The 144,179-nt window shown below is 40.8% G+C and overlaps 2 protein-coding genes across 8 annotated transcripts in view; one reads left to right on the top strand and one right to left on the bottom strand.

Annotated features, from left to right (window-relative positions):
* The first annotated feature begins 43,360 nt into the window (after nt 1-43,360).
* adgrd2 (adhesion G protein-coupled receptor D2) lies at nt 43,361-137,710 on the top strand. Of its 3 annotated transcripts, none has more exons than XM_036144691.1 (26): nt 43,361-43,466; nt 43,781-43,825; nt 44,027-44,084; nt 44,225-44,464; nt 44,546-45,175; nt 47,440-47,562; nt 54,005-54,099; nt 61,802-62,092; nt 77,706-77,817; nt 88,016-88,150; nt 88,404-88,512; nt 89,962-90,067; nt 90,157-90,212; nt 90,352-90,478; nt 90,595-90,698; nt 90,916-91,018; nt 91,293-91,446; nt 99,499-99,632; nt 100,133-100,248; nt 112,604-112,724; nt 120,166-120,207; nt 120,330-120,383; nt 121,612-121,762; nt 126,814-126,872; nt 130,271-130,301; nt 134,798-137,710. In XM_036144691.1, exons 1-26 carry the CDS (start codon nt 43,446-43,448, stop codon nt 134,803-134,805), a joined length of 3,225 nt encoding a protein of 1,074 aa, XP_036000584.1. In that variant the 5' UTR covers nt 43,361-43,445; the 3' UTR covers nt 134,806-137,710. The 3 variants fall into 3 exon arrangements, with proteins under 3 accessions (XP_036000584.1, XP_036000585.1, XP_036000586.1); XM_036144692.1 differs by having other exon boundaries at nt 43,752-43,825; XM_036144693.1 differs by lacking the exons at nt 126,814-126,872; nt 130,271-130,301.
* Nucleotides 137,711-142,937: 5,227 nt separating this feature from the next.
* LOC105927825 (nuclear receptor subfamily 5 group A member 2) overlaps nt 142,938-144,179 on the bottom strand; it is a 20,384-nt gene continuing 19,142 nt past the window's right edge. For all 5 annotated transcript variants that reach the window (XM_036144688.1, XM_036144686.1, XM_036144689.1 and 2 more), the window contains exon 7: nt 142,938-144,179. This exon is cut by the window's right edge and continues 670 nt beyond it. The gene's annotated coding sequence lies outside the window, so the exon portion shown is untranslated.

Here is a 144,179-nt window from a genome sequence, read left to right as displayed (position 1 = left end):
TCCAGAATATCACATTATGGCAACAACAGAACACCCGCTGCATTGGTGTCTGCTGGAGTCAGTCATGATCTGATGATCCTGATTATATGAAGGGAGTATTTTTTACGATTGATTTTCCAAAACTCCAAAGGATGGCAGAGAAATTTCATTCTTGAATATGAGCTTGTAACAGAGGAGTTTACTGTGGACACCTAAATGTGGTCTCTATCCGGGCGCCTGCAGCTGTACAGCCGAATGCACCTTTGGATTTGCGTTGATTAAATTTTTTTCTTTCATTTGAATTTTTTTACTTTTATTGGGTGTTTCCCCCTTTACTGATGTCAAAATTGGGAATAGAATATTTTTTTGTCAAAACACTCAGTAGGTACTTATGCGTGCAGTCAGGCGCATGTACGTACTTTGCAAATCGAAATTTAATTGGTTAGATTACTTTTGTTTATTTAGTGGCTGGCACCTTTTTCCACAGGCTAAATGTGACTCTCCTGTGATGCTAGCTAAAATAAATAAGCTGACTTTTGAACAGTTATATCTTTGCTAAAAAGAGTCCAAAAGAAGCTAATGTAAGGTATCTCCCTCCAACGATTTTGTTAGTTAATGAATTGATTTCTGATAATCAGATTGATTTGTTTTGTCTCACAGAAACCTGGCTACAAGAGGACTACGTTAGTATAAATGAGTCAACTCCCTCCAGTTATTCAAATTCCACATTCCCAGATCTGTGGGAGGAGGAGGAGGAGGAGGAGTGCAACTATCTTTCAGTCTGATTTATTAATTAGTCCCAGGCCAATTAATACAGTTCTTACAGTTCTTTTGAACATTTAACCCTCAGTTTCCCTCATCCAAACTGCAAAGCAATAAAACCTCTTCTGTTTGCTGTTTTGTATCGTCCACCAGGCCCTTACACTCAGTTTTTGGATCAGTTGTCAGATTTCTTATCTGATTTGGTGTTAAATACTGATAAGGTTATTATAGTGGGTGATTTTAACATCCATGTTGACACTGAATGTGATAACCTTAGTGTAGCCTTTAAAGCTATCCTAGATTCAATTGGTTTTGCTCAAAATGTGCATAAGCCAACGCACTCTCGGCTCCATACTTTGGACCTTGTGCTGACATATGGCATTGATTGTGAAGAATTAACAGTATTCTCTTACAACCCTGTCCTATCTGATCATTTTTTAATAACATTTGAGTTTAATCTAACTGAGTTCTCCACCCCCAAAAGAGGGTTCCATTATAGTAGATCTTTATCGGATAATGCTGTATTAAAACTTAAAGAGTCTGTCCCCCTTTTAATATCTTCAGTATTGAAGAAAAATGCCCTGTAGATGGCAGCAATGCTGTTTCTTCCCATTCACAAATCGATACCTTTGCTAACAGTGTGACTTCCTCATTGCGTTCTGCATTAGACAATGTAGCTCCCTTGAAAAAGAAGGTGATAATTCACTGGAAGCTGGCTCCCTGGTTTAATTCAGAGCTGCGTTCCTTGAATCACAATGTTAGGAAATTGGAGAGAAAATGGCGCTCTACACACCGAGAGGAATCCTACTTATTCTGGAGGGACAGTCTATTGTTGTACAACAAGACCCTTCACAGAGTTAGAGCAGCATATTTTTCATCTTTAATTGAAGAGAATAAAAATAATCCTAGATTTCTCTTTAGTACAGTTGCCAAACTTACTCAGAGCTGCAGCTCTGTTGATCCATCCATTCCCTTAGCTCTTAGTAGTAATGATTTTATGGGATTCTTTATAAATAAAATCGATGCCATTAAAAGTAAAATAATTGGCATCCTCCCAAACATGATTACCTCATCCTCAGTAAGTAAGGCAGCATTGGAGGAATCTTTAGAACCTGCACAGTGTTTGAACTGTTTAGAAGCAGTAGAGCTTTCTGAGCTATCTAAAAACTTAGCTTCATCTAAACCTTCTACCTGTATGTTAGACCCAATCCCAACCAAGTTGTTTAAGGAGGTATTCCCTTTGATCAGTGGTCCTATTTTAGACATGATTAATCTATCCTTAGTAAATGGATATGCACCACAGGTTTTTAAAGTAGCTGTTATTAAACCTTTACTTAAGAAACCTTCTCTTGATCAAGATGAGCTAGTAAATTACAGACCTATATCTAATCTTCTTTTCTTATCTAAAATTCTTGAGAAAGTAGTTGCTAATCAACTTTGTGAACATTTACAAAGCAATGACCTACTTGAGGAGTTTCAGTCAGGCTTCAGAGCTCATCATAGCACTGAAACAGCTCTGGTGAAGGTCACTAATGATATTCTCATGGCCTCAGATAATGGACTTGTGTCTGTACTTGTCCTGTTAGATCTCATGCTACAGTTGATTACAATATTCTCCTACAAAGACTTGAACATACTGTAGGGATTAAGGGGAAAGCATTAGGCTGGTCTAAATCTTATCTGTCGGACAGATTCCAGTTTGTTCATGTTAATAATAAATCTTCCTCAAACTCTAGGGCAGGGGTGTCAAACATACGGCCCGCGGGCTGGATCAATTTAGTCCGGCCCTGTGGCTAAATGCATTATCATTATAATTTTTTTTTTTTTTTTTTTTTCCCAGTGTCCTGTCTGGCAATGTGGCAATAAGATGCCACAGCGAGCTCATCAGATTTAACTTTCACAAGTGGACAAGATAAAAGGAAGAGAATGATAAAACAATTATTGAAAAAAAACATGTACTTTGTTTAATTGAAAATATGCAGTTCCTATATTGTCCACGAGGGGCGCTGTGTTTTAATTAGCATATTAAGCTTCAGGTGCGGAAAAAATTCAAATCATTTCTTAATTTTTATCTGTTTGATGTATTTTGTCATGCAGGACAGTGTTTTTAAGTTCCAAAAAATTTGAATAAATGTTTTTTAACATTTATAATCACTGTGATCAGTTCTTATGCATAATGCACAAGTAAATGTTTAACTGAGTAAAAGTATTGTTGAAATTGCACATACTTTTCTTTAAAACGCTGAGGTTATTCATAATATATTGTTTAAAAGTGAAATTAACTTAATATAAAAATCAACAACAAGTCCACATTTATTAGTTCTATTTAATCTTGCAATGAGTTAACTCGTGTGGCCCTCTTGAGATCAGATTAAGCTGAATGCGGCCCCTCAACCAAAATGAGTTTGACACCCCTGCTCTAGGGTCACCTGTGGAGTACCACAGGGTTCAGTCCTTGGATCAATTCTCTTTACTATACATATGTTTCCGATTGGCAAAATTATCAGACAGCATGGGATTAATTTCCACTGTTATGCTGATGACACTCAGCTATATTTATCCATAAATCCTGATGAATCCAATCAATTACTTTGACTGCAGTCATGTCTTCATGACATCAAAAGCTGGATGACTTTAAATTTCCTGCATCTAAATTCTGGCAAGACCGAAGTTCTAATCTTTGGGCCAGAGTCCTCAAAAAATAAACTTCTTAACCAATCACTTAATCTGGGTGGCATTAACTTGGCCTCTGGTAATAAAGTAAAAAACCTTGGTGTTATTTTTGACCAAGACATGTCATTTAAATCCCATATTAAACAGGTTTCCAGAGTTTCCTTTTTTCACCTCCAGAATATCGCCAAAATTAGGAACATTCTGTCCAGGGGTGATGCTGAAAAACTAGTCCATGCATTTGTTACTTCAAGGCTGGACTATTGTAATTCTTTAATATCAGGAAGTCCACAAAATGCAGTTCAAAGCCTTCAACAAGCGGGATCATATTTCTCCAATTTTAGCTTCCCTTCATTGGCTTCCTGTTAAATCAAGAATAGAATTTAAAATTATTCTTCTAACGTATAAAGCCCTTAATAATCAAGCTCCATCATATATCAGAACTCTGATTACCCTGTATGTTCCTAACAGAGCACTTCGCTCTCAGACTGCAGGTCTGCTGGTGGTTCCTAGAGTTTCTAAAAGTAGAATGGGAGGCAGATTCTTTAGCTCTCAGGCTCCTCTCCTGTGGAACCAACTCCCAGTTTTGGTCCGTGAAGCAGACACCCTGTCTACTTTTAAGACTAATCTTAAAACCTTCCTTTTTGACAAAGCTTATAACTAGAGTGGCTCATGTTACTCTGAGCTACCTTCATAGTTTTACTGCTATAGGCTTAGGCTACTGGAGGGTCTAATTTTCTCACTCTATAGAGTTATATTGTTCTTCAATTATGCATTACGTGTTGTCATTTCTGCTTTAACTTTCTGTTCTCTCTCTTTTATCTTCATAGTAGGTACACCTGGTCTGGCTTTTTGTTAACTGTGACATCATCCAAAGAAGACGGCTCACCCGCTACTACCATCTAATGTAGAACAGATTACTGGATCAATATGTGCTTTTTTGTCTCTCTTGTTGTGGCTCTGTCTTCTGTAACCCCCAGTCGGTCGAGGCAGATGACCGTTCATACTGAGCCCGGTTCTGCCGGAGGTTTTCTTCTCACTGTCGCTTCATGCTTGCTCAGTATGAGGGATTGCAGCAAAGCCATGTACAATGCAGACCACTCTCCCTGTGGCTCTATGCTTCTCCAGGAGTGAATGCTGCTTGTCGGGACTGTGCCTGAACTGTTCCCTTTTATCAGTGGCCCTATTTTAGACATTATTAAACTATCCTTAGTAAATGGATATGTACCACAGGCTTTTAAAATAGCTGTTATTAAACCTTTACTTAAGAAAGTAAAGAGTTAGTCAATTACAGACCTATATCTAATCTTTTCTTATCTACAATTCTTGAGAAAGTAGCTGCTAATCAACTTTGTGAACATTTACAAAGTAATGACCTACTTTGTTTCAGTCAGGCTTCAGAGCTTATCATAGCACTGAAACAGCTCTGGTGAAGGTCACTAATGATATTCTCATGGCCTCAGATAATGGACTTGTGTCTATACTTGTCCTGTTAGATCTCAATGCTGCATTTGAAACAGTTGATCACACTATTCTCCTACAAAGACTTGAGCACATTGTAGGGATTAAGGGGAAAGCATTAGGCTAGTTTAAATCTCATCTATTGGACAGATTGCAGTTTGTTCATATTAATAATAAATCTTCTTTAAACTCTAGGGTCACCTGTGGAGTACCACAGGTTTCAGTCCTTGGACCAATTCTCTTTACTATATTTACGCTTCGGATTGGCAAAATTATCAGACAGCATAGGAATAATTTATACTGTTATCCTGATGACACTCAGCTATATTTATCCATAAATCTTGATGAATCCAATTAATTACTTCGACTGCAGTCATGTCTTGATGACATCAAAAGCTGAATGACTTTAAATTTCCTGCATTTAAATTCTGACAAAACAGAAGTTCTAATCTTTGGACCAGAGTCCTCAAAAAATAAATTAATCAGTTAATCTGGATGGCATAAACTTGGCCTCTGGTAATAAAGTAAAAATCTTGGTGTTATTTTTGACCAAGACATGTCATTTAAATCCCATATTAAACACGTTTCCAGAATTTCCTTTTTTCACCTCCGGAATATCGCCAAAATTAGAAACATTCTGTGGAGGGGTGATGCTGAAAAACTAGTCCATGTATTTGTTACTTCAAGACTGGACTATTGTAATTATTTACTATCAGGAAATCCACAAAATGCAGTTCAAAGTCTCCAGCTGATCCAAAATGCTGCAGCAAGAGTTCTGATGAAAATTAACAAGATGTCATGATCTCGGCAATGAAGCCTGGTCTAATTTCCTATGTCACACACCTGCTTAGCTCCGCCCATTCGTCATCACCTCAAATCTGTTCCACCTGCTCCCACTAGGCAAGGCAAGGCAAGGCAAGGCAAATTTATTTATATAGCACAATTCAGTACAAAGACAATGCAAAGTGCTTTACATGATTAAAAAATAGCAAAATAAAACAGAATAAAAGCAAGTAGGAATAAAATATAGATAGAAAATATAACAAAAAGTGGTGATTCTGTTAACTAGGACAGTTGAAGGCAATTTTAAACAAATGTGTTTTTAATCTTGATTTAAAAGAACTCAGGCTTTCCGCACTTTTACAGTTTTCTGGAAGTTTGTTCCAGATAATTGGAGCATAGGAACTAAATGCTGCTTCTCCATGTTTGGTTCTGGTTCTAGGTATGCAGAGTAGGCTGGAGCCAGAAGACCTTAGTGGTCTGGATGGTTTATACGCTGATAACAAGTCTGTGATGTATTTAGGAGCTAAGCCATTTAAGGATTTATAGACTAACAGAAGTATTTTAAAGTCTATTCTCTGAGATACAGGGAGCCAGTGTAAGGACTTTAGAACTGGTGTGATGTGCTCTACTTTCTTAGTATTAGTGAGGACGCGGGCAGCAGCGTTCTGGATCAGCTGCAGCTGTCTGATCCACTTTTTAGGCAGACCTGTGAAAACACCGTTGCAGTAATCAATTCTACTAAATATAAACGCATGGATTAGTTTTTCCAGATCCTGCTGAGACATTAGTCCTTTAATCCTAGAAATGTTCTTCAGGTGATAGAAAGCCGACCTTGTAACTGTCTTTAGATGCTTTTGGAGGTTCAGGTCTGAGTCCATCACTACTCCCAGATTTCGGGCCTGATTAGTGGTTTTTAGCTGAAGCGACTGAAGCTGTGTGCTAACTTTTGATCTTTCCTCTATTGGTCCAAATATTATTACTTCAGTTTTGTTTTTATTCAATTGGAGAAAATTTTGGCACATCCACGTATTGATTTCTTCTAGGCATTTACTCAGTGCCTGAACTGGTTCATAGTCACCTGGTGACATAGTGATGTACAACTGTGTGTCGTCTGCATAGTTATGGTAGCTCATGTTGTTATTTTTTATGATCTGAGCTAGAGGGAGCATGTAGATATTGAAGAGGAGGGGACCCAGAATGGACCCTTGGGGAACCCCAAATGGGATTTTTGTCATCTCTGATGTAAAGTTACCTACTGATACAAAAAATTCCCTGTCCTTTAAGTAGGATTCAAACCAGTGGAGAGCTGTACCAGAGAGGCCGACCCAGTTCTCCAGGCGTTCTAACAGAATGGAGTGATCAACAGTATCAAATGCTGCACTAAGGTCCAATAGAACCAGCACGGTGGTTTTTCCACAGTCTGTATTTATATGGATGTCATTAAACACCTTGATAAGGGCGGTCTCTGTACTGTGGTGAGCACGGAAACCTGACTGGAAAACGTCAAATCGGCAGGTCGTTGTTAAGTATAGTATATAACCAGTTTTTTGACCAGACTTCAGTGCCAGTTTTTTTCAAGCCAGTAGTGGGATCTATTCCAGCGTTCTTTGTTCCGATTACCTGATCCTGACCTGTTTTGCCTCTCAACCTCTGAGCCTGCCTGATCCCGCCTGACCTGATTGCTTGACCTGTCTTTCTGACCTCTGCCTGACCTGATCGCCTGCCTGATCCCTGCTTGCTTGTGTACTGAACCAGACCTGCTACCTGACCACCGAGCCTGCCTGACCTCGTCTAGCCTGTTAGCCTCACCGTGTACTGATCCTGGAACTGTGTCCCGACCTCTTCCTGGATCTCCCTCTGGCGTCTCATCTGACATCCGAACACCTGGCTCTGACCTCGGATCTCGTACCCGACATCGGCTTTTGGTTCGTCCTCCTGATCTTCCTGCCCACGATCGTCCTTACGGTTCTGACCCTCCGCCTGTTCTCCAACCACCCATCATCTGGAGAAGTTCTGCCCCGGGACTCACTGAGCGGCGACCGCCGCACCGCGTTGGCAGCCAGCTGGCTGGAACCGACTTTCATCATCGGTCCTGAACACTGAGAAGAGGTTAGTGACCACCATGTTTGTGAAGACTCACTCCCAGTTAAACATGGTTACTAACCTGCTGTCTCTGTCCCCAGAGGGTCCTGCCGTAGACGCCGACACCGCTTGCTACATTTCAGTTTTAAATAATCTGTTTCGTAATTCTTACTGTTTGTCTGATTTGAACACTGGGTCCATCTATTCCGATCATAACACAAGAGGGATCATATTTCTTCAATTTTAGCGTCCCTTCATTGGCTTCCTGTTAAATCAATAATAGAATTTAAAATTCTTCTTCTAACATATAAAGCCCTTAATAATCAAGCTCCATCATATATCAGAGCTCTGATTACCCTGTATGTTCCTAACAGAGCACTTTGCTCTCAGACTGCAGGTCTGCTGGTGGTTCCTAGAGTCTCTAAAAGTAGAATGGGAGGCAGATCCTTTAGCTATCAGGCTCCTCTCCTGTGGAACCAACTCCCAGTTTTGGTCCGTGAGGCAGACACCGTGTCTACTTTTAAGAATAATCTTAAAACTTTTTTTTTTTTGACAAAGCGTATAGTTAGAGTGGCTCATGTTCCCCTGAGCTACCTCTATAGTTATGCTGCTACAGACATAGGCTACTGAAGGACATCAAGGCTTATTTTTCTCACTCTACTGAGTTCTACTGTTCTCCAGTTTTGCATTGCTTGTCGTCATTTCAGCTTTTAACTTTTTGTTCTCTCTCTTTTTTTTTTCATAGTAGGTACACCTGGTCTGGCGTTCTGTTAGCTGTGACATCATCAAGGGAAGACAGATCACCGGCTACTACCATCTAATGCAGAACAGATTACTAGATCAATGTGTGCTTCTGTGCTTTTTTTGTCTCTCTTATTGTGTCTCTGCTCTGTCTTCTCTAACCCTCAGTCGGTCATGGCAGATGACCGTTCATACTGAGCCTGGTTCTGCTGGAGGTTTTCCTTCCTGTTAATGGGGAGTTTTTCTTTCCGCTGTCGCTTCATGCTTGCTCAGTATGAGGGATTGCTGCAAAGCCATGGACAATGTAGACGACTCTCCCTGTGGCTCTACACTTCTCCAGGAGTGAATGCTGCTTGTCGGGACTTTGATGCAATCAACTGGGTTTCCTTATATAGGAGATTTTTGACCAATCTGTATAATCTGATTGAATTTGACTTTGTTAAGTGCCTTGAGATAACATGCTACATGAATTGGCATTATATAAATACAATTTAATTGAATTGAATTGAAACAGCCTGGGCATCTCTAAATTGTCCTTAGGTGTGAGTGTGTGCGTGCATGGTTGTCTGTCCTGTTTGTCTCTGTGTTGCCCTGTGACAGACTGGCGACCTGTCCAGGGTGTACCCCGCCTCTCGCCTAGTGAACACTGGAGATAGGCACCAGCAACCCCCGCGACCCCATGAGGGATTAAGCAGTTCGGAAAATGGATGGATGGATGTGACGTCATCCACACCCTGTCATGAGCAAAATGTAAGCAAAACAACCCGAGTTTCTTTTTCTGATATCAGGGGTCTTTAATCATGTATCCCTGTTCCCCATCCTCCCCAACTTTAAAGGGTGCATAGCCACGTTTTTTGACTTTTTTTTTAATTTATACATCAGTAGCTCACTCTGGTTGCATACATAGTTTTTATGAAAGATTATTATTTCCTGCTGGAATATTTGTCGTTATGTTTTTTATGCCTTCTTTTGCTCAATTTGTTGGTAAATAATAATGGAAGTACGTTACGTGCATGCTTAGGAGGGGTTAAAACAAGGAAGCGGCTATTAGCATCTCCAAGCAAAACACTGAAGAAAGGTCCAAGGTCCAGTGAAAAAAAGGAGCAAAAAATATGACTCCAACAGAGAAAAGACTGGAATGTCACTGGGAATACAGTATGAACGGCGGTGTTCACTGAAGCGATGGCTAAACCTGCCAAGGCTCAGATGTGACAGCAGGTTGATTGACTTGAGTTCTGAAATGCGGTTGTTAAAGTTTTTGTAGATTGGTTTAACGATTGGTCTTTGATCATATCGAGCTGCTGCTTTATTGCAAGGCATTGCAGAAGGTCAGGCTTGGTCTGGCATCACTTACAGTACCATTGATTTATAAATTGAGCAAACCAGCATCATGATAGTTCTGCGATGCTGCCGCTAGATGTCACCCTGTCTGTGTTTGTTAATCGTGCTCGAGAGTGTTATGAAAATATATAATAAAACAGATCTGCAGGAGACTGAATGTCTCCAAAAGGGGGGTTAGCCCAACCCCCTCAGGAGCCATGTGTTGATAAAAAGACATGTTTTGGGTTTTACGATGAGTCTACAACTTGCAATTCATGGAAGGCGCTTCGGGATAAAATAGGCTATCCGCGTCGTTGATAAAACTTGTGAGTCTCCCAACTTGGAATTCCAAATTGTAAAAAACATATGTATGTTTTAAGTGTTTTGGCCTCTGATTATTTGTCTCTTCTCTTGCTGCCAAATCATCGAACCGGATGAGTGATACGGGCCGTGATAAAATGGAGTAGGAACGGGCCCCGAGTTTTAGCAAGAGTGAATAATTTTTCTGCTCAAAAAGGAGTATCAAAACATCACACTGTACATACCATATACTTTATGCACCTTTCCTCCTTTTGGCACCTTTCTGTTTGTCTATTAAGCCGATGTGTGACAAGTAAATTTCTCCTCTGTGAGATCAATAAAGCCCTATCTTATCTTATCTTATCAAACCCCAGTGTGGATCTCATGTTCCCAGGTTGTTAGGCAAATTTTCCCATGAGCTAAGATGCTGTTTCAAAAGGACAGTTCATCCAACTAATGTTTCAATTCCAACCTTGTATGATCTTGCAGAATGGCTGGATTTTGAGATGTAGGTTTATGAAGAAAATACCAGATTTTTAACTCCTGCCAGAAATAACCAGAAGAGGCATGGAAAACAAGAAGATGGCCTCAAGAACTATTGCATTACTTCTGAGTGCTGGGAAATCAACAGACACCAAAGTTTCTGAGCTGACACAAACTGTTAGTATTGCTGGGAGGGACAAGACAAAAGTATACTTTAAATCCCCCTTATTCATTTTCTTAATGGTTGTCAGAACTTTCAGCAACTTACAAAAGAACAAGAAGTACTTTAGATAAAGACAAACAACCGATGCTGGCGTTATGGTAGAGGACATCCATCTGCCAAATGTACCCTCAAGGCAACTTGTAAACCATGTAGCCGAAGACACCTGCTGATATTACATGACATTTAATGAGAAATGGCAGGGAAAGGTGTCATGATTTGTCTTTGTGAAGCCGGTCAGAGCACACACACACACAGAGCTTGTTCTTTTGCAGTTTATTGAAAGTAATGAGTTGGATGATGATGACCAGAGTCAGTTACTGGACTGGAGATGATGGGTGCAGGAGCAGGCTGACTGCAAGAGACTGGAGAGAGTTCCAGAAGATGCAGATCCACACTTAAGCGCACCCAGTCTAGCTCTACCGGCGCGTCATCTTCTACTTTGCCTCCAGACAGGAGCTACAGCGACGTCCTGAAATATATCGATAAGAAGCTTACCAGCCTGGACGCCCGCCTCACTTTGGTAGAAGTCCTCTTCCATGCACTTTCAAAACACGGGGATTGTTCTTTAATTATTGGGGGTGACTTCAACTTTGGTCTAAATGAGGAAATAGACAGGCTGAATACAACAGGGACTCAGCGCAGTTGGCAGTCATTAAATGTAGTCAAACAATACATGAGTGATTTTGGTCTTTGCGATGCATGGCGATCTCTTCATCCTAATAGTAAGGAATATACTTTTTTTTTTTAATGTCCACCACTCTTATTCTCGTTTGGACTATTTCTTAATCAGCAGCTCGCTGCTGTTGGATGTTTCAGAGGCTGTAATTCATCCTATTGCTGTTAGTGATCATGCTCCTGTTACTTTAACCCTAACAAATAAAAAAATAACCCCACAAAACAAGAGCTGGGGATTTAATACATCGCTGCTGAAAGATGAAGAGTTTGTTACATTTTTCAAAGAAGAGTGGGCTTCATACTTAGAATACAATGATCTACCAGGCACATCACCATCTATCCTATGGGAAGCAGGGAAAGCAGTGATGAGAGGTAAAATAATTTCATTCTCATCTCATAAAAAGAAGATAGAAAACAAAAAGATTCAGGAATTAGAAGAAAAACTTAAGTTACTAAAAACTTTTCAAGAAGAGGAAAAGTTGGGTAAAATCCGTAAAGTATAATTAGAATTAAACCAGTATATTGAAAAGCAAAATAAATTTCTAATACAAAGACTTCAAATAGAAAATTTTGAACATGGCAATAAGTCAGGATGCTTCCTAGCTAATCCGCTAAAAATAAATAAAGAGAAAACAACTATATTTGCAGTTACAGAGTTAGCTGGTATCAGCCGGAATGTATAAACAACACCTTCTGAGATTTCTAAAAATCTTTACACACATCACAGAGAAATCCATCAGATAATAAAATCAAGCAATTTCTGGATAAAATTACACTTCCTAAATTATCAGATAGCTAAAGAACGACACTGGACTCATCGCTGACAACAGTTGAAGTTCAGGAAGCTCTAACAAGCATGCCCAATGAAAAGGCTCCAGGTCCAGATGGATTCCTTACTGAGTTTTATAAAGAATCCTGGAATATTCTGGCTCCAACGTTCCACAGAATGTTGCAGGCAATTCGGGAAAATGGCAGATTTCCAGCTAATATGAACTCTGCCATCATAAAATATGATACGAGCAACTTGAATAAAATACTGATTAAGACCTCCAAGAGGCTAATCCTCTTGGTGAGATCTTCATTGGATCAACCGCAGTTTGCTTACCAGCCTGTCATTGGGTGGGACAATGCCATCATCTACCTGCTACATCAAGCTCTGGCCCACCTGGAGAAACCTTGCAGTACCATCACGATCATATTCTTAGATTTCTCCAGCTTCTTCAACTAGGGATGCACCAAACCAATACCAGAATTTGGGTATCTGCCGATACCAATACTTTTCTGACACCTGAGCTCTTTTTGCTTTAATGTTTTTTTTAGAAGACTTTAATAAACTTCTTTCTACCGGCAAGTAGATATGTATGAATGTCAGCATGTATATCCAAAATTACAACTTGGAATAAGTTTAAGCTCACAAAAGATGTCACAAGAACAATAAATTGTGTTCAGAAGAAAAAAAAAAACACCCTGAAGACAACACTTACCCTAACTTTACTTTAATCATTACTGATTTTATCCTTTTAGTCTAGTTTAGGTTTTTCTTTTTCTTTTTTACCCTCTCAATTGTAGCAAACTGTAAAGTGGATAAAAACATGTATTATTATTATTATTATTATTATTATTATTATTATTATTATTATTATTATTATCCAACACTCTCCAAATAAAATCAAAGGGTTGCTTCACGTGATCAGCACAAATAGAGTATACTGACAACAAATCAGAATCTTTCAAATATTTTGAAGTGCAATAAGTTGGGTTACTGTGAATGTTAAGTGTAAACATCCACAGTAATTCCAACATGTTGATACCTGTGATGTTTACCTCGTGATTGGAATGACTCCAGAGGGGATTCCTGCCACCAGCTTTTTAAAGGCTCCCACATGATACTCAAGTCTCTGGACATCCATCCAACACATTTGCACAAACTAGCTACATTTTCTCGGCTCATTTAAATTTTTATGTGACAGCGTTCCTATACACCGAGCAGCTACAAGCTTGGGAGCAGCAATGATGCACTGCGTCACAGTCACGCTCTGCAGCGCAGGTGTGCAGTGGCTGGTAAAGATTAGATGCTGCTAGGTGCTGCACGAACTCATTAAATTTACATCCCCTGTATTGTCAAATTAGCTGAAAGTGTGGGAAATGAATATATCACAAGAAATGTAGGAAATTGCCTGAATGTGAAGTCCACGCACAGACCACACAGCTGCCAGTCTGCATAGAGTCTGTTGCTTGCTAAAATATCCACGCACTCTTCAATAAGGGCTTTTACAGAGCGTGGAGCTTTCACCTCTCGGCACAACGGCTTTGTAAACGTACATTGCAATCTTACTTTGCTTAGAGTAACATATTTCCACACAGCGGAGAGGTTATGATTTAAAGTTGGTTAGGCACAGGCAGAGCTATCAACTCTTATGCAAAGACCGTGTGACAACAATAATAATGATAATTGAACTTCATTGATTTCACAATGGATAAATTCACTTCTGCATCTTAACCCATCCCCTTGGGGAGCAGTGGGCTGCCACCGTGCGGCGCAAAAGGGTCTTGCTCAGGGACTTAGAGAGCAGGTAGTTGGGATCGTGCCGGGTACTTTCATCCTTCTTAGAGCGCAAGCGCACTGCTCTAACCAGTAGGCCACCACTCCTTAGGGCACACGCATTTCCCTGACTTCACACATACACACACCACACATGGCATTTCTGATGCATAAAAATAACAATATGCCATATGGGAGGAGAGTTAGTAGTTGTGTTTCATGCTATTTTGTTCAATCATACAGAACCAGTGGTGCTGCGGTGGGCATGCTGCATATATTTGGGCTTGAATTCAGATGCGCATAATTAAGTTAGGCTACATGTAATTTATGTGTGCACTTTTAAGGGGCATTTGAAGGTACTTGTAACATCAGGTGCTTCAGGTCAGGCCCGTCATTCCTCCTCTTCCCTCCAAAGGAGCTTTTTACAGTCTTTATTTGGGCATTTATTTGGGCATTTGGGCTGTTTATTCCTCGTGTTCAGCGCACCAATGGGGGAAAAAATCCACCCAGCTCACCGCCTCAATCAGGTATCATTAAGTTTAAATTATGCTAGCACCAGACGTTACCAAAAAATTGTGTTTTTCTTTTGTGACTTAGGAACCTTTGCACTCTGTTTTTTGGATGACCAATGGAAACTTATCTGCAGACCTCAGCAAACAGAGGGAGTGTGCAGATGAAGCAGGTCTGACATACTGGAATTAATTGCTGCTAAAACTGGAGAAATGTGCTCTCATTTTCTGGTACCAGTTAAAAGAAGAGCAGTAGCATTTTGGACCAGCTGTAGTCCAGCCACTAGAGTTTTATTAAAGGTATACTATGCAACCGGGGTTGATTTTCCAGCGAGGCTCCCCCCAGAGGGCGAAAGTAAAAGTGCACTGTCATAAAGATGCTCAGCTGTTCTGGTTTCTCCGTCAAGCCAGGCGCGGTTGTTTTGAGCTTAGCAGGCGAACGCAACAAAAAGTCGAAAAAACTGCAAATTCTATGTTCGTCTATGTTCGTCAGAAATCTGGAAACAGCCACAGAGCTGTTTACTTGGTGAAAAGGTGCAATATTGAGCGTAAATGTTGTGAATAGAGTTTAAACAGATGTGATTCTCCTCATATTAGGCAGTCTTGGTATGGTGAAAAAATCATGGGAGTTGTGTGTACAGTTGTGTGTACTTTTTTCTGTTTTAACCCACTAGCTGAACAATAAAGTGTCGACGTCCCTCTCCTCTAGTTGTTTAAAAAAGAGGAGTTGACTGGTTCCGCTCTTCCAGCGGCCAGTTGCCATGACAGCGCCCCCCCCCCCCCTTAAAATTAACATAACCTCACTCTTAACCAGAGCTCTCAACTCTCACGCATTGACCGTGTGACAAAAGCATTTCACTGCCTTCACACACTCTCCCGCAACACACATTTCTCACGCATAAAAATAACAAAGGCCATCTGGGCTGCAGATGATCTAATTACAGCTCTATCCATCCAGAGTTCAGTCTAAACTTTGCCTTCCACAGAGCTGTTTCAGCTTCTTTCACAGCTTGTGGGCATCAGTAATTATTCCTGCTGCAGTTCATGTTTACAGAGGAGCAGGAAGAGCGATCAGAGTTTTTGGTCTTAACCAAAAACTCTGATCTGCAGGAGGGAAGTGGGGAGAGTGGCTGCCAGGTAAAGCCTTCATTCAGAACCAGTCATGACTGCACGCTGGATCAGAGAACAGTTCTGCTAACCAGATACAGTCTAAAAAGCCACTTGGTCTGTTTATAAGTTTGGTTCTTATTAATTCTGCATTTTTTAACTACATGCACTGTGTTTCTGTGCCTCAATGCTCTCACGCACCTCTCCCCTCCCTTCCCCCGGAGCTAGCGTGCTGCACGGTGGGCGTGCTGCCTTGCGCTTGAATTTAGGTGTGCAAAATTACGTTACATGTAATTTAGGTGCGCACTTTTAAGGGTCATTTTAACGAACTTGTAACAGCAGGGGCTTCAGCTCCGACCCGTCATTCCTCCTGTTCCGACTAAATGAGCCCTTTACAGTCTTTATTTATGCACTTGCCCAGCGCACCTCGCCTCAAACAGGTATCATTAAGTATAAATTATGCTGATACCAGACAGTTTTTTTTTCTACCGTCACTTAGGAACCAGTGAGACGCAGAGCTTGAAAACCAGAATCATCAATTCTGGGGTTGCAATGCATAAAATGTCCTATATTTCTGATAGGATTCCCCATTAAAGGCTATTAGTGGGCTAAAAGCCCACTAATGGCTAATTCAATATAATTTGAACAGTTGTGTTTTTTTTCTGTTGTAACCCACTAAGTGAACAATAACATGTTTACACTTCTCTTTCACTTTTTAACAAAAGTAATACAAAATACCGGCTTTCCCAGGGTCCAGTCAGCTCCGCCCCCAGTCCTGCCCGAAAACCGTGAAAAATAACATAAACTCACTTTTAACTTTTGACAAAAGGTGAGAGGACTGCTCTTAACTTTGCATAAAAGTTGAGAGGTCTGGCCACAGTACTAGGCTAAATACGTCTCTCTGCTAGCTGGCTGCTGTGGAATGGATTTCCTGACCGAAATGGATCTCATCATGGCAGACAAAGCTAACAATCTTGCCACAGCTCGCATTGACATACCATCCTGGAAACAACCGCCGACAGGGGGGGACAAACGGGTCAGTTGTCCCGGGCCCAGGACAGAGGGGGTGAGGGGGAAATTTATAGGATTAAAGCAACAGGCAGGTGCACACAACACAGACAAAATTACATAAGGATTGAAAGATATAAGAGGTGGATTAGGAAAAAAACACTATGAACATTATTAGTATTATTATTATTATTTAATTGTAATAATAAAATAAAAAATCACAAAACCCGAAAGGTCAACAGTTTCATGATACATCAAGCTTAGGGACTGGCTAATGTACAGCAGGTCAAAAAAGGCCATATTTTGGCTGCAGTGCTTGCTTTTCTCTTATGAAGAAAAGATCAACTAGTGCACTAAATGAAATAGATGGGTTGAAAATATCCAGTATAAATAAAGATTTCCAGGGCATGAAGTATACAGTTAAGTTGACTTTTTTGGTGTGTGTGTGTGTGTGTGTGTGTGTGTGTGTGTGTGTGTGTGTGTGTGTGTGTGTGTGTGTGTGTGTGTGTGTGTGTGTGGTGGCGGCAGGTGTAGAGGGGGGGCCAAAAAGACTGCGTTGTCCCGGGCCCTAGCAAAGCTGTCAGCTGGCCTGATCCTGGATGAGCTGAATTATCTGGGCCACTTGTGTGGGTTGTAAACTCCGTCTCATGTTACCAAGCACTGCCAGCATTCAGAAGTGACCAAAACATCAGCCAGAAAGCAGAGGAACTGAGAAGTCGTCTGTGGTCACCACCTGCGGAACCACTCCTCTATTGGGGGGGGGGGGGTATCTGCTTTCACCTGCAAGTTTGTACAACAGCAGGTGAAATTTATGGTCAGTCAGTGTTGCTTCTTAAGTGAACAGTTTGATTTCACAGAAGTGTGATTGACTTGGCGTTACATTGTGTTGTTTAAGTGTTCCCTTCATTTTTTTGAGCACGAGATTAAGAAAGTGGAGTGTGTCTGTGAACAGTTTAATGCCAACTGAGCTGGAAACAGCATTAAAAGTTATTATAAATTTCTACCTGACATAGCAGTTTAACAGTTAAAGTCTCCCACTATAATTACTTTATTAGTATTTAATGCTGTCAGACAAGAAATCTGAGAAATAATCTACAAGGGGAAGAGGCACATTGAGTGACAGGATGTTATGACTTGTAATTTGCGTGAGGAAAAACTGAGATTAAATATTCAAAAAGTATAACTACATATTGGCCTATAGGACTAATCAACCCATCCATTTGAATAATGGTTTCTTGTCTTCCTCTTCTGCCATCTTTCAAAGAAATCACGAGATAAGAAAATAAGAAATTCCTTTATTATCCCACAGTGGGGAAATTTGGGCGTGACAGTCACAAAGACACAGACAGAATTACAAAGAGTATATAGTAGTGGGAAAAAACAAGATAATCTAATCTGAAGTTTGTTCTAAAGGGACGCCGATCACAAACGTAAAAAATATCTACTGCAGTGAATATTGCACAATTATTGATAATATGGCATACTGAGGTAAAAAAAAATAAACATTCAAGTTAAACAGTGGGAAAAAACACCAGTGTATTTACAGAATTTGAGATAGTATGCAATATGCATAATAGTACAGCTGCATATCGAGGTAGCTATGGAATGTGCAAGTATACTTTAGTTTCTGGGAGACAGTGGAAATGATTCATGATCACATCAGAACCTGTGCAACCATTTGTATGTTGTAAACACTTATTAAGTCTGTTCCTCAGTCTAAACAACCTGCAGAAATGCTTCTTAGAGCACATAGAATCCAGCAGTTTGTAAGTGGAAAAGCTCTCCAGCTCTGCAACTGCTCCATGCATGGAGTGGAAGACATTGTCCATCAATTGTTATTTTTCTTCCAGTCCTTTTGTCTCCCACCACCTGCACTGGAGCCACGGGTCATCCCAGGACAGAGCTGGCCCTCCTAACAAGTTTATCTAGCTACTTCCTGTCAGGTATAGATAAGATGCTGCTCCAACAAACCACAACTCTTCCATATTATATAAAATAGTAATCAGCAATGCAACACTAATGCTGTGCTAACTTAATTTTGGCAAACCCATGTTGTGTGATACACAACTGGCTTTGACTGTATGAAACCTCGCTCTGAAAAGATGGCAGTTCACTCAGCTCAATATTGTCCCCCTGAGTTCAAACCTGTCCAAAGAGAAGACAACTAACCCTGGACTTTTGTCCCCTCTCGCTATTTTTCTTTGTGTCATGCCAACACCATATATTGTTTATATGGCTTTTTTTAAAGCAGGTCTCCATGGCAATGGCGTGACCCTTGCTGTTGTTCCACAGCTGCAGGCCTGATTGATGGCCACCAGACAGCCATAAAGCCTATCTGCTGTTTCCAGATATGGCCAGACAAACATGGCCACTGATCGCTGACCCATCCGAGGTCTTTGTTTACAAAGAATGATTCTGCAACTTTTTGCCTAAGAATATGGACACTATCAATGGATTTGTGCAGTTTTAGTATGTGGTTCATATCTGACTGTTAGGTACTATATCTGCTCTATATAAAAACTATTACTGGGTCATGAAGAAAGTATAGAGCAGATTCCCTCGAGTATATTCCCGTATAAAATATGTCTACTCTCTTCTAGTACCTCCTTTCATGTTACTAGATACCAGGTTATGTTGTAGGATTTTATTTCATTTCAGTCCTCTTCTACAACAGAGCAGCTGGCTGAGATTAAAAATGAGAAGCCAGGGGAGTTGTCACTGCTTTCTCTACTGTCCTCTCTTGCTGGGCCAGCTCTTCTGGGAAAAGCCTTCATCCTTGCTCCACATATATGTCACTGGCCTTTTGTGAGCAATGAAACCCGCCCACTGAGTGTTTGACGTGGCCATACCTCTCTTACAATCCACAGGTTGTCATGGAAATGTGCTGGGTGGCAGCGGGTGCAGAGTTACAGTGAAGAAACAACCAGGTCATTTAGTCTGCTTCTCTTTTGTGGGCCTCTGCCTATTGCTATCCAACTAGGGGTGTCTGGTCAGAAGATTGCACATTATTCAAAACACTGGGAGAAACCCAGACAATGTTCTATTTCAAAGAAGTTTTGTTGGGAATTGCATCCTTTGAAATGTGGTCCAAACTCTTTTCTTAAAGATGTAGGATTTATTTTTGTCTGCTTAGTGTGTTCATCCATTCCAAAAAAAAAGCTGAATAGCCCTCTTTTGAACATTAATCTTCTGAAGTTGCAACGTTTTTTTTATCTAGTAAAAAGACTGCTGAAAAGCTCTTTATACACTGAACTCAGGGCCCAGTACAGGATGACATGGTTGCTTCAAATGCTTTTACACAGTTTATAATGCATGCTCCCAGATATGTTAGTATTATACCTGTAAATAGAAGTTTAAAACACTAAATAAAGTGTATCTCTGTCAAAAAAATGTTGTGTAGCTCTGGGATCTGAAAGGAATGCCTTAGCACCATTCAGTTCTGCTTGGATTGTGCACTGTCAGTCTTTTTAAAGACAGTCTCTCAGATTGTTACTGACTCACTTGAGAAACGTCTTGTTGCTTGTCAGGTTTACAAGGAATTTGTCTAAGTCCTGGAATCTACACAGAACCTGTTTCGAAAGCCACTTTTATCTTTGGGATCAGCTTTTCACTGACAAATTTAAATCTTCTTAAAATGAAAAAATTTTAGATACAGTGTAAATTCTGCATCTTTTATTGACCTTTTATTTCTTTCAGTCTAATTCTGTGGTAAGTAGGAAAGAGAATATACAAAGACTTTTACTCAGTTGTCTTTGGCAAACCCATTTATTGTCAGGATTTGGATTATGTTACGGTTGTGTGTTCTGTTTAGTCTTAGGTTTAGGTTCTGTAATAGTTTTGGTTTATGGAATAGTTTGGGTTTTATTGTGGTTTGATTTTGTACTTTGTTTTATGTTATCAGTTCTTCTGGCCTGCTCCAATCTCTAAATAAAGGCTCCTATCACCAGCCGTTATTCAGTTCACCTGCCAGCATTCTTTCACCTCTTAGTCACTACCCTGTCACTCCACTTCTCCAGTCACCATCCAATCAGCTTCAGTTTACTTCCAGTCATTTACCTTCCCCTGATTAGCTCCACCCATTCCGGTAATTAGTTTCCCTCCATTCACCTGCTCACTCCCTTACTTATACCTGCCTCTGCCCCCTGCAATCTGGCCGATCATTTCGTGCCATTTTGGTGAGTCTTGTCTAGCGTACTCATTTCTGTTAGTCCTGTGAATATTGACCCAATTTGTAGTGATGGTGAGAGGAAGCCTCATGAGGCATTGAACCACTTGAGCCAACTGGTTCGAGAAAGGGTTCATTTCTTGGAGCTTCATGTGCACACGGAACCACCTACTGGCCAGGTGTGTAATCACAGCCAGCTGTATCTTAACACGTGTGATGCATTGATTTTTTGTCTATTATGGCTCTTGGGAATGACTTCACAAAAGGTGTAGGACAAAATCATTTGTCTACATAAATTGTGTATACACATATGTGTATAATAAAATATTGTTTGAATGTATTCTCTGTGTGTAATTATTCCCAAAATAGTAGTGTCATGTGATATGGCATGGTGTGTAATAACCAGACCTCTCAACTTTGATCAAAAGTTAAGAGTGAGATTATGCTAATTTTTGTTTGGGTATTATAGTCAACAATTTCCCCTCAGCAGCAACACTGAAGCACACAGAGGTTCCTGCTGCGTCTTTACACACGATCCAGCTGCTGATGTCTCCCTCTTTTCAGCTCAATGCACTTCTAGACTGTTACAGTTTATAACATTCTCATCACCTTTCACAGCGACAGGTTTCTCATGCAGTCGGCGCGCTGATCAGACGAATTTCTATTGCTGTCGTCAGTGCGGCGGTGCGGTGGGCGGATTTTACCCCCCTTGGTGCGCTGCGGGGAAAATGCATAAATAAATACAGTGGGGAAAATGCACAACTAAATACTGTAAAGGGCTCCTATAAAGGGAACAGGGGTACTGACAGGTCTGAGATGAAGCCCCTGATGTTTCAAGTTCTTTAAAATGACCCTTAAAAGTGCGCACCTGAATTGAAGCGCGAGGCAGCAGCCCACCGAAGCGCCACTGATTCTATGTTGTTAAAAACAAAAGAGCATAAGCACAGCTAGTAACTCTCCTATTGACTTTAATTGGCACACGTTGCTACCGATGTGAGGACATTAAACGTAGTGATTCACGTTTTGAATGCTGAACGGTGATAAAAGCACCTGCTCCGAGGGAAAGGAGGGGGAGAGGGGCAAGCGCTGAGGCACAGAAATACGGTGCATGTAGTTAAAAAATTCAGAATTAATAAAAACGAAACTTATAAACAGACCAAGTGGCGTTTTAAACTGCATCTGGTTAGCAGAACTGTTTTATGATCCAGGGTGCAGCCATGACTGGTTCTGAATGAACCGGTCATCTGGCAAAATCTGAGCCACTTCCCGAAGCAGTCACGAAGCCGGGCAGCGAGGCTTCAGACGTCATCGTTTTCGGCTCCTCCCCTAAATGAAGCAAGCCTCGATACGCGCTTTACGGAAATGCCCCCTCCATTACTCGACACACGCCTCGAAGCCTCGGCACATCACGTAACATCACTACCAATTTGCCTTTTTGGATTCTGAGCCAGCCTAACCCCTGAACCAGTTTTTCTTACCTTATCTGACTACCTGCCTGTTTTGCCTGATCTGATTCTGTCCTAGGACTATCTGAGCTTGCCTGATCCCCGTCTGTCTATTTAGCCTGCCTGTTACCGACCTTAGATCTGTTCTGACTCTGTTTTTGGATTCTGCCCTGGACATTCTCGCTCATCTGATTACCTGGTTTGACCTTGGACTGTTATTCGACCATGAGCTCTGTTTTTGTCCTGCCCTTCATTTTTGCCTGCCTGTTTTTCTTTTTCTGTTCCTGCTCACACCTGTTTTTTTACTGGAAATAAACCTTCTTGAATCATACCTCCTGTTTGTCTGGCTGAATCCTGGGTCCATCTGTCCCCGTTCATGACATTTATTGTATTTGGGTTAATACACCAACTGCTGTATTTTGTTATTGCATTTTCCATTTTTTAAGTTTTTAATGTATAATCATTTACAGTGCTTGCATATAAAAGGTTTATTTCAATAAAAAATAAAGCCCTGGTGCAGGCAAACGCAGACTTTTGCCTGCACCAGTGGAACACAGGCCACTCTGGACATATGTTCTGGTGCTGATCTGGGCAGGTGGATTGTGGCAGCTCTGGGTAAGATCCATAGCCTGGTAGCAGAAATAGTCCAAGGGCTTGGCAAGGGTTGCGGTTGTGAGACAGTCCAGGTTGAAATCCAGAATAACATGAAGCCAAATGAGGTATCTCCAGCACACTTCCAGGTGATCATCAGTCATGGTAGAGTGGTATTTCGATATATCTATATTTGGGAAAAGGTTGTTTTGCATACATAGGTGGAACCAAATAATGCAGTCAGGGAGGTGGCACATTTCCTCACGGGGTATTTTCCGTCTGTTAGTAAGTTTGAGCACCCTGGACCTCAGCTCAATGTCAGCTTGCAGAGTAAAGATTTCATTCTCGACACAGGACGAGTTCAGGTGAAACAGCATTGCAATTTTTAATGCAAGAGAATCCACCTCAGGATCCTCCTGAAAAGGGTAGCACATAAAAGTAGCTACTGGCTCCAGCAAATCTTGAAAGCATTTGTCAAACTCATGCAGACAGTTCTCAATCTGCTCTGAGTACCGTGCACTCTCAAGTTGCTCAGGCATCTTTTCTTGCATCCACAGCTCAAATCCAACATTCTGGAAGTTTGCAAAATGCGCTGCAACTTTGAGGACAGGTGTTGCGTCTTTATTTTGAAAGCATTAACTGAGCTGATCATATTGATCACAGTTATGTGTTTTCCTTGCAGCTCTACATTAAGTTCGTTCAACATGTTGGTCAGATTAAAAAAGCCAAGTCCTGCCGCCACTGGTCATTATTTAATTGGCTGTATTCTGCATGTTTGGTTACAAGTAAAAACTCCTTAATCTCCAGACAGAGCTCTCGAAATCTTCGCAGGAATTTTCCTCGGTCGAGCCATCCGACGTCAGTGTGTAGTAACAACTCGGAGTGATCGCAGTCAGCCTTCTCCAGATGTGTGCGGAACAGACGTCTAAGAAGAGATCCAGTACGAATAGAACAGGCGATCTTCATTGCCACGTCCATTATGTCTTTCATGTTGAGCATTTCAGTGCATAATGCTTGTTGATGTACTATGCAGTGATAATTGAGGAAGTCTAGAAAAGCCTCGTCCTCCGTATAAATGACCCAGATTATTTATTATAACTGATATTTTTCAGATATGCTTTGACTCATATATTGTCTTTTGTTTTTATGCCTAATGTTTCTCATTCTTCCGTTTTAAGTAATACATTTTAGATTAATAGTGAATTACGGCAAAAAGGTTTATGGGGCTATTATTTTGAAGACATACATTCTATTTCTGGTTCCGGTGAAAAGAAAAAAAACGCTACGTTCCTACATCCGTACCAGATGGTTTTCTGCTTGTTCAGGGCTCTCAACTCTCACGCATTGACCGTGTGACACATGCATTTCACTGACTTCACACGCTCACACGCAACACATGACATTTCACACGCAAACATGGAATTTCTCACGCATAAAAATCACAAAGCCCCTCTGGGCTGCGGACGACAAAACTCCGCCTTCTGCTGAGCTGTTTCGGCTTCTTTCACAGCTTGTGGCCATCAGTAATTCCTGCTGCAGTTCGTGTTAACAGAGCAGCAGGAAGAGTGATCAGAGTTATGAATAATTTTAGTCTTAACAGTGGTGAAAGTAAGCCGGTAAGGTCCTGTACCGCGTACACAGGAGGGGAGGGGGGGGGGGGAAGAGAGCTGCTGCCAGATGACCGGTTCATTCAGAACCAGTCATGGCTGCACGCTGGATAATAAAACAGTTCTGCTAACCAGATGCAGTTTAAAAAGCCACTTGGTCTGTTTATAAGTTTCTTTTTTATTAATTCTGCATTTTTTAACTACATGCACCGTATTTCTGTGCCTCCACGCTTGCTCCTCTCCCCCCTCCTTTCCTTAGGAGCAGGTGCTTTTATCACCGTTCAGCATTCAAAACGTGAATCACTGCGTTTAATGTCCTCACATCGGTAGCAACGTGTGCCAGTTAAAGTCAATAGGAGAGTTATAGCTGTATTTCATGCTATTTTTTTAACAACATAGATTCACTGGCGCTTCTGTGGGCGTGCTGCCTCGCGCTTTAATTCAGGTGCGCACTTTTAAGGGTAATTTTAAAGAACTTGTAACATCAGGGGCTTCATCTCAGACTTGTCAGTACCCCTGATCCCTTTATAGGAGCCCTTTACAGTATTTAGTTATGCATTTTCCCCACTGTTTATCCGTCGCACGCAGCGCACGGGGGTAAAATCCGCCCACCGCACCGCCCAGAGCGCACTGACGAGAGCAATAGAGATTTGTCTGATCAGCGCGGCGACTGACTGAGAAACCTGTCGCTGTGAAAGGTGATGAGAATGTTATAAACTGTAACAGTCTAGAAGTGCATTGAGCTGAAAAGAGGGAGACATCAGCAGCTGGATCGTGCGTAAAGACGCAGCAGGAACCTCTGTGTGCTTCAGTGTTGCTGCTGAGGGGAAATTGTTGACCATAAAGGCTTGATGGAACTCAGCCTGATCCACCAATCAGGTTATAGAACTACAATGATAAACAACCCATAGATGAATGTGTAACAGTGTAATATTTCGGTCAATAACTTAAAACTACTTAATTTTATTCAGTATTATTTGAACAATTGTGTATTTTTTTATGTCTTAATCCATTAACTGAACAATAAAGTATTAATACGTCTCTTTCTCTTTTTAACAAAAGTAGTACATGTCTACTTCATTGTCTGGGGGATAAAATTGAGATGGAGTTGACTCCACCGGCTCTTCCAGGGTCCGGTTAGCCCCGCCCCCAAACAAGCCCCGCCCCCAAATTAGCATAATCTCACTCTTAACTTTTGATAAAAGTTGAGAGGTCTGTGCTTGTTAAAGGAATTACGGGTTTCCATGCACATTTTATCTGGCATCTAGCTGGAAGGCGAACAGGTATAATTTGCATTGTTGTGCAGTTTTATTTTTATAGCCTGTTTTCTCCGTGAGTCCCAGCCACTTGCACTGCCCAATCTGGTGGTTCCCCGGTCTATATCGCCTGCTCTGGTCTTTCGCTACCTGCATCCTCTGTTCTCCTGTTCATCCCTGCCTGCCTGCACCTTCAGCCAAAATTCATCTGCCTAGTCTGGGTCTGTTTGCCTGCCTCACCTGCCATTATTCATCATCTTCTCAGTAAATGTTTTAAATGTAACTGTGTCCGGCTGAATATCGGGTTCACCAGCAGTAATCATTACAGTTTATTGATGATGTGACAAAAGACAGAAACAGCCGGATGAATTCTGCAGTGTATAGGGATATACTTTCTGGTCAGAAAGAGTCATTAACCTTCTATACTTGCAGATATAATTTAGACTGAATCAAATAAGGATTTGCCAGGAGATGTGATGCTGCTCAGTAACATAAAAGTTGCATTTAGTTTAAAGAAACTAATTTAATGTTTTTGTCTTTTATACATAAATCTTTGTTGTCAGGGTTCTCTGTGTTGCCTTGCTCTAACTCTGTTCCTCAGGTGGTTCTAATTGGCTGAGGAGGCGTGGCCCACACCTGCAGCTCATTGAAGGCGGCTTCATCTGGCTTCTTAAGCAGAGCTCGGACAGATGGAAGACGCCAGAACCTTAAACCAGTCGTGGTACGACGTGGCCTCTGACCAAGTTCTCGGAAACCTGCTTGTGAGCCTTTTTTCTCTTTGACCTTGGACTAATTCTGGCTCTCCTGTTTTTGTCACAGTTTGGTGCTGTAGCACTTACCTGCCTTCACGCTCCATCCGAAGAGTTCACCTCCCGGATTCTGATGATTCTCGTACCGCTCTTGTCAATCCATCTGTCGCTCGCCTTCGCAGAGGTCTGCTCCGGATCCTCCGGATCCTTCGGCAGTATAACATCTGCCGTCCTCCAGCCACTAGCCACCAACTAGAGTAGGCTCACAGAGTTACCTAGGCACGTCCCTCCCCCGGTTAGATCTGCCCAGCTAAAGGTAAGCGGAGCACGTTCTGGCTATTTCCTAATTCTTGCCTTCGATTAACATTTCCCCCTGCAGTCTCCCCGCTTCGACGTTCAGGCCTCGTCATTGACCTTGCTGTTTGCACACCTAATAAACATCTTAAACTGACTGTCGTGTCCCGTTCGTATCTGCAAGTGGCGAACGGGACACGGATTTTAATATTTTGACTAAATCATGCTCGCATGAATTAGTGTTCTTGACTAAAGTCAAATGGAGGATTGAGCCTGAGAGTGCCATAAAAACAAGACCTGGTGTCTTATCAGATTTTTATAGCTTTCAGTTCAAATAACGGTGTCCCATAGGGGTAATTTGATTCTGATAACACTGATTATTATTCTGCACATGTAAATGTAGTCAGTGAGTGAAAAATAAACTTCTTTGCATCTGCTGTTTCCATCAGTCATAATTTTCATGTTGCTGCTTTGATAAGTTAAACACTAGCTAAATCCATCTAAAACAGCATGTCTCTATTTCCAGTTTACACTGGACAACAAAGAGGACCCCGTGGCTCTGGGGTGCCTGTGGTGTTCTTGTGCTGCAGGTAAAGCTCTATGTAATCACATAGTAGCCCTGCTATTTCATAGCAGCTCTGTCCATTTTACCTTTAGAGAAAAGAGGAGAATACACTTTTGCATCACTTATCCATTTTAGGTTCATCCATATAATTTGAAGGTATCAGTAGGCTTAACAATAATTCTTAATTTTCATGAGGTGAAGAAAGAAAATTAGGTCTTTATTGCTCTATTGTGCCAAATGATGGTGGATATAATTTTGTTTAGAAACATTAATGTGTTTAGTTTTGATTCGGCTTCTGTTTACCATTAGTTTTAATTTTTTCTTCCTCATTTGGGTTTTAGTTGTGATTTGACCTTATTTAGTGTTTTCAGTTTCCTCCTCCCCTTCTCACTCAGCGTTAACTTCACTTCCCTTGCAGTCAGTCACACCTGTTATTAGTTATTTAGTTAGTCATTTCACCTGCCAGTCTCCCTATTTAAGTCTCCCTCTGTTCTCATTTCCCTGCTGGTCCGTCATCAATCAACACCTTCTCCATGCTTGTCTGCCTGTTTACGTTTGAAACCCTGCCACCTCTGCTTTTCTCCTCAAGGTTTGCTCCCTGTTTATCCTGCTGCCTTGCTCCGGTTCCCCTCTGTCTTACAGAAGAGCCTGCTGCCGAGCTCTGGTGGGTTCTCCCCTGAACTGTCAATTCTCCTCCGAGCTGTGGACCCTGCTGCCTGTTCCTGGTTCCAAGAAGTCTCTCTCCGGGCCATCAGCTCCTGCCAACACCATCACCCTGTTCCCGTGCAGTTCTATCTCGCTGGTTACTTCACCCTCCATCCCATCAAACCTTCAATAAAGACTTTCATTTTAAGTCCCGTGTATGTGGTTCTGGGTTCATCCATAGACAAATCGTGACAATTATACTTAGACAACTTTATTTGTCATTTTGTATGCACAGAGTGCGTACAGAACGAAATTTTGTTTGCATACAGCTTGAGAATTACAGTAAATTACAGGATAAAGTGCGGCAGACGTAAGTGTGCAGTCATGTGAAGGGCCAAATTTTAAAATTAGGCCCTTCGTCTCTTCTTATTGCCGTCACCCAACGGGCACAAATCTCAGCATCAGCTGGAAAGTCATGAAAACTGCGATGTGTTGTATCTGTATATGTTGTTGTGGGACACTGCAGTAGCAGTTTCTCTGTGATTGTGCCATGCTTGGTGAATATGATGCTGCTGAGAGATGGACACAAGGAGGACAAGGGGAGAAAAAATAGATTAATTATAATACTTTTTAAAACTTTTTATTTAACCAGATAAACTCCCATTGAGATGAAGATCTCTTTTTCAAAGGTTGATCTGACCAAGAGGTCAGCAGCACATGTCATTACTAATACAGTATAATGAACAAAACAATTTCAGGTCTCTACTTAAAATACACAGTATTTTGCACAAAAACTAAGAAAAAAGTGCATTAATATAAGTGCAAATATTATGAAGAAAACTCATAATACACAGAAAATTCACAATTCAGACACAGAGGCATTGTCCAATAGACCCATGGTTGTTATTCTTTTTAGGAATGAACAAAAAGATTCAAATGGAATAATATCTTTTGAATTCAGTGACTGCAATTATATATAACATGTCACCATAATAAAGTAAGGGGAACAATGTAGGAGATAAATGTCTCTTTTTTCACTCAGTGAAAAACAAGATTCATTTCTATAATACCAAAGCTACAGTAATAATTTTATAACATCTACATCAGATTAATGATAGGTAAGGTAAGCTAACAAGCTGCTGCATGTTAGCTTTGATCTTCATGTTACTGTCCCGATCAAAGCATCTATATAACAACAATGATCGCTACCAATACTAAGGAAAAAAAAGACAGTCAATGCGACACGTTTAATATTGTAGTCTCAGTCTTACGTAATGAAATCGCGCTGATTTCTGATAGGTAAAAGTTCGATAAGGTAAACTAACAAGCTGCTGCATGTTAGCTTTGATCTTCATGTTACTGTCCCGATCAAAGCATCTATATAACAGCAATGATTGCTACCAATACTAAGGAAAATAAAGACAGTCAATACGACACGCTAAATATTGTGGTCTCAGCCTTACCTTATGAAATTGCGCTGATTATCAGTGAAACACGTCTTGACCTCCCGAATTTTGTATGTAAAAGCATGTAGCCGGATGTAGAGATACCCTACTCCACTTCAAAACGGAAGTTGAGAGACGTCATGTGAAAAGGGTCTTTACCAATGGCCCCCAGTTACAGACCAAACAACAGGGGGTGCTGTTGTCACATTTAGAAAGATTTAGAAGGCATGTACTTTAAATCTGGCCCCCAGGGGGCGCACCACACTATTTAAGAAGCACTGCACTTAGAGCAGTAATGAGTACTATGATACTCTGAGCGCATCAAGTGTCATTCTTTATCCCTTTTCTCTGTCTGTATCCTTTTACTTCTTAAAGGTTTTCATGTTTGGCGAAATATTCTTAGTTGCTGTGCTAAACGTTGCTGCTGTGGAGGTTCAGATACACTTTTTATTGATGTGATGAGTACATGGTCTGTAAATATATCAATCGCTCTCAATCTGTCATTTATACATTTTAATATTCATTAACATGCATATTCAATAGGGCAGAGAGGATGGTGTAGGTTTAAGTTTATTAGACAAGTAAATAAATATACACCAATAAGTACTTTCACAAGAAAGTTTTTCATTTATAGAGTTCATCGTCTTTTCATCAATACCTGTGGGCCGATCTTTGCTCAAAATGCCCGGGCCCATCTTTTGTCCCAGTCCAGCTCTGATTAGGAGGTGTTGTAGGAGAGTGAGGGAGCAGACAGCGAGCAACAATCATAACACAAGCACGTCCAGCAGGCAAATATCTGGCAAAAGTAAGAATATTTGCTCATGTAATCCCTATTTTTAGACAATTCTATGAAACTTTGCTCATGAAATCTTTAGCTCTGCTCATGTAGGTATAATCTGATCTGTCATGTAAATTATACCTACATGATATTCTACGAATTAAAGGTAAGTTTTTAACTATATTTGGGGAGGACTTAAAATTTACTTACCTTGTTTCCACAATTACAACTTTCATGATTAGACTAAGTTTTAGAGATTATTTTATCAGGGTTGAAAAACGACTCCCTAATATTAAACTGTTATTTATCTGTGGGTTGTCTAAGGTTGTCCAATCCCAAAAAACACACATTTTTCACTAATATAACAAAGACTTCATAAATCTCAAACTTTGTTTTAATAAATTCCTGTTCAATGGAATGCTTCAGGTTTGACCATTCTAATACCCATTTTACTTGTTACACATGTGCAAAACTTAACATGAATTTTTTAATGATTTTTTACCTTTTGCAACTATAAAACCTTCAACCCTTCTAGGAAGGCTTTTCACAAGATTTAGGATGTATTTATGGGAATTTTAACCATTCTTCCTGAAGAGCCTAAACTGGCTAGCCAGATTAATAATGTGTAACTCATTTCTCAGTTCTGCACATTATCAATCTTGGACTGCTCCATTTGAATCAGTTTGGGGAAAGGAGGAAATTTTAGCAGAACTCTCTGAGCTGATTGTGCAAAGCGACACCTAGTTCCTGACTATTAGAAACCACAAGAAGCAAAGCTAGTCAAGGCATTTTTTGCTGTACTACCGTCAAAGAAGAAATTGTGGATTCTTACGAAACAGATGTGATATCAGCAGCTACGCATGTATCCTACTGCGCTGCTATGTTTATTTTCGTTCAGCTGTGGGCTCAGCCACTCTTGAATTCGTCACATCGGTATGTCTCGCCTTAAACCTCAATACTGCAACATGATTGGCCTGAACCATTTTTGGTTCGGACACAAACGGTTGAAGCTGGAGCGGGATAAGATGGATTCTTGCGTGTTTGTGAATGCACAAATACCACAAGAATCTTCTTGCACGCAAGATTAAGGAGAGCAATCCGAAGGTTGTTGATTATTGTCATATGCCGATGTGCCTCAGGGCAAGGTGCTTAACCCGAAGTTGCCTATCAATCTGCGTGTTGATGTTTGAATGTGTGAACATTAGTGAGTGCGACTGGGAGAATGAGGCTATAGTTTAAAGTGCATTAAGTGGTCAGTATGACTTGGAAAGCACTAGATACATTCAGTCCATTTACCATTTACTATGAAACAATAAGGGACCATCTCCAAACTGTTCCACAAAGTAAAGAGCATAAAATTGTCCAAAATACATTGTTATTGTGAAAAATGTTAAGAATTTCTAAGTGGGACTAAGGGGTCAAGCCCAGCTCCTGAAAAACTGCCCTACACCATAATCCCCTCTGCACCGTATTTTGAGGGTGATACAATGCAGTCGGGCAAATTATTTTCTCCTAGCAACTGTCAATGCCAGGTTCATCTATTGGATTGCCAAACAGAGAGGCATGATTTGTAACTCTAAAAAATATGTCTTCACTGCTCCAGAGTTTAATGGCAGCAAAAGTTCTTCCAACGCTTTGCACTTCACTTGTTTATATAAGGCTTCAATACAGCTTGTCAGTCATGGAAGCTGATTCAATGAAGCTCTCAGAGCATTGTTACTGAACTAATTTTAAGGGCCACATGAAATTTGAGATCTGGAGGAATTGACTCAGCAGAAAGTTGGAAAAATTTGTGCACTATGTGCCTCACCATCTTCTGCCTCCCTTCTAAGATTTTATGTGGCCCACCACTTTGTGGCTGAATTGGTATTGTTCGCAAATGCCTTTCATTTTATTATACCACTAACAATTAACTGTGATATATTTAGTAGCGATGAAATGTCCTAATTGAACTTATCGCACTGACAACATCATTTAATTCAATTGCTTTATTTGTCCCCTAGAAGGAAATTACATTTCAGTACAGCCCATCAAGAAAGACAATCGCGGGTTTACACCGAGTCCTAATGATGTGTTCACATCCAACATGAACGAAACATTTGGAGCGAGTAATTTACATATCATCCCTATGTAAAAAACACTTTCAAAAAGCAAAATTTCACTCATGTCATCAGAAATCTGAACTTTTCAGTCAATTGCCATTGTCTTAAGGGTGCTCCTTGCCCACTTATTTAAGCACAAAAAGTTTTTTATCTGTTACATATTTAGACAGTACAATAAGGCTATATTTCTATTGAGAAATAATGTATTTACTCATTGAAAAGCCTGTAATATGTGTCCCAGACTGAAGTATGTCCTGGGGGACATGTGTCCCTCGAGCAGCTACTCATGCTCGGGCCTGGAAAGACAGAAGTCCCATTGGAACGATAGTAATCCACAAACAGCTGTAGATGCTGGTTGTTGCCGAACCGGGTGCATCTTTGGAGGATGGGGGCGATCCACAGGAGCTGATACCATTATTCAGCCTTCCACATTACATACAGCACTGTGATTTGCTTAGTAAAATCCATCTCCTTGGTAACAAAATCCATCCACCCCACGCCATGAGTAGAACAGACAGGAGAAGCCGGGAAGCAGTTACACATTCCTCCAGTTTAATGATATGGTGAAGAGGGCTGTGGGAAGATGGCTGCGTTATCAGCGTGGATTGTATGCAAACAGTCAAGCGACCATCGGCAGGCAATCCAAATGAAAAATTTGCCTGGATCGCATTCGGTGTGAACGCACCATAAGAGCTATTCATTCTTTCACCGATGCTTGTAGAAGCTGTCTATATGCCTAGTTGTTGTATTTCTTTTATCTGTGGTCATGGAAGTGTTTGGAGAACTTAAACTTAATAATGAGGAAAGACGAGAGAATACTTTCGGCAATATATTCGATTTTGTAAATGCAAACCCAGGGATTAGATTTTTTAAAATCTGTTACAGGCCACATCCCAGTTAAATTACTAATAGATTATTAGTCTTTAAACATATCTAAACAGCTGGGGGTTGTTTTTCAGGAAAATTTTGTTTAACCCAATCCTTTCTTTTTATGTAATATATTGTCAAAAATGTGGGATCCAAAGACAAAAATGAATGGGAAAAATATTGCCTTTTCCTGGCAGGGATTTGGCATTATCTTGCAATGATTGCCTTTTTTTGCAGTGGGTAAAAATGAAAGTAATGTTCATGGCAAAAATCAATTCAACAACAGACCTTCAAAATAATAACCGTTTGAACACTGTAACAATAGAAAGACGATCTGAAGGTTTTTCACAAATGGTTGAATTCATACCAGCGGTTCTTAGTCTTGAGATAACCTTCAAATATATTTTTGCAAAGCCTTTTTAAGTTGGTTTGGACACATTTGAACTTTTCAGGGTAGAGGAAAGTTTAGTTGAAGTTACAGTCACACAATGGAACAAAATGGATGTTTAGTATCAAGTTTTTAAAGGTCAACAGAGTTGATTTTGTATTTCATTTAAATTTAAAAAAAAATTTATTCCAAAATTTTTTTTATGCAAAACATTTTGTTTTTCAAAACTAAAACCAATGCTATATTGATTATTCATGGAATTTTGGATTGTCATCTCTTTAATCTAAACATCTTCAGCAATATTTACACAAGCTGAAATGTATAAATACATACAAAAATGTAATTGCAGCATTCATTGGATTAAACAGAATGTAGATTCATGCGGAAGTTTGAGGAATTCAGTTATTTCCAAATAACTTCAAATTCCACGGTTGGCAGTCTAAACAACTAAACATACAAATCATTGACTTAAGTAGTATCAGTCTTCACTTTGCCAAGGTTTTGTAAGAACATTCATTCTGTGTCAGGAACATCAGGGGTTTTATTACCTATTGTAATTCTGCAGTTTATGTTTCGCATCTTAATTAGTGTTTATCCTTAGATCCTTGTTTCTGTGAAAGGTTTAGTTTTCTGTTCAATATTTATTAGTATTTAGTTGGCTTCTGTTTTTTTATGATTTCAGTACTTCTGTTAGATATTTATTTTCTGTCTGCTTTTTCTTAAGTTCTATTCACACGGAATTAGTTTTACGTAGGGACCACATGTGATTTGTAAAAATTATGGAGATTGTCTGTGTTTCTAATCCCGTGCAAAGGCACCATGTCAGTAATTTGTAAAGTACAAATTCCTCCGCAAATTACCTACTATATTTTGCTAAACTTGAAGGTTCTGTGATAATACTACTTCAGTGCGAATAGGTATCTCCGTGATTTGGCCAGAACTGGGCAGAATCAATAAGTGATTAGGCAGTTTTTTTTTCCTGGGCACATTTTTATTTGCTTTTGTGAAGATTGGAGGCTGCATTAGAATGTTTAGAAAAGTCCAGGAAACAAAAACTTCAACATATGGGATTACAAAAAAAAAAAGGCTGAAGAAACAATTTTAGATGCAAATGGTGGATCACATCATGCATTACACTGTACAGAAAGAATCAGTTTCTTCTGTTTGCAGCCTTCTGTTATACAGCAATGTAACACGATACGCAGAGTATTAACATCATATCCAGGAGATGTCTGTAAATTTTAGCAAAATCTTTGGCTTCGGTTATCCCGTGCAAATACGCCACTTAAAAAGCTGATGTAGGGGGGTAACTTATTTATTACATGAGGTCCCTAGGTAAGACTTATCTCAGCCAATAGGGCTTTAGTTTAGATAGGGTTTCTCTTGTGTCTGGCCATTCTAACGTTCCCTGTTAGAAACTGCTCTCCCTCTGCCCATGCCACTTCACTGCCCTCCTTTTCCTTCTGCTTAATTGCCATTTACTCATCTCACCTGTGCAATCTACTCCACCTGCTGCTTCTTCTGTGTCCCCCCTTTATATTCAGTCAACAACAAAAAGTCCCACGGGTGTTGTTTATTAAATTTGCCTACAGACAACCTTGAACGGCCTCCTGAATATTTCTAGAACTATGCACCATGTCTGTTTTACAAGCATCAAAGAACTCAATAAAAAGTGACACAATAAATTGAAAGTCCACAAAGTCTAATAGAATTTTTATATGCTTCTTAAAAAATGTACACTTTAGCGGGAATTAGTAACAGCATAATTAAGCAAATACAGAAATCACAAATTAAAATTTAACTAACTTCCTAACTCTATCTAGGGCTGATTACTAATGTGTTCAGGAAAGGCTTTTTTAATTTAGGGCAGCAGACGGATCTATACCACATATGGAATCCCAAAGTGACTGTTTCCTGGGCGAAGGAGTTGATCAAATGAAAAACTTATCCTCCTCTTATTTGCAATGTTCTGATGTCCATATGATGTCCTGCTCACAAAGGTTCACAGCTTGAGTCTCCGTCCTGACAGCCTGGGCTAAGGTTCATCTCTTTGGCTCCACAAGTTGTTTCAGCTTCAGCTCTGACATCCGGTGAGTGAGGCTGCCATTTCTGGAACATTCAGGTTGTTTTCATCGATCGGTTAAAAGCCACAGCAGCACTTCCAGCAAAATCTGTGGATCACTGGCCCCGAATTGTAGAAGAGACACAGAGTAGGGGCATTAGGCTCAGCCTCGCTGGTTCTCAAAGACAAGGCATTCCGTAGTCCTTCTTTGGCCAGTCAGTCTTCTTTCTTGGGTCTTCTTTCTTCTGCTCCGTTTGACTTGTCTTCTGTAATGAGAACTGAGCACTGAGCGCCCAAACCATCTCCTTTTTATGTGCTTAAAAACATTGGTGTGAGTTGATGTTGATGTTGCAATAGGTTCTTCCTCATTCAGGGCCAATTCCAGTAACAGCAGCCTTCTTTTTAATTCAGTTCCCGCTCGTGTTATTTATCACCCCTTTTTCAACAGGATTGCCTCGCAGTCTATGCATAAAGAGCAGGATTGCCTTTCAGTCTGTCTATGCATAAAAATTGTAACACATTTATTTAGTTAAAAAACAACCATACATAAGTGCTTGAGCTTTTTAAAAAAGAAAAAGAAAATAATTAATCAATCATACAATGTCAGAGCTTTTGTGTTATTTGTTCCTCTCTAATATATCTAATGTTCAAATTAATTACTAATTTTTGAACAACATGGAATATGGATGAGTTCACCACACCATGGCCATATATATAAAATTGGGTATTTTAGTGACATTTCTCCAAAAAGTAATAGTGGTGTTAATTGGCATTAAGTGAGGCACTATCCAAAATAAAAGCATTGAGTTGGTTTTCTTCCTATGGACTCTTGTTCGTTCTTCACACTCTGAGTTGACTCCGTTGTCTATAAGGAATTCTAATTGACTGGCTGTTTCTTTGTGGGTCTTTTCCTGGATTAAAGGATTCTTGGTATTCGTATAGTAAACCTTTATTCTAAAATTCTACTCAGATAGGATGCAGGTTTTGTGTCCCAGGGATAGATATATATTGTTGAAAAAATTGTGCATCACCCAGAGAGTAAAAGCAACAGACCTTGTGAAGATGCTGGCAGAAGATGGTAAGACAGTGTCATTATCCACAATGAGTCCATACAAACATTGGCTGGAAAGCCATTAAGAGGAAAAGAAGCTAGGTATCTAAAACCAACGTAAAAATTCTGAGCAGGCAAAGTACGGCGAGTTTATTCATACAGCACCATTCATATTCAAGGAAATGTAAAGTGCTTTACAGGACGGACACAAAAATAACAAAGTAAGGTATTGCATTACAAAAGCATGCTAAAATGTAGCTTAGGCGGAAATTCAGTCTGAAGAAACTCTGTTGCCTACCTCCATCAATCAGAGACTCATCCGCCTCCGATGCAAGCCAATCAGCTTTGAACTGCTCCTCCTCGAAGCCAATCAGCTTTGAACTGCTCCTCCTCGAAGCCAATCAGCATCCTGGGTTCATCTTAAAAGAACTCCACATCCTTGTCTCGGCCTTCTGCTCAGCGAGCAAGCGGTGGCTGCGCGTCTCGTTTGGACTCTGATGACTGGATTCAACCCACCTCCATCCCCTTCTCCACCATCGCAGCACGCTCCGCCTGGCTTTCCTACGGTCCTCCTTCAACCTCGTCCCTATCAGAGTGTAATTCCTCCTGGACTCATGGATTTCCCAGTCACTCCTTAAAACGGTCCGGCAGAAGACCGCCATGTCGAGCATGGTTCTGCCAGAGGTTTCTTCCCAAAGGGGAGTTTTTCCTCTCCACAGTCGCTTCATGCTTGCTCATCATGGACAGTTCAAGCAAACCTGTGTTTATCAAGTTGGACATCTAGCTCAAACAGATCATCATATGGACTGAACAAAGTTTGTCTATCTCTACTTCACCACCAGTTTCAGGCCTGGGGAAAAACATCCCTATTCTCATACACCTGCTTATGCATATTGAAGTATAATTCAGCGTGAATGTTTCCTGCCGAGGTATGAGCGCCAAAGTCTTAAAATATTGTATCAATAAAATTCTTCTAATTGTCTTTTCTATCCGTGTGAGTTTTTCCAGATTGAAATAACATATATTAAAGCCATACAACAAACACATTTTTTAACATCTTATTAGTGACATTATTTGATCAAAAGCTGCTGTAAACAAAAATGTTTTCAGTCCTTATTAAAAGGAATAAACAGTTTCTGTACATCTCAGGTTTTCAGGGATTTTGTTCCAGAGATGAGGTTCATAGAGACTAAATGCTTCCTTCCTTTACCTCTGGACCTGAGAACACTGAGTAAGCAGGTCTCTGATGACCATGTTCAACCCAGAAATATATTTTGGACAAAGACCATTCAGTGTTTTACAGATTATAGCAGAACGTTAAAATCCATTATGTGACAAATAGGGATCCACTACAGAGCTTTAAGAACTGCTGTGGTATTATCCATTTTTTTTGGTGTTGGTCAGGACTCTGATGAACTGCAGCTGTCTGATTTTATTTTATAAATTTTTTTTTACAGACATCCAGAAAGACACTGGCCGTTTCTCAATTCACGAGAACGCGAGTCCGTACTCGCGTTCTCGTCAAGTCTGTTCTCGGTAAGAACACAGGAAGATCGGACTTGACGAGAACGCGAGCACGCAGCACGCACTGTGTATTGGAACCACTGAGCTATATTATACACTGGAGTGCTGATTTTGCCGAAAAACTGAAGTCACTGGCCGCCATCTTCCTACTCCCTACTCTCACAGAATCCCATAGGATTTGGTTGCAACAACAAGCAGTTTTCTGGCTGTGTGAAAACGTTTCACAGGCAATTCTACAGTCAGTGGATGTATTAACACTATCAACTACTAGGAAATTAGGTGCTGAAATATTTTACATGTTATTCATATTAAATATATATATATATGTATATATAAGTATGTGTATATGTATATATGTATATATATATATACACATATGTAAATATATGTTTTTGTACATTGTTATTTATATATTTATAAATGTTAAACATATATATTTAAATGAATAAAATGCAAAATATTTCAGCACATGACTTTCTCAGTACTTCATATTTTTAGAACATAACATAAAAGTATATGGCATTTGACATTTTAAAAGTCTTAAGCCCCCCCTGAACATGAGAAAATCCTCGTTATTCGATGCTGTAGCGCACATATTCCCTAGTTACTGGGGGGAAATAGGGAGTACCAATATGGCGGCTGGTGGCTTCACAGCGACTCGTTCAAACAGACGGTGATTAGCACTCCAGTGTATTATATAGCTCAGTGATTGGAACAGAAGTATACTCGTGACGTCATCACATCAACAGCGCTTGAGCATTCCTTTAACGTTCAAAACTATTTATACACTACACCATCATATCTTATTGAAAACGTTTTTTATTTAAATTAATTTCTAAAATGTATGAAAAATATCTAAAATAATTACAGAACTGTGGGTATAAAACCAGCAATAGCGTGAATTTCTTTGTGGGGAGTTGTAATTGTTGTAGTTGCAGAGGCGATTGAATCTTCTTTAAAAATCAGCACTTTGTAGAAGCAAAATGAGCAATACGAGCAATATTGCTGTTGCTTCGGTCGTTGGTCAGCTTTACCAGCAGGCTGAAGAGGAGGTGATGCAGCTGAGGAGGAAAATCCGAGCAAGGAGAAGATTGATGCAGCAGAGGAGGCTCAGAAGGCAGGCTTTGCTCACCCATCTATTGCCAACTGGTAGGCATTTTAAGATTGACAGCCTATTTCCTACTTTTATCTTTAAAAAAAACCCATTGATGATGATATTAAAAACGTGATCAGGTTGAAATTGTGACTATTTTTCCTATATTAATAAAAATGAAGACCCAGTTTTAACATTAATAACAGTAGGGTTAAGCTACTTTATTGCACCTCCTGACCTTCACAGCATTGATCATTAAGAAAGGAAAAAAAAAACATTTTTATGTCTGTCCACCTTTACAGTGATTAATCTATAAATTATGTGCAGTTAGTTCAGCCCATTTTTTTCAGTGAAATGGTAAAAATACCAGAGAAGGGAAGCCATTTGTTACATTTACTATACAACACTATACATTTTACCTTTTCTTTCTTGAGAACTATAATAATCTGCATGTTAAACAGGTATAGTTTATGCATAGAAAAGGTGACAAAAAACAATTCTGGTAACATTTGGCATTTTTTATTTACATGAAGAAACAGAAACAAAATATGTGAGGATAGCACTTCTGTGCCAATCCTCCAAATATTTTTTAATGAAGGGGACCTGAAACCAGCCTTCTAGCTAAACAGGGCCACCATCGTCCTCCTCCTTCAGCTGCTGTCCATCCAGAAGGTCCATGGATGGCCACAGGAGATAGAGGTGCTGCTGACCCTCTACTGGCTGGCCAACGTTTGCCCCAAAAGTAATCGCCGCCTGCTGCATCCTTCACAATATTAGTATAGAGGCAGGGGACCAGCTGGACGTGGAGGATGAGGAGGTTGATCCAGAGGAGGATGATCATCCGGCGGCTGAAGATAGGGAGCTGCTCCAGCTGGCTGCATGTTTAAGTGAACATGACTACACCTGACCTAATGTAGATCAGTTGAAGTCATGTTCACATGCTGCTTCATTTCTTTTTTTTTACCACCTGGAAAAATACATAAAATAATGCGTAAATTAATTTCTATTCCAACTATTTTTAATTGTAAGTTTATAGGCATTGTCTATTTGTATGAGATCTTAATAGGAGTAATTTCTTTGTTTTAAACCATGTTAATAACTGTTAATAATTTGTTGAATATATTACACCTTCATTCTTTTCCAAAGATTAAACATTTGTATAAAATAAATGTCTGGTTTTTCATATACTATTATTACTATTATTTTCTTTCCCTCTTTCTCCTCTCAATTATTCGTGTCCTGACTCAGAAGAAACTCACTTAGATAGGAAAAACATTTATAGAATGTATTTATTTATTTATTTTATATGCTGCTGCCGTCCTAGGGAGACAATTACAATTTATTCCAGCAAGTATTGAGTTAATAAAGCAACACACGTCAGTCAGATAAACACAAAACAAATAAATCATAACCAGCGGTATTATGCACACTACTTTTTTTAATTACGCACTAACTCTGTAAACAGGCCACATAGAGAAGCTTAAAAGTATAATGTTCTCGCCTCAAACGATCTTAAAACGTACTTTTGAACAACAACAGCAGCAGAAAAGGGAATTTTTAACTTACCGCTGTGAGCTCTGTTTGCGCCGTCTCGAGTCAAGCTGCGGCCGCGGTGCATTCTGGGCAAGCGGTCAGTCTGAAGAAAGCACAAGTCTGCTCTGATGCATGCTCGATAAAGAGGGCGGGCGAGAACAACATCCGGGGAATTCGGCGCGTTCTCGATTTGGCGTTCTCAGCATTGGAACAGTGCTCGGGCTGAGGCTGATGACGTGTCACGAGTAGACGAGCACACGAGAACGCTCAAGAACGCATATTGAGAAACGGCCACTGTTGAAGTAATCTAGTCTGCTGAGTACAAAGCAATGCACCAGTTATTCTCTGTCCTGTTTTGACGGGAATGTTTTTTAAAATTATCATAAACTGATTTAGTAACAGATTTTCTGTGGTTTATTAGAACTTTGATCTGAGTCAAAAACAACACCAAGTTTTCTCACATAATTTGTGGTCTTTACCCTTAATGTGTCTATGTGTGCAATTATCTTGATCCACGCCTTTTTGGAACTAAGGTCAAGCAGTGACAGATACAAAGTTGTGTCATCAACATACATATCACAGGCGTTGCTGAAGTATTCTACAATCTGTGTTAGTATGATCATATAGATGTTAAACAGAAGTAGTCAGAGAATGGTCTTTTAGTAGATTAGTTTGCATGTATGTTGTGGGCATTGTGTTCCAGGAGGAAGATCACAAAATTTCATCTTTAGTTGAGAATATTATAAATAAACAGTTTGTTCATCTGAATCCAAAACAGGAAAGGTTTACTGTGATCTAATGTCCGAAAATAAGAAAGAAAGGCTATGTGTCTTTTTTATCCTCACAAAGACTAAGAAAGTAGAGCTCATCACCCAGGTTCTGAAGACCTTACACTGGTTCCCTATTTCTCAGAGAATAGACATCAAAATACTTCTGTTAGTCTATAGATGGCTTAGCACCTAAATACATCACTGACTTGTTATCAGTGTATCAACCCTCCAGACCACTCAGGTCTTCTTGCTCAACTCTACTCTGCATACCCAGAACCAGAACCAAACATGGAGAAGTAGCATTTAGTTAAGTTTGTTCCAGATAAATAGCACAGAAGCTAGGGAATTCATACAGCCTCGTTTTTGTCAGTCTCTCCCAGGGCAGCTGTGATTGCAATGTAGCGAATCATCACCATCAGGGTGTGAATGTGCACATGAATGGGCGAATGACTGAATGTAGGGGGATGTGCTTTGGGGTCGTCGGACTTGATAAAGTGCTATACAAGTAGAGGCCATTTACAGCAAACTCCCAGAAGACTGTAAAAATGCTGAAACCCCCAAATCCTTTAAATCAAGGTTAAAAACCTCGTTCTTTAGAGTTGCCTTTGAACTGTTCATGTACAGCACTTTGAATTGTCTTGTTACTGAAATGTGCGATACAAATAAACTTGCATTGCCTTATACAATGTGTGTAAATATCTAAGTTTCAACTGTACAAAGGCCCTAAAAAATATTAAGAATAATAAGGTAATCAATTTGATGCTGGTGGTGTAAAATGACTGCAAATAATGCTTTTGATTTGACGGTGTAATGAATAGTGAGGAGATGAACCCGGTATTCAGCCAGACACAAAAGTAATACTTGATGGGATTTATTAAGGAGATGATGGATCAGGAAGGCAGACAAAAACAATCCAAAAAGGTGTACAGAGCAAACATCCAGGTGACAACAAAAACTGGGACAGACTCAAAAAACAGAGAAACTGGTCCGGTACTCAGAATACATACAAAAGCTGAAGGGCTCTTACCAATGATGTGTGTGAGAAGTTCCAGCAACAAACAGAAAACTGAGGAGGGTTTAAATAGACAGATGGACAGGTGAAACCAAGTGACTTCTAATTAACTAGGAACAGGTGAGAGTGATCAAGGAAGGGGAAGTGTCAGAGAGGCTGATGGGACAGAAACTAAGATGACCAACTACAGAGTAAAAATAGCCATAATGAGAAAACCCAAAATAGAAAACAAGGCTAAGACTTGAACAGAAACAAGCTTTAATCAAATCTAATAAAGAAGACCAAATAACTAAGACAGTAAAGGCTAAACCTGAATCCAATCCAATACTAGAAAACAGAAATAAACCCTAAGGCAGGAAAGTAACTTAACCAAAACAACAACAACATCATGAACCAGAACAGAACATTACAGACAGAGCATGCAAATAATTTTTATTTTTATTACAAAATCACTGTTAAAAACAATTGTAAACGACAGAATGACTGTTTTTTTTAATGATATGATTATTACCAATATTTTATTTCCTATGAAGTACAGCAATTGAATTTCTGTGATAACTTCTGAGTGCCCTGTTGAAAGCATAGAAAAGTGCAACGTGGTGGGTATGTCCAGCTTCCTGCTGCTGTTCATGAACCCCCTGTGCCAAATGCTTGACACTGCTTGCGCAAGTGGAGTTCTTTAAAAAAAATTACCCTCTTTGCATGACAAAGGCGAATTGCTTTAGGGTGGCTGCGCGTGAGGGAGGAAAGCAAGGAGTATTGAAGCTGTGAGAGGAAGGGGAGGCAGACGGGGACATGGGCAGATGCATAGGGAGCGCTGGTTCTTTCCCTGTGAGGAGACTATAGACACTGCAGGACATGGTTGACATTGAAACAGAGGTATTGTATGAGGAGCATGAGCTGGATTTGTGTTCCAATGTTCCATATATTTGGTATTTATTTCCAGAGTGACGTGACATAATGGCGCCGTTTTGGAAAATAGAAGAAACTGGCAATACTTTTTTTTTCTTACAATTTTTGAAAGTCAGCAGTTCAAGACAGCCATGTTACACACTGCTGGCTTGTTTTGTAAAACCATTACTAATAGTGGATGTTACATTGTAATGTTTTTGAAGCAGTTATCAACCAAAGCCACGTGGATACATTGAAAACATATTTTTCTAGGTGAACTGACTTATTTCTTCTGCCTAGAGATGACTGGAACCTTGCTTACAGGACTCATTCTCTTCTTGCTGGAGGTAATAATGTTCACATTATATATTTGTGTTTACATTGTTAAACAAAAGCCAAAGCTATAGCTACTACTGACATCATGTAAAATACATCATATATAGTTATGATTACTGTTATGATTCATATATCGTACATTATGAGTGTTAACACTGTTTGAACAGTTTTCTTAAGAAATATAGAAGTAAAATGGCATACCTTTGCTGTAGGTGGTACGTAATGGTGAGCCAACACATGCAGGGCCAGGAACAACGGAGCACCCCCATGGTGAGGGAATAGTGGATTCATTTATTCTTGAATTTTGCAGAATTCAAGAATAAATGAAAACTTGAGAAATTTATTCACCAATTAAAATTTTTTCCACAGTTTTATTTATAATGAGCTTAATTCTATTTCTGATTTCTCAGAGCAAGACAAGCTTGTCCATCAAACATCACAGTGGGTGCTGGAACTGTTTAATGACTCGCTGCCGTTTTCCAGAGCTGAAAGTTTCTGCAGAGGTCAGTTCAGCTCTCTTATCACCCTGCAACAGTCAGAGGACAAGGAAGAAACTGTAGAGTTCCTTCGACAGACAGGACTTCGCTCTCCGGTCTGGGTCAGAGATCACAAAAGAGCAGCCTCCAAGCCTGTAGCTCTCTCCAGGCAGTGTAAGTGAAACTTGAAATCTTCAAAATATAATCAAAAACTTTGCCTGCACTAAAACGGTTTTCTTCTCTCTTTGAGCTTAGATTTGGAGTTCTCAGCTTTGAATTTCCCAAAGGAATCCCATGAAGGCTTTGCACATGTCAAATTAGCCTTTCCTGGCTTGTCATCTATCAGCGTGTGTGTTCGAGTTCAGTGGGACACAGACTGGAAGGTTATATCCACAGTCTTCTCCTATGCTGCACCTGTCCTGACCAATGAGTTTCAGCTGCGAGGCCGAGTGGACATGCACGGTCGTATCCACTTGGCACTCATAATCCATGGAAAGCACTTTCCATATAAGGCATCTTTTGCAAATGATGGTGCATGGCATCACATCTGTGTCACATGGAGTCGGATCAGCAATTACTGGGCTATCTATGTGGATGGGGATAGGAAAGACATGGGCTATGGTACAGACATGGACCGGGATATTCACGGTGATGGTATTCTTATCCTGGGCCAAGACCAAGACTCATTTGGGGGCAATTTCACTGAGCCCTTTTTTGGGAACATCACTGACCTGAATGTTTGGAACATTTCTTTGGAAACAAGACATGTCCGTGCCTTGAATTTATGTTCAGCCACGGTACAGGAAAAGTTTTTCAGTTGGAACCTCACCCTCATCAACAGCCATCAGGTGGTCAAAGAGGTGCAGGCCCCCTTGTTCTGTCCAGGTAAGCTAACAGTCTAACTTGTAAAGCTATAAGTTCAAAAGAAATAGAAGATTTTCATTCTTCAACAGTTAACCTCAATTTGTCGTTATTAACTTAGAAGAAATTTTCTTCAAAAGAGTGGAAAAATTTGGTAGCAAAACCGTTTGGCTTGAAGCTTATACAGCTTGACTGATACAGTCAGAACTGAGTTTGATTAAATTAAAAATCCAAATAATTGTCTCTCATCACTCTGCTGCTTTAGGGAATGAATGTGCAATAAGTGAATACACCAAACAGAGCTACATTCACAATCTCTATTTAAAACCAAAATTCTAAAAGCCATTTGCTAATGCATTTATAAGCATTGCAAGTGTCTTTAGAGTGTTTGAAACAGCATTTGTGACATCCTTCGTTGCAGCAACATTCGTAGACCTGTTCAGAATTAATGCAGAAAATTCTGAAAAACTTTAAGTATTTTCAAAATAAATTAGTTAACATAAGAGTTTATAAATTAAAGTGGTGATATTTGGTTAGGCGTTAGATGAGACATTATAGTAAATAATGTGGACAGCCTTCCTGAAAGTGTAAATATTTACAGATATTCAGAGAACAGAATACCTATGATTTCTGTTAATCTATTTAGGAATGTTTTGACACTTATTTATACTCATAAATTCAATTTTACAGATCTTTATGGAAGGATTATACAGCTGTGCGTTGTGGTGTGTAATCTACTGAACAACCTGAACAATCGCATCGAACCAGTTAGAGCGCTTCCACTGCTCTAGAGTCTAGTTGCGACGCGGTTTACACCACTGCACCCGAAGCTTTGTACCTAGTGATGTATAGCTTGGATGCAGCTGCTTGGCCATGGAAACCCATTCCATGAGGCTCCCTAGGCACTGTTCTTGAGATAATCTGAACCATGTGAGGTGCGGAGGTTTGTAGTGATTATCTCTGCAGAAAGTTGCCGACCTCTGAACACTCCACACCTCAGCTTCCACTGCCCCTGCTCCATCAATTCATGTGACCAACCACTTCATGGCTGACGTACTGTTGTTTCCAGTCGCTTCCACTTTGTTATAATAGCACTGACAGTTAACTGGGGAATATTTAGGAGTGAGGAAATTTCATGACTGAACTGGTTGCACAGGTGGCATTGTGTTACAGTGGGATTCTCTGAGCTCCTGGGTGCGACTCGTTCTTTCACAATATTTGTAGAAACAGTCTGCATGCCTGGTGCTTGAATTTATACACCTGTGGCCATGGAAGTAATTGGAAAACCTGACTTCCATTATTTGGATGGGTGAGCCAATACATTTGACGATATGTATGTGTGTTTATTCTGGCTGTTCTTGTAAAGAGCATTGTTGTGTTTGGTCCAGTCTATATTTTAATGTGCACACTGGAAAAGGAGAGTCTCTCAGCAGCATAAATTTTGTTATATAAGGTTAAGAGCATTGTGGACCTGTGTGATGCCAGAGTGTCCTTGCCCACTGTACAGCACAAAGGCTTGCAGGCCAACACAACGGTGTAACCATATAAACAAGTTAAAATGGATTGTTGTACAGTGCCGTGAAAAAGAAATTTTCTTTTTACAGATTTCTTCAGTTTTTTGTTTCATTTTGTTACATTTAACTGTTTCAGGTTATCAAACTAATTGTAATGTCAAAGATAGCTTGAATAAATACGAAAAGTTGTTTGTCTTTTATGATAAATGAAATTATCAAGGGCAACAAGCTATCGAAAAAGCCTGGCTCTGTGCTAAATGATTTTACTACCTCAAACCACAAAATGTGTTGAATCACAAACAGTGATTTAACAGATTTTATGCTTGAATTGCACTAGAACACCCAGGCCTAATTATTAGAAATTTTTGTAAAGATATGATTTAAATAAAACCTTTCTATGAATACGAAGTTGGCTAAAAGAGCATATTATGCTCCAATCTACAGAAATGCAAGAACAGATGAGAAATAAAGTCACTGACATACTACATCAAAATACCTTGAGTGAATGTTCAGGGGATCATTAAATAACCCAGAACAAAGCACCGCTGGCATCTGTTAAGGCAATAAGAAAAGCACTATGTAAAAGTTCCCTGACAGGAGTGTATTAATTAATGAATGGCCTTATATCAAACCTTCTCTCTCTCTCTCTCTCTCTCTCTCTCTCTCTCTCTCTCTCTCTCTCTCTCTCTCTCTCTCTCTCTCTCTCTCTCTCTCTCTCTCTCTCTCTCTCTCTCTCTCTCTCTCTCTCTCTCTCTCTCTCGACTGTGTGAGCAGCAGTGCACCAGCAGATGGAGCTACAGGGCTGCAGGACATTGCAGGGTTGGTCAGACCAGCTCCCTCCCTTGGGCTGGACAGACTGTTCTGATTTTCTGCCTTTCATCTGCATGAGCAGCCGAGGTGAGCCTTTTTTAGGATAATTCTTGATTTTTCATGAAACCGTTCCACACAATTGCACGTGTCTATGACTCATGAGAAGAGGAGCTGATGTCTTTTAAAAAGCACCATTAAATAAGACTAAAAAGATTAACTGTAAAAAAAAAAAAAAAAATATATATATATATAATATATATATATATATATATATATATATATATATATATATATATATATATATATATATATATATATATATATATATATAGATGTGTTTAAAAATACCGTCCAATTGTTTGGACAACATTGCATTAATACATGATCCATCCATTTATCTACATAAAACCTCAGAATCATGGGCTTACACACCTAAAATCAATGCAGAGGGACAAGTTGACCTAACATGGAGTTTTTTGACTGTGGGAGGGAAAAAAGTAATAGCATAAAATCTTTACATGCACTGGTAAAAAAGAAAAACTCAAATAAGCCCTGGAATAAGTCTGAATCCAGGACCTTTCTGCTTAAATAAATCTAAGCCCTGGTGGAATCCAGAGTACAGTAATGTAATATATACTTTGTTGTTATTCTAGTTTTAATAGAGCATAAAAAACGGCATGAAATTGTTTTATACAATTCTTCATTGTCACTATCTATATCCTCCATTTACAGTATTTTGATGGTTATTTCAAGTAGGCCACAGTTATAATAATAATAATGATAATAATCTTTATTTGTCATTACAACATACATTCCAATGAAATTTGTTAGGAAGCAGTGTACTGCCACTGTGTGGCATCTAGGGAGCATTCTGCGGCTACTGCCTGGCTCACACTAAATAAGGTGCAGGTTACGATCCTGAACCAGTGTGGCTTCTCAGCAAACTCCCATTCACACTGCTCCTAGGGATACAGCGGCCAGCTGTGGCAATGGCAGTGCAGAAACGGCACTTAAAAGAACAGTTCTCGTGGGTTCATGCTCTTGCCAAGAGTTCACACAATAACTAATGCAATATTTATAGGAACTGCCTCATAAACAATAGCAGTAGTCCCCTGTACACGCACTACCTCGTCGTTTTCCCCCACTATTGATGGCAGTGATGCTCTACCATGCTTGTTTGACCCCATGTCACCGGTTATTATGTAATGTTGTTCACATTTCAAAGTGTATGCATGTGTTGAGGCAAGAAAAGAGAAAACACAGTTTGCAGAATTATATATATTTTTAAATATGCCAGAATTTATTTTAACATGGCATCTGACTTCCCTTTTGGCTCATGTAATTCCCTGGTGCTTGATTTTGGACCACTGTGGCGTCCGGGAAAAATCAAAACCTTGTGGAATTTTGTTAACCACCACATGGCCTCGGTAACTGGACCCACACTGCACCATTGTAGTGGCCGCCTTGTCCCGCTGGTGTGTTGGTGGTGCTCTGTGTCTGGGTGCTCAGCTGTGTGCTTTCTCACTCCTGGCAGCTGCTTCCCAAGGAGCACCTGCTCAGGCCCTGCGCGGCGGTATGTCCTTAGGCCTGGAAGCTCTGGGCCCATGGCTGGATCTGCTCTGGCATTTTTCTTATGGACAAACCTTACATATATAAGCACCCTCTCACAAACACCTGGCAAGCCATATTGAAGCACTCTCCATTCTGCACATTCTAAATCTGAGACTGCTTCCATCAAACAGTGTGGGGAAAAGATGGATATTCAGCCGAACTCTCCATGTTGATTGGGTGAAGCGACACCTAGTGCCCTCCTACCAAAGGTTGGTTTATAGCTTATCACGGTATTGAATGAAAATGTAAGCAGCAGGTGCTATAAGTAAAACCACAAGTTAAGCTAGTCAAGGCGTGCTTTGGATAGGAGACACCCATGACAGTCGTGGATTCTGACAAAACAGATGTGATAGCAGCAGCAACGCATGTCCTCCTGTGCTACCATGTCTATTTTGGTTCGTTATGGGCTCAGCAGCTCTTGCTTTTGTCACAGCTGCATGTTCCTCCATAAACCATAATACTACAATGTGATTAGCTGACCCCTTTTTGGTTTGGTTTCCAACGGTTACCGCTGGAGCAGGACAAGATGGATTCTCCTGTGTTGGTCTAACAAATATCGCAGGAATTCAGCTTGCAGTTAAAGTTAAGAGACTCCAAGTACACAGCAATATGTATTTAAGGGAAACCTTGTCTCCTTTTCCTCCCAATTCACAATTATACAGTACTTTGTATAGTATTTACTATACAGGTGTAATAAAACACAATTAAAGTTTTTGTCGTAACATGACAGAACAACATCTGAATGTGAGGTGCTGTACATTTGATTTAATACACATAGCAAACTTTTTAAATGTGTTTAGGCAATGGTTGAATCCCAGTGTATTCTCATAACAAATAAGTATGTCAAATAAAGTATATGTTGCTTATATTAACCTTGCATTTGTTCCACGTTTGCAACAGTTGATTAAAATATGCTTTAATTCAGGTTTAAAAATATTGTTTGTATTTTTCTCAACATTTTGTTGAATGAACTAGTTAGATGTTTGATTATGCTTTTTCTTTTTTTAATTAGATATGTTTTATTCAATAACACAGGAATTTGTCCTATTAAATCATCAGCTGCCCCTTCAAATATATGTAAAATGGTATAAACAACATGCAAAACATTCCTTATTTTAAACGACTTTCATATTTTCTTTAACAATCAGCATTCAAGGTTGCTTCATAACAACCCAAAATTGCTTGTATGTTATTTAATTTGCATATCAGTTCAAAACTAACCAAGGGTTCCCTGTATACTCTGGAAGCACAGTTCATTCAGGCAACATTTAGCAAAAACTAAACAAATCAAAACCACATTTTTAAAAGACAAGTTTAACACTATCAATACTGGCATATTGCCAGTCCACATGGACTGCTGTATACCAACATCTGACCTTCTCAACCCAATATTTTCTCTTTATGTATTTTCAAAATCTCTCATTTGCATGTAAGGAATGTGTTTGTTTAAAAAGATTGTGTAATGTTGAAAGCACACACACACTCTATTCTAAGGTTCATAACATTCAAATTATCTGCTTTTCACCAGGTTCTAAAATTGATTAAACAGGTCATCAAGAGGATGAAAACACACCTCAGATTCCAGCAAAGATAAAACCAAATTAGAAACGTTTGTCAAAAACTAAGTGAATTCCGAGAACTTTGGTTCGTTCAAAATACATAAAACCAAAGAATTAAATGGGCTTTTTTTTGGCCATTTTCCACCGGCCCTACTCAATTTTTGCCTGTGTGTGTGTGTGTGTGTGTGTGTGTGTGTGTGTGTTTTGTACATTTTACTAGTAAAGTGAGTAAAATGAGGACATTTTTCTGGTCCTCACTTTTGTCCTGGGCTAGCGGCTATGTCTAGAATAAAGGTGTCAATTAGGGTTTAGGTTTAAAGTTGAATATTGGATATACGCGCTGAATGATCTTTGGTCAGAGGAGTGGGCAGCATCCCCTCTGCTGCTCTTTGCTTTCTTCCGAGAGAAGGCAAAGATCTCCCACACACCGTGGTTTGATCAGCGGCTGTGAACAACTTTTTAAACCAAATTCTCCTTAGACAAAAGTTAAAAGCGTTCAGTGTGGTTAAAATGAGAAATAGCCTTGGTAAATCTGATTTAGGTTACAGCACACCCATCTGTGTACAGAAAGCTGAAGTGTTGCCCCCCCCTCCCCCCTTCAGGCAAGGTTTATGGTTTGTAAACAGTAAAATTACAAAACAAATGTGGATGATGGACCCACTCCATTAATGTTATCACTCTACAGTTTTTCCTGGACTTCTTCGGAGAAAAACTGACCCTTGGCCAATCACTGAAAAGCTGTGTGTTCACGTCAAAACTACACTTGAGTCTGCTCAGTTTGACCCTTCTGAGCAGGGCCGGAAAAGAAAAACTGACATGCTGTTATTGATTAATTACTGTTATTTGATTGAATTTGTTAAGGTTCAGACTGAGGACCCAAGATACAACCAGTTAACACAGGAAACTTTTAAAAGATTTTTTCTTCAGACTCTGTAGATAACTGGGGATCAGGGTTACCAGGGAAACCGGAACCTCTGGAGAGGAGACAACAGCTTAGTGGCTGAGAAGGGGGATCTTAAGAGCTCAGACTGAAAGCCACTAACCTTCTTCTGAATCCAGGAAGTGTTTATTCCTTGAGGGTGACGTCGTCACTGGGGTTTAGCAGATAAGGGCTTCATACAGATCCATCCAAGTCATCCAAGGGGAATCTTCCAGTGGGTTAAAACAGGGGAATAGGTGAGAATGGTGATCCATGGGTAAAAGAGGGTCAGAAACAGAGACATACGATTAGCAGCAGTAGTCAGAGGGGGAATCTACAAAGCATAACCAGGAAGTCGGGCGAGAGTCGGAACCAGGGTAAACGGTCCAATCTGGGGGAAATGCAGGAAACAGAGACCAGGGTGCAGAAACAGGGTCAATGATCAAAAACAGAAGCTGGCATCAGATCAATCAGGAGCAGGGAAAAGCAGAGCAATCCAGGAGGCAAAAACAGGGTCAAGATCAGGTAAACAGGCAGAGAGAAAATGCTGGATGCTTAGTAACCATGGCTTCCAGACAATCTGGCACTGTCAACTAGTCAGAGGCCAATACAGAATATGCAGACCTTAACTTAATGAAAGCAGATACACTCACTGGCCACTTTGTTAGGTACACCTTGCTAGAATTGGGTTGGACCCCTTTTGCCTTCAGAAAAGCCTTAATCCTTTGTGGCATAGATTCAACAAGGTACTGTAAACGTTTCTCAGACAGTTTGGTCCATCACCCAGATGACAATTTGAGTACAGTGAACTCACTGTTATTTTCAAGACACCAGTCTGAGATGATTTGTATTTTATGACATGGTGAGTTATCCTGCTGGAAGTAGCAATCAGAAGATGGGTTCATTGTGGTCATAAAGGGACGGACATGGTCAGCAACAAGACTAAAGTAGGCTGTGGTGTTGACACAATGCTCAGTTGGAACTAAGAGGCCTAAAGTGTGCCAAGAAAATATCCCCCACACCATTACACCATCACCAGCAGTCTGAACCGTTGATACAAGACGGGATGGATCCATGCTTTCATGTTGTTGACGCCAAATTCTGACCTTACCATTTGAATGTTGAAGCAGAAATCGAGACTTGTCAGACCAGGCAATGCTTTTGCAAACTTCTATTGTCCAATTTTAGTGAGCCTGTGCGAATTATAGCCACAGTTTCCTGTTCTTAGCTGACAGGAGTGGCACATGGTGTGGTCTTCTGCAGATTGTCCCTTTTTTTCCTCTTTTTTTCTATGCAGGGAACATTTTATATTAAATGGACATTGGAACAAGAAGGTAGAAGAGAAAGAAATGAGAAAATGTGAAAGAGAAAGAGGACAGAAAAGGGAGATACAACATCCTCAGTCTGCTTCTTCACCTGAAAAGAGAGATAAAGAGCAGCAAAACCAGCCGATAAAGTATTACAGGTTCAAACAAGCAACGCCTTCATACCATCACTGAAGAATTTACAGTATTATTCAATACGGAATATATAAAGTGACAGATGAAGATAATAGGGGTTTTCTGTATAGAAGTGAATCTGTAAGTACCCGGACCCAAGCACCTGTAGGTGTTTATGAGTGTGCACTTGTAAACCTTACTTGTGTATGTAAGGTTTATCCATGAGAATAATGCTCATTCAGCCATGCCGGCAGCCAGCCACGCCGGAGCGGATCCAGCCATGGGTCCCATGAACCTAAGGCCCCAGGGGCGCCCTACCCTATGGCGGGGGCCCTGACCAAGCCAGGAGTGAGCCGGCGCCTGCCCAAGCACCCAGCCCCGGACACAAGGACCACCAATGCACCTGGAGACCATGCTGTCAGAGAAGAGCTGATGTTGATATTTTATTTTTAAAGCATGTATGCCATTTTGTATTTGAGCTAATAAAGAGCAAATCAGAAATCTTGATATTATCACATATTTTCTGTTCTGTCCAGCCAGGGCTTATCTAAGGGACTATGTTGTATCCATTTTGAGATGTATTGTAGCCTATTTGCTAAGAACTAGTGATGGAAGTTAGGAAGATATAGTACCCCTCTATCTTTAGTCTTTTGTAGCATCTTTAAGCTGATGGGGGGGGGGGGGCATCTTTCCAAAGAAAGAAATTTAGAGATGAAGAAGTCCAGAGATTTAAACCAGATTGTCTTGACTATGTCTACATGCCTAAATGCATTGAGTTGCTGACATGTGATTGGCTGATTAGAAATTTGCGTTAACAAGCAGTTGGACAGGTGTAACTGATAAAGTGGCCTGTGATAACCTTTCATAATACACGGAAATACCTTAATCTACAAGTTTTGTCCTTTGTCTGAAGATTTATGGTTGAATAGTGAGTTCTTTAAACAACAGAATGTAAACCATTACTGTTAACTAACACGGATGTGATGTTCTCTCTGCTCTAGCGCGACACCACAGGAAGGAGCAGATCAGTAAGTCTCAGAGCAGCCAGCCCTCAGCCTTCATGAACCAACTGATGAAGCTTTCCAACAAAAGCCAGGTACATCCCTATGCAGCACTGCTTATCTACATGGCTTCCATCAGCCTTTCTGACATTAGATATTTGCTGTTAACTGTTCTGTGTGGAACATTGAACATTGCATAATTTTGCTGTAAGCTAGTCTTGACAAAGATGAGCCATTGCTGCTACATTTAAAATTACTTGAATCACCAACACTAAAAAAAAATTTAACATTCACTTAAGAGTTAAAAAACTTTAACATATTTGCCTGTCTGTTCAAAGTAAAATGGCTGTTTTATATTATGATGAGGTGTATTGTAGGAGAATAGGTAAAAAATAATTGTGATGTCATCATGACTTTAAGTTTGCAGCTTTTTTTGGAATTGGAAATTTTAAAATAATAAACTACTATAGGGGGTTGTCTGAGTTGTGCATGGTCAAGAAAACCACCCAAAATTCCAGCCAGACATAGAGTTGTGTTTAAAAAGGTTTATTTAAAACAGAAACTTGGATGCGGTCAAGAAAGCAGCAAGCAGGCTTTACTTAGTCACTGCAGAGGTATCAGGTAAAATGGCAGAGAAAACTTGGCAGAGAACACTTTGTTATCCACTGCTAGGTCAGAGCAAAGAAGCAGGGTTGGAGTCTAAAGTTTAGACGCTGAGTAGTTATCAGAAAAAGGCAAGGTGAAGCAGTAACGTCATAAACGTAAAGATCAGGCAAAGAAAAACACTGTCCATCTACTAACAAGAATTTTCACTGTCCATCTACATCTATAATCGAACTATAAGGCTACAGTACTACATAATTTGATGCAGCCTAGTTCTTTTTCGGAAAGCTGGATTGTGTATTTCATAATGACATGAGTTAAAGGCTCTCCGAAATCGACACAGCAGTCCGAAGCGCCACTCCTACCCATGATAGATTTTTTTCCTGTTGATCTCATGAAAGGTCAGGGAAGTTATAGCTAGGCACTATAATTAGAACATTTAGGACACAGCCTTTGTCTTTAGTTAGTTTTGATTATAGACAGCCAGAAACTTTTTTGCTTTCATTTGCTTCAGTTTGTTTGCTGTGTTTGGGAACTACTTTTTGTAAATTAGTAAAAGAATACAAACGTATTCCTTTGATTTTACATTAATTTCTGTATGCATAAAATGGTTTGCATGAAGATGGTAAAATTAAAATCCCAAATTAAAGTAAATATTTAATAGCCATATGATTGTTTAATGTGCTTGCAGAAATAAAGACTGGAATTTAGTTTATGTAACTTCATTGCCCAAGGTTAACAAAGTACAACTCATGAAGAAATTAAAGGAAATAAAGGAACAAAAAATAAATGGAGTTTTCCAGTGTCCCCTGTTGGGTGCCAGGCCTTGTTGTGTGTATGAAAAAAAAAATAACTCCATAGTTTTTAACTAGGGGTATAGCCTAGACTGGAGGATAAATGGCTTTGCAAACCTGCAGAGCTGTAGACAACGCTTACCAGAGCTATAAAGTCAATATGGCAAAAGTCCTGGAGAACAGTGAACAATAGCTCAAGAAGGAAAGCACCACTACAAAAAGCAGCTTCACAAGACAGGCAAAAATCCTCTATAAAGAAGCAGAGCTCATGGTGGAAGACAAACCGAGATGGATATTCAATAAACCTTCAGAACACTTCAAGAAGCTACAGAAAATCGGTCATTATCATAAAAGTTGTCTTCTGGCTGAAGCAACAATAAATGAAGAGGAGGTGGAAGCATGGCTTGACAAACAGCAAGAGGCTGACATAAGAAAAGACTACAAATGAGGCTGAAACAAGATTTAAAAAGGTGAGAGATTTTATTCAAGAAAACTTGTGGTCACGATATGGTCAACAGAACTCAAAAACAATCATTAAAGCAAAAAAATAAAGATGTAATGAGCAATTAACTTGTAAACAGTAATAACCAGGAGGGTTATGAGATGTATCTTGGCGGACTGCGGAAGAAAGACAAGTTTTATAAACTTCTGATGTGACAAGTACAGCTGGGACCTACCTCTCTACCTATTGTGAAGATCACACAAATAGCACTCCCTATCTTCAGCTGGAACAAAAGTGTCTATCACAGGTGGAGGAAGGACAGGAAGACCTTCAAAGACAAGTTGAGCCTTCTGGAGATCCAGAAGGTCAAAATAGTTCAACTGCTAAACCTTCATGATTTAGGTTTTTGTCTGTTTTGTTTTGGACTTTTCCTATCAGCTTGTCATCTCTCAGCCACCAGTCATCAATTAGTCAACTCAGTCTCCTTCCAGCCACCACCCTACTCTAGATCATCTTCACCTGTTGTCACTAATAAGTCAACTCGGCTCACCTGTTCACCTGTCTACATATACCTGTGTCAGCCAACTCATCCCTGCCAGAACGTCTGTCTTCTCTCTTCATCGATTCTCGTGTTCCAGTGAGATGTACCCTGTCTCTTTCGGATCATGTGTGCTTAGCCAGCTGGACTCTTCAGTTAAAGTTGCCTGTGTCTACATGCTACAGTTCTGCCTGTTTTCCCGTGTGTCCCAGCTGCTTGCTCTGCATGTTCTGGTGGTTCCTCGGTCTACGCCTAGTTTCTCCCTACCTGCATCCCCTGGTCCCCTGCTCTTCCCTGCCTTCCTACACAGGTCTCCATTACTTCTTTGTTCAAGTCTGGTTCTGCTTGCCTAACCTGCCATTTCTCATAATCTTCACAACAAACCTTTTAAACGTAACTCTGTGTATGGTTGAATATCAGGTTCATCAGCAACAATCATTACATAAACAGTATTGATGACACATTATTAAATGATCTCAGACTTTCAACATACAGCATGGCTGATATTTTAGTTTTGGGAAACCGGTATGCCAATAAATTGACAATTGCAAAGAGATCCTAGAACAGCTGGAGAAAATTCCACCCTTAAAGGGAAATCAGCCAAGTGTCATTAACCTGATACAGACATGTGTTGCGCTTTATGAAGTCCGACCACCCCAAAGTGCATTACACTACAGTCAGTCATTTACCCATTCACACAAACATTCACACCCTGACCCAGTTGAGCAATGTTAGTAGCCACAGCTGCCCTGGGGCACACTGACAGAAGTGAGGCTGCCAAACATCTGCACCACAGTGCCCTCTGACCACCACAAGACTTCTTGTCAGAACTTACTCCAGAACTGGAAAAAAGAGACAGAAAAGCATCACTAACAACAATTCAAAAGCAGCCAAGGCTCTTGAGATCTGGTCTGAGCCCTTGGAAAGGACTTTGTGAGTTTGATGTCATTCTAATGTAGATGGAGGTTACTGCCATGCAGGTCGAACAATTGGGACTCTGCTGGACCTTGCATCTGACAAGTATTACCTCACCTTCCTCAAATCAGGGTACAAACACCTACGGACAAAATGAAAAGCCATCAAATTTTCTGCTATGGACTAGATGAAATTGACAAGGTGCCCAAAGCTACTGAGCCTGAAAGGTTGAAAAGATTCTTCCCACAAGTAAAACAGAACTAGACTTGTTCCACAACGGGTGAAAGTTGTTGGAGATCTTGTTTTGTGGCAAAGGATGGACAATGGGATGAGCTTAACCCAATCTTTTGGATAATTTGGAGGTGACAGCACCTGAGTCAACGACTGATTTTGCCAGATCAATGAGGACAGGTGATATAAAGTATAAGGAGATCATCAGTGAGCTGAGTCCAGAATCCTCTTTTCTACCATGTGAACAAACAACAAGTATGAAACATAGAACAGCTATCAACCATGTCTTTCTAGAATTGTGGAGATTGGTTAAATTTTTAGGAGCCATCCAAAGGGAGTGCTATGGATACCAGACCTTCTTTGCAAATTGTGTGAAGGAGATCCAAAGAGAGATGGTTCAGTTGAAGACTGGTAGTGGATCCCTATAGAATTTAACATTGCTGATATTATGACATGGGGAAGGGGAGGTTCACAGGAACAAGCGTTAGAAGAAGGGCTTCACATGAGCATTACTAAGGGTGAGGAAAGAGGAAACCAAAATGTCAAGAAAATCATCTGCTGGCAGGTAATCAAAAATATGGTGGAGAGAATCAGTAGCTTGCAAATACTTGTTAATGTCACTGCCTGGGTTTACCATGCTGCATAAAGATGGATGGAATTAAAGGAAAAGGTCAGAGCATAGGTAAAGGGTGAGACAAACGAAGAACAAAGAAGTTCAAAGGTATTTTTCTTGCTGCTCAGGAGGGTCATACATTCCAAGATACAACGCTGAACAGACTGGTAGTTTTTAGAGAACCAAGTTCTGGGCTTTTAGTCTGTGGAGGCAGGTTTCAGATGTTCACTGAAGACAAGACTGCTGTACCAGTTATTCCACATAATGTAAGGATATCTACACTAATAACACAAGAAGCCCATGGTACCTACCATGAAGATGTGGGAACTCTTCTCAGAATCAGGAAAAAGCCTGGGTGATTAAGAGCCACAGACTTGCAAAACTGTAGTGGGCAATAATGTAACCTACAGAAAACCCAAAGAAAAGCTATGTCAGTAGATTATGCATAACTTTCTGTACGAGAGAATGAATCCTGCAAACACATTTAAATTTACAACTGTAAGTTTTGGCCTTAAATGGTGAGGGATGAAGTGAAGAACATAATCAAACTGAATGTCTGGGCATCTTAAGCCCCTATTCCACCAGCTCGGTTTAGCCCGGTTCTTCTTGGCTCCGCCTGCTTGTAAGCATTACAGCAACGGTCTTTTTCAGGGCTAGCACAGGTTTTTTTCGGCCCTGCTTAGGAGTAGAGGAAAACTGAGTGGACTCAAGCGGATTTTTGATGTGAACACACTGCTTTTCAGTGATTTGCCAACCTCTGCAATTCTCCCTGGCATGCTCTCAATCAGGTTCTGGACCAAATCCTGACTGATAGCAGTCCATTCTTGCACAATCAATGCTTGCATTTTGTCAGAATTCCTAGGTTTTCGTTTTTCCACCCGTCTCTTGATGATTGACCACAAGTTTTTAATGGGATTAAGATCAGGGGAGTTTCCAGGCCATGGACCCAAAATCTCTATGTTTTGTTCCCTGAGCCAGTTAGATATCACCTTTGCTTTATGGCAACGTGCTCCATCATGCTGGAAAAGGCATTGTTCATCACCAAACTTCTCTTGGACGGTTGGGAGAAGTTGCTCTCGGAGGACATTCTGGTACCATTCTTTATTCATGGCTGTGTTTTTAGGTAAGACTGTGAGAGAGCCAACTCCTTTGGCTGAGAAGCAACCCCACACATGAATGGTTTCAGGATGCTTTACAGTTGGCATGAGAAAAGACTGGTGGTAGCGCGCACCTCGTCTTCTACAAACAAGCTGTTTTCCAGATGTCCCAAACAATCGGAAAGGGGATTCATCAGAGAAAATGACTTTACTCCAGTCCTCAGCAGTCCACTCCCTGTACCTTTTGCAGAATATCAGTCTGTCCCTGTTGTTTTTCCTGGAGAGAAGTGGCTTCTTTGCTACCCTCCTTGTGACCAGGCCTTACTCCAAGATATTGACTCCAAAATATTGACTTTGCAATTAATTGCTGTTACGCTGATCACTCTTTATAACATTCTAGAGTATATGCAAACTGCTGTTATAAAAACTGAAGCAGTAGACTTTGTAAATATTAACATTTGAATCATTCTCAATACTTTTGGCCATGACTGTAGTTAAATGAGCAATGACGTTAAGTTCAAGGATTAATAAGGAGTTTAGGCAGATTAAAAATAACTCAACAGTCTGACTTCATCTGCTATATTGATGCTATAAAGTATGTTGTGTCAGGCAAAGAGCTTTAAACTGTAATGTTTAAACTGACCTTTGTCTTATGTCCTGACAGTGCTATAACTCAAACTAGCTGGAAATAAGCTAAGGGGATAAATTAGGTGTTTGTCCCAAATTCCCCCTGAACACCTCCTGTGGGAGAAGTTCCAGAGGGTGGCGTAGGACACACTGGTGAGACTGTCTCTCAGCTGGCCTGGTAATGTCTGAGTCTGCAAATTAGTCCCTGATAAGCAGAAGAGGATTACTACAAGTACCTTGGAAAATCATTCCTTGTGCTTTTAAAGATTATCCAGCCCCCTTTTTTCTGAGTGCAACCAACCTCCTTCAGAAGTTGTCTGATGATTGCTAATGACTGAATAGAGTCCATCTGTGTGTAATGTAATCTCTGTACAGATACAGGTGTTTGTGATGGCCTCCGATGTTGGTTTAGAGAATATTTGGGAGCAAACAGCATCATGAAGTCCAAGGAACACACCAGACAGGTCAGGGATAAAGGTGTGGACGAGTATAAAGCAGGCTTAGGCTCTAAAAAGATTTGCCAAGCTTTGAACATCTCACAGCACTATTCAATCCATCATCCGGAAATGGAAAGAGTATAGCACAACTGTAAACCTACCAAGACAAGGCCATCCACCTAAATTTACAGGCCAGACAAGAAGAGCACTGATCAGAGAAACAACTAAGAGGTCTATGGTGACTCTGGATGAACTGCAGAGATCCACAGCTCAGGTAGGGGAAATCTGTCCACAGGACAACTATTAGTTTTTCACTGCACAAATGTGGTCTTTATGGAAGAGTGGCAAAAAAAAAAAGCCATTGTTAAAGGAAAACCATAAGAAGTCCTGCTTCTTATGTTGGGGACACAGCAAACATGTGGAAGAAGATGCTTTGGTCAGACAAGACCAAAATCAAACTTTTTGGCCAAAATGCAAAACACTATGTGTGGCGGAGAACTAACACTGTACATTACTCTGAACACATCATCCACTCTCTTAAATATGGTGGTGGCAGCATCATGCTCTGAGGGTGATTCTCTTCATCTGGGATAGGGAAGATGGATGGAGCCAAATACAGGGCAATCTTTGAAGAAAACCTGTTCGAGTCCGCAAAAGATTTGAAACTTGGGCGGAGGTTCACATTCCATTAGGACAATGGCCCTAAACATAAGACCAGGTCTACAATGGAATGGTTTAAAACAAAACATTTTCATGTGTTAGAATGGTCCAGTCAAAGTCCAGACCTAAACCCAATTGAGAATCTGTGGCAAAAGCTAAAAACAGCTGTTCACAAATGCTCTCCATCTAGTCTGACTGAGCTTAACCTGTTTTGCAAAGAAAAATGGGCAAATATTTCAGTCACTAAATGTTAATGTTAAAGCTAGTAGAGACATACCCTAAAAGACTTGCAGGTCTAATTGTGCAAAAAAGTATTGACCTGGGAAGGCTGAATACTTTTGCACAATGCCCATTTCATTTTTTTTATTTGTAAAAATAATAATAAAAAAAGATCTTGTATAATTGTGTTTAAACTTCACAATTGTATACCACTTTGTGTTGGTCTTTCACATAATATTCCAATAGAATATATTTATATATTCTATTGTGGGTTATTGGCCTCGTATATTTATTTATTGTGGTTGTAATGTGACAAAATGTGGAATGGACAGAGTGTACCCTTTAGGCCACATGTTCTATGATTGCCACATGATTGCCAACATGTTCTAATTCTTCACAATCTAATCTCATTATATCTTCCATCCCTTAATGCAGTTTAGATAACATGTTTTCTTCCTTTGACTACCATTTAATATGAAATAACTTAACCCATACTTTCATGAAATCATGAACAAATGTTTTTGCTAAAGTATTTGAATTCATTTTAATTCCAAAGAAATATTTGGATAAAATGCTGGGTAGTTTTCCACTGAATTCGGCATTTTTGTCTTTCAATTTCAGCCAATGCTTGTGCAGCAGTCATCGGAACTAGACAGCCTGGCTCAGGCCTCGGCCCTGCTTAACATCTCTGTCCAGGCCCTGGAAGACACACAGCAAGAGGGACTGCAGCCAGCGGACATGGTGACGCTCATCCAGCTGCTGACGCTGACTGCTGACGTCTCCTCTGAGCCCTCAGTCTGTAATGAAAACAGCACCCGTAACAACATCCAGGAGCTCAGTCAACACTTTATCAGTGTGGCTGACAGCATCATTAGTGAAAACAACGCAAACAAATGGCAGGCCATCAAAGAGGTAGTTTGCATGAGATTTATTACTGTTGTTTTACTAATCAATCACAATGTTTGAAAGGTGTCTAAAGGTGTGTAATCCCTCCTTTTGACATGAAAAGATGGGATGCAGCCTTGTCCCAATCACCCAATAGATGTTTAAATGCAATGCAACTTATCTTGGCGGATTCTAAATGTATTTGAAAACCCTCCTAACCCTGACTTTTGAAGAAAAATAGTCTACATTTTGTTATCTTAGCATTCTTATAACACAATGAAATTAGTTATTGTAACAAAGTGTGGAATATTCCACTGTTAATGTTGCTGTTTTCATGAAAAATCTGCCAAAATATAAATGGTGTATCTAGGGTCTTAATAATGTCTTCTGGTACCCACATAGGCTCTAGTGAAGCCTCTATTATAGGTAACAGAGCATGAGAGTTCCCTGTGAAATTTGAGTATGCACATAAGTTAACCTATGGAGTTCTTGGTGAAATTTGGTGGCAGCTTATCGATAAAGGAGTGCCGTGCCTATAGCTAAGTTATGACCTCATCGTGCCTACACCTTGATGGTATTTTTCCCAGTAAGTCTTAGCAAGAGTCCTGGATGCCCAGCTGCTTTATGCTGTGTTTCTTGCTCCACTCTGTATTCTATTATGATGACAGCATCATCCTTGTTTCTTCATTGCTCCAGATTTACTTCAGACTGCTTGGGCCACTTAAGACCAGCCAATTTTTATTTTTTTTTATTTAATTTTTTTTTTTTTTTTTTTTTGCGTCCTGTCTGGCGATGTGGCAATAAGAATTGTTGTCTTAATGCCAGAAAAAAACAAACAGATATTACTTTCACAAGTGGAGCCTTACTGCTTTCGCCATAGTGCTCCACTTCATTTATATAAGTGAGAAGCTTTATTAGATTTTATGCTGGGACTATTTCATGTTAAATAGACAGAAAATGGAAGGGAGAAGAGGAAAAAGGAGAGGAACAGATGTGACAAAATTCTGAAAGGGAGAAAATGTGAAAGAAAAAGAAGGGAGGACAGGGAGAGAGCAATATAACATCCTCTGAGTCTGCTTCTGCACCTGTAAAGGTGCACCTCCCTCCGGGGGCCCAGGAGGCCCAGGCCCCTCAACGCAGCTGCCAAGGAGAAAATACAGCCCACTCTAGTCAGCCAGCTCACCCGAATCATGCAGACCCCTGTTACCTGGATAGAACCAGCACGAGAGCCGCCCTGAACCAGGACTGAGACAAGGAGCCGGACACGGAGCCATCCAAGCAACCCCCTCCCACCCATTCCACCAAAGAAAGATAAATTAAATTAAACCAACGTAACACTAACATTCAAAAGAACTCCAATAAACACCAAGGCTGGGTTCACCCCCACCCTCCCTTCCCATCCACCCACCAGCAGAATGCACCCCCTGAAGGGGAGAGCATCTGCTATGTGATGTTTAATGTCCATACCCTCCCCCCCAGCTTGTCAGGCCCCAAGGCCCGCCAGCGCACCAGACGCCCAAGGTATTCCCCAACACTACCCGGGGCAAACTCCACAGAACCCAAGCCCCGCCAGGACAGCCACCCAAGGGCGACACACCCCAGGAACCCCGAGCCCCTGACCCACCCCAGACCCACCCAGAAGCAGCACAGCTACCAGGCCAGAAACTCATGTACGCCATCACAGAAACCCCCCAACAGCATCGCAAGTGGCTGCTGGAGGCCGCCATGAGGCCTCCCAAAGCCCCACCCCAGTGGGGGCCACAGACCCCGGCACCAGACCCACCAGACTTCCCACTCTAAGAACTCCCAAGACCCCCAAGATCCAGGCACCCTCCCCAAATGAGCCACCACACCCCCACAAGACACATCCAACAGCCCCCCACTCCCACTAGGTGATGGAACTGATCAAAGGAGCCCAGAGAGATCGATCTGATGTGGAGGCAGATGCTGTCTCAAGATGCATATGATCCAACATAATATCTCTATACTGATTGATATTGACAATTTTGCTTTTTCAATTCATGAGGATAGTTTTTTTGCACAGCATAAGTCAGTGAAAGCCATGCAAACTGATCCCCCCCTCCCCATAAGTGCTATCATCCAAGTTACCCAGCAAGCAAACTTATGGCAAATTTTACATCTCAGACAATTTGACAAGTCCTTACACACCTGGACCCAGAACCTCTAAGATAAGATAAGATAGGCTTTATTGATCTCACAATGGAGAAATTCACTTGCTACATCGGTTCATACAAGAAGGTGTGGAGTAGGAAAGGTGCATTCAGTTATATACAGTGAATCTTCACATATACAATGGATCAAAAAGGATACAAAAAAATACAAAAAGAAATAGGAATGGGCATATGATGTCTTATTTACATACATAGTGATATATATATATATATATATATATATATATATATATATATATATATATATATATATATATATATATATATATACGCCTACATACATACGTACCTACACGTATATATGTGCATATACATATGTGCATACATTTGTACATACATACATACATACATGTGTACTGACATATGTTCACGTGGTGATAGCTACACGTATATATGTGCATATACATACGTGCATACATTTGTACATACATACATACATGTGTACTGACATATGTTCACGTGGTGATAGCAGCAGAAGTCACTACTTCAGGATTATTGCATGGGTTGTAGCCCAGTGTATTAATTAGATTATTGCACATTAGTCATTACACATTAGTTATTACTGTTGTGGTTACAGTTATAGTGCAGCATTGTATAATCTGGTAGCAGCAGGAATGAATGACCTGCGGTAGCGCTCCTTTTTACAGACAGGATGTCTAAGTCTGTCACTAAAGGAGCTGCTAAGCTCCTCTACAGTCTGGTGCAGGGGGTGAAAGGTGTTGTCCATGATGGATGTGAGCTTGGACAACACTCTCCTCTCAGCCACTTCCTCCACAGAGTCCAGAGTGCAGCCCAGGACAGAAGTGGCTTTCCTCACCAGCTTATTCAGCCTCTTTCTGCCCCGCTCTGTGCTGCCAGGAGCCCAGCAGACGACAGCGTAGAGGAGGGCTGAGGCCACCACAGCGTCATAGAAGGTCTTAAGCAGGGGCCTGCTCACTCCAAAGGACCTCAGCCTCTTCAGGAGGTGGAGGCGGCTTTGGCCCTTCTTGTATAGAGCGTCGGTGTTATGAGTCCAGTCCAGTTTATTGTTGACATGAACACTCAGGTATTTGAAACTCTCCACAGTTTCTATGTCCTGCCCCTGGATGTTCACAGGTGAGTGAGGTGGGGGTCTTCTCCTGAAGTCGATCACCATCTCCTTGGTCTTATTGGTGTTTAAACACAGATGGTTTTCTCACACCAGTCCACAAAGTCCATGATGACCCACCTTCAGAAGTTCATTATTAAGAACTTCTGAAGGTGGCAGCTGTCCATGTTGTAAGTAAAGTCCGAGGTGTAAAGGGTGAAAAGAAACGGAGACAGAACGGGCCCTGGGGGCCCCCGGTGCTGCAGAGTGCCACCCCTGACTGACAGCCGTTCAGCCGCACGTGCTGAGGGCGGTCAGTGAGGTAGTCGATGGTCCAGTCAGCCAGATGTTTGTCCACCCCAGCGTCCTCCAGCTTCCCCCTCAGCAGCACCGGTCTGATGGTGTTGAAAGCGCTGGAGAAGTCAAAGAACATGACTCTCACAGCGCTCCCGGTGGTCTCCAGGTGGGTGAGCGCCCGCTGCAGCAGGTAGATGATGGCATCCTCTACTCCGATGTTGGGCCGGTAGGCAAACTGCAGCGGGTCCATGGTGGGGCTCACCACGGTGCGCAGGTGAGCTAGGATGAGGCGCTCCATGGTCTTCATCAGGTGGGAGGTCAGGGTGACTGGTCTGAAGTGGGCCGGTTCCCTGGCGTGCGGTGTTTTGGGAACCGGTACCACACAGGAGGTCTTCCACAGGGTGGGCACCACCCCCAGGCTGAGGCTCAGGTTGTAGATGTAGCTGAGGACCTCACAGAGCTCATCTGCACAGATCCTCAGCAGTCTGGGGGGATGCCGTCCGGTCCAGAGGCTTTCCTCTGTTTCAGCCTCGTCAGCTGACCTCTCACCTGCATTGGTGTGACTGTGAGAGGGGAGGAAGGTAGGACCAAAGGTGTGGATGGGTCGGTCATTGATAAGAGTGACGTGGGGGGGATGGTAGATCTCTGGAGGGCTGGTGGTTGGAGACGTGTGGAGAGTTGACGGCAGGGAGGGGGCCAGTGTGGGGGGAGTCAAGCCGGGTGAAGAATGTTTTCACCCGGCTGCAAACTTGGTGTCACCGTCTGCAGCCCTGCTGGTCCTCTGCCCAAAGCCGGACATGTTCTTCAGACCTCTCCACACAACTCTGACGTTGTTCTGCGCCAGCTGCTCCTCCATCTTCTTCCCATAATCCTTTTTTGCTGCCCTGATCCTCCACTGGAGCTCCCGCTGTGCTCTACGCTGCTCCTCTCTGTCCCCTGAGTAGAAAGCCCTCTTCTTCTGGTTCAGGTGCTAATCTCCTCTCTTAGACCAGGCCATTATTTTAACCCTTAGATGCATAAGTGGGTCAAATATGACCCGGTGAGGTGTTTTTCTTGCCATATTTTTTTTGACAAAAGATCATTGTTTCATGTTCCAGCTATTCCTCAAAAAATGTGTTGTCAATATAATAACATTTACATTTTTACCTGTCATACATTTTACAAAATTAAACTTTTAAACGTCAATAAGTGGGTGAAAAGTGACCCGCATTCATTTCCTATGGAATTTCATAGAAAGATTTGATTTGGATCACTTGTTACTGACTGATTTATATTTTGTGGACCACACAGACTATAATATGAGTGTCACCTCTAAATGTAATTACCACAGCAACATCTAATACATGTAAGTATGTGCAGACTCTACAGAAGAGCAAGCCAGATATCCCTCCTCCAATGAAGGCTTCCAAATCAAGGGAGGCTCATGGCACAGAATTTAGATTTAATAGCAACCTCACCATGCACAGCTACATCAGAAAAAAGGAAGCCTCTTTCTCCCTGCCGTCAACTCTGCACACGTCTCCATAAAGTGGTGAATGAGAAGATCAGAAAGGAAAAGAAACAGAAGTCATATCATATTGAAATAAGACCAAAGGAGTCATAGACACCATGGACCAGGTGTTGGGCACCTACACCTGCAAATGTCAATTGCAGAGGTGGTCCATGGTCCTGTGGTACAACATCCTGGACATTGCCACCCTGAATGCATACACCTTGCACACATCTCAGCAGCCTGAATTCAAGAGTGGTATCACCAGTGTGAGATCAGTGCTCACTGAGCTCACAAAGGAGCTGCACATGAAAAGTCGACTGGAAATTGTCCCCAACTGCAAAGTCCAAACAATGAAGATATAGACCTGGGGTGCCCGGAGTGGGGTGTGTGGTGTGTCCATCACCGGGGTCTGTGGCCCCTGCCTGAGCGGGGCTTGGGGGAACTCAGGGCAACCTCTGGAGGCTGCTTTCAATGCTCTTGGGGAGGGTCTGCCCCACAGGACGTGGGTCATTGGGCTCGTAGCTGTGCTGCCGCTGGATGGGTCTGGGGCTCAGGATTCCTGGGGTGTGTCGTCCTTGTGTGGGTATTGTTGTACGTGCTGTGGGAGTTGTTTGAATGTTAGTGTTGGGGTGGGTTTAAATTTGGAGGGCTCCGAGTCCTTGTCTCGGGCCTGGTTCTTGGTGGCCCTCGGTGCTGACTCTATCCGGGAAACAGGGGTCTGCATGGTTCGGGTAGGCTGGCTAACCAGAGTTTTTATTTATTTTTTTCACTTTTCCCCTGGTCGGTCCGAAAGGGTAGGTGGGTGGGTTGGGTGGTGGTGTTGGTGTTGGTCCCGGTCTGCGGTTGGCTCTTGGACCCTGCCGCCTATGTATGGCCCTGCAGGCCATGGATGTGTGGCGGGTGGAGCCTCCTTCTCTGGGTGGGTTTTTGGAGAATGGGGGTGCCCATTGGAGTCAGCAGGGGATCGGGCTTCCTGGGAGACCATGATGCTCCCCAGTCCTTTTCTCCCCATCCCGAACACCTCCCTCTGCCTGCTCCATCATGCTGCCACACATGTAGGACCTTGGGGGTGGGATCGTAGCCTGGAGAAGGGAGGATTTCCCAGTCCCCATACATATTTATCATATCCCCCTTTTTGGCCTCCCCAGTTTTATATGTACTTGAAAACAACATGCAGCAACATGACAGGCAGAAGCAGGCAGGATCTTTTTCACACCCCTGTTCTCCAATTGCCACCCAGAGTATGGGGCCTGGAGGAGGTCTGGGGCAGGGGTGGGGGGTTAGGACCAGAGCAAGGACCGGGTAGATTGGGTTGTGGTGGTCACCCCCTGCCCCCCATCTTGATGTTAGGGTTTACCTCCCGGGTCCAGGGGCTGGATTCCCTTCTGGGGTGCCAGTACCTGGACCTGGGGATATAGGATATGTGTGGTGAGTACGAGTGTGCATATTGCATCCCTTTTTTTGTAGGATTATTTGGATGTGGGGGCACTAGAGCGGGAACGAGTGACTGTGAATGTGTATATGTTATTTGTGTTTGACTATTGGTCAGGCTGGGTTTTTACTGCCCCCCTACCAGGGGGCGGGGCACCCCTGGACCCTGTTCCCCATGAATGGATCCGCTCCAGCGTAGCTGGCTGCCAGCGGAGCCCACAGGCTTGTCCCCGTGGCTCCCAGGGGCTTCGCCGTTGTGGCTATTGGGGGGGTTCCTCCGTCTCTCCTCTTACCTCAGGTGGGAGATGCAGCTTTCCCTGTGTTGGCCCCTCTTGGGCAGCTTTGCTCTGGGGGTCCCTTCAGGCAGCTGGGGTTTTGGTTCCCTTGACGTCTGCCTCAGTGCTCTGGAGACCTAGTCTTTGGCTCCTCACAACCACTATTGACCCTTTTTATGGATAAATGGATAAACTTTACATACACAAGTGCACTTTCACAAACACTTACAGGTGCTTGGATTCAGGTACTTACATATTCACTTCTATACAGAAAACCCATATTATCTTCAGCTTTCACTTTATATGTTTGGTATTAAATGATACTGTGTGTTCTTCAGTGATGGTATCAAGGCATTGTTTGTTTTTACTTGTAATACCTTAGCAGTGGGATTTGCTGTTCTTTTTATATCTCTCTTTGCAGGCGAAGAAGCAGACTCAGAGGATGTTATCTTGCTCTCTCCCTTTTCTCTCCTCTTTCTCATTCACCTTTTCTCCCTTTTGGAATTTTGTGTAATTAGTTTCTCTCCTTTTTTCCCCTCTTCTCCCTTCCTGTTCAGTGTCCATTTAACATGAAATAGTCCCAGCATAAATTCTAATTAAGCTTGCATATAAAAATCAAGCAGAGCACTATGGAAAAAGCAGTAAGGCTCCAGTTGTGAAAATAAAATCTGTTTGCCTCTTTTTGGCATTAAGACAACAATTATTATTGCCACATTGCCAGACAAGACACAAAAAAGAAAAAAAGGACATGTAATGTATCTGTGTGCATTGACCACAGTCCAATGCAAGTGGTTTGCCAAAACTGCATTCTGGGAGGGCAAGACAGGAAAAAACATTTGCACACACAGAATGTTGACATGCACAAACTTTCACGATCGGGTTAGAATGTATTCAGATTAAATAATCGCATTGTACCGTTTATATGGACACACAATCAATTAATCTGATCATAATGTGTGTGTATATGCACCTGGCTTTATTCAGAATATAAGCATTCTGACATGCACAGCTGTCAGATTCCCTTAAAAAAAAACACAAAAGTGGGCGTGCTTGTGGTGCAGCAGGTAGCGCAACCCATATATAGAGGCCTTAGTCCTCGATGCAGTCAACCTGGGTTTGAATCCGACCCACGGTCCTTTGCCACATGTCTCACCCCCCTTCCTGTCCTGCCTACTTTCATAAAAAGCAAGCCACTAACACAAAAGTACTTCCATCTTTGCTAAACCACAAAAAATAGTAAACAAAGCAGTATCATATGAGTTTGTTTGTCTTCCGAGTGCCCAGGTTGGACTTGCACGATGTTCTAATTACAGTTGGAACGTTACTGAGTAAGCAACAATTTTGACCTTTTTAATTTTTCTAACAGAAATGTTGTATCGGGAGCCCCAACATTTTTACTTCCTGACGTATTTCTGCCACTCGCCAACCTGGAAATACGTGATATTTACGTGGGGTGCACAATGGTCACTTGGGTCAATTTGGCACATTCAGAATAACTTGACCCTGATATAGCTTTTATTTGCACTTTCATCAGATTATCAATCGTCATTAACCTCTCCTCTCATTCAGATTACAATTTCATTCTGATTGAGCTTAATTAGATCATCATATTCCGATTGGCTTGTTTACATGACGCTTTTTTATTCTGATCGGCCATTTATTCCAATGACTTTTGTCCATGTAAATATAACTACTGTCTTAGATAGACCACCACACACACACACACACACACACACACACACACACACACACACACACACACACACCTACAAGTTAACTAAATGAATATTGATATTGGTTCTATTGCTTTTGTGCAAATATTTAGATTGTTTTATAGTTTTAAAAATGTAAATAAATAATTTCAAAACATGAAATCATTCTTGTGTTCCCCATTACAATACCTATATATTGCCAATGATTATCTTTAATCAAAATTAACAAGAAAAGCATAAAAACACATTGATTCTGACACAGGTCATTTTTCACCCACTTATGGAAGAGTATAGGGTCCTGTGCATCTAAGGGTTAATAAACAATGGCACAGAGGTCCTTTCACTAACATTAAAATAATTCTAATTTATTTGCAGTGAATAGAATGACATGCTGTATGGTGCATAGAAAACTCTGCACAGAAAACCAACACACTTGCATCCTTTCTTACTGCTGACCAGCTGATGAAATGCTGATTAAGGTTTTTCCTCCATAGAAAAGGTTACCCTAATGGTTGACACACAGAAACTCTGCATATACATGGGAAAAATCTGTAGATCATGGTTTAGTCATGGAGACAACCCTGGTACAGATGTGACACTTATCGTGATGATGATGATAAGGCAGTGTGACAGGATTTTCAAAGCTCATTGCTGCATCCTGTAAAAATCTGAGTTATGCAAGGCCAGAGTTATATTGAAGGAGGTTTTACCCCATTTGATCTAATCCTGTCACGTGTATTTGTTGTTTAGGTCATGGAGAGTGCCATTCTTAATAAATTCAATCTTTGTTTTGAGAAGGGGGGATTGGAAGCAGTGGAACAAAGCTCAATGCTGAGAAATCGCAAGGTTTTGCCAATCCATAAGTGTTGAAATACAAAAATATTGCTTTATTATGAATTTTTTATTGCACCTCATCTCCTAATTGGCAGCAATTCATATGAAGCAAAGATTATTTGTATTATACTCTGTTGGAAGAAAAAAACAGAAGCAAGAGACAACAGAGTAGCCAAGTTATTGATAACAACATTCAAACTAAAATAGACTGTTCATCTGCTGACGTCAGGTTTACAACTATAGGCCCTACAAAACAAACTAAAAGTGTCAAAATAAGACTTATTAGTGAGTAACACTGTTCTTCCTGATCACTTCAAAATGTTTTTCAAACATGCGTATGCGGATTTGTTTTGTTAGGCAGGAGCGGAAGATAGACTCACAAAGGTCTGGAACTGACATCTATTTTCTGTGTCCCCTCCCATTCACCTTTAAAGGTTTTCAGTGTTATTGGGAGAATGTGCAGCATGATTTGAAAGGGCAACGTTATTCCCCTGGATTTAGTCAGACATTGTGAACTACAGAACTGTCCTGTATAAAGACTCAGTGTTGCCTGAATAGATGTAGGCTCAATCCAAATACCCTTATAAAGCAAGGACTCTTTAGTCAAAGCGTATGTGTGCCAGCAAATAGTACAGTCACTAAGAAAAGGACGTAAGAAAAGTGGCCTGTATGCTCCCTCCTACGGCAAGTTTTCCCTAGGAACCCCGTGACATCTCTTACCGGCACTAAGAAACCTTAAGGTATCCCACAATCCTTTGTGTGACATGATGTATCAGCACAGTCGGGCTCGGGACGACGGGCTTGATTTAGGATACATGGAAGGTAGGGTGGGCTCTAGAATGGGACGGGAGATAGAGACGGACGGTCGTGGGGCTGATGATGGAGATGATCTCATAGGTACCGGTGAAGCGTGGTGATAACTTTCGACAGGAGGATCTGGACGGGAGGTCTCTGGTAGACAGCCAGACTTGCTGTTTGATCTTTGATCTTGCTGGTAGGTGGGCGCTGGGACTCCGGTCAGTAAATCGGCGGTTTAGCTCAGTGGTCTGATTCAGGGCTTGGATGGTCTGGGTCCAGATCTGTTTGCATCGGTGGATGTGATGATCAACGGACGGTACGGCTATTTCCTTATGGTCATCGGGGAGTAGTGGAGGTTGATAACCCAGAGAGGCTTCGAAGGGGGAGCTGCCAATTGCGGTGGAGACGTGACTATTATGAGTATATTCAACCCAGAGTAGGTATTGACACCAGTCGGAGGGGTTGGAGGAAGTGAGACAACGGAGAGTGGTCTCCAGCTCCTGGTTCAGCCGCTCTGTCTGACCGTTGGTCTGCAGGTGGTAGCCGGGGGTAAGGGAGTACCTGGCACCAAGGGCAGAGACAAACTCTTTCCACACCCGTGAGATGAACTGTGGACCATGGTCAGACAGAATGTCCTGTGGGATGCCATGCAGGCGAAAACATGCTTCACGAGGAGCTGGGCCATCTGGAAGGTGAAGGGGAGCTTTCTCAGGGGAATGAGATGGCCGGCTTTAGAGAATCGATCTATTACTGTGAGTATTGTGGTCATACCTTGGGAGGAGGGAAGGCCAGTGACAAAATCGAGGGCTATGTAGGACCACGGACGTTCAGGGATAGACAGGGGCTGGAGCAGGCCCGCGGAGGATCTATTAGATGGCTTGTTCTGGGCACAAACGCGGCAGGATTTAACAAACTGTTTAACATCCTTGGGTAAGTTGGGCCACCAGAAACGCCGGGAGATGAAAGTGAGAGTTCTGTGGATCCCAGGATGGGCCGAGAATTTCTCAGAGTGAGCCCACTGGATGACGCAGGGCCTAATGGAGGTGGGAACATAAGTGCATTACCTGGGTCCGGGTCAGCAGGTAGAGCTTGGGTTATGTGGTTCTGAATCTCCCACTGGAGGGCTCCAAAGGTGCAGGTCAGTGGGAGGATTAGAGCGGGCTCTTTGACAGAATCTTGGGGTGTGTACTGGTGGCACAGGGCGTCAGGCTTCTGGTTCTTGGAACCGGGGCGATAGGAAATATTTAAATTAAAACGCGAAAAGAAAAGGCACCAATGGGCCTGTCTGGGGTTTAGACATTTAGCTGTTTGAAGATAAGCTAGGTTTTTATGGTCTGTTCATATTTGTACAGGCTGCTCGGACCCCTCGAGCCAGTGGCGCCACTCCTCCAGGGCGAGTTTTATGGCCAGGAGCTCTCTGTCGCCAACATCGTAGTTGCGCTCAGCTGGGGTCAGACGATGGGAAAAGAAGGCACACGGGTGCAGTTTCTGGTCTTGGTCCAAGCACTGAGACAACACAGCACCAACTTCTGTATCAGAAGCGTCAATCTCAACCACAAATTGCTTTGAGGGATCGGGGTGAATGAGAATAGGGGCTCTGGAGAACCTGTCCTTAAGGTCACAGAAAGCAGAATCCGCTTCTGAGTTCCACCTGAACTGGGTCTTAACAGATGTGAGGGCAAGGAGGGGGGCGGTGATCTGACTGTACCCACGGATGAAGTGACGGGAGAAGTTTGCAAACCCTAGAAACCGTTGAAGCTCTCTTCTGTTATCGAGCACAGGCCATTCGAGAACAGCCTTGATCTTATCAAGGTCAGACCGGACCCGCCCCCCTTCCAGGATGAGTCCAAGTAAGGTGACGGAGGGTTGGTGGAACTCGCACTTTTCAGCTTTCATGAAAAGTCGATTTTCCAGGAGCCGCTGGAGAACAAGGCGGACATGGTTGTTGGTGCTCCGAAAGGGTGCCTGAGTAGATATGAATATCATCCAGATACACGAAGACAAAGAAGTTAAGGAAAAATCATGGAGGACATTGTTCACTAGGGATTGGAACACCGGCGGAGCCCAAAAGGCATCACCAGATATTCAAAGTGGGCCAGGGGTGTTTTGAACGCTGTTTTCCACTCGTCCCCCTGGTGGATCCGGACCAGATGGTAAGTGTTACGCAGATCTAGTTTAGAAAAGATCGCAGCAGGCTGGACTGGTTCAAGAGCGGAGGAAAGGAGTGGAAGGGGGTATTTGTTCTTTACCGTTATAGCATTTAACCCGCGGTAATCTATACATGGGCGAAGGGAGCCATCCTTCTTAGCAACGAAAAAGAAACCTGCCCTAAGGGAGGAAGATGAGGGTCTAATCAGCCCAGCTGCTAGAGACTCTTTAATAAAGCCTGTCGCTCAGCGTGAGAAATGTTATACAGGCGACTGGGTGGCAGCGGGGCGCCCGGTAGGAGATTAATTGTACAATCGTAGGGACAATGAGGCGGCAATGAGCTAGCCTGAGATTTATCAAAGACCATCTTAAGGTCACTATAGGACTCAGGTACTAGTCTCAAAATCTCCGGATCTACCTCAGCAGAAGGCTGGACGGAGACCGGGCTGGCTTGGACCATTGACAGCAGGCAGCTGGAATGACATTTAGATGACCAGGCTTCAATGTGTCGGTCAGCCCAGTTAATGTGCGGGTTGTGTTGTTGCAACCAAGGATAACCCCACACAAGAGGAGCCTGTTTGACAGGGAAAACTAAGAAGGAGATCTGTTCCCTTTGATTACCCGAGACAATGAGCTTGAGGGGCTTAATTCGGTGAGTTATATGGGGAGGAGCCCCGCCATCTAAAGCTGAGACTTGGAGAGGAGTGCTCAGGGGCACCGTGTCGAGGAAAGATCAATCAAATTAAAATTGCACCCTGAATCAATCAGGGTGGATAACTTAAAAGTTTCACAGAAGATAATTATAGCGGCGCGTATACACAGACGCGGAGGAGCAGGGATGGTTTACTTAACATGGTCCGCCGTTCTCTCTACTACCACCGACGGACCCGGTCGGTGGTAGTAGAGCAATTGTTAATGAAATGATACAGGGAGGCACAATAAATACATAATTTGGCAGCCATACACTGCTGCCTCTCCTTGGGTGTGAGTCGTAACCGACCCAACTGCATGAGCTTGGGAGGAGATGGTGGAGATGCAGTTGGTAGACTGGGGACATGATCTGGTGGACGAGACGGGAGAGTCCTTTCAGCTCGGCCCCTAGATTTTCCCCTTAGGCGGTTATCTAATCGAACAGCAAAAGTGATGAACTCATTTAAAGACGCGGGCTCCTCTAGACGGGTTAGTTTATCCTTTAAAGCCCATCTAGTGCCTGTAAAAACACTGATTTTAGCATGCGCTTTTCCCAGCCAGCTGCAGCCGCGAGTGTTCTAAATTCAATTGTGAAGTCAGCAACGCGCTTTCCCCGCTGTCTGAGGGCGAGAAGCTGTCAGGAATCCAATGTCTCATCTGACTTGGCGGCGAAAACCGTCTTGAATTCAGTAATGAATTCACTAAATGAGCAGCCGAATCGTCTGCAGTCTAGGATACAGGATTCCACCCATCTGAGAGCTCTTTCTGTAAGAAGACGTAAAATAAAGGCTATTTTCAAGTCGTCATCGGGAAACGAGCGAGGCTACGATTAAATGCTAGGGAGCATTGGAACAGAAAACCTCTATATTCTCCGCTGTCTCCGGTGGAGGACGAGGCGGACTCAGCGTGTTCGTTGGAGCTGACGGCAGGTGTCCGAGTGACTGGTAGGGCGTGGCCTGGGGTTGGTCTGAGCAGCGCTGACAATCCAGGGATCCGGGGCAGCAGGAGGAACCAGACTGACTCAAAGCACCTTAGCTGGGAGCTGAAAAGACAGGGAGGTCCGAGAGAAAACTCTGAGCTTGGAGACGACACGGGAGTGATCCTCCAGGGAGGAGATCAGGATATTTGAGAAGGAACCTGGGAGACACAAAGGTAAGCGGTTAGCTCTGGAATCTTGACTTTCTGTCTGAGACAGTGGCCTTCAGGCGTACCATGACGTTTAACACTGTGGCATCCTCCTGCTGTCTGCATGCTGTTCTTATAGCGCGGTCAGACGCTGCAGAACCAGAAAGTAGAAGGGGGCAGAACCGGTAGAACTGCACGGCTCTACTGGCTGAGCCATGACAGTGTGTTTCCATCGTGTAATGACGTCGAAGTTAAAGGCTGTCTGAATTCGGCACAGCAGTCTGACGTTCCTTTCCTATACTGGATAGAGTTATTACTGTTGACCCCATGAAAGATCAAGCAACAGGAGCTAGAAGCTATTTCTTAGGATATTTAGATGGCGCTGAGAACTTGCGAATTGGGTAGAAATTTGCATTCTAGCAAGAATACAACCCTAAACATAAAGCCAGAGGTACAATGGAATAGCTTTTATCAAAGCATGGCCATGTGTTACAAAGGCCCAGACTTAAATTCAATTGTGAATCTTTTGTAAAACTTGTGAAACATTTTTATTGACTTTAATTTTCGCTGAACAGTTTTCATCCAGTTTTACTAAGCAAAGAAGAAAGAGTGAAGATTGACACCCAAGATAGATTAATACCATAAAAATTTTTTGTTTAGTATACAGCTATCACATTATCAATTCTCAGAAGCAGGAAAAGTGAGAGATGATATTTAGAGATAAAATGGTGTATACATGTTTTGTAGAACAGTGATTTAGATGAAGCTATGCATGTGCTCACAACACATTTACTGCTAAAAACCATTGACATTGCATTGGTGGCTGCTAGAACTTGTTATATTCAGTTCAAAACACTAGAGGACAGTATGCTTCTGTAAATGTGGGTGAAAATGTTCTTAGATCATCTTAAATGATGAATACCAGAGGATATTATCTTAAAATCTTCCTAAAGGATATTGTATAATCATGTCGGGTTGTCTCTACTTTTTTCATCAAAATTGTGAGTCTAATCCTCTTCACAGATGGTACATTGCTTCTTTGTAGTTTGTTTGTTTTTTGCACTTCTGCACAATTGATGTGTGGAGAATATAGATTTGTGCAACAACTAACTTACGTTAAAAGCTGCATTTCTCTGAGCGCTTTGCCCTCCTTCTACCCTGCCCCCCAACCCCTAAGCCTCTTAGCGCTCCAAGGCCATCTCAACGCATCCTCAATGGATGAGAAGCACTCTGAAAAACCGAGGCTGCCACTCATCCACAAACCTCCCGTGCTCTGCTCCTAGCTCTGTCTCCAAGGCTCAGCTTTTAGATGGGCACACTGAAATCAGAATGCGGTGTTTGGAAACAGACAATGGCAGAATCTATGAAGCATGCATTATAGGCCTGTCTGTTGAGCTTTGTGTGTCCTCCTCGGCTAATCTGTGGACTCTCACAAACAGTTGACGGCACTGAAAATATTTTTTCATTGTGCTGCAATGAATGGTCATTTTGAAGTGTCCTTAGCTTTGATGAGTGTGTAGATCTGGACAGGGTGGAGGAGGGCTGATGATGCTGACATACTGGTGCTCTTTGGGTTTCAGGTGGTGAATGGCCCGATGGATGTTGTGAAGAACATTGACCACATGGTAACCCGCTTGAGCCAAAGTTTGACAGCAGAGACTGACCATGTGACCATACATAGTCCTAATATCAGTGAGTCATCCGAATTTCCTTCAGGTTTAATTGTTTTTATTATGTTCACAGATTATATAATAACACAAGTATTTGGGTTTTGGAAACTGCCTTTGGGTCTGTATTAAAGGAAATTTAAAAAACAATATACAATTCAAATATGTAACATCTGAACATCTAAAAATTATTAAAGGGGACATATCATGCTAAATTCACTTTCTTTAAACCTTAAATAAAATGTGTTGTGTTCTCAGAGTCTCCAAGAATTTAGAAACTTTGAATGTAGCCTGTTCAGGTGCTGAGTGGCTATCTTTATATTCTTTTTGGGTCAAATATTTCAAGTCGCTCTGTTTTATTTATTCTGTTCTTTATTATGATTTTTGTACAATTACGTCACAGTATTTACTTTAGAAATGCTAAACAACGTTATGAATTTCCAGTTGACCTATTTTGGAAATTCGCCACTTTTTATTTCTCCGAGCAATTTTGTGGTCCAAGTTCAAGGATGCCTAAGCTACAAGCAGATGTCAATATCTTGTTTTTTTGTTTAATTTTTCACTGTTTGGATTGACTGCTTTACTCAGCCACTAGTCATTATCCAATCAGCTCTGCTGTCTCCCAGCCACCCAATCAGATCCATCTGCTGCACTAATTAGAGTCAACTCTGCTCACGTGTTCACATGGCTACTTATACCTGCCTCGGTCATCCACTCTCTGTCAGAACGTCTTGTCTTGTTTCATGCATACTGCCATCTTGCTTCTACCAGTTTCTGTGTGTTCAGCCAGCTGTATTCTTCAGCCCCATTGTGTTTAGCCAAGACTGCCGTATGCTGCCTGTGTATGCGTGCTGCACAAGTCTGCCTTATTTTCCCCATGAGTTCCAGTCGCCTGCTCTGCCCGTTTCTGGTAGTTCCTCGGTCTGCATCACCTGCTCTGGTTAGCCTCCGCTTTCATCACTTTATCAGGCCTGTCGCTGCCTGTCACTCCTGGTTTGTCTGGCCCTGCCATCATCTGTTTTAGTCCGGTTCTGTTCACCTGCCTCATTTGCCATTATTCACCTTTTCAATAAACCTTTTAAGAACTAAACTCTGTTGTCTGGCTGAATATCGGGTGTATTATTCATAACAGGCAGATAAGTGAAAACACTGTACAGTTGTTCATTCCACCGTTCTCCAGCACACCACAAAAATGGCCGAATGGGGTGAGGTGGAACGCTCTGCGACCTATATAGACCACAACTGAATGAATTAAATGTGACTGAGAAGAATCAAAATGCATGATACAAGTATTTATTCAAAAGTATTTGCTCACCTGTCTTGACTGACATATAGGTTTATGTGACATCCCATTCCTAATCCATAGGGGTTCAATATGACATCGGGCCACCCTTTGCAGCTAAAACAGCTTCAACTCTTCTGGGAAGGCTCTCCACAAGGTTTAAGAGTGTGTCTATGGGAATGTTTGATCATTCTTCCAGAAGCGCATTTGTGAGGTCACATACTGATGTTGGACGAGAAGGCCTGGCTCTCAGTCCCAACTTTAATTCATCCCAAAGGTGTTCTATCGGGTTGAGGTCAGGACTCTGTGGAGTCCAGTCAAGTTTATCCACACCAAACTCTGCCATCCATATCGTTATAGACCTTGCTTTGTGCACTGGTCCACAGTCATGGTGGAAGAGGAAGGGCTCAGCTCGAAACTGTTCCCACACAGTTGGGAGCATGAAAATATCTTGGTATGCTGAAATGTTAAAAGTTATTTTCCCTGAAACTAAGGAGACAAGCCCAGCTCCTGAAGAACAACCTCACACCATAATCCCCCCTCCACCAAACTTTACGCTTGGGACAATGAAATCAGACAAGTACCATTCTCCTGGCACCTGTCAAACCCAGACTTGTCCACCAGATTTCCAGATGGAGAAACGCGATTTGTCACTCCACCAAACACATCTCCGTTGCTCTGGAGTCCAGTGGTGGCGTGCTTTACACCACTACATCTGACGCTTCTCATTTCTCTTGGTGATGTATGGCTTGGATGCTGCTGCTGCTGTGGCCGACTGGGCAGGAACTAAGTCTTCGGCTGCGGGCTGAGCAGGAACAGAGTCTTTAGGTTGAAGCCGGCGGCGGGGAAGCAAGGTCCTTGGCATCGGATGCATGGGTGGGTTTATTTGGGAGCAGTTCATCTCTGTCCCCATAACAAAAGTCCCATAGCTGGGTCTCGGGGCACTCTGGCCAGATTCTCCCGGGCAGCAACAGTGACCACACCCAACTGACTCACCAGGGAGAATGAGGTGACATCGGACCCAGTCGGTGCAGTCTCAGTCAGGCAGAGCCTGACTGAGGCTCAGCATCAGGCTGAGCCTGATGGCTGAGCCTCAGTGAGCGCTGTGGTAGAGATCCTGTGCCGGCGAGCCCGGCGTCTACACCCGGAGGAGCTGGGCACCAAGGGGCAGGCTACCTGCTGATGACGAGACTACAGAGGATCCGGTGGGCTCAGCATTGGCAGGAGCAGCGGCGATGGACTCAACAGCAGCAGCAGCAGCAAGGTTGGCAGGTGCATCAGGGACAGCTGATGTGGAGGAGGCATGTGAAGCAGCAGTAGAGGTGGAAAAGGCAGGAATGGAGGGAGCAGCAGTGGCGTCAGTGAGAGGAGCTGAGACTGGATCTGCAGCTGGGTCTACAATGGGCTCAGCAGCAACAACGGCAGGATCAGCAGGTGACGTGGAGGAGGCGGAGGCAGCAGCGCTGGGAGCAGCAGCCGAGGTGGACAGGCTGGTGGGCGGAGGTCTGGGTGGAAGTGACCTGCCGTAGAGCTGGGCAAATGCAGCCTTCTCGCTCCATTCTAGCTCCTCCATCGGACCTGTTGCTTTGAAGAGAGGGAGGAGCTCCGCCTTACCCTTCAGCAGGTTGCGAATCTGAACAAGCGCGTCCACCTGACTCCAAGGTGGACTGAGCGGGGCTACTTGAGCCAAAAGTTCCCGGAATTGCCCTATGAGATGCTCCGCGTTTCTCCGTAGAACCCGCTCCGCTGCGCTGTTGTCCGGAAGTGGGGTGAGATCCATCATGCCAGCTCCTGCACAGGAGCTCTGTGTGGGTGTCAGGTTCTTGTGGTCGGTTCGTTTTGTCATGTTTTGTAGAATTAACCCAAGCACAACCACACACAGAGCTATGGTAAAGAGTCTTTTATTGAAAAATTATGGTTAGTGGAGGAAGAAACCAAGAGTCTGTACTGAGCTGGAGCAGGAGGATGGTGAAGGCAAGAACTGCAAGCTAGAAGGACCAGGGTGACGGGTTGGAGCTGGAGGACTGGAGAGAGAGTACTTGGGGCGCCAGAGTAGCAGCAGGACCAGCAGAATGGCAGAGTGAATACTTGCAGGCCAGCAGGCAGGCGGAGACGAAGGGAACTCGGACTGGACAAGGAAAAGGTGAGGTGAGTAGTAATGAGCAGAATGAGCAATAGTGAGCAGACGAACCGACAAGGAAGAGCTGACTAAGGGAAGTTTAAGTAGGAGTGCTGACAGGTAAGATGAGTCTGGGCTTGATTAAGGCTGACAGGTGTAAGTGATTACTGAGGTAAAGTAGAGACTGGGTGTATGGAGGGTGAAAAGTGCCCGGAATATGTCAATGGTGCAGCAGGCAAAGCTGCACCATGACAGCGTGAGGAACGCCATGTGTGGTTGTGTGCGTGTGTAGTCAGGGAGGTGCATGTGTTCAAGTCCTACCCTTGCCCTGGGTCTTTCTGCATGGAGTTTGCATGTTCTCCTTGTGCATGCGTGGGTTCTCTCCGGGTACTCTGGCTTCCTCCCACAGTCCAAACACATGACTGTGGCCTCTCTTAATTCTCCTTAGCTGATGTGGTGATAGGTGTGAATGTGAGCGAGAGTGGCTGCACCCTTTGCGACCCCACAAGGGATAGACATGTTAGAAAATGGATGGATAAAATACATGTAAATAATGTATAATACTAATAACTTTATTTATAAAGCGTTTTCATGCAAAGCGTTGAACAATTGCAAAGCAATAAAAGACAAATCAAAACAGTACAGATAAAAAACTATAAAAACTAACAGAAAATAGATAAAACAGAAAAACCAACAGAACATAAAAATTACTATGAGTATGACAAAGTAAACAAGTGGGTCTTTAACTTTAAAAACACCAACAGAACCTGCCTGCCCGATGTCCTGAGGGAGGTTATTCTACAGGAAAGGGTCTCGAAAAGAGAAGGCAGCTTGCCAGCAGTTTTTCTTCGCGCATTAGGGATTTTTAGAAGGCTACTGCATTTAGATCCGAGAGCTCAAGAAGGGACATACAAATGCAAAAGGTCAGAAAGGTAAGAGTGGGCCAATTAATTTAAGGTCTTGTAGGTGAGCAACAGGATCTTGAAGTCTCCTTATGTTTTCAAAAAATGTCTATTAAATGATATCAATTTAGTACATCATTAATTGAATGTAAATATTGGACAGGCATTAAATAACTCCAATGATTAACCGTTGCCCAAAAACAGTAACAGAAGTGTGACTGCGGCAGGTGGCCTACCGGCTTTGTGATACCTTGTGGCAGCCGGATGCCACTGAGGGTACCACAGGGTGCCATTGGACCTGCCACCACTAGTTACGGCAGCTGGACAGCTGGCTTTGTGTGACACCTTGTGGCAGCCGGCTGGCAAAAGTACCACAAGCTTTTATTGGAAATAATATCAATAAAACATGATTATTTGAAACTCATTACAGACTAACAGGCATCTATAACAAATTGTTTGCCCAAAAACCGCAACAACAGTGTGACAGTGGCCATGGCAGCTGGCCTGCGACCTTCATGGCAGCAACATGCAATTGAAGGTTCCGCCGGAAGTGCCATTACTAGCTGCCACTGCCGTAATTGAGCTCAGCCCCTCTGGCCATCTCTGCCTACTGGGAGGAGCGAGTAGCTGCTGGACCACAACTACCCTGTTTCCAACATAACTGTCATGATTCACACTTTCTATTTGGGTTCTTTCTTGTTTGGTTTCTATTATAGCTTGTGTTCTGTTTAGTCTTAGGTTTAGTTTCTGTATTAGTTTTGGTTTTTGGAATGATTTGGGTTTTATTGTGGTTTGATTTTGTACTTTGTTTTATGTTATCAGTTCTTCTGGCCTGCTCCGATCACTTCTGTCACTAGCCTTTATTAAGTTCACCTGCCAGCATTCTTTCACCTTTTAGTCACCACCCTGTCACTCCCCTTCTCCAGTCACCATCCAATCAGCTTCAGTTTTATTTCCAGTCATTTCCCTTCTCCTGATTAGCTCCACCCATTCCAGTAATTAGTTTCACTCCATTCACCTGCTCACTTCCCTACTTATACCTGCCTCTGCCCCCTGCAATCTGCCAGATCAATTTGAGCCTTTTGGTGAGTCTTATCCAGCGTTCTTTTCTGATAGTCCTGTGAATATTGACCCATTCTGCCTTTTTGACTTCTGAGCCAGCCTGATCCCTGAACCTGTTTTTCCTGCCCTGTCAGACTGCTTACTCGTTTTGCCAACCTGATTCTCCCTTTGGATTATCTGAGCTTGCCTGTTCCCTGTCTGTATTCCTGCCTGTTTTGGACTGCCATTTTGTATACCGTTCTTGGACTGTCATTATGACCACTGAGTTCTGCCTGCCCCTGTATGGTCAAGATTGCTTTATTAAACCTTCTGGATCATACCTCCTACTTGTTTGGCTTGAAAACTGGGTCCATCTGTCTCTCTAGTTCATGACAACAACGGCAAAAACAAACTTCGCTGTTATATTGAATTAACTGGTGTCCAGCAGAAAGCCTGCACATCCGTTTTAAATCCTCTCTCCCTCTTGAACTATCTCCACCTTGTAAACATAGTTGAGCCAATATAGACTCTAATTGCTCCTGGTTATTACTACTTATTCTTTACTTGGTTACTTTCTCTTCCCTCTTGCTGGGCAAAGAGTAAAGATAGTCCTCCATTTCAACATAGAATGACAAATAGAATGATCTACGGTCAAACCTTGTTGGACCGGTTTCCAGGTAACCAGGGGATGGCAGCCTAGTTTGTGGTCCACCGACCAAAACGATTAATATACCCCAGAAAAGTACTTCCCTTCTGGAAGTACAAAAAGTACTTTCAGAAGGGGAAAAGATGGCTTTGAAACAAAAATGCATCTTGGACAACACTGAAAGAAGCCGATGTTTCGCCGCAAGACGGTAAGGCGGCTAGCATTAGCCCAGTTAGCCCAAATGCTACAGCAAAGCTAACGAGGAGGAAGAAGTGACTAACAGGACAATACTGAACAAACTTCGAAAATACAGACTAGATCAAGGCGGACATAGCAAAGAAACTCAAGAGGTTGTGAAGCAGAAAAAAGAATTTGGGACAATGAGGATAAACTACAATCAATTGAGGAGGTGCTAACCAGTTTGCTGGGAATGCTTTATCCAGCCCGTCTGAGAGTGCACTACAAGGACGGACATACGATGTACGAGACAGTGGAGGACGCGACAGCGGGCATGACGAGAAGGGGCATGTTAGTGAAAGTGATCCCGCGTCCTTGTGGGAAAGAGTGCAGCGAGGAGCGTGGTATCCAGCACAGACCAGGCGGAACAAAACAGCCAGGAAAATTCCTAGCTTCAAAGGCAAACTGCATGCCTTCAAGCGCATATTAGCGGACAATTAGCTTAAGAGGTTTGGAATAAAGTAAGAGAAATGTTACCTAAAGGTTTAAAAGCTAATAATTTAGCCAGTTAAAATGAGAGTGTTATGAACACTGGTCTAGTTCTGGGACAGAAGAGAGAGAGTGGACTGCTGAAACGACTATCGTCATAGTGAAGGGCCCTATGATTCCACGTGGGAGTGAGGTTTCCTCTCAAACCAGCACCGGGTCAATGGGAAGACCATCAGGTTGGAAGTTAGGAGGGAAAGTACTGTTCTACGGTTATTGTTCTAATTGGTTGGTGACATTTAATTGTTCACTTCTGTTTTTATTTGGGGGAGGGGTGGGTTAGTCTCTGCAGGACAATTAGGACAAAGAGAGGAGAAAGCTATATCAATTTTGAGCTCAGTTAACTTGTCAGAGGAAAATGCAGAGGGAAGGTTTATCAAGATCACTGGGAGAATAGAAGGGTTGTAGGTAACATTTATAAATTCCTACATACCACCAGGAAGTGACTAGTCGTTCTATAGACTAATGGTTAACTCGCAGGGAGGTTGTAGTGTGTGGAGGTGATTTCAACATTAGACTTACCAAATTAGGGGGTCAAGGGGTCTTATCAGGGAAAGCTCTTTAATTAAAAAACTAGGCCCCAAACACGACCCCAAGATACTTAAAGGTATACTATGCAACCGGGGTTGATTTTCCAGCGAGGCTCCCCCCAGAGGGCGAAAGTAAAAGTGCACTGTCGTAAAGATGCTCAGCTGTTATGGTTCCTCCGCCAAGCCAGGCGCGGTTGTTTTGAGCTTAGCAGACAGGCGAACGCAACGAAAAGTGGAAAAAACGGCAGTACAAACAATGACTAACACAGTGAAGGTATGAACATCAAGCTTCCCGCAGCGCTATCTTGGCGAGGCCGCCGCCGCCGCCGCCGCCGCCGCCGCCGCCTCGCCAGTTTTATTATTATTATTTTTTTTTTTTTATGTTGGCGAGACGCTACCGCCGCCGCCTCGCCAAGCCGCGGCCGCCGCGGTAGCGTCTCGCCAACATAAGAAAAAAAAAAAAAAAAAATAATAATAATAATAAAACTCGATATGCTTGCATGTTTATTTGACGTTAACACGCGGTTCTTTGTTGTTGCTTTCGCGCGTGCATATAGTGAATGGCAGGGCAAAAACACATGGAGTTCTCGCCGTAAAGCAAGACTTCTGTGTGTGCGGGCCGTGAGCTCTTGCAATTGCAAGTGCGGTATTTCCCCCACAGACCCCCAGGGCGGCCGAGAAAACCTTTGTTCGACCTGAAATGACTCATTTAATCATCCAAAACGGTATGGAACACATTAATTAACTGAAAAATGTTGCATAGTATGCCTTTAAACTCCTCCACTAGGGTAGCACATCCTCCCCAACCCGGAGAAGGCACTCTACCCTTTTCCGGCTCAAGACCATGGTCTCGGATTTGGAGGCATTGATTTTCATCCCGGCCGCTTTACACTTGGCTGTGAACCGCTGTAGTGAGAGCTGTAGATCACGCCCTGATGAAGCCAATAGAACCACGTCATCGATGAATAGCAGAGACACAATCCTAAGGCCACCAAAACGGATCCCCTCAACACCTTGGCTGCACCTAGAAATTATGTCCATAAAAGTTCTGAATTATTCTATAGAAATTTATACTCTCAACCACAAACTTGTAGTCAGTCTCAAATTGATGATTTTCTTGCATCTTTTAACCTACCAGAAATGACGGGGCTATAAAACAATAAAATGATGCAGACAATAACAATTAAAGAAATCCACTTAGCAATTTCTAGACTTAAAATGGGGAATCCCATGGGTCCAATGGCTAAATACCTGAGTGGTGCAGGACCTTTAAAGAGGATCCTACGTAAGACATTTAATTGGATTATGGGAAATGGTAAAATACCTGCATCATGGAAAGATGCTGTGATCTCAGTCATTCCAAAGGAGGGCAAGGACAGATACAATTGTCAGTTACAGACCAATCAGTATACTAAAATTAGATTTCAAGTTGCTCACAGCAGTAATGCCACACAGGCTTGAGACCTATTTATCAGACCTGATCCATTTGGACCAATGTGGTTTTATCCAAAAAAGACCGATGGTAGACAATATAAGATGCTCACCATATGTCATAGAACACGAGTAACCAAGGATGGGACACAGGCTCTACTGGTTGGACTCGACACCGATAAAGCCTTTGACTCGTTTAGACGGCTTTTCTTCTACATAGTAATGTATAGGTTTGGCTTTCAAGAAAATTTTATTTAATTAATCCGATCCCTCTATGATGAGCCCAGGGCATATGTAATCTTTCAGACTCCTTCATTTTGGAGAGAGGGACTAGGCAGGAGTGTCCGATCTCTCCCCTCCTCTTCGCTCTTTATGTTGAACCCCTTGGCTATATATTAAGACAAGAAATTGGCAGACAGATTAATAGGGGAGGGGTTATGGTTGGAACATACCTTGAAAATATGGCACAAAAAATGCAAATTGGAAAGTATGCTAAAAATCTTTAGAGCGTTTTCATACAATACTGATTTCAAACAAAACTGAAATAATGGGAGATTCAAATTATGGACAAAAAATGGACTAACAACTTTTCTTTAAAATTAAGGAGATACTCCGCAGTTTCCAGTAACTACAAACAAACAATGGTTTGAAGCAGAGACTATTTAAAAACAAAACAGTGCAACATTGCGAAACTTGAAACATAAGAGTATGACTTTTTCAAAATCATTAAAGCGTCATATGAAGGCTCCTTGAAAAAAGCTCAGTTATATAACTTGCTCTTACTTGCAACAAAAGACAGTACCCTTCACATTAAGAAAAAGTGGGAAATTGAAGTGGGAGTAGCTATTTCTAATGAGAACTGGGAGAAAACGTGTTGTTCTCAGTGGACTTCCACTAGTTCATTAATTTGGAGGGAGCATTGTTGGAAAAACATAATTTTTTTAGAACTCCCCTTTAGAGTAAATATAATAATTTGAACACTGAATGTTGGAGAAAACGAGGAGCTCTAGAGGCAGACCATTTTCATGAATTTTGGTCATGCCCAACTTTAAATCCATACTGGTCAGGAATTCAGGTTCATGTTAATCATGATTTTGTAAGCATATATTTTGGTCTGATTGTGACTCAGGATAGAGGAGGAGGTATAAAGCTGCTCCAGGCTCGACTAGCAGCCAGTAAAAAATCGACAACAAGAAAATGGTTAAATTAGTTGTCATTTCCCCCTTTCACACTGTGACGTTAGATCCTTAGCTCTTCCACTTGCTGAAGTTTCCATTGGCACTCTTCCAGTTTTTCCGTTTGCATCTATTCACCTCATAGATGGAAAGAGATGGTCAGTTTGTGAACTTGCTTATGTAAAAAGGTTGTATCCTGTCATGAAAAGTAATTTTGGTGAACAGGGCAAAAATAAAGGTGGCAGATGCTTGCAAAAACTGATATATACGTCAATCCTATCCATACTAAAATATGTAAAGATTCTGTTGCAATTTTGTCAAAGAATTTTCATGTAATACTTGCACTTTGATACTGATTGTTACATTCTTTCTAGAACTAGAGCTACAGCAACAAAGGCTGGATGAAGGATCAAAAGTAGTGAGCTTCTGTGGGCCTGGATCAGAGACACGCAGCATTCTAGACTGCATTTCTGTTCCACATCAGAAGATACAGGATCTTCAGAACAATGGTAGGAGATTCTTACAAAAGTCAGTCCTTTATTTATTCTTGGAGTAGTTATCAATTCGGTGTTAAATACTGAAGGCGAAATCAAAGAGACAAACATCATTCAGCTTCTTGGTCTCGCAATGCTCCATTGTCATGTGTAGGGGAGGCACATTTTTATAACAAATCCTGATGGAAAATAATGATCCATTGTTGATGAATCGCAATTCTTTAGCCTACTCTGCAAGCTGAATAAAGGTTTTACATTGACTGTGCAGGTTTTTATAAGATCACCTTGGTCAACACGTGGTATGGCTCTCTGCGACCTCTTTTCAATCCAGAAGAGAACATCACTATGGAGCCTACTGTCACTGATGGCAGCCAGAGGTAAAATTTTAAAACCCCTACTCCCCGAATCTTTTTACATCTTAAAAGAAATACCAATATAAAACATAATGTGTAAATATATATATATATATATATATATATATATATATATATATATATATATTTGTGTGTGTGTGTGTCTTTGCAGTTAAACTCAATATATATCAATTAGTGAGATTTTAATATGGCACATGCATTTCACTGTTATTATGAAAATTTGTGAAATTAAGCATAACTGGGCATAATTCAGACCACTAGAAAGCAGAAAAATGCTTCTTCTTTGATCTTTGGTGTGTGTTGAATATACATCAACAGATTAGTTGATATATCACTGTTTTAGAATGGTGGGCCCAGACAAATATACAACAACAATGTTGTATTTTCTAGAATTGCTGTGCTCAAGGTGGCAGCCTATTGGAGTAGCTCTGTAATGTTCATTCTGATTTATTATTTTTAAAACTTAAATTCTTTCTTGTCTGACTGGAAAAATACTATTTTTGGATAGTTATTCACTAGTCGTATAGGTGCTATCTTTTAGTGTTCATCAGACAGGCTGTTTCAGCTTTCAGTTTATTTGCAAAAAATACCACCAAGAACAGCGTTGGTCATTGTTATTGTTTTAACAACAGTGCTAGTGTCCATGTTTTTTTCGTACTGTCCGACAAGAGAAAATAGGATGACACAAGCTGCAACTCGTAGTCCCGAGCTACGAGGCATAAGGAACACACCATGAGCTCTGCACGTACCTGTCAGCGTGGAACCCGCGCACTCATATCCTCATAGTAATGCTGGTTCACACATTTAAGTTCACAGTGGACATTTCTTTTTAAAATTGATTTTTGGTTATATGAATCAATCTTTAGGAATTAATATCCTCCATTGATCATAATGGGCAATGGGAAATATTTGGCAAACAAACTGGCCGAACCTCAAGTGACACAAAAGACCCAATGAGACTATTTGTAGCATAATATTATATGTTTCATTGAGATTTGGCTGCAGGACCATAATTCCAACCCCGAATATCTCTGCCAGGCTTACTAACTAATTGAGCAGACAAATATTTTATGACAAGATGCAAAAGTAAAGGAGGTGGATTTGCAGTGTTTGTCAGCAACAGATGCTATAACCCATGACAAGCAACTGTAAAAAATTGTATGTAGGCTGGACATGTTAATTGCAGGATGATGAATCCCCCTGTGTGTGTGTGTTCATGATCCTGTGAATACAGTCCACAAAATGAAACATAGTGATGGCAGTATCATGCTGTGAACAGGCTTTTCCTCTACATGGACAAGAAAGTTGATCAGAGTTGATGTTCAAAAGAAAAATGTACTAGAGGTAGACAAAAGACAAATAGACTTGAAAAAATGTAACAGAAAATATTGACTCAGAGAGGCTAAACCTAGTTGTATTTTCTTTAATGCATAAGTGTCTGCGCACTCACAGGTATCTGGGCACAGTCCTGGGCTCGTCTGTTATATCCACCACTGTGCTGGGAGATGACCAACCAGTAAGCATGGCTGTTCACTACCAGCTCCAGCACAAAGTACAGGTTAACCAAACCTCTAATATATATCTTCTTTAAAACCGTACTGATATATTTGCACAATATATACCTATTATGCCCTGATGTTTTACCAGAATTCCATTGATGCTGTATATGACCCAGTTTGTGCATTCTGGGATTTTGATCTCACGTAAGTTTTTTTCTTTAAAGAGAATATACATTTTAGATCACTTAGATGTCTGCAAGATTTGCAAAAGCAGAATTAATTTTATACTCTGACATGTCTACATGTTTCATAAGTATATACTATATCGTGTGTGTCTAAGCAGTCCGGAGACTGGTGGGTGGTGGAACACAAAAGGCTGTGAGGTTGTATCCAAACATTATGGATACACGGTGTGCTACTGCAACCACACCACCAATTTTGCTTTGCTGCTTCAGGTTTACGAAACTCAGGTAACATATCTCTGTCTAGCAATGGCTTTGGATTTTTTTTTTTTTTTGTAGTCTCCTTATCAACAAAATGGGCAGGTATTTAAACATGGTATGCATTTGCTGTTGCTCTGTGCCAGAGGAGCCCGGAGAACGAAAAAGCTCTGAAGGTGCTAACGTTCATTGGCTGTGGAGTGTCTCTATGTGGCCTCCTCTTCACCTTCATCCTCTTCATTGCTGTGGGGTGAGTCACAAACATCACAGAGTGCATTCTGAAAGCACCGAGGGTGAAAAGCATTTTGTAAATCCCTGCCAGATTCACATCAAGAAGAAAAAAAGCAGAATATTGTGTGGATGTGTGAACATCACTACAGGAAATTTTCAATAAACACGTGAGAGTTTCTTTCACACACTTTCTCAACATGGTGTTCTTGTGTGTGTATTGGTTCTGTGTTTTTTAGAGTTCCCAAGTCAGATCGAACCACTGTTCATAAGAACCTGATATTCGCTCTGGGCCTTGCTGAGCTGCTACTGATGTGTAGTGACTGGGCAGCAGAGAATCAGGTGAGACAGTTTCATTTATGGACTTCAAGTATAGCTGCTGGAATTCCCTCAAGTATCATAATAATAAAGGTTTATAGTAATTTGCTACGATATCTTGGAATGTTTATTCTGATTATCCATCATCTGATGACCACCACACATTACCTGTCAAAACAGCTCTGAACCAGACAGAACCAACATGGCGCTGTACTCATCAAATAATACACCACAATAAGGTTTCAGGATCAGTGTTGCTTATATAGAATTGCTTTTGTTTTTGTTTTTAATCATGCAGGCAGCATGTTTCATGGTGACTGCACTACTTCATCTTTTCTTCATGGCATCCTTTTGCTGGATGCTGGTTGAGGGTCTTCTCCTCTGGAGCAAAGTGGTTTCTGTCAACATCAGCGAGGACCGCAGGATGAAACTCTACTACGTCATAGGATGGGGTAAATTGATCTTATCGAATGATGGTCTCTATTTAGTATTTCTCTGATCAGTTCCCAAAACATTTTTTAGAAACCTTTTGTTAAACCCAACAGTGCTATGGGGCTGGAGCCAAAAAACTTGACCTTTTCACCAAGACCTGCTGCACAAAATGCTGTCCCAATACCCGGTCTCACTATTGCTGATCTGTCATTTGTTTCAATGGCCTAGGAGGAACCTTCATCCTACAACACAATGTCATGGTCAGATAAACCAAGCTGCCGCATATTTTGTGGAAGAGTTTAAATGTACTGCCCCATGAGTGCCCCAAACATCACGTACCATCTGTACCGCCTATATGGACCATAGCTACAAAATTCTAAAAAGTACAATTTAAATATCACAGCAATGGCACAATAATAATATTGTTTAATTTTATGTTCTGAAATTCAGACTCTACCCACCTTGGCATTCTCGGTGCTTAAAACTACAATGAAAACTGAGACCATCACTTACAGTCAAGGCAAGGCAAGGCAAGGCAAGTTTATTTGTATAGCTCATTTCAGTAACAAGACAATTCAAACTTGTACATGAACTAAACATTAGAAAAGAAACATTGCATTGCAGAGGAATAGTAGCAGCAGGTAAAGATATAAGACAAGTTGAACTACAAACTAAAACATTAACATTGAAAGGAAACTGAACAAATAGGTTTTCAACCTTGATTTAAAGGATTTCAGGGTTTCAACACTTCTACAGTCTTCTGGAAGTTTGTTCCAGATAAGTAGAGCATAAGACCTGAATGCTGCTTCTCCATGTTTGGTTCTGGTTCTAGGTATGCAAAATAGATTTGAGTCAGAAGACCTAAGTGGTCTGGAGAGTTGATATACTGACAACAAGTCTGTGATGTATTTTGGTGCTAAACCATTCAGGGACTTAAAGACTAACAAAAGCATTTTAAAGTGTATTCTCGGAGATACAGGGAGCCAGTGTAAGGACTGTAGAACTGAGGTGATGTGCTCTATTTTCTTAGTCTTAGTGAGGACACGGGCAGCAGCGTTCTGGATCAACTGCAGCTGTCTGATGCAATGTAAAGCATGGATTTGTTTTTTAAGATCCTGCTGAAACATTAACCCTTTAATCCTAGAAATGTCAATCAGGTGATAGGTCTACTTTGTCATTATTTTAGAGACTTTTGAAGGTTTAGGTTTTAGTCCATCACTACACCCACATTTTGGGTCTGATCTGTGGTTACTAACTGAAGCTGTGTGCGAACTCTTAATCATGCCTCCATTCGTCCTAAAATTGTTACTTTAGTTTTGTTTTTGGCACATCCATGCATTGACTTCTTCTAAGCACTTTCTCAGCGCTTGAATGGGTTCATTCACTTGGTGACACTGTGACGTAGAGGTGTGTATCATCTGCATAGTTATGATAACTTATGCTGTTGTATTTTTATGATATGAGCAAGAGGGAGCATGTAGATATTGAATAGGACCCTTGGGGAACCCTACATGTAATTTTTGTGGTCTCTGATGTAGTTACCTACTGGCACAAAAAAAAAATCTTCCTGTCCCTTAAGTAGAATTTAAACCAGTCAAGTAGCGTTGTGATGATTAGTCATCATTCTTAACAATGTTGATAATGAAAAATTGTTCATGCAAAAATTGTTGACGCAAAAATGCTTGCGACGACATCGTTTAAAAATATATATACATTGCTGCGATCTCCATATTTCACTTTCAGCGGTAGTTTACATCACATGCAGTTCACTAAGACTGCAGAAGAGGGCAGTATCAATTCCCCTGTGTGCAAAGAGCACCCTATCACATGACTCTCGCAGATGACTGCAGCACCAGACTGGTTTGAATCTACAGCTGCAATTTAATCAGGTGATATCTAACGGTTATCATTGGGTTTATTTCAATGTTCATTTATCACTAAGATTAATCGTAGAGCGAGTTTATTTGGAAATTAATAATTCACTCTTTTTTCTCAGTATTTCTCAATGTTAAATATTATAAGAGAAGCATATTAACAATATGCTCCTCTTTTTTACACTAAGCTAAAGTTTAAAATCGTTTCAAACATTAACCGATGCTAAAAGCTTCAAGGTCAAAAGTTTGTTTTAAAAAAAAAATTACAGTAAAAAAATCTACATTGACAGAAATATTAAAAATGAACGTCAGTTAAATTTGAAGAATTTAATATATATTATTTTAGATAGAAAGAACTAAAAAAAATAGTGATGTAAAGAACTAAAGGTCCGTCCGTCTGTCCGTTGTCTTCCGCTTATACGGGGTCGGGTCGCGGGGGTAGCAGCTTCAGTAGGGAGACCCAGACGTCCCTCTCCCCAGCCACTTGGGCCAGCTCCTCCGGGGGAATCCCAAGGTGTTCCCAGGCCAGCCGAGAGACATAGTCCCTCCAGCGTCTCCTGGGTCTTCCCCTGGGCCTCCTCCCGGTGAGACGTACCCGGAACACCTCACCAGGGAGGCGTCCAGAAGGCATCCTAACCAGATGCCCGAGCCACCTCAACTTGCTCCTCTCGACGTGGAGGAGCAGCGGCTCTACTCTGAGTCCTCCCCAGATGACTGAGCTCCTCACCCTATCTCTAAGGGAGAGCCCAGACACACTACTGAGAAAACTCATTTCGGCCGCACAAAACGTGACAGAAAAGACGGGGAATGGAGGCTTTGTGGTTAGACCATTGCGCTTGTGTCCCAGAGGTTCTGGGTTCAACCCCGAACCTCAAACAGAAGCCATCTTCTCAATGCCCTGATATCCCACAATGCAGCACAGTTGCTACCTCATCTTTCAAGCTCCATTTGGAATATAATACTATTTGTTTTACTGAGACTTGGTTGCATAATCATATTTCAGACTCTATTGTCTCTCTGCCGGGCATTCTAACCATATGAGCAGACAGTGATTTGGAGGGGGATGACAAGAGCAAAGGAGGTGGATTGGCTGTGCTTGTGAACAAGAGACGGTGTAATCCAGGACATGCTACTGTTAACTTCCGTCTCTGCAACCAATATTTTAAACTGGTAGCTGTCAGGACTCAGCAGGCAGAGCCGCGCAGTCTCTGCCGGCCCTGCTCTCTCCCTCTCTCCTCCTTCCACAGGTGACAGTAGTTGACTGGTGGGCGGGGCGCACACACCTGCAGTGTGTTCAGCAGCGCCTTCCCGCACTGCCAGAGTGTTAACCCAGTTGTGTTCCCTTGTGTTTTTGGAACCTCTCTCCCGTGTGACCCTGCGCCTTAAAGACCAGGCTCCCAAATCCACTCCCGCTCAGATTTTGCTCTGGCGATCTCCCCCTCAAACTTCCTTGGATGTACCAAGTCGGGCACGAGGTTCCCCTCCCTGGATTCACCCTGGTTTCCCTAGACTCTCCTGGTTCCTCCCGTTGTCTCTCTGGATCCCTGGACCCGCCGGCGCTGCTCGGACCCTGCCTAACTCCACGCTCTCTAGCCACTCTGTCACCTGCACCACCAACATCAGCTGAGTCTGCCTGTCTGGCTTAGTTCCCGAGCTGTGTGGTAAGCTTACGGCTTTAGTTGAACTCATCCCGTGTGTGATCTTATCTAATCATTTCCCTTACCTCACAGATCTCGAGTGTTCCGCCCGAGTCGTTTCCCACATCAACTAAGTCCCAGAAAGATTCCCCTCTGAAGTCTTTTTTCCGAAAAAAATAAAAATAAAAACCGTAAAACTGCCTCCTGTGTGCCGGTGTGTTCAGTATGTGGGTCAAATATCTTAAATCAAACATGACAGTAGCAGTAAAGTTTGTTCCATATTACTTACCCAGGGAGTTCACCAGTGTTATTTTGGCACCCGCTTACATTCCACTACTGCTTTTGCCGACAATGCATGTGATGTCATCAGCTTAGTTGTTGCTAAGCTTCAGTAACTTGCAGTTTGCTTATCGCTGTGGAGTTGGAATTGTAGATGCCATCATACACCTGTTTTAACAAACCCATTGTCAACTGGACAAAGCAGGCAACACTGTGAGGATCGTGTTCTGTGATTCTTCCAGCACCTTTAATACAATTGAGCTTGAAATTTGAAATTATTCAGTAGGAGGCCTCAACAATAGCCTGCATCAGAGACTGCCTGACAAATAGACCATAGTTTGTGAGACTCAATGTCGTGTGTCTATCCAGTTAGTCAGCAGCACAGGAGCAGCACAGGGTGGTGTACTCTTACCATACCTTTTCACTAGTTACACTTCAGACTTCCAATACAAGACAGACTCCTGTCATCTGCAGATATACTCACATAACTCTGCAGTCTTGGGATGTATTATTGAGATGGACTAGAAGCTGAGTACAGGGAGTTGGGGGACCACTTTGTGAGGTGTTGTGGAAACAATCTTCTCTTGAATGTGATCAAAACAAATGAAATGGTTGTAAATCTCTGTTGAAAAAATGAATATGTCGAGTACAATTTCCATCATGGGAGAAGTAGAGATGTAGGTATACCTTGGTGTTCACCTGTCAAACAGACTGGACTGGAGATGCAAATTTGAAGCTGCCTACAAGAAGAGATTGAGCAGACTGTACTTCTTGAGGAAACTTAGATGTGGATAGTGTCATCTCTTTTACAATCATCTGTTGGGGTTGCGGCATCAGAGCCAGAGACTAAAAAAGCTCCGTAAGCCAATAAAGATGGATCTCTCTGTTCTGTGGACTCCTCTAGAACATCTGGAGGTTTGTAAAACGAGCAACAATATCTACAGAATCTCTTTGAAGAAACCTACATGATATGAGTTAAAACATTTAATTTCCCTTTTATATTGATAAATTATTTTGGAATTGACTTGAATAAATTGTTACTTAACATATTGCAGCTGTACATACAATGCAAAATCTTAGTTACATATTTTGTGCATAGACATACTTTGGAGGTGTATTTAATTTTTCTCACAAATATTCATTTTGTCAATAACAACATCTTTGTTTTGTGAATAATAGCATGGTGAAATCTTTGGTATGTTTTTTTGGCTCTTAACATAACAGGTATGTTAAGAGCATAGGGCTGACAGTGTACTTTATTTTTCCATGTCTGTTAACAGCATTTATAAAGCAGGTTTCCCTGGAAACATTGCCTCTGTTTCCAGTAAGTCTTTCTAGTCTTGCTGGTATTTGTTTCCATGTTGACCAAGCAGAGACAGACCAGGGATCAGTTTACAAGAAACAAAAACTGACATCTTGCTTGTATCAATTTAATCGAGCAGCACATAAAATCAAATTTAACAAGATGTCAGTGAAATGTGCTATACAAATAAACTAGCCTTGCCTTACTTTGCCTATCATACATACATTACTAGTGGTGCAGGTTAAAATGAGACCATCTAACATTAACAGGTAATGTAAACACATGTAATTTAGGATCACTTGCATTTATTTTTTGTGGAAAACAAGTCTTCGTCTTGTAAAGACGTTTCAAGGTTGACGTTGCTTCTTCACAAGGACCTTCAAGTTTTCTCTGCCTTGCTGTGACATTGCTTCTCAATAACAAGAATCTGAAAATTCAAAACCTAAGTGGATTATTGTCATCTATATGAATATGGGCTCGCATCTGCAATGACAATTTTCTTTAAAAAATAAAATTAAGATTAAGGGGAGCAAAATTATTTGCTCCTCTCAAACCTTTGTAATTATAGGAAATAAACACATTTTGGTTGGCAGTTATATTCAGCCCTGTTACTTTGATACCAACAAATATAAGGGCAACCTTTTACTTTAAGAAGTCACTAAATTCAAATATTTATATTTAGTGTGAGATTATGCTATTGCAAGTCTTAGATACATGATGTATTCAAACAAGTTATTCTGATGCTGTGTGTGGTGGGCCCAGGGAGTGCATCATGACTTAAAATTAGATTGAAATAAAAAAGAGGAGGCTGGATAATTTAAATAAGATATAGAAATAACATATTGCATTTTGTCTTTTTACTTGGCAGGTGAAGCATAAGCTTGAATTTTTTTCCTCTCCTCCTTTTTGTGCATCATTTTGACAGCAACATAAAAAGAATGTGACAGTCTTTTATACACTATTTGAAATTTTGTGAAATCTGGATTTAAAAAGAAATAAAGCAGAAACACTCTTTTAGATGAAATGCAGAACAATTTCCTCTCACGTGGAATATCACTGTTTGGCTGAAGGACATGGTAATAATCTCACATCAGGAGTAGAAGTGTACACATCACCGGTTAAAGTTTTTTACCCAGTTGCTGGGAGGGAAAATTGAGACATGTTGCTGCCTTTTTTTGTTCTCAAATGGATAAAAACAGGAGTTCATCCAGTGTCAGGCAAGCACCTTCCTTTAAACTCAGCTGATCAACTGGTTAAGTCCCTTACTTTCTCTTGCAAACAGTTGGAAATAAAGTAGTATATGTCACGTTTTTAAAATTCAACATTTAACAATAGTTTCTTACTAGGCTGGGGGGGGGGCATTTTAATCCCAAGAGTCTAAGCAAGGATATCAAACACCCTTATGTACTCCAAATGCCTTTACTATAGCAAAGCGCAATCACAGGAGAAAATACACATGGTTACTTGGTTATACAGAGCGATAAATTCAGTCACTCAGTGTGTTATTCAGTTTATCCCATTGAGTTTCCGATGAAACCTGTCTCCAAGGGAAAGTGAGGCATGGTGCTTACTTACTTTAAGTCATCTGGTTGCACTTATATTTGGTCATGTAGCACTAGTACTGCTACCTGCCAGTACTAGTACTAGTACTAGTACTAGTACTAGCCTGTTTTCTGTTTTAAAGTAGCTCCAAACATGTTAGCCGTCATTCTAGGAGTTGGTTTCGTTTACAGAATTGGATTTTAAAAATGGGTTTAAAATTAAGCAATGTTAAATCTTTAAGGTAGAAAGCTTAGGCTGCAATAAAAGATTTGGACTTGGAACAAGCACCTCAGAGTCATAGTCTCTAAGAGCTCAAACCTTTAACGGTTCAGTTTGCTCTTTTCTCTTTTAGCAATAAACAACAGCAAACATTTTGTTTTCACTGTTAGTTTGTTTTCATCACTTTCTTCTTCTTTAATAAACATTAAATCATAGCATTGTTTTTGGTAAGCATGTTGTTGTACTCATTGTCCCAGACACTTTTAAAGAAAAATAATTTCTTTAATAGTCCCGCAACAATGAACACTCCTTTTGCTGGGTGCAAATTTTACATTTTCAAAATACAACATAAGCTGTTAGATGAACAGCTTATATAATTCACCAGTAAATTACTCCCCTTATAAAATACCTGCCCAATGAAGACTTGGACAGTGCATAACAATATTTTGGGTTAGGCTTAATGTCTAATATACTTCTGTTGGACAATGTGGCACAGTAAGACCAACTGTCTCAACACTGACTCAGTTCTTTATGGCTCTTTTCATACAGCAAAGTAATTTCTCTTTGGTGGCCATAATATCTCCAAATCTGTCCATTACTGAAAGCATTGTGTGTGCATGGTAGCTTGTCCTGTATGTCTCTATGTTGCCCTGTGATGGACTAGTAACCTGTTCACAGTGGAGCCTGCCTCTACCCCAATTAACATTGGAGAGAGGCACAACTGTGCTATGTCAAAGTAATTCAGCTATTTTTGCCTCATACCTCTTGCCTGGGGAAAGGCCTTTTTCATATCGATGGCTTCCATTCCTCTCTGACCTGAATTGCAGCCTCAAAGGGGAGGTTGTAATTTCCAGAAGTTTCTGTTTATTCAAAATCTTCTGCACATATTATCACTTACAGTACATGATGCTATATTACACAACAGCCTTAACCCAGTTTTTATTTATGGCAGCTGTTCTCGTATCCATTTGTAAGTGCGTGTTATGTCGTATGCTGAGCTGAGAACACGACGTGAGTCCGTAGCACAAACAGTCTTCAGGTGTTACTCTGGTCTTTACCCTTCAGACTAAACAGAAACAAAGAACAGAAGAGACAAAATATGCAGCTGAACCCAGCTGAACTTTGGCAGTAATTGTTGCAGATTAATGCTTTAAACAAGCTTGCTTTGTTGTTGCAGCACAGCCACAGTTGATTTTATGTCATTGACGTGTTTTTCAGGACTACCTGTTCTGATAGTTGGACTAACATTGGTGATATCAGGGGACAAATACAAGGACCATAATCACTGTTGGCTCAGTGTGAAAACTGACACCATCTGGGCCTTTGTGGGACCAGTTATATTTGTCTTGACGGTATGTATTCTTGTTGTAAACATACATCCTCCCTACAGTCGTTTTTCTGTGCACTGCAGGTATATTCTAATCAAATAAAATGTTAACATAGGCTTAAAAGCTTTATGGTTGTGAAAGTACTGTCTATTGTAATATCTTCCAATTAAATACTAATTTGTTCCTGATTTTTGTTTTTTTCCTGTTATAAGCATAGAATGTTTGTTCATAATACAGTGCAATGACATGTTTGCAGTCTAACTGCATTACAGACAATGAAAGTAAGATTGTAAAGAACCTTATAGAAAACAGATGAAACTAGTAACAACAGGCTAGAATCATAGTAACAACTCTTACATCCTAAACAACATGAAACACTATGGAAGTTTTTTCTGCTTCATGAAGACTGCATTGATGTTACTGTTTGTCGGCATGTATTTTCACGCAGCTGAATGCTCCTGTCAGCTTAAGGCCAAGTGGCTCTGCAGTGACACGTCGTTCTTGCTGTTGTGTTCTGCCTGCAGGTCAATGCAGTTGTGCTGTGCCGTGTTGTCATGGTGACCGTTTCCAGTGCCCATCGCCGTGCTAAGATGCTCAGTCCAAGCTTTGCATCAAAAATGCAGACCTTCGACCTCACCTGGTGAGATACAAAAGCATCTCTACATCTCCCCTTGTTTGCCATCCTTCATGAATTGTTTCCTGCTGTCCACCCACGCTCTTCCACACTCACGCACAAACCCACAGGCTTAGTATTTTCCTTTTTGCTTGAGAAGCACTGTACTCAATAGAGGCAGTGTGTGAGACTGGGAGGTTACTGTGGGAGTTCCAAGGGCTTATCAACTTAACACCTGGCCTCAGCAGAGTTGTTTGTCTTTTTTCAAGCCTTTCCTCTGCCATAGCTGTGTTTGTATTCTATCATTCATACTCTACTTACCAACGGTGCTACAATTCAGTTTATTTGGGTTTTAATCCAGTTTGTATCGTTTTATATCTGAATTTAGATATCTGCCAATGCTAAAAAGTTCTAATCCACAACACTTTTAATTAGAAGATATTTGTTATTGGTCCTGGTGTTGTATATGTTTACCAGTCACAAAAATAAAGAATACATATAGCTACCAACCTGTCACTGCTGTACCCTGCCTCACATATGTGTGTGTATGTGTGTGTGTATATATATATATATATATATATTATATATATGTGTGTGTGTGTGTGTGTGTGTGTGTGTGTGTGCATATATATATATATATATATATATATATATATATATATATATATATATATATATATATATATATATATGTATGTATAATTATTATATTCCATCCGATCTCAAATTGGATTGATGGTATTAAAATAAATGTTTTTGCTGTTAACTGAATTTCATGGCTGTGTAGTTATGCAACATTGATACTAGTATCATATTAACGTTTAATAAAGTAATGATTGTTAATGGTGGCTGTAAGGACCAAACTCTTTCCTTCTCTCTCTAGAATTGCGCCTCTTAGGGTGGCAGCACATTGTAAATTTGATTGAGATTTATTCTTTTGTTTTCAAAATGTTATTCCTGCTTTTCTTGGAAAGTTTTATTTTTTGGACAACCGTTGCTTCTTGTATTGGATGCTGGGCGGCTGGATTGATTTTCCCAAAACTTTCCAATATTTTGCTCTTTTATCATGATACGTAACCATAGCAACAGGGTGTTTTACAACAGGGAGCAGCTGATTGTCATCACAAAAGTAAAAATAATACGACAACTGAAGTCTGAAATCCCACAGGAGTTGAAAAGGAGGCGTTGCGGTTGCAGAGCAGGAGCAAAGAGGAGACAGAGAAGGAGGAAGTTCAAACCATCTCTGCCATCCATCATCATGGGCAATGTGAGATCGTTAGATAACAAGTTGGATGAACTTCAAGCCCTGACAAGGACAAGAGTATCGGGAATGCAGTATTATGTGTTTTACTGAGACATGGCTGCAGGATCACATCCCCGACTCCAACGTCTCTCTACTGGGCTTCCTGACTATGCGAGCAGACAGAAATTTAAAGAGAAGCAGGCACTGGAGAGGAGGTGGATTAGCAGTGCTTGTCAACAACAGACGGTGTTACCCAGCACACATTACTGTGAAGGGCTGTCTCTGCAGTGCAGATATTGAACTATTGGCAGTAGGTTTTCGTCCATATTATTTGCTAAGAGAGTTCACCATTGTTGTTTTGGTGGTTGTTTACATCCCACCCTCAGCTATTGCCGACAATGCATGTGATGCCATAAGTTCCATTGTCGCCAGGATACAGACACAACACCCAAATTAATTTGTGGCAATATCTGGTCGTTTTATTCGCGCCTCACTTTCTGCTTCACTGCCAACGTTTGTCAGCTGCTCTACTGGAGAAAACAAGACATTGGATTTGTTTTACACAAATGTCAAGGATTCATTTATGTCAAGGATTCATATATTTCCAAATCTCCAAATCTGACATGTCCTCATCACAGATGAGGACATGTCAGAGTACAGACAGGGGATCCAGACCTTTGTGGACTAGTGCCAGCAGGACCACCTTATGTTAAATGCAGGGAAAACAAAAGAACTGGTGGTGGACTGTTGCAGACGCAGACCCACCTCACTGACACAGGTAAATCCAGGGATGTGGAGATAGTGGACTCTTATAAGTATGTGGGTGTTCACCTGAACCATAAACTGGACAGGACTCATGATACTGATGCTCTTTACAGGAAAGGTCAGTGCATGCTACCTGCTGAGGAAGCTGAGGTCTTCTGGAGTGCAGGAGGCACTCCTGAAGACCTTCTTTAACTCTGTGGTGGCATCAGCCATCTTCTATGGTGTGGTTTGGTGGAGCAGCAGCTTTACTGTAGCTGAGAGGAAATGGCTGGATTAGGAGAGCCAGCTCTGTCCTGGGATGTCCTTTGAACCTAGTACAGGTGGAGGAAGACAGAAGAACTCTAGGGAAAATCACATCACTGATGGACAATGTCTCACCCCATGCATGGAGCTGTTGCAGAGCTGGAGGGCTCATTTAGAGACAGACTGTTGCATCCCAGATGCTCTAAAAAGTGCTTCCGTCGATTGTTTCTCCTGGCTGCAGTCACACTGTATAATCTCAGTTGCTCCCAACAGACCTATCTGTTTAAATCATACAAATTGTTGTGCAGGTAATGATCTAACCATTAATTGTTTATACTGTTCTAAGATACTAAGATAACTGTCTACATCATGCTGGTCTTTGTACAGGTTCTGACTCAACCACTAACTGTCTACATTGTTCCCAAATGCTAAGGTAACCGTTTACATCATGAATATTATTGCAAAGGCTCTGACTCAGGCATTAATTGTTTGCACTGTACCCAGATGCTAAGGTGACTTGCACACGCTTTAGCTGGGATGCTGCTGGACTATGATACTACTTAGTGCATATTGTATAAGTGTTGTAAGTATTTATAATGGAAATTGCACATATGGAAATATTGCATACTCTATGATTGTGTGTTAGGTCTATAGGCCAGAGTTATTTTTCCACTGTTAAATAACTTAGTTTTTTCTTCAGTCAAATTATTCATTTGCTCTTACATTCTACTCTTGGTGTTTTCTTTGGAGCTAACTTTAGATTAGAAAGTTTTATTCTTTCCTAATAATTCTGTGGTTTGCCACTGTCACACTGGATTTCCCAATTGAAGGACATTATAGGAATTCTTATTTTATTTTAGAGGCCAATTCCAGATTAAGCACTCATTGGCCAAAAGCCGGGTACACCCTGGTCCCGGGACTGGTCACCAGTTCCTCACAGGGCAAAATAGAGACACACAGGACAACTAATCATGCACACACACTCATTATTTGGTTAATTTAGAAAGAATGGTTAACCTACGCTGAGTAACTAGAGATAATCCGTGCATGAATGTGGAGAACATGCAAACTGATGAGAAAGAACCTTGATCGGGAATCTTGGTGCTGCAAGGCAACAGCTCTAACAGCTGCTCCACTGTGAGGTGTTATCATGGCTGCCAAGGAAAAGATCAAATACATTAAAGGAAATCAAACCATTCCCTTCATTTACTTTCCAGTTCAATCCTAGTTATAATGCAATGTAGTCAATTTCAGGTTATTTGCCAGTTGGTAAAAAGTTATGCATAGCACTAAAAACGAGGGTGGCTCCCTTATTTAATTCAGAGTCTGGTACTGTAAAGCAGACCTCTAAGAGAGACAGTGGAGAGAATATTGTGCTCTATGCACTTAGACGAGGCCCACTTAAGCTGAAAAAGCATATTTGAATCAGAAAACACAACAAGAAAAATCTAAGGTTTTTCTTTGATAATAGTTAGTCATAACACTTTTAAGTAGCCTATTCCTTTAGCTCTTAGCATTAATGACTTCCTGGAAGTCTTTATAAAAATGTATTCTACTAATGATAAACTCTTGACATCTTGGAACGTGGTGCCTAGCTCTTCGGTAAGTCAGCTAGCATTCAGGTGTACCAGCAGCAAAGAGAAAATTTACAACATAAGAAAACCTTTATTTAAAACTTTACTTAAGAGACCTCAAGATGGCATAAATTACAGACCTTTATCTAATCCTCCTTTCTTATCAAAGATTCTTGATAAAATATTAGCAAATAGTAATCACAAAAATAGAAGTAGTTAATCACGGTTCTAAGTTATTACTGATTACTGATATCAGGACAATAGTTGAAAAGAATGATTTGAGCACTGCCGTTGTTTTAATAGCAAACTCTGCACACATATAGAATAAAGGAGTGACAACTTTTCTTCAAGTTCAAGAATTTATTAACAGAAATAAATCAACATCCAAAGAACACCAATATTGAATGTTGTTTATCTGAATTAAACATCTATTTCAATCAATGAATCCTCTCTACAAGGCTAGTGAAAGTTAACTAGACTACTAAGCAAGATTAAGATAAAAAAAAGCTAAGGAACTATGTACACACAAAAGAAACAAAAAGACAAATAAAATTGTTCAAAATCATCATCAGAATGATTCAGTGAATCCTGGTTTACTACAGACCCAAGTTAGAGAACTAAAGTTCATCTTAAAGAATGTGGAACGAGATCAAATTAGCTTAACTAATTCAGAACAAGATTTGATATGTGTTTCAACCAATTCACAAAGCAAATATTGAGTTAAACAACATAATTTGAGAAAATATAATTTTAAAAAATGATTTGCTCAGTGAAATCCGTACCTTTAGGACACTTGAATTTATCAATGCTATTATTCTTCCGGGAAGCTAGAGGTGCTTTATTGATCAGTCGCTTGATGGGTTAATCATAAAGTGATACAAAACACCATTAAATCGACATTAATGTTCCATATTAATGCGGCAATAACACTCATACCACTATGCTGCTATGTTATGATAGCGGACATTCGGCGCTAATTTAAAAGACTTTTCCGTTCTATTTTGGTCGTAATGAGCGGACCGGACAACACAACATTATCATCCCATCGTTGTATAAAACCCTTCTGGAAATAAAGTTTATTATAACCGTAACAACACACTCAAACCGCATCAGCAAAGCTTAGTTTCCATAATACTAGCAGGGCGAGCGTGTTAGCTCAGTCAAGCTTTAAAACACAGTGAAAACACATTAAGTAAACCATTCTGAACTTTCCGTTTATTTCTCTGCCAAACCTTTGACGTTGTCTCTGGTTATGTCGATGGGGCATCCTGTTGCAGTGAATTACTTCAAGGTAAAGGTGGTTATCTGAGCAGCGAGCAGACAGCTAGCTTGAAAATGGAAAACAGCCACTGTTTGGGAAGCCAGGCCTGGCTGGGCAAGCCTTACATGGCTCCGTGGAAGGGTGCGCTCGGCCTGTGAAGGGGGGGTCACAGCATGGGCTTTCTGCACAGCTTTTCCAGTGTCAGGGACCTCCACACAGCCTTTCCTGCCGTGGCTGTGTTCGTTGAGGGCCTGTTGAGGGTGACTTCAGATCAGCTTTCCTCTCAGCTTGGCCTAGCCGCAGGAGAGGAGACCTGCAACAGCTGAGAAAGGTTACAAAGTTGTTTTCCGTATTGACAGATTCTTTACTCCGCCGTCTGGTTACGCAGAAGACTTAGCTTCTATCCAACCTGCGTTTTTCCAATCTCTAGTCAGATACTCCACTCCGCAGAGGAAGATTAGAGTGTTTCCCCATTGCTGCTACTAGGGCAGCGGCCCAAAGACAGTAAAAAACCTGGGCAGGAAGGTTTTATACAGTGACTCCTTGCTGTGAGAGGAATATGAATCCGTATCTATAATTGGATTAAATTGACCATATATTTCTGTATATAAATTGGTTCTGTTCATCTTGTAAAGTGCCTTAGTACAACATTTGTTGTAAATTGTGCTATAAACCTAGTTGATTTGAAAAACAAAATTTAGCATTGATTTGTAAACATTTTCAAAAAGGTACTGAATATTAATTTTGTCACATAACCATATGTATCAGATTAAAACATATTTAGCCTCACATATAATCTGGTTGTTATTTGCTTTTTTAGTTCTTCATTCAACCATTGTTTAGCAAGAAAATCATTGGTCATTGGAAAATCAATGTATTGTAAAGACAGTTTATTGTTGGACGTTTCCATCATAAATCTTTGCATAACTATAGAATTTCCCTTCTACCACGTTTACTCTCCTGCTCTTTTGCAAGCACCCCATCAATAATCTCGGTGCTTATATAGCCAAAAACCATTTTATGGGGCAAAGCAGAAAACATTGCCTTTGTTCAAACTACCATTGTTGTCACAGTGCTGCACCTGGATAGAGAGTTTTTCAGCTGCACTGTGTCAGCAAGGACAAAGCCGGCTCACTCTTCTCTTTATTTCTGAAATTCGTTTTCTTTCCAATCTCCTGAACTGACGTAAGATGGCACATACATCAGCCTGTTTGTGAGGGAATGAAGAGAAACATCTACAGAGGGAATGGAATGGCATTGTGGCATTTCCATTAGGTGCAGAAAAACATGCAATGAAAATTGCTGAAGGTGGAATAGTTCTTTAATGGCAGGCCTTTTTAAAAAAAAAGAATTAACAGGAAATATCAGAAATGTGATATCCTGAAGCTTCTTTACCCAACAGGCTTATGGGTTACACTTCTACATGCTATTATAACATCTTTATATGAATCAGAAATATTTGTCTCAAACTCAGAACAGATAGGATTTCCTACCTAGGCTAGTCCTGTAGGAGGTTATATTAAGCCACTGAGGGGCTGCACCGAGGTAATATAATTGACGCGCTGATTATTACCTTGTTGGATGAATTAGAGTCTGAGTCGTCAGGGCTTGTTGAACACTTCATCCATTTATTTTCTTCCCATCTTGTCAAATGTCTATCACAACAAGAACATTTCTCCAACATAGCAAGCAGACTGCTTTGTATTTACTTTTTCAGCGGTCAAAAACTGTTTTCCCCTTCCGGGTGGAATACCTACCTAACAAAGAAAAGTTCCTAGCTTTATTTATATATATATATATATATATATACACATACGCTGATTGGGCGCTTCTCTTTTGGGCAGTTACATAGATTATTTATTCCACTCAGCTTTCCATTCATATCAAAGAATGCAGCTTTATACGAGCAGCCATCTTATATCTCCCTTAACCTGTCTCCTTTTTATCCATCTTTCTGTCTCCTTTTAAATTCAGTTCAAATTCAATTAAAAAATACTTTATTAATCCAAAAGGGAAATTGAATGCTGGTGTAACTCATATCATGCAGGGTTCTTAACAAGTTGTCATAGATGGTGATGGAGGGATCTCCTGTAGCGGTCTGTCTCACAGCTGATATATTGTTATTTTTCTGTCTCTAACATGTATACTACTCAAAACAAAAGGGAACACTTTGAGTTACATTGTGTTGTGTAAGCTTTTCCTTTATTTTTTTGAGCAGTATATCTTATTCTTTGTACATGGTATTTTGAAGGCTACCTGCCTGGCTGCCTTGCTTTCTTACTACATCTTCATTGAATGAAAATCTCTTTAAATCTAAATCTGCCAGAGTTTAGATTATTTTTAAGCGTGACTTAGTTCAATTTTAATTTGATTACATTTGTTTCTGATCATTTCATGGGTTCTATCCAGCAACAAAAATGCATTTTATGCTGCAGCATGTATATCCCTCCGCAGCAGAAGTGTGATTTGGTCCCAGTTCAGCTTTTCGCCTGTGTAGCTTAGAAAGAACATAAACAGGCTGTTTCCATTGCAGTCGGTTGTTCAAGCTCCGATGTTGAAAAAGGGCAGGGATGTACTTAGATTGGATTCTGCCTGCATATGCGCTGGCATGGGTGGCTTGTCTCCCCCGTGTAGAACCTCTCTCTCCTCGAAGGATCCCAGGCAAAGAGTAAGATGTGGGAAGGGTGCTAGGTAAATAGCAGTGTTGGCACCCCTTCTAGAGTCCTGCTCCATCAACGTCGACCTCTAGAAATCCTACTCTTCCAAAAGTGTCCTCTGAGCTCTGCTACGCCGTGGAAGGTCTCCAGAGACCCTGTTATTCAGCAATATCTCAGCTGAGATGCAACTCCCATGGAGAGAAAAAAAGAAAGAGAATGTAAATAATACAAAATTGGAGAGTGGTAGAAAAAAATAGCAGAGTGAGGAAAAGTGGCCAGGATGTCCTGGACAAAAGTCGGGAGCTGGTTTAACCAGAGAGGAGGCTGGTTACCTCTAATGTCTCATAGAGTTTTTATATAAGATAACGATTTCTCATCAGAATCTATCTGAAACATTTTGAAAAAGTTGGAGGCCTTTTCCCGGTTTTCTTTTGGACTTCCTGATATGAAAGAATTAAAATAGTCCTTGTAATGATCAGAGGCAGTGGACCCAGAATTCAGCCAGACCAGCAGAGATTTCTTTAAAGAAAAGGCTCTTTAATACCAAAATCAAAAAAAACAGGGAAAAAGCCAAAGAGACCGTTGAACCAAAAGACGGTATAAAAATAAACAGACCAGCAGGGCAGGTAAAAAACAGGGACAGACCGACAGGAACGACAGACGAACAGGATGGCTCAGGCATCTGGAGACAAGAAGGTAAAAATAATCCAAAAAAGCAATACAAAAACTGAATGCTGCAGGAGGAGACTCACCCATCAACTCAACAAGACAACCTGGCACTGATGTCTGGTCCCAACAGTTTATATGGAGGTGGAGGCAGGTGAAACCGGTGAGAGGTGATTGCAGCAGGGGAGGAGTTAGGCAGGTGTGCAGAGTAAGTAATTAGACCAGACATCAGTGCTATGGCCCAAAACAAGAACAGAGCAGAAACCAAACCTAAAAAGCTGACAGGACAAGTGGACAGAAACTACACCATACTTGATAAGAAACAAAACCACCCTGAAATACAAACCTAAAACAGAAGATAAAGCTAAGACTAAAACTGATGACAAAACAGGATAAACTAACAGTAAACAAGAACCTAGACAAGACAAAACTCAAAGCAACCAGAGAACCTAAGGCAGGAGAGCAAAATAACTTAAACATAAAACCATAACAGAAACCAGATAATTACAGTCCTGGCTTGAAATAAGAAATGCATGGACTATTTTTTATTTTATTTTTTTGCATTACTCTAAGGCAGGATATTTTCAATTTTAACAAAACTGTTTGTTTATACAAGCAGAAATGCTTGTATACATGCTGTCAAAATGCTCTTAAACGTGATTACAATTTTCTATTACTACTACTATTTTTGTGATTAGTATTTGCTACTATTTTCTCAAGGTTTTTTGTTAAGAAATGAGGATTAGATAAAGGTCTGTAATATATTATCCAGTCTTGACATTTCTTAGGTAAAGTTTTAAATAAAGGTTTTCTTATGTTGTAAATTTGCTCTGCTGCTGATATACCTGAATGCTACCTGACTTACTGAAGAGCTAGGCACCATGTTCCAAGATGTCAAGAGTGAATCATTAGTACATTACATTTTTATAAAGGATTCCAGGAAGTCATCACTGTTGAGAGTTAAAGGAATAGACAACTTAACAGTGTTATGACTAACTATTATCAAAGAAAAACCTTAGATTTTTCTTGTTCCCCTGTGTTTATGATTCAAAATAGGCTTCTCTCCACTTTCTCTCCCACAGGTCTGCTTTAGAGTACATTGCTCTGAATTAAATGAAGGAGCCACCCTCGTATGACTGATTACATTTTTGCAAGGGGCTACATTGTCTACAATGTTATGTAGCATTATAGTGTCAATACATTGACGCTGTAACGCTGCAATGAACAGGGCAATCAGTTTGCGAGAGGGTAAAAATAAAGTGTGTTGTTCTGTGCAACTAAGGAAATTAGCAACAGAATAAATTCTTACAAGATTGCTACAGTATTCCACAATAAAGGTTTAGTGCAGTAAAATATTCTCACAGGACCAGTGTACTTAGTTAAATGGATTATAGATTATTGAAAACTTGCCATACAGGATAAGGTAATAAAGAAATACTGTTATTTGTCCACACTCAATGCCATATGTCAGCACAAAATCAAGAGTATAAAATCAGGAGTCAGCAGCAGCATGCTGTGTTACGCATAAAGGTTACATTTAGGCTATCACTTTCAATGTCTACATGAATGTTACTGTCCAACTCAACAATAACCTTTTCGGTGTTTAACTTTAATATGAGAACTGAACAGAAAGTTTACAGTAAGCCATCATGGACAAAACTACAAACAGAACTAGTTTTAGTACTCCTTTTGATAAAAAAAGTAATAGATATTACTAATAAATACTATAAATGGCCAAATGGTAACTGTTACTTGGCATGTGATTATTCAATAATTCTTTATATAAGTTTACTACTGATCCTCTTGAGCCAGTTTACAGAGTGTGAAAAAAATCGGTGACCGATAGGAGCTAGGAGTTTGTCCTGTAACCAGCTGGTTGCTGGTTCGACTCCACGCTCCAATCATCTCAGTCGGTGTATCCCTAGGCAAGATACTTCACCTGCTTTGCCTGTTGGTAGTTGTCAGAGATGGTGCTACAAATGTAATGTAGCAAGCGTATGACTGAATGTAGAGTGAAGTACAACTTCAACCCCCCCCCCCCCCCCCCCCCACCACCACCACCACCCCGGTGGGTGAAGTTGATGCTGACTTTCTTAACGGACTAAACAACTTCTTTAGGAGATTTGAGGCACTAAACAGCACTCCAGCAGTGAAAGCTGCCCCCCATCAGGAAGAGGAGGTGCTTCTGCCTTGACACAGCCGATGTGTGGAAGACTCTAAGGAGAGTAAACCCACGGAAGGCCCCAGGCCCCGACAACATACCTGGGCGGGTGCTCAAGGAGTGTGCAGGTCAGCTGGCTGGTGTTCTCACAGACATTTTTAACAGCTCGCTGCAGTGCCTGCATGCTTTAAGTCTGCCTCCATCATTCCGGTGCCAAAGAAACCTCAAGTCACCTGTTTCAACGACTACCGGCCTGTTGCACTGACTCCCATCATGATGAAGAGCTTTGAAAGGCTGGTAAAGGAACACATTGTCTCCAGTCTCCCCCCAACACTGGACCCGTTCCAGTTTGCCTACCGGCGAAACCGCTCCATTGAGGACGCCATCTCCTCTGCTCTTCATCTGAGCCTGACACACCTGGAGGAGAAGAACATGCATGTGCGGATGCTGTTCCTGGACATCAGTTCATCATTTAACACCATCATCCCACAGCACCTGGTGGGAAAACTGGAACATCTGGGCTTCAACACACCTCTTCGCAACTGGCTGCTAGACATCCTCACCAACAGACCTCAGTCAGTCCGGGTCGGACAGAACACCTCTGATGTCATCACCCTCAGCACGGGCTCCCCTCAGGGCTGCGTCCTTAGCCCCCTGCTGTTCACCCTGATGACTCATGACTGCATCCCCAGGTTCACCACCAATCACATTGTGAAGTTTGCCGACAACAGTGGTGGGCCTGATCAGAGACGACAACGACCAGGACTACAGAGAGGAGGTGGAGCAGCTGGTGGGCTGGTGCAGAGACAACAGCTTGATCCTGAACGTGGAGAAGACCAAGGAGCTCATCGTCGACTTCAGGAAGAACCGGCCCCACCACGCTCCACTGCTCATCAACAGCTCAGCTGTGGAGGTGGTCAGCAGCACCAAGTTCCTGGTGTTGCACATCACAGACAACCTCAGCTGGTCACTGAACACCACGTCACTGGTGAAGAGGGCACAGAAGCGCTCGTACTTCCTGTGGAGGATGAGGAGAGCCCACCTGTCCCCGCCCATCCTCACGACTTTCTACAGAAGCACCATAGAGAGGATTCTGACCAGCTGTCTCTCTGTGTGGTGTGGAGACTGCAGTGTCTCCGACTGGAAGAACGTGAGGAGAGTGGTGAGGACAGCAGAAGGGATCATCGGGGCACCTCTTCCCTCCATTAAAGACATTTCATCTGAACGCTGCGTGGCGCGAGCCCGTAACATCATCAGAGACCCCTCACACCCCCACCATGGACTGTTCTCCCTGCTGCCCTCTGGGAAGAGGTTCCGCAGCATCCGCTGCAGGTCCACCAGGTTCTGCAAAAGCTTTTTCCCTGTCGCCATCAGACTGTTGAACTGCTGAAGCTATAAACTGGACTCTGTACCACATTCGCATATTTGCACATTTACTTCATTGCATCCTTATCCAGCATTACAAATGCTGCCAAACTCTCAGTCTCTAAAATGCACTCTTGCACAAATCATTTCTGCACATACAAATGGTTTTTAAGAAATACTCAGCTGTACACTTTGATCGCACACAGTCTCTTTCTCCTGCATTGTTTACATTTCAATTGTTGTACTGTTAAATCACTGCTGCACTTCATCCTGTAAACTTTATCCTGTAAATTTTATCCTGTAAATTTTATCCTGTAATTTACTTTATCCTGTAATCTACTGCAATTCACTGTAATTTTCAAGCTGCCGTGACGTTTTTAACACTCAGGTCATGTCTTTATCCTAATCCATGCAATTATTTCAGGTGCTTTCTCTGTGTGCTTTTAGGGCTGTGACCCGTCCAGTTCTCATCCTGCTCCCTGTACTGGGTCTGACGTGGATATGTGGAGTGCTGGTCCATCTGTCTGTGGTTGTCAGCTATATTTTCATCGTCCTCAATTCATTCCAAGTAAGCAAGACATGAGTAATATTTGATAGTGACTTGTATAGTGATGTTTATTTGTAAAAGACAAAAAGATAGTACAGAAATAAGTGTATAATATTAAATGCTATAAAACGCTAAGGGCATAAAGGAATAACTTTATTGCAACATTATTGTGTACAAATGAACCTGGTATCAATACTATTGTTGTTTCATTTGTCACATCTTAGTTTTAAATTATTGTTTTTCAGATTAACATAATTTTTAAGAGTTAGCCATGATTCATATAATACAATATGTTTTCAAATGTTTATACAGGACGCTGCACAGTGGTACTGTGGGTAGCACTGTTGCTATGCAGTAAGAAGGTCCTGGGTTCAAGTCCTACCTTAGCCCTGGGTCTTTCTGCATGGAGATTGCATGCGTGGGTTCTCTCCGGGTACTCCGGCTTCCTCTCACTGTCCAAAAACATGACTGTTAATTGGCCTCTCTAAATTCTCCTTAGGTGTGAATGTGTGCATTAATGATTGTTTGTCCTGCGATAGACTGGTGACCTGTCCAGGGTGTACCCCGCCTCTCGCCCATTGACAGCTGGAGATAGGCACCATCACCCTTGCGACCCCACAAGGGATAGATGTGTTATATAATGGATGGAAATGGATGGTTATCAGCAGGACAGAAAAAAATTTATGAACAAACAATATAGTTGCCTTAATACCTTCACTGTAAATCAATATATAAACCTAGTTTAACAACATACCTTAATTTTAGTCTAGCCACATAAGGTAACAGTGAAGTAGGGATATTCAATATCTGTGTTGCCCTAACTGCAAATTTGTAGCAAGGCATGAAAGTAAATTAAAACTCTAGAGCAAGAATATTCTTTTTCTGATCAAATTTCAGCTCTTCTGTCCAACATGGTATAGATATTTGAGAACTTTTTAATCACTTGTTTTATGTTGCTTTAAAATGCTGCTATTTTCATGTTCAAATACATTTTAATATGGAGGCTGTTGGTAGAACTATGAACAACTTTACATCTACATCCAGTTCTCCTCCCTAGATAACATGGCACTCATTTCCTCTGTCTCACATACTTCCTTGTTTCACATGAACCCCCACACCCTCACCCCTTGTTTTTCTTATACTTTTCTATTATGTCCCTTCCTTTTTTACTCATCTTTTCTTTCCTCTCTCGCCCCCCTTTACTCTTCCCTGGTCTTTAATTAATCAAAATGAGTTAGCCCTTGGGTGACCCCCAGAGAGCTGCTAGTTAATTTAGATTTACTGCCAGCGTCCAGTTGAGGCCAGATAACACTGCAGTAGGAGTTCTTCCTCATGTTGGTAGGAGGATGAGGCAGAGCCAGCAACTTTTCTCCTAACAAATTAAACTGAAAAAAAGAAAAAAAACGTAGGGTAGGGGAAAAAAGCTAATAATACAGCATGTGTTTGATAAGATCCAGTAGATGTCGGATGTCCTCTGGAATATTGTGTCTAGTATTTTAAACATAGACTTTGTCCCTAGGAGAAACTGTTTATCATAAAAGTAGAATCCTGGTCATAGCCTGAATCCTCATGAAATATGAGAACTACAATATCTGCAGCAGAAACTCATGCAGGTGTATGTAACTTAAAGTGGTGCATTGAAAAGCTCTGAAGTGGCTTTATTGCAGTGTTAGGAAGATCTTCTTTTGGTTTATATTTTGCCTGCAGAATGCTGAAATTGACATTGAATCACTGCAGAAAAATGCAGTGATTCAATGTATAAAAACATTTTAAAAGACAAGATGAATCTTTTTGTGCTTGTTGGACAGTGTTTGCATTTTTCACCACATGCTTTGCCTCTGTACCTTTGCTTCATTTTTTTTTTCTGAAGACTCAGGTTTCTCTGGTCCATTGTTGTATCAAATGTTATGGAACCTAATTTTTCTAAGTTTAAAATAACTAAATAGTTTGCTACAAGGTGATCAAAAGTGTGCAAAAGGTAAGACAAAATAATAAATTTTATACAATTTTCTAAATGTTTACCAAAAAAAGCATTTCCTAAAGGGTAACATTAAACCTCATAGGCAAAGAAGACTGTGCTTTATTCCATTAAGGAACCTTAATCGACATGTGTGAAGTGTATCGTAAACCTACCCTCCATCCCCCACCCCACTGTACCTTATTTGCTTGAAGCAGTACCGTGTAAAGTTTGACCCAAATATTGGCTTAATTTGAGATATATTAAATATTTTTCAGGTCAGTATACAGCATTTGGCATGTGGCAATGCTCCGTACGGGCTGCCTTTCTCAAAAAACCTGCCTATGTAACTTGAGAGGATCGGATCTGTCGCTGATTGGGTCATGTGACCTGGAGTGTCGCCTTACTGCAGTCCAACCTCCGCTTAAACACTAGAACTAACCTTACGTGCTTCTACATTTCTCATCTTTGAATAAAAGTTTATAATGGCCATGGTTATTCTTACAAAATACAGTTCACAAACCTGCATGTCAGCTCTTCTCCTCTTTTAAAGTTGCTGCAGCCTTTCATATTCAGGTGATTGAGTCTATGGTTTGCTCTGTCTTCCTCTTCCACGGCTCCCGGAGCTCACCCTTCCTCTCTCTCTCCCATGGCACTACCTCGTCCTCTCCCTTTCCCAATGAGAGACTCTAGGGACAATCTGGAGGGGTGAATGTGGCCTTGTCTTTACAAGTATCTCAATGACTTCTCAATCTACTAGTCCAAAGTGGTCTGCTATCAGATTCCAAAACTCGAAGGGAGACTGTTTAATTTTGCGACAGTGCCGTGTTGCCAGTGGCCTTCAGGGACGTTAAACCTAAATGTTACAGATCTCCCCTGGTGGCTAAAAGTTACACGGTGCTGCTTTAACAGTGCATGACTCCAGTGTTGTATAAAATTAGTTGAATTTATACATATTTCTTACTTTTCTTTCTTGTCACTGTTAAATTTTTCAGGTCATCAGGGAAATTTTAATATCAGACAGAGATAACCTTAGTAAATTAACCATTTGTTTTCAGATAATTTCATTTAATAAGAGGGAAAAAATAAGCAACTTAACTTGACAACTATGTGAAAATGCCACCTTCTGTGGCAATAACTGGCAATAACTGCTGTCATTTGCAATTGTGGCTCACTGTTTTTGCACATTGGTTATACACTTCAAATCATTCTCCTCATTACCTAAGTGCTCTTGAGCTCAGGTCCGAAAACAGATAGCTGCTGGAGGTTTTCTGGTCAGCAATGGAATTCAAGGTTCTAGTTAAAGCTTGTCATCCAGGTCCTGAGGAAGTAACGTCATGCACTTCCACCACCATTTTAGATAGTCAGTATGATCTTCTTTCACTGAACGCCTGTGTTACATTTACACTAGTTGTAACGTGACAAATATATTGAAAATTTTTTTATTTGTGTCTGTTAAGTTCACAGAACAGTTTCATTTATGTTTGTGGCTTTTTCTATTTTTATTTCCTGATCAGCAGTGATTATGAGCAGTCTCTTTATTATTGTAGAGCTATGAAAATAATAAAATTACATTTTGGTTTGACCCACTCTGTCCATAGTGGACCTTAATATTAATGTTGTTGCTCTTCAGTTTTTCTGGTCTTCCTCGGAGAAAACCTTTCTTTCAGTGATTGGCCCTGTGGCCAGACAGAGAGAGCATAAAGTAAAATTTGAAATAACAGATCTCTGATATATGAATAAGGGCTTTATATGTGAGAAGGATAATTTGAAATTATATTCTTGATTTAATAGGAAGTGAAATAAGGGAAGCTAAAATAGGAGAAATATGAACTCTTTTGTTGATTTTCATCAGAACTCTTGCTGCAGCATTTTGGTGCAGCTGAAGGCTTTGAACTACATTTTGAGGACTTCCTGATAATAAAGAATTGCAATAGTTCAGCGTTGAAGTACCAATCTAATTTCGCCAATATTCCAAAGGTGAAAAAAGGAAACCCTAGAAACCTGTTTAATATGGGATTAAAATGACCTGTCTTGGTCAAAAATAACACCAAGGTTTTTTGCTTTATTTCCAGAGGCCAATTTAATGCTATCCAGATTAGGTGATTGATGAAGAAGTACATTTTTTAACTTTTGTCTTGTCAGAATTAAAAGCAGAACATTTTAAGTCATCAAGGTTTGAACATTAAAGTTTATTTTGCAGTTATGCTAGAAAAAGGGCAGTGTTGTCTGGCAACTACTATGTCTTCCTGGCAGAGATGGCTAGTTTTTCATCTTCATCTCCCTCTCTCTTCATCGGATGATCTCTGAATCTGCAGGTTACCAAATACCATTTCACATGATGACCGTAGATATTAGCAGTAGCTTGGTGCCAAATAGATGGAGGACATACTTGTTGACATTATCACATTTATGTCACTCTGTATTACTCACTTCTGCACTAGTTATAACACGCTTAACGGCGAGGTCATTTGACCCTTTTAGCACACCACTAGGTGGGTGTAAATCTTACACACTCAGGCTTTAACTAAAACTACTAAGAAATATTAAAGCTATAGTTGGTAATCATGTTCAGAAACACTTTTTGTTATACTGAGTGAAATGGTCTTTGCATCCTAACAGTAGTCAATACATAATATACTTAGAAAAGGGAGGCTAAAAAATTAGACTTATGTAAGAGCTGCATGCCATTAAAAACTAAGTATCACTAAGAAAACTATCCTCATTAATTGGAAAAGTAAACATATTCTCAGTATTAATCTGTTTAGAGGTCTTTGTTGGACTGTATTAGCCTTAAGAATTCATCTGCCTCCACATTAGATCAATATCTTTGGGATCCTTTGATCATCTCCATCAGTTTGAGTGAGGGAATGTTGGATTTTTCATGTTGGGCCTTGAGGCTGATGTGGGTCAGTGCCTTGGTTTCAGGTGTCTGGGAGCCCCCCGTGGTGGGGTGTCTAGTGGGTCTGGCACTGAGTTCTGTTGCCTCTCCTGGGGTGGGGCTTTGGGGGCTCCAGGAGTGATCTCCAATGGCTGCATGTGATGTTGGAAAGGATGTAGCATTTTTTCTGAGGCGGGGGGAGGGGGGGGCAGCCTTGGTTGAGGGATTCAGAGGGAGGGCAGTTAAGTCAGCCTCACCCCTGGTGCCTGCCCCTGCCTCCAAATCTTAAACTGCATATTGACACTGAGGGTTCTGAATGGGATGTGTCGGGGCATGCTAACGCCGGCTGCTTTCCAGAGATGTGGTGGGCTGCGTTGCTCCAGCTCTCCCAGTTTTTCATGGACTGGACAACAACATGCAACAACACCAGATTTGAGCAGGGAGAGGCAGGCTTTGGGTCCTTACACACTCTTGTTCTCTGACTGCCATCTGGACTTTGAGGGTTGGAAGAGGAGCAGGCCATCTAGCTGGGCTCTGGGCTGAGGTTGAGTCTTGGGTCTCAGGGGTCAATCGAAGCTGGAGCTGGTGCTTCTGCTCTGGGTGGGGTGTGGGGTTCTGGTGCGGTCTCAGTGGAGGGTGGGGCACCCAGTTGCCTCGGTGTGGTCTTCATGGTAGGGGTGGGCTGTGTGTGGTTGGCATTACCGGCTGGCCTGGGCACCTCCAGGTTCATGTGGTGTGCTCTGGTTGGCTGGCTCGTTCGATGTGTGTTGGCCCTGTCTCTGGATGAATTGGTTTCGGGGTTGTCGGGGCTGGGATCAGGGCGGAGGTTCGGGTATGGACCAGGTTTGTCCTGGTTGGGGCTGTGCTCACACCTGGTCTTGGCTTGTGGCTCCAGCAGTCTCCTCTTCTCCACCCTGCTGAAGGGTTCGCCTCCTGGGTCTAGGGTCTGGAACCAGGAGGTGTCTGAGCTCTGGGGTATCCGTACTATGACCTGAGAATATAGTGTGGTGAGTGGATGTGTGTCTACAGCATGTATTCTTGTGTATTATTAGATTGAGTGTGTGGTTATGAGTGTTTGCATGTGTGGGCATTAGGGTGGGAACATGTGATTGTGACTGCATGCCTGTGACTGTGTGCTTGTTTTTCGTGAGGTCGAGCTTTTGGCTGCCCCCTCTCTTGGGACATCTCAGGTCTCCACTATTTGTGAGGGCCATCCACCCTGTCAGGCTCCCTGCCAGTGGCTGGTGCCTTGATCCACTGGTGTGTTGTGGTTTTATGGTGTCCAGGGCTGGCTCACTCCTGGCAGCTTCTACACTGGGCCTGAACTCCCTGGCTTTTTTGGGGGTTGTTGTGCCCTTGGGACTCGGGTGTCTCGGCCTATGGCTGGATCTGCTTAGGGGTTCTGGTCTCCCCGGTGTCTGCCTCTGGGGGGCAGGTGTTTGAATCCTCACAACCACTATTATGCATTTCTTATGGACAAACCTTACATATACAAGAGCACTCTCACAACACCTGTGGGTGTTTGGATTCCAGTTGGTTACATTTAAACTTCTATACAGATAAACCCTATAGTTAGCTTTTGCTGTCACTAAATACATCTTGTATTTAATAATACTGGATATTTTTCAGCAATGTTATTAGGCGTTGGTCTTTTTCTATTGGTTTTGATGTTATTTCCATCTTTCTTTCTAGAAGTCTGGAAGCAGACTTCGAAGATGTTATCTCACACTCTTTTTTTCCTCTACTCTACTTTTGTCACCTTCTCTCCCTTTTAATGTTTTCCTTCACTCTTCCATTCTTTCTATTGTACCTTTCAGTTTCTGTATTCATTGAATTTGAGATTAAAATCCAGTAATGTTTTTTTGCATACATATTAAGCAGAGCACTATAACGAGAGCAGTAAAGCTCCACTTGTGTAAGTAAACCTGTTGGTTCTCTTTAGCACCAAGAAAGCAATTCTTTGTGTAACAATGCCAGACAGGACACAAGGGGAAAAGAAATAGTCTCTGTATTATTATCCAACATCAAAATAGGAGAGACAAAAGGTCCTTGAGATGAAAACTGTAGTTGCTATTAGGAAATACCACTGTATGTCCTTCTTATGACAACAGGTTTTATGGAAAGATTTGGGAATGAGTTCACATTTCTCTCCTGTCTTACATAGTTTAGCAAATCACAAAAAGTGTATTTTGGTGGAGATTTTTTTGTTCAAGTTAGAACCAGCCTTGGTGCCACTGCAGTTGCATAGCATTCATAGTTGGGTGAAGGGACAACTGATCTCAATGTCTGGACAAACTCAAGGTTAACAAATATCAATCTCACATAAATAGGCTATTCCAGCAAATAATTTGTCTGTCAAATGTTTTGTCTCTATTATTTAAACGCAGGAGATTTATTGTGTATTTAGCTGTGATTTGAAAAGCAGCCTCTTCTGAATCCAACTGGAGCACACCAATAAAGGAGGCAGAAATGAATTGATGTGAATTCACAGTAAATGTTTTGCTTTTGTCTGTTAAGAGAGAAAAAACAGTTTTGCAGAGGTTGCAAAGTGGAGCACTAAATAACGACATACTGTCAATAAAAGTTCTTTTCTCTTGTTTGTTTTTTATCTCTCCTTTCCACAGGGCCTGTATATCTTCTTAGTGTATGCTGTTTACAACAGTGAGGTAAGAAGGCATTCAAGTCCATTGTTACAGCTGTTGCTGAATCGGAAATGGAATATCAAAATCTACTCTGTTTGTACGATGTGTGAGGACGAATCACAGAATAAATCCTGAATCTGATTTAGGTGAGGAATGCCATAAAGAGGATCAAAGAAAAGAGAAAGGCCCTATCTTTCACGGTAAGTTGGCAAATAACACATCCATCCACATGCAGAGCTGTGATGATACAGATTTCTTCTCTTTCCGTTTTTTTGTCTCATATAACCCTTAAAGCCTGAATTTATTCTCTAATATGTAAAATAAAAAGAGAAAGCTTTGACTTTAATACAACAGATTTTTGTGCAGGTATATAGTATGGAAAATATTTATAATTTTACATAACTCCAGCTGCTAGATGACTGCAATGGACTTTCAATAAGATTGTATGGAATATCCATCAACTGGCACCAATGGGGGGCATACACTGGAAGTGGTTTGAGGCAAATCTGCTGCAATAGTCTAAAAAGGATTACATTTCATCAAACTAATTATTTATGAGACAAAGATAAGAAGACTAAATACAAAAACTAATTTCAGTTGATTTGTATTTATTAACGGATAGAAAGCCAATGGTAACGTCCCTTCATTTTAGACACTGTGATGTGTCTCCTTTTGGCTGCTTTCTTATTTAGGGGTCACACCACTACAATGTACACGCAGACTTGTCAAAGCTTTACGCAAGGTGCCCATCTTGACTCAACCTGGATTCGAACCCGATCCCCCTGAATTTAATACACAGTATTAATCCACGGAAGAGGGAAGGACTGTGAATTAACTGTGGTCAGCAACATATTTTGTTTAACCAACCACACAGCTATTCCAACACTCAATCAAGTCCATTCAGAGCAGACTTGATCGGTATGCTTCATGTCACTGTCCTGCTGCATAGCCCAATGTGCACTTGAGCCATAAGTCAAAAGGTGATGGCGGGACATTTTCCTTCAGGATTTTCATCTAGAATGCAGAATTCATGGTTCCATCAGTTACAGCAAGTAAAGGTGTCCCAACTGAAGTAAAGGTAGCCTTAGATCATCATGCTAGCACCACCATGTTTGTTCCACTCTATGATGGTTTTTTGTTTGTTTTGTTAAATGCTGTGTTTGTTTTATATCACATATAATACTCCCTTGTAGTGATGAGTCCAGGTGGGCTAGTTATCTTAACCAATTATTAACAAGGAGGCAATTACAAACTCTGTCAGATTGGATGAAGGTTAGTTTGGGCAGCTTTTCTCTCTTAATAAATGAAATCATCAATTGCAAGCAGCTTTTTATATTTAAACTAGTTTGATGATCTGAAGCATTAAAGGTCCAACAAAAAAGTTAAGAGATTTGTAATGGAGAAACTGGGTTCTGATGTGTTTTGTAGAACTGCTCCCAGCCTACCAGCTTCTTACCCTCCCAGAGGGCTCCAATAATATCCCCCTGGAGCCGGAGTCCCCCAACCTCCTCCAGTCCCGAAACAAGTGAGACCTCTGGACCCTTCAACTCCACTTCCACATCTTTGGTCATCAAGAATGGTAGGTTGCATTGTACTTTTCTAACTGGGAAAAGAATATGTTGATGCTGAATGGGTCAAACCACCAATATTCTAATAAAATAAAATCATAGTTTCTTCAACTAAGACTCTTAAACTAAACAACTGTCTTCTGCAGTAGATTAAGAGGCATAAAGATAAAAAAATGTTTAGCAAACCTTTTAAAAAAAAAAAAAAAACCTCCTTGATCTTAAAAGCAAATATGTTTAAAGACAAGACAGGAATCATACTTTGAAGGGGGGAAGTCTTTGTGACACATGGTTGTATAATAACGCAAAATGTGAAAAAACATTTTGCACATGTTCACATTTTGTCACATTCCAGCCTGAAACTTCAGTGTATTTTATTGGGATTGCGCGTGATAGACCAACACAAAGTAGTGAATAGTTTTAAAGTTGATGCCTGAAATGATACGTGGTTTAAAAAACATTTGACAAGTTCAAACCTAAAAAGAGTAATGTGCATTTGTATTCACCCCCCTGAATAAACACTTTGTAGATCAACCCTTCAGTTCAAGAATTGTGGGGTATGCTTTCATAGAATTGCATATCAGCTCAAACTCAATCAGAATAGATGGAAAACATCTGTGAACATTCATTTCCAAGTCTTACCATAGATTCTCAACTGCATTTAGGTGTGAACTTTGGCCAGACCATTGGAACATGAATATGTTTTGTTCTAATCCGTGTTAGTACTAAGGTTGTTGTCCAGCTAGATGGTGAATCTCCACCCCATGCATAAGTATTGCAGCTTCTAACAAGTTTTCCTTCAGGACTGAGCTGTATTTAGCTCCATCTGTTGTCCCCTCAATTCTCACCAGTTTCCCTGTCCCAGCTGAAGAAAAGCATCCGCCAAAAACAAGTTTTACAGAGGGAAGAAAAACACATAGAATTTTGGTTTTATCTGAATTTTGGTTTGTGTCACCTAAATATAGCAAACTCCATGCAGGATTTACCAAGCTACTCTGGGCCTCTTTGCTGATTCTTTCAGTTTAGGTGGATGCTCACATTTTGGTACATTAGCAGTACTGCCATACTCTTTCCAAATTTCAGATGGTAGGTTTAACAGAGCTCTTGGATGTTCAAAGCTTGGGTATAATTTTATACCAGAACTCTACTTTAAATTTTCCTGATCACTTTCTGATCACATCTGCCCTGTTCCTTGGTCTTCATATTGCTGGTTGTTCTCAATTTTTCTCTAACAAACCTTCTGATACAGTCAACAAAACAACTGTATTAAAAATGAGATGGAAATACACACAGGTGGACTGTGTTTAGTAGTTGGGTGACTTCTAAAGGCAGTAGGTTTGCACTGGAATTTATTTAGCAGAATCATTATTTGCAAACATTTGGTAAACCATGCATCCTCCTGCGTCACCATTAAGAACTTCTTTTTGTTGGTCTGTCACATAATACCCAAATGAGTGACATTAAAGGGTGCAAATATTATTAAGTCCTTCTTTTTCACATTCAAATCCTTCAGTTGTGGTCTTTATAAAGTTTAACTGCAATGCTTTGGTTCTTTGTCAGTGAACTTCAAGAGACCCCTCTAGTAACCCATTATCAGCAGCCTCTGAGACTGCGTCTTTTTCATGCAGTTTCAATGTGGCACCCCGCCCCCTACAATCTCCCATGGCAATTCACTATAGTCCCTTCACCGTTTTTGTAGTTTAATGGCCGAGATACTATTATCTAGTGTCAGAGTCTGACCCAGAGCTAGAGAAAACAATGCTACTTACTGTATATCATAGCAAACGAGAAGGACTTTCCCTATTGATGTGGGTACAAAGTTTAGCAAGTAAGAATAGCATTTTACGGCACTGCTTATTCCATTTAATGATGTAAAGCACATCGGTTAGTTGAATATTTTAACAACTAAAGGCCTCATTTAGCAAATCTAGATTAAAAGGAATATTCAGCAGTAATTTTGTGGACTAACTGAGCTAAGATTCTGCAATACCTCAACCCCATGACCTCCCCTACGCTGCCAGGTGTTCATCTACAGTTCTTATCAAGCTCTAAAGCATATGTGAGCTCTAAATCAACTTCTTAGTACACCTAAGTTTTTCAATTCAATTCAATTCAATTCAATTATTTTGTAATATATACAATCATATTAGTCTGGGCTTGGCTTTATATGGCTACTCTACCTCTGACCAAAAATACTATGTATCAGTGTTGGAAGTACATACATTGACTGGCAGCTCTACTTCTCAGTGCTTCACAACATGTTGCACATGGTGGAACTTGTGTGCACAGCTTTCGAAGACTCCTTAACATTTTCATTTCCCTGGTACAGTTATATAACAAAGTATTAAGAAAACAGAACTCAGCTCAGTGTTGTTTACTCAAAGAAGAAGCCTGAATATGACAAGTGCACAGTGGTTATCTCCAATTCAGTAAGTAAAGAAATAACAAGCAAAGGTTTTCTTAAACGCCAGTATTGAGAGTTTCAAAAGTTCATCATGTCTATGCACAACGTCATGTTAAGTTAGAATGCTATTAAAGATGACCTAAACCGCCTTGCATACTGCGGGAGTAAATTCTGGCTCATTAGTTGCACTTTTTGTTCTTCTTTTCTTTGGTACATAAAATGTAAATATTATAAAAGACAGCAATTACTATATTTAATTGTCCCATAGGCTTTTTTTTGTGCATTAATAATTTATTTCTGGCTGGTAGCACCATTCTGAAAAGTTTGGATAATAATGCTTTCACTCCTGAGGCCATGGCACCTTTTAGGTAGAAAAGGTGCCATGGCCTCAGAGATGCCAGTAGACAAAGTGTTCAGGATTTATTTATTTCCATTCTTCCTGCAAACAAAAGGTTTGCAGAAGAACAGGTTTTTCGCCTTCATTTTTAAATCAAAATTCTCCACACATTCTCTGCTATGGACAGGTCAGCAGTTAAAGGTTGGCCAGTCTAATACTTGTACCTTTTTACTCTTTTGCTTCGGCAGTCTCTGGAGAATGTGGTTTTATACTGTTTGGTTGAAAACCCCACTGATGTTCCTAAGAGACAGCAGAGCCACTCAGCAAATGATGTTTAGCCAGGTCTGAGGGCCTTTCTTTCCGTCCTTTAGATAAGGACTGAGGCAGAATGGGGGAGAACCAAAGGGAAGCAGTCACAGACCTAAGTTGGTGTCTCTTCAGGAGGGAAGATATCTACATAAACAATACCATGGGGCAACCTAAGTTTAAGTAATTTTTATTTTGAACTAGAGCTGATCAAATGCCATCCAGATTCTTAAAAGAAGGTTGAAATTATCCTTTCATGTAGCATTCAATTAAAAGGTTGAAATTAGATAACAAATTCAGTATCATTAACCATTCTCATTGCATCATTTGTACGGTAATAAAACAAATAAACATGTATTGGTGGCCCATGGCAAATTGACTGGACATGGAAATAATTATTGGAAAATTTGTTTGGGGCACAACTGTCAGATCACTATTCTTTTCTAGCCCTAATGCTACCCCTCAGCAGATACTGCCCTGGGCGGTAAGCCATATTGGCCATATCAAAGTCTGAATCACAGATAACCTCAACTTATGCTTGCTTTAGGCCTCAACTAGACCTGCTCTGGTTCGATGCTGTCCAAACGTAAAAAGATTGCAAAACACAATTAAATAAACAAGAATAAAATAGATTTTTCCTAAATTAATTTTCTCCTCCCAAACTCAACCTCTTACATTAAATGAGATAGCTACAAGTTTAACTCCTCCTGGCAAGTAGGGGGCACACTTGTGCTCACCGGCTCTCGTTCCAACCATAAAATGTACGGTTTGCCAGGCGGCTGCCAGATCCGATAGCATTAGCATAAGAGGTTTTCCAATAGGTCCAGTCTAGGGGGGGCTAGCGTACACTCGGACTGACACACGTCAGGCTTGTAGAGTTGTGGTTTCAATGCCGTCTTGTTCAGGCAGCGGGTAAAACAAAACTTCAACTGTCAACGTAATGAGGGACATTGTCTCACCTTGGGTAATCTTTGGCTCAGATTCTTTTCTGCAGGAGCTTAAACTAACATGTTCAGGCAGCTAGTCTTAAATACAGCCACTGGGTACACAAACAGGTTCGTACATTACTTTGGGTCCAAGGTTTTATCGAAGATGCAATCTTTTATTGAGCCAGAAATATCAAGACATTTATGCACGTGCCCTCTCCAATGCAGCCTGCAAAGAGAACTACAGGCAAAGAGGAAGAACCCTGCTCTACTGTTGCATTTATATCTCTATGCCATTACAGGAATTCTATTTGTAGGGAAGTCCTCCTTCTGAAAGCTGTCATTAAAAGGAGTTAATGCTGTGAATTCTCGGATTTAGAGTCTCATTTATTCTCTGTGTGCAGTTCCCTGCCATGGCTGGGCCCAACACTGTCATTTGTTGAGCTTTCTTACTTAAGATCAAAAAATGTATTTCAAAATCTCCTCAATATATACATTTATAATCAAATACCTTTATCACTCTAGAAAGTGTTGCAGACCTTCAATACTGCAGTGTTTATAGAAAAATTAGGAAACTCTTAAGATATCTTGTTGAATCATGTAACATCAAAGTGAAACCATGAGGTTTCCTTGCCTTCCTAACCTTTTCATAGCAGTGGTCAGAAAAGGAGGAAATTTGGGAAGTCACCTTATAAGTTTCTCCCTATTTTAAAGACAACTGATAAAAAGTGGAAGACAGACTCTGCTCTTTAAAAGTCCCTGTACCAAGACCTGTGACTGAATCATGGAATAATGGTGGACATCAGGGTGTTGAGAATTAAAGGATACTCACAAGCAATGTGACATAAGGACAATGAACAGTAGGACTAACAAAGCAAATGTATCAGTAAAGGAATGTAGAATTGACAGATTTTTTTCTCTTTTGTGTTGGACTGTACACATTTTAGCTGTGCTTTGTGAGTTCTGAAAAGCTTTGCTTGTATTATACTCAGGCTAGCTTACTTTTTTGACCTTGCATAAACAAATATGTGGTTTCACAAAGACAAACCCAAACATTCAGTTGAAATAGGTGTTTTCTTTTGCTTCTTTCAGAGAGTTTCAAAAAGGAAAGCTTTATCAATTTCTCTTTGAGACAAGCATCAGGAAACCAAGTGAGTAACATTTGGGCCACATTAATGAGCTATGTTTTCTAAAATCCTAAACCTTGAACAATGTGTATAGAAATTTCCGTTTCATTTCTTTGTTGTAATAATACTTCTTGGCAATAAATCTTATATTATTAGAAAGCCTGTTAATTTTCCTATAGATAATGCCATATTTGTTAGGAAAATACATTGTTGTTATAATCCTTGGATGTTTTGGATTTTTATTTGCATTTTTGATCTCTTTCAACTTTTTGTTAGTTCAAAAGGATGTTTCCATATTAGTTCACTCTTTTGTGTTCAATTTCTCCTTCTGTTGTTCTTGTGTTCTGTTCCTTCTATATTCCACATTTTTTCCCCTAGATTAATGTCAGTCTTTTCCTCTTGGTTAAATGTGTATTTGTGTCTTAGTTCAGCTCCCTCTGAGTAAATTATTGACCTTACCTCAGTTTGCCTGTTTGTTCTCCTCCAAGACTGCTCTTAATCCCCTAATTACCTCACTTCGTTCAATGTAAAAAAAAAAAAAAAAGAAAAAAAAAAGAAACCTATAGTAGGTCCTCTGGACAAGGTGTTCTTTATTAAAGACCAAGAGACCTCTTCTGTCTTAGGAGTTACATGTAAACTTAGCCTTATAAGCAGTAACTTTGCATAGTGGATCAAAACATTTACCAGTGACAATCAAAACTGTTTTTTTATCGTTTTGTTTTGTTTTTTGCTCTGATGGCCACCTATTGTTACCAAAGGGCTGAGTTATACTCACAATAACAGCATTGTAATAAGGGGACATTTAGACCCAGAGGTCTTCACTGTTGTTTAACGACAAGTAGTTTCTCTTCACAAAAATGGCTAACTTTACTCCTCTCTCAAACTAATGTTCCTCCCTTTCCATGATAAGAAAGTCTTTATCACTAAAAGAGTGACCACTAGCCTGCAGATGAGTAACCTTGCCTTCAAGATGAATTTTCGCTGTATTTGTGCATTCACAATCACACGAGAATCCATCTTGTACCGCTCCTGCTTCAACCGTTTGTGCTCAAACCAAAAACAGGGGTTGGGCCAATCACGTTGCAGTATTGTGGTTTAAGGCGAGACATACAGCTGCAACGAAAGCAAGAGCTGCTGAACCAATAAAAACATGGCAGCACGGGAGGACACACATAGCTGCTGCTATCACATCTATTTGGTCAGAATCCACAGTTTCATCTTTGAAAGAAGAATGCCCTATCACTTTGGAGAGTTCTGCTCATTTCTTTAAACGGATTTTAGAGAAAGGAGCAGTCCCAGATTGATATTGTGTGGAACCTGGAGTACTTCACATTATCAATCTGCCTGGTCAGGTTACCAGATGAGTGTCAACTATCACATCCTGGCCTGATGATGTTGTTCTTCTGTCCTGGACCATCCTTTTGGCCAGTGGGTATTTTGTTTTCCTGATGTATAACTGGTCCCAGTCCTCCTAACACTTAACAATATACATAACATTGCTCTGTTTGTGAAGGGGGACCGGATCTTTGAATCAGTCTTTGCCGTAAATTTTTTTGGGGTTTGAAAGCCACTGGGATGTCATGTTTACAAAATAAATTTCTCTGTTTCTCTGAAACTCCCACAACATACGGAATGAATACTGGTGTGGGTTTGGGATCCTCCTTTTCACTCGATGGCTGACTGGAGTCCTGTTTGTGTTTCTTGTCTGCTCTGAGGAAAGTCCAGTTGGGATGACCACATTGCTCTAAGACCTAATGAACTTTTCATTTTTCTTTTTATCTGGCTTATTGAGATGTATCAGGATACTCATTCTCCACTCTTCCCTCAGTATATAATCTCACTGGTTTTCATTGTTCTTTGTTGGTTTATCCTTGTTACTCTTCCCTATGTCCTGTTCTTCTTGTGCAAGATCTGTCATTTTTTGTTTGTGTTATTGAACCTCCATCATGCTCATCCCAAGTTCCTGTCTTGGATTTTGGTCCTACCCAACATACAAAATATGACACTTGTGAGTTAAGCAGCAGAGTTGAGTAATACGGGTTGCACCTAATAAAAATTTCCTCTCTGCCCATGTCAAAAGGCATATTCTGCTACTGACAAGTTTGGTGTCATTTATTTCTATGGATGACTGAAGCTTAAACAAACAAGTCACAATTGCAATTTAACACTTTTCTAACCCAATCGAGGCCTTAGTAGAGTGTAGGAAAACTGTACACCACCACAATTGTCATCATTTTAGTCACACACTGCTGTATGACGGCATGTCATTCTTCAACCAGCATTCACTGGATCTAGTTCATTGTGGTTCTGTTGGTTAGTATGGGGCAACCAAGCTTATCCCACAAGTCTTCATTTGGGTTAAGGTCAGGACTACAGATCAGCCGTTCTATCCTCTCGATTCCAAAATGTGGGGAGGTAGGCTCCCATGATCCCTGCAGTGTGGGGACGAGCACTGACATCTCCTCTAGATATCTCTCATACATTGAGATTGCATCTAATGATGACAAGCATTGTTATTTCTGTGATGGAAAGGCTGGCCCACACCATCACACTGCCTCCACCAAAAGCTTTTACTTTACTGATGCAGCAGTTAGCATAGCATTCTTTTTGTCTTCTACACATCGGATTGTCTGGAGAGAGCCATTACCCTTATAGTTCTTCAAATGTTGACTCTTGATCAGAAGACTGCCTACACTTCCTAACTGCTGACTTGATGAGGAAATGTTTTCTTGAGGTGCCGTCTGCTTGGAAAACTCAATTATGTCACTGATATCTCACGTAATATGGAGGTTGGCTTTCACTCAGAAGTTGGCACTATACATCCCGCCACATATTACAACAGCTTGCTTCTGCAGAGCTCCTGCCCTATCCAGATCAGTCAAACATGGCCTGGTTGGAACACACACCAAATGATCACTGTAACGGGATCCATGTTTATAGATGCTGTTGATCAGATGTCGCTGATCAGAAGCTGCTGATCAAGAGCAAATCAGGCACCGGTTGCTCATGAAGTACCTGAAGCATAAATTAGGATTCAATATGATGTCATGCTGATGTCCTCCTTCCAGGGTGTTATAATAGAAACAGGTTGATATTGTGCATTCTGGGATACAGTGTTTTTAGTCTCTTTTGTTGTCTGTGTGTGTAGTTCAGTCCTTGCTTTCCATCTACAGCTGGGCTCCAACAACTGATTGCTAAGGCAGAAAACTGCCACTCAGCCTACAAACATATTTTCCTTACAAATGTAGCACCATTTAAAGGGAAATAAACAAGCCTTTCTACAGTATCGATTTATTACCAAGAAGCCTTGATACAATAAGAAATAATCGACCACAAGGATGTGCTTACTTTTCTATTCTAAGTGTAGGAGTTCAATATAAATGTGTAATGTATGTATGCTTATTTTGTTTATGTATTTCCAGGTGGTGCAGCTGACTGGGTTTAAGCCATCAGGTACAAAGTTATAGTTTGTTTCAGCTTTGTATGAGAAGATCACACTTTACAAGAAATAGTTCAAAGTTCAGTTCACATAGATTAAAACTTTCTGTACATACTGTAAGTGATCTTTTGAAATGTTCAAATCCATTTTTCATTTTAATTAGACAATTGTGGCAGACTGTTGGTGCATTCAAAGGATAAACTGAGTGTAGCTACCTTCAGCAGTGTTAGTTGTTTTTCTACATGACTCTTTCAGACTTTCACGTCACAGTGGAGGTTTCCGCATAATTCATTAAAAAGAAATGAAGCCCAAATGGAAAGGTCATGAAGAAAAACATGTAAATACAGCCACTCTGCCTCCATAGAATTTAAGAGAGCTAGCAGCAGCCATGTGCTGCCAATGAAATGCACATTAAAAATGATCGTCATCGCTCTGTCCAGCAAGCTTCAAATCATCATTACACAAGCGCTGTACTACCTCATTATTTGTTATCTGTGACGCTCCTTTTACTTTTTTAATATTTTGAAAGCTATAATGAGAAAAACAAACACTGTAACCCTTCTTCGTTGCCTGTTTGTTTGTTTGTTTGTCTTTATTTTGTGTACTCTTGGCCAAAAAGAAATTTCACCACGGTAACATGCGGTGACAGTAAAGAATCTTTGAAACTCAAAACAAACTATAACTATCAGTTTGTGTCAACACAATGAAAATGAATGATCTGAAAATCAATTATTCTGCAATCGGAATGATTGTTCACAAGTACAAAATATTAATGGTTGTTTGTCTTTCTATTAGTCCCAGTGACTTCCCTCTGAGGTCCGAGTTCCATCTCTGTAAAAGCCTCAGTATAAAATGTTGACGTTCATAACAGTAGCATTAGAATATGATTGATAAATTTGGCTTCTTTGGAAGCGTTTTCAGGAGAAAAGTCTTCTCCTCATAAAGAAGTCAACTGAATGACATTCGTAACATTACATCTGAATGAGTCACAAAACTCCTGTTCCGGTATCATTTGGACAGATAACACCAAATTAGATGTATTACGGCAAAATGCGCAGCACTATATTTAAAATAAAAGATTGTATATTGGCACAAGCCCCTTATACCAACTGTCCAGCACTGTGTTGGACAGTTGGTATGGGCCATGGTATTGGTCATCAACAGGGCAATGCTCCCAAACACAGCTATAAAGCTATAGGGTTGAAAAGGAAACTGATTGTGGTGCTAGAAAGGCCTAGTTAAAGTCCAGTTTTGAACCTAATCTCCCCAGAAGTGTTCAAGGGAGACCCTAAGGCAGCGAACAGCTAGTTTAAGGTCAGACCAAGGCATCTTAATCATATATGTTTAATCAGATGCTGTGATCGTATTATAACTTAGAGCCACCCCAAAATCCTCTTTTTGTTTTTTCAGCCGTTCAGACGTGAACTTGCTGTTGTGCTTTGGATCATTGTCCTGCTGCATAACCCCAGTCTGCTTGAGTTTAAAGTCTCAAACTGATGGTTGGACATGCTCCTTCAAGATTTTCTGCACCAGTATTTTGTTAAGTATGGCAATTCATCCAGTTGAAGAGGCAAAGCAACCCTTGACCTTCACACTACAATCACCACTATTTTTGAAATGTTATTCCAAAATGTTTTTGGTTTTATGCAGGATGGGTTACCTTCCAAGACGTTCCTTTTTTAATCTTTTCAGTCCAAAGAAATTTTTTACAGAGATCTTGTGGATTATAGAGATGTATTTTTGTCAAAGTGGAGACAGACCTTTGTTTTTGGTTTTTGGACAGCAATGGTTTTAGCCCTTGGACTCTCTCTTGGAGGCCATTTTTGTACCGTTTCTTTTGGATTGTTGAATCTTGAATTCTGACCTTAACTGAGGCAACTGAGATCTGGAATATTTTAATTGTATATATGTGGTCTTTTTGTAAACTCCTGAGCCCCGTTTCAGAAAGCTGGGTTAGTGGATATTCAGAGTAATTTCTGGGGTAAACTCCTGCTTCCCCTGGCTTTTCTGGTTCAGAAAGCTCAGAAGCCATTACCCTAAGTCAAAATATGACAACAAATTACTCTGTGAAACAACCTTGCTCAATAGCAGGGTTGTTTGGGCAAACTCTGAGTTTTTCCTCCTTTTTAGCTGAGATCTGCACAAGGAAGCATCAGAAAAGGTGTGTCCTTTTCTGGAGGAGCCTGTATGCTGCTGGAGCACAAATACTCCAGAAAAATCTTGGTTGGAAGAGGCTGATCAGGCCACAATTAAATGTATTATAATTTCTGGATTAATATATTTTCAAACGCTACTGTTTTTCACCAGTGTCAATGAATTATGTTAATATTCTCAGCCTGCACATCACTTTCCTAACACAACAAGGGGCTCTCAGCGCTCTCAGTTCTGACCTATTTGTTATGGCTACGGCACATCATTATTTCACTTAAATAACGGCACCTTTACTTGAACTTGAAATATAAATATACCCTATGGTTAATATAAAATTAGGCTAGCACAAATTATACACCTATAAGAAAGTCAGTGTCAGCTATTTTTTTAGAAAAATAGGTGAAGCTAAATTCTGGCAAAAAAATTAATGAACATATCATTTATTTCGACAACTCAGACCATCCAATCTTTAATTGCAAATGTTGATTATAGCCAATTAATGCTGTCGTTGTTGAATGGTAAATATACGAATAACTTAAAACTTAACTGTACCTGATTAAACTGTATTTTCATACTTGATCATGATTTGTTGCTATGTCCTTTCAATGCCTGTCAGGTTGCACATAGACACGTAATCAATGCGTCCCCTTCCCCCACCAATGACTGTACTGTGAGAATACAACTTTAACTCTCCTTAAAATAACTCTCATATCAGTCATGCATTTACCTTTCAGCAATTCTCTGCCACTAACTCGCTTTTTCTGCAGCCACAGCACTGTTTCTTATGGTTTAATATTCTCCATATGTCTTCATTAAAGATTTTTAATTCTATTCACGGAAATTGCGCACTTGGAGGCTTCTTATTTCCTGCCATTGCCTTGGTAAATCATGTTATCTGTGTTCAATTGATGAGGGCTTCTTTCATGCACATGATCATGCTTGCGTTTAACTCAAGGTTGATTGGACGCTGAGTTTAGTTACCTGATTGGTATCACCTGTTCTGAAACCAAAAATGCTGATGACAGAATGAGCTAGAACTACTCAGAGTAGATCGGCCAATCTTTCTGAAATGGGGCCCTGGATGAGTCATTGAGGCCCTCTTAGAGTAATTATGGTAGGCTGGTCACTCTTGAGAAGGTTCACCACTGTTCTATGTTTGCTCTAACTGTGAATAATGTCTCTCACTGTGGTTCGCTGGAGTCCCAAAGCCTTAGAAATTATTTTGAAACCATGTACAGGCTGTGTCATGGCAAGGACTTGGCCTCTTACCTGTCCTTGAATTTCTTTAGGTCAGGGCATAATGTGTTGCTTCATTACATAAGCCTACTTTATGTTGTCAGGCTCTGTTTAAGTGATCAGGCTAGTGGAGTTGAACCAAAGAAGTGTGGTTAATCAAAGTTCATTTATAATTTTACAAGGAAAGCTGGATGTGATTACTTTTTCGACATTGGGCCAGGTTAATTTTCTTTAATAAATCTTATCATCTAAAACATTTAACAATGACAACAAAGGCAAAACAGAAGTGGTGAGAGAGCAAATAGTTTGTCACAGCACTGTGCATCTATGGTTGCATGTATTACCATATTATGAGTGTGAGGTTCTAGAAACTGCAGGATATATTCCTCATAATAAAATTGCCGTACTGAATGTTTCCCTATTCTTCTTAAACAACACAAGTATTCAAAGCAGCCTTGAAAACACAGAATATGTCAGCATTTACGTCTGATAGTTGAGCAGAGTGCATCAACTCATTCTAACATAATAGTCAACAATACTTTTTGCAATGCAAAATATGCAACAGGCTAGGTTGTTTTTTATAGTATATTGTAGAGAACCTCAGATAAGAAAGAGTTGCATGTGATACAAAGAGTTGATTGGAAGTGAAACAGAAAAATAGGCTTATTTATGCAGCATCAGGTATGTGTGAAACCTGCTCCTTGTGTTCTTTGTTGAAGTGAACGTAGAGATGGACACAACAGATGGTCTCCATATTTCCAGAGGGTTAAATCATCGCTGTCAAATGTTCTAAGTGGTTAGGCAGTAGAGAGGAAATCTTTCATAGCTTCGTTAAATGTTGAGGCCTCTGCAAGAAGAACCTGATGAACAGTGTGTGAGTGCTGCAGCACGCTCAGTTTGGAGACAAAGCAGGGGTTCATTGCCTTAATCAGGATGGGCCAGCAGCGGCCATTCACACTATCTGCCATTAAGCACTCCAACACCTGCTCTCTTTCACTGCGCCTTTCACGTGCCTCCCTTCGTCTGTCCTCCTTTGTACACAAACACACTCATAAGACAAACACACGTCACATGAGACAGAGCCAGGAGTTGCTGCTAATGCCTTTCACTTTCCTTCACGCAGGTTGTTGAGCTGCAGATGGAAGAGGAGCGCCTCTGTACGCCACACACACGCGCGCCCTTGATGGAGAGCAAGAAGACAAGATTGAAAAGCGCAAACTCCGCCTTCTTCCACTGTCATCTGTCCAGTTGATCCTATCAGCTCATTGCTTTCCTAAGAATTCACTTGTGTAAAATTTCCCATATGTTGTGTATAGTTGAAGTTGTGTGGAGGCTTAAATTCGCAGTGATGAGTTCTGGTAATCTTTCCACCGAGCAGAATTACATATTTTTCATATTCTTCAATTGAAAACAGGAATGTTTCAAAACTCTATGTTGTGTCTATATTCTGATCATCCCATCCCAGAATGCAACAAAATTGTGTTTTGTATGCACTCTGTGCATGCAAAATGACAATAAAGTTTGTCTAAGTCTAAGAAACCCTGCAATGTGATGAGAACACCTTAAGCCTCGCAATGGACCTGGACGAACATACTGCTAACTAATCTTAAACTATTTTTATAGGTTATTGTCTCTGTTTCTACTTGACACCATTATCTGAGTTTTTTTTATGGTGTAGCTGTTTCCATAATCATCATCAGCAGTCAGAGTCATCCTAGTTACACTTCCTGTCAGAAGTTCACACATTCTAACCATCAGCATTAACCTCATTTTCATTTAGGGGTTTTATGATGCATTTGAAACATTGTTTTCTCAGGGTGGAATGATTAAGCAGCAAACAGCACACAATACACTTTGAAAACTAGAATTGGGTGCACATCTTCATAGGGTCAAAATTAAGAGTACAGACCTAAACCCATTTGGGTAAATGTCTCATTGGCAAGTCACAAACAAATAAATCATACACTTTTTGGAGTCTTATTCCAAAACCTGTTCTAATTTCTATGTGGGTTCATTGTGCTCTCGTTTCAACCATCTAGATATTGATTGGAGGTGTAGTTGGAGAGTTTGGAAGTAGTCCTTCATCTGTATTATTCCACTTGCTTTGTGTAACGCGTCAATTCTCCTGGCCATAAACAGGGCCCCTGAGCATGATACCATATGCTCAGTATGATATCATATACTCAAAAGTTGGTACAATGTTCTTAGGTTTGAAAGGCTCACATTAACTCATCCAAACGTCTTGTCATTATTTGGAAACCTCTGAGGTCCTGATCTTCAAAGTTTCCACATAAGGACCACTAAATTGTGTGGACAGGAAAAAAAACTGCTAGTAATAGATGGACGTGTTCCACCTGATCTTCAAAGATTGTGTCTACAGTGGATAAGAATTGCAAAACGGATTTGGTCCACCCCATTTAAATGAGTACATTTTGTGCACCACTGGCTGTTTGGGAGCTTCTGTCAAAGAAAGAGGAAGATCAAATCTTTCACATAATCTCTTGAGACAACCAGGACGCACAAACCGTTCATCATTGAAGAATTTCTGCTATTAAACTTTTTCTAAGACAGTATTAATTATTATTAAAAAGTACAGAAAAAGATTGTCGGCAGAAGTTCTGAAAAACAAAAGAAAAACCTTTTATGTATCCGTTAAATAAGATGTTTCAGCTGACAAATCAGATTTTCCTGTTTGTCATTATTCTACTGGTTTGTATATCGGTAACAATGCAAACTGCCCACCACCCACAAAGGGTGCAGCTTCGGACATTAATAAAAATATTACTTGGTATGTATGCATGTATGTATTTGATTGGATCAGAGGAAAAACTGCTTGTTTACACATTTCTTGTTTTTAAAATAAATATTTTTTTGTTGAGTAATCATTCCACCTTGATTTAAAAAAAAAAAACAATTCAACTCAGAGTTAAAAGCCTACACTTAATATTCATGCTGATGATGGGGATATGTAGTAAACCTCTGACAAGCACTGTATACAGATGTGGGTAATCCAGGTTCAGAAAGTAAAAGCCTGTCCAGAAATGAGTTCCAACCATTTCCAGCTCCACAGCAGAGATGTGGGCTCAGTCCAAAATACCTTTAATAATAGCTTTTAGCTCCTGCTCCTAGCTGCTGTTCCAGTAAGTGACATTGCACGTTTCCTAAACTAAACTAGCAGTGGAAGGGAGCATTCAGGTTAATTTTCCTACCTTCTTCCTTACTGACTGCACTATTTGGACATGGCGACTGCTGATGCACTTCTGCTTTGGCTAGAGTCCTTGCTCTATAAGGGTATTCGGATTGAACCAGGGACTACAATCACCAGTTTAAGTGAACAGGATGAGGGAAAACCAGGGATTTTACTTTCTGAAACTGGATTTACCCATCTCTGACTGTAAATATGTTATTTGGTAGCCTTAACCAGCAAGTCGTTTAGATCTGGCCGTTGTTTATCTCTACATTACATCAGATTGTGTTTACTATATGTTTTTGGATGAAAACATATAGTTTTGATAGTGGATGTGGATGACTATCCACTATGCATTATATATTGACAAAGAGGGGATATAGCACCCAGTCTGAAAGCTTAAGTTGACAAACGTCTAATGTAATGAAACACGTTGAAATAAAGTAGAGAGCAGTTAGCTGACTAGCAAATACTCCACAATTGTTCCTCTGTTACATATTGGCCCCATTTCTGTTTTGTTCCTTTTCTTCTGAGTCCAACAAGAATAACCTGTGGACACCATTTCACTGAAGTTACTGATAAAACTCAACATCTTAATTGGGAAACATTTTAGAACTGTTTTTGGTGAGATTTAAGTTCGTTTTTTTTTTGCATAGCATAAATTCACAACAAATGTTACTTCAAGGCACTTTACAAGAGCAGCCGGTCCAATTAACAAGCAGTTATCAACAGTTCAAACCAGATATTTACGTATACTGTATTAGGGCTGGACGTTATAGGAAAAAAAACATATCGATATTTTAGAAATCCTATTGATCAATATCAATAATTATCATCTAATTGAAAACATATATTTTTAGTCCACCACTTGGCCATTTTATGCTGTTGCTTAGTGACCTATTTTTAGATACAGAACACACAAAACACTGAATTCAAACTCAATCATTTATTCAACCAACTTTTTACCAAAACTGCAAGTTTTTAAACAAAGAAAAAAGAATGTGTGCTCTCTGAATTCTTTGAAGGGGCGGGGCTTGGGGGCGGAGCATTCCTGGGTCTATGTTTGTGATTGGTTGGGAGGATGTAATTAATGTAATATTAACCTACAAAGTTAAACTGCATGAGGAAGGAAAGCTGTTATTCTATTGAACTTTTTATTAACCTTTTTTTTTCTATCATCGATACACGTCTATCGATCGATATGTATTGTTATTGAATTATCATCCAGCCCTATATTGTAGAAAAAGACATCATAAAGCTATGATCTCAGTCTAATTGAAGATTTCTGTATAAAGCTGAAAAGGACTGCAAGCAAGGCAGCCTACAAACATCTCAGTTAAACCTATTGTGTAAGGAAGAATTTCAATTCAATTCAATTAAATTTTTTTTACATAGCGCAAATTCATGAAACATGTCATCTCGAGGCACTTTACAAAGTCAAAATCAGTCAGATTATACAGATTGGTCAAAAATTTCCTATCTAAGGGAACCAGTTGATTGCTTCAAAGTCCCGACAAGCAGCATTCACTCCTGGGGAACCGTAGAGCCACAGGGAGAGTCGTCTGCATTGTACATGGCTTTGCAGCAATTCCTCATACTGAGCAAGCATGAAGCGACAGTGGAAAGAAAAACCACCCATTAACGGGAAGGAAAACCTCCAGCAGAACCAGGCTCAGTATGAACGGTCATCCGCCTCAACCGACTGGGGTTACAGAAGACAGAACAGAGACACAACAAGAGAGACAAAAAGCACAGAAGCACACATTCATCCAGGAATCTGTTCTACATTAGATGGTAGTAGCGAGTGATCTGCCTTCCTTGGATGATGTCACAGTTAACAGAACGCCAGACCAGGTGTGCCTACTATGAAGAAAAAAGAGAGAGAGCAAAAAGATAAAAGCTGATATGACGACAGTCATTTCAATGTAATTCAAGCAAAGCATTGAAAGAAGCATGTGGAAGAAATCACAAAATGTTTGACCACAGTCATTCAGTTTAAGATGCAATCTTACCGAATACTAAGGAAATATATGTAACCGCCTTCTTTTAAACAGCAATAATCTAAATTATATCATTTTCTCATGAGTCTGCTGTTTACCAAATAGGTATAATGTTGATAATCCTGACTGGTCTTGCATAGGAAAAGTTTAGTCTGATTTAAATTCACACAATAAGGAAGGAAGGTTGTGTTTTCATGCAGTGTATGCTAATATCCAATCCAAATTCAGGTCAAATCAATCAAGCTCATCCCAGTGTAACTCAATCATCTAGTCAGACTCAGATCTAATTACATATAGTCCAATTCAATGCAACTTCATTAAATTCCAGCCACTGATGAGAATAATGATAACTGAATGGAGAATAATTTATAGCTTGCCACTTGTGAGCCTGTGATGCTCCAGTACCCTGCTGATCTGAACTCTTTGTGTTCAACATTTTCACTTCGTACAATTGTATGAAATGAAGGATTTTGGTTAGAAAGGCCTCTGATAACAGAAAAATCCAATAAAATGTTTCAACCATTTTTTTTTCTATCTCTCCCTGTTTACTCCTATGGCGTTTCAATCTTGCCAAAGTTGTTTTTCAAAGCAAAAACTGGTTATTCTGAAAGTCTGCTCCTACTATAAAGAACGGTGCATCACTGAATTCAAATATCGGCAGTATTCTGTCTTCCAGACTGGAAGAAGAAGAAGATTCACATGGGTTTTATGATTTTGGGTGAATATATTTGCTTTGAATGTTTTCTCGTTGACTGAAAGCGGTGTCTGTCCCTGACGGTAACAATGTGAATTCAGACATTAATATTGTATCTTTATACTATGAACAGCTTATGACTTCACTCAGAGAGCAGATGTTCAGAGAGTATTGCCCTGAAGAAATTAAAGTGAAAGATTATGGAGATGTAGGATGGTCTAAATTTCAATGCAATTTACTCGAGTTAGAAAAACACTTAAATGGAATACTTGTTATTTTGGAGCAACACAGTATACTGCAGGAACTTCTAGCCAGCATTTTACACACAGTTGTCTTCTTTGTCTCTCTCGACCTACCAATGTTTTCATTTCATTCTCATGCAAATTCATTTCACCAAGTTAAAAGAAAAAAGTTATTCACAAGAACCAACTCCAGAATTTGTGAGTTACAAATCAGTCAGATTTAAGCCGTCTGAAACTGGTTTAAGATTAACCCTTTATCATTTATTAATTCCAATCATTATTTGGGAAGAGTAAAAAAAGGAATTATGGAGCCAAAGACGACGAGGTTGGCATAACATGGCATAGAAGAATTTACCTGGTTGAATACTACACCAAGTCCTTGTCATTTAATAACAGGTTAATCCCGAAACTGTAACTGTCACATTTCCTGCTTGAGGTTGGTCCAATTCTAAGCCTTCTGTTAAAATTGTTGCAGACATGAGTTGGGTATCAATTCTTAAAATGTCAACTGATTTGAAAACATATTATTAGTTCATGCAATCAAATTAGCAAAAAGAACCCAGGCAGTCAGTTTTTAGGCAGGATGAGTACACATTCTATTTAGCCTACCTGCATTGTATTTTACTTAAAAGCTCCATGTTTTCAGATTAGAAAATCTGGTCAGCACTTGCCAATACTAACATAAAGCTAAGAGAACTATTACCCAGCCAGTAATACCAGATTTGCTTTCCTTTGTGTTTACCTCTTACATATCTCCTATGCACAAACTCAAATTTTCTCTTTGAAATATTCATTAGTTTAAGCTTTAATGGTTTGGACTACATCTGCTATTTGGTATGGGGCTAGTCTATTAATTCCAATTTAAATTGTCTTTAAAAGCCACTCTATTGACCCTTAATAACTGCTTTTGGCACCTTTTTTCAGACAGTCCTGTATGTTTTTCCATAGATATGCTTGTTCTTTGTCTGACCCCAGGTTACCTTTTGTGATGTCATTGGAAACATCCTATATGCAACAACTACTTGTTTTAGGGTTATGTTAGAGCTGAGGAAAGAAGGAAATAACTTTGAAATAACGTTTTTGTCTATTAAAACGTAGTGTAACAATTTCTCAGTGAATACATTTCTAATATCAATATTGATGCCAAATGTCTGTGTAAAAACCACAAATTAAAAATGTTCCACAAATTGAATTACGGATGATGATTTTAAATATATATTAAACACATAAAAGATTTATGTGCAAAAACCACAGAAACAAACTGTGTACATTTCTTATAGATAGATAGATAGATAGATAGATAGATAGATAGATAGATAGATAGATAGATAGATAGATAGATAGATAGATAGATAGATAGATAGATAGATAGATAGATAGATAGATACATAGATAGATACATAGATAGATAGATAGATAGATAGATAGATAGATAGATAGATAGATAGATAGATAGATAGATAGATAGATAGATAGATAGATAGATAGATATGAAACAACTTCCTTTTCCACATTCAGTGTTAAAGTGTTTCATTCTTTTCCTTTTGTTAGGCTTTAAACCAGCAAACTGCCAACACTCCTGCATTTATAGACCTGGTCACACTGGGATGATCGGTAAAATAAGTGCATTAGATTAGATGCCAGTGCCTGCTCATTTTCCTTTCCCCTGAAATCCTCTGGAAGCAACAAAGGTGAACATAATTCTTCATGTACAGGTAATCTGTTTTATCCGTTTCTTAAAAACCTTAAAAATGATGTGATAAATAAGGCATTTGTTGTCTTTTTTGTACACTTAAAGATACTGTAAATTTCAATAAAAACTCCAGAATATCCAAGACGGTGTACTTTTATTTACTTTTTTTTTTTTTTTACCAAGACAGTATTTAAGCATTTTAAAGTGCAAAAAGCAAGCCCCACTAAGTTAGAGACTGTATTGTAAGAATTTTAGTTTGTGCATTAATGTGTGGAGTCGAGCTGATGTGACTCGGTCTGCAGCGGTACGGAGCTCAGGCCCGTTTTGAATTGTGTACATGTACAGCTTTGAATCGCTTGTAAGAAAATGATGAGAACAGAGCAAAAAGTCACCACAACACAAGCTTTACTTTGTTGAATTTATTGGTTCGTTGCTATTACAATAAAATATATCTAAAGAGAAATGTGGTCAATTTCTCTTTTGTGGAGAAAAACATTTCAATTTACGATGGACTCACAAGAAAAAAAAAAAGAGAACAAAGCCAGAACCAAAAACAATATCAATTGAATCAGTTCCACAACAGTAGCGCTTAGACCTCAACATAAAGCAGAAAGGATTTTTGTGTTGAATGTGTCCTCATTACGTAGTAGATTTTCACTTCACAACATAAATATACTGTACAGAGTAATGGCGGCTGTCTCAACTGGAAAACCAAGGTGCGTGTGTGTGTGTGTGTGTGTGTGTGTGTGTGTGTGTGTGTGTGTGTGTGTGTGTGTGTGTGTGTGTTCAGGCAGTCACTGAATTAAGGCAGACGGAATGATTGTCTACGATACCTTGAAATGGCAAACAAGGACTAATCTGACATGGCAACAGTAAGAAAGTTGAGCTGCACAATAATACAAACACCACTTTGTTTCTTTGTTTTCACTGACTCTGGTGACAGATGGGAGCAGAAAGTATTTTTCACCGTCAGTTTGATTGGAGTGCTTTTAAATGTTTTTTTTTTTTTTATTATTCGTATTCTTTTTTTAACAAAACTAGGAGACCGGTGTGGGACAAAACACAAGTGTTACTGTTTAACAGAGAAAGTTTCACAGATAGAGCAGTGTTTTTAGCTAGACGAGTTTATGGCAGTGCGTAGCCTCACAAGGTCAGACTCACTGTTTACTGGTTGTTTAATATCAGTTTGCGATTGTCATGGTGAGATACAGTGATGGTGGTTACGCCTTCACAGACCTCAGCCGTGCTGACTGTTCATTTAATGAATAATCATCAGTACTGTCTCACAGTGCTTGCCTTCACAGAGCTGAATATCTGCCCCTTTCCCCCCTTAAACCCTCATTTTAAAAGGACCGATGTGCAAATTCATGGAGACTAATCTACTCCATCACCTCCCAGCTACCCAGCTACCTGGCTACATTTGTCAACAAGAGCAGAGCAGAGCTCCTCCAAATCAAAATCAAAATCCTGGATCAAGACTGGATCTCATCAAATCTGGTAAACTTTTTTTCTAATTCTGCCAACGGACCAACCAAACCACAAAGCCTGTTTGTCAGTGGGTGGAGTGGTGTGGGATAGATGGCCACACATTGCTGGGTGGGAATAAACGGGGGACATGGTCAGAAGGTAGCCTGACTCTATGTCTACACAGATGAGTCCATCTTTGGTTCAGAGTTGAAGCGTTAATGAATATGAAACATCGTGATTTCTGAGATTCAGTTGCTCTCAGGACTCAGGGAACCTAATTAATAAATGGTGGAAATAAACAGAAGTCAATATGTGGCCAACCCTCCCCAACACCCCTCCCCCCCCCCATGTGCTATCAGGGAAAGCTGAAGGACAAGCATTTACACAACCTTCCTCTTCCTTTTCACATCTCTAAAGCTGCTGTCTTTTTTAATTCCCCTCGCCAAACATTTGTTCATAAATTCCCCCTCTCCTTCATGCTATTTCTGTCCTGACTTGCACATATTTTTATCCCTGACCAAACATTCCTGTTTACTTCATTTGCATTTCATTTTTTATTCAGTGCTCACTTTCTCACTCTATCTTTTACTTTTTGTATTTTCTTTGTGTTTTGATGTTCAGTTCAATAGGAATGTTTTTCATTAAGAAAACTTTCATTAAGAAGTTTTTGAGATATCACATTTTAAATAAATAAATGAAAACACAACTCTACAGAACCCAATTAGTTTTTTACATTTTGGCAGCCTGTAGCATTAAAGAGATTATGTGCATTCTTACCTAGTCTAACAAGACCAGTGTGTCATGGTGTTGTAAAGTATAGTCAAAAATTGGAGACAAATGTCACGCACTCCAGCTTCAGCTGTTATTTTAACATTTATTTGACCCTTCACCCCTGAGGTGAGGAAAAGGGTGTTTCTGTGAGGTTCAAAAACCACTCATGGAAGTTGGGTGTGTGACATTAAGATTTTTGATTGTCCCGTTAATCAGCACTTTACTCAAGTCCTTGATGCATTATATTTTCTACAACAGTAATTAAAAAGTCTGTTTTTATTTAAATAAAATGATCTATGTTCAGTTTTGCACCTAAAACAAGCTTCCTTAAAGGAGAGCTCGTTCCAGGCAGCACATATGTGATTTCCGAAAGAAGGCAACAAAATCTGCTGTAAAGCGGGCGTGGCAAACAGGTCCCCCGCAGCAGAACACTTCACAGCTTAGAGTCAGG

The sequence above is a fragment of the Fundulus heteroclitus genome, chromosome 12 (genome assembly GCF_011125445.2).
Source record: "Fundulus heteroclitus isolate FHET01 chromosome 12, MU-UCD_Fhet_4.1, whole genome shotgun sequence".
NCBI classification, from domain to species: domain Eukaryota; kingdom Metazoa; phylum Chordata; class Actinopteri; order Cyprinodontiformes; family Fundulidae; genus Fundulus; species Fundulus heteroclitus.
The sequence above is the reverse complement of the archived record's forward strand: the minus strand, read 5'-3'. Positions and strand labels throughout refer to the sequence as shown.

Coding starts and splice junctions, on each gene's coding strand:
- adgrd2 (XM_036144691.1), top strand. CDS start 43,446: ATGGTTGACATTGAAACAGAG. Junction 54,100..61,801: donor AGCTTTCCAACAAAAGCCAG/GTACATCCCTAT, acceptor TTTCAATTTCAG/CCAATGCTTGTGCAGCAGTC. Junction 88,513..89,961: donor GTCACTGATGGCAGCCAGAG/GTAAAATTTTAA, acceptor GCGCACTCACAG/GTATCTGGGCACAGTCCTGG.